At 43.2% G+C, this 144179-nt stretch overlaps 4 protein-coding genes and 1 pseudogene across 8 annotated transcripts; 4 read left to right on the top strand and 1 right to left on the bottom strand.

Moving 5' to 3' along the window:
• The first annotated feature begins 43876 nt into the window (after positions 1–43876).
• GPR132 (G protein-coupled receptor 132) lies at positions 43877–46596 on the top strand. The gene is made up of 2 exons (XM_062495131.1): positions 43877–44740; positions 45517–46596. Exons 1-2 carry the CDS (start codon positions 44684–44686, stop codon positions 46594–46596), a joined length of 1137 nt encoding a protein of 378 aa, XP_062351115.1. The 5' UTR covers positions 43877–44683.
• An 11375-nt stretch (positions 46597–57971) lies between these two features.
• LOC134045585 (SHC SH2 domain-binding protein 1-like) lies at positions 57972–61424 on the top strand (annotated as a pseudogene).
• A 1786-nt stretch (positions 61425–63210) lies between these two features.
• On the top strand, positions 63211–70936 carry CDCA4 (cell division cycle associated 4). Of its 2 annotated transcripts, XM_062494796.1 has the most exons (3): positions 63211–63250; positions 66728–66811; positions 69079–70936. In XM_062494796.1, the coding sequence occupies exons 2-3, from the start codon at positions 66773–66775 to the stop codon at positions 69832–69834; spliced, it is 795 nt and encodes a 264-aa protein (XP_062350780.1). In that variant the 5' UTR covers positions 63211–63250; positions 66728–66772; the 3' UTR covers positions 69835–70936. The 2 variants fall into 2 exon arrangements, with proteins under 2 accessions (XP_062350780.1, XP_062350779.1); XM_062494795.1 differs by lacking the exons at positions 63211–63250; positions 66728–66811 and adding an exon at positions 68294–68913.
• Positions 70937–78408: 7472 nt separating this feature from the next.
• Positions 78409–92488, top strand: LOC134045747 (SERTA domain-containing protein 2-like). 4 transcript variants are annotated; one of them, XM_062495705.1, is made up of 3 exons: positions 78409–78459; positions 81384–81502; positions 88917–92488. In XM_062495705.1, the coding sequence occupies exon 3, from the start codon at positions 88921–88923 to the stop codon at positions 89770–89772; it is 852 nt and encodes a 283-aa protein (XP_062351689.1). In that variant the 5' UTR covers positions 78409–78459; positions 81384–81502; positions 88917–88920; the 3' UTR covers positions 89773–92488. The 4 variants fall into 4 exon arrangements, with proteins under 4 accessions (XP_062351689.1, XP_062351690.1, XP_062351691.1 ...); XM_062495706.1 differs by lacking the exon at positions 78409–78459 and adding an exon at positions 79767–79777; XM_062495707.1 differs by lacking the exon at positions 78409–78459 and adding an exon at positions 80358–80376.
• Positions 92489–97768: 5280 nt separating this feature from the next.
• CLBA1 (clathrin binding box of aftiphilin containing 1) lies at positions 97769–106690 on the bottom strand. The gene is made up of 5 exons (XM_062495407.1): positions 106087–106690; positions 102363–102511; positions 100747–100876; positions 98909–99022; positions 97769–97936 (listed from the first exon to the last, which is right to left on the bottom strand). The coding sequence occupies exons 1-5, from the start codon at positions 106603–106605 to the stop codon at positions 97769–97771; spliced, it is 1080 nt and encodes a 359-aa protein (XP_062351391.1). The 5' UTR covers positions 106606–106690.
• Between the last annotated feature and the right edge of the window lie 37489 nt (positions 106691–144179).

The raw sequence follows: 144179 nt of genomic DNA, 5'->3' as shown, positions 1-144179 counted from the left end.
TTTTCAGCAAATTAGCCAAAAAAGTCTGTTTTAGTTAGCATATGAAATGCATTCTGCACACTGCCACTGTCAAAATTGTAACTGCATAATGAAATATAATTTGGGATGTAAAAATGGCATTTTAATATGCTCTACTCAGGGAGCTGAATTTGATATGTCATGTTAGCTTACTGGCAATTTACATTTCCCATTGGGCAAACTAAGAGACAAGTAGTCATGCTTTCCAGAAAGGTGTCAAGTCATACTCTGTCAAAAATATGCTTTTCTAGGCTATAGAGAAAAAAAAAATGTTGAATTTTGCAATGTGTGTCTTAATTCAAAGGAGATAACTGGAGTCACATGCTTTAGAACAAAATTACCATAGTCAGGTGACTGCTAGAGGAGGCTGTCACTGTCACACCAAAATGGCAAAAAGTAGGAATGATGTGCAAACCTTGCTCTGCTGCTCAGGGTGCCTCAGTTTGGGATCAGGCTTGGCCAGGGGCTGGTGTTGGAGCAACAGTTACTGGAGCTGCCCAGGATGCAAACCCTCTGGAGCTACCATTCTTAGTAGGATGGATATCACATGGATAGCTTTAACCACCCTTTCCTTTTTGCTAAAAGCTGGGGAAATGGTTTCTCAGATGTTGACTTAAAACCAGGGTTTCTGCAGACTGTCACACAGAGGAACAGGCCAGTTACATCTGAGTGGCTGCCAGAATAGACCAAGACAGCTGAGCTTATGACTAAACACTTATTTCCATTAAATATAGCCTGGTTTCTGAATCGAGACCCTACTGCTTTAGAGAAGAGATGCCGTGCACAGCAGCAGATGTGCAAATGAGTCCAGCCACTGCCACCTCCATCCATAAGAACAGGTTGCAGGGACAGGAGTCTCTGGGTAGTAGGAATCTCTTAAACTAGGGCTGTTCTGCACTCAAAGGTGCCCCTTCAGCTCCTGCAGTGACCCTAAGCCATGCCTGAGCCTTCCTCCAGCTGCAAAGCAGACACTCAGGAGGGTCAAGGTGAAGTCAGGACTCATCGACCCCAGCAGCAAATGCTGCACCCTGGTCGTGGGGAGATGCCCCTCCCTGCAACAACAGCCACCTTTACTGATAGCATTTCCAACACCAAAATCCACTCACAGCACTTCATCCTGATTGCTCCATGGCCAGTTAGCAACCTTCCTATTCTAACAGAAAGTCATGTCACTTTATTTGCACGCTGCTCCAGACTCTACAGTGCTGGCTGGGCAGCCCTGCAATGCCAGATGCTGACCTAAAGGAACCTTTATCATTTGTTTACACAGTTTCTGAGTGCTTCACAGGGAATTCTCTGACCTCTCTCCTTGGGCTTGGAGCCTGGACTGACAAGTAACCCCTCTACACCTCAAATTCTTTTGTTCTGCCTCATTTCTGTTTTGTTTTCAGCAAGGGATGAGAAAAGCCTGATCCCTCCTACAGATCTGTGTCAGGCCAGGCTCATCCTGAAGGTCCAAGTGGAAGCATTTCTCAGACTCTGGGACGACCCTCCAGGAGCCACAGTGACAGAGGATATTTCTGCCAAGAGAAAGGAGTTTTCAAATTCCACCAGAGTATCTCGCCTGGGAAAAGGGAATCTCTGATTCACCACGGCTCCTGCACTCCCTTTCTGCAATACCCCACCAGGAATGCTGGATCTCAGTGTTTGCACCAGGCTGGGCTGGAGCAGGGGATAGTGGAGGTACAAGTACTGCAGTGATGGCTCCCCCCACCCGCCAGTATAAAGCTCCTGGCTGGCAAGTGGGGCTTCTCCATGGAGAGCCCAGTGAGACACAGTGCTTCATGGCCAGCAGACCAGCAGACCTCCCCAGGAGGAGCCCACCTGGCCTCTGACTTAGCCCAGCCACAAACAGACACTTCCAATGGCTCAGACAAAAGTATACCACCCCCCTTTTGGAATAAGTGGTGTGTTAGCATGCACTCATTACCCTGATTGGTTTAGCATTGCACTTTGGCTGATGCACAAAAGCCTCAGAGTGACACAAAGGTGCCAGTGTCACACTAGCTGCAGCTGAAACACTATACAAGGCTAATGCAGGCAGAGGAGAGCATGGATCCCCATCCCCTTGGAGGCTGGGACTCTCTGCCAATGCTGCAGCTTCACTTCAGCATTGTGAAGGATTTAGGATCACTTCTTTGGCCCAAGAGCCTACACAAGCTGGAGTGTCTGCTGCAGGGTGGCCACATGTGGGGGTGGGGAAATGGCACAAACACTGATGAAATGTGTGTGCACACTCATTGAACAGCAGTGAGCTCAGAACTGAGGCCAAAATGAAGGGGAGACTCTTGGAACAGGTGACTCTTGGCCATCAATTTCTGTGTTGCTGTAGGGCACAGAGACTGGAATAGCCATCACCAGCTGAATCAGCATCTGGATTAGCTGGGATACCCTGGTGTACTGTGTCAAATAGAGCCCTTCTTCATCTTCCCTGTTCCCACTGGCTGTCCCTTTTCCAGTCTAATTTAACTGACCATTTGTTGAACTTCATCTTCCCCACCTGGAGAGTAAACATTGTGTGTAAGTGCAGGAAACATGAAGGTGCAGTTCAAATTATGTTCTTTAATTCTGTTAGAAAATTAGGACTTGGCTGGGGATTCCATGAGGCAAAACCATGCAGGTGAGGCTTTCTAATACTGCCTCAAGGAGTATAATTCCAGGGAAACTAACCCTGGCCCTGAGTTATTGTCCAGAGGTGGGAGAAGCAGAGAGGCAGGTTGCATGCAGCCTGTGTTCCTCTTCCAGCTTCCCTGCAGAGGGTGAGGCTCACTGTTCCTGTACAGTTTTCCCAGATAGCAGGTTGGAGCCAATGCACCCTTGCTCAGTGGAAGAATTTCTTCTTGAGCTTCTGTCTGAGTCTGTTCTGCAGTTCCTGGGATCTGACAGCAAATTATGAAACAACTGCATATAAAACCTCTGGGAAGAGGAGAGGAAATGAATTGTCACCAAATATATGTGAGAAAAGGAAGTAATTTTTCTCAGAAAATGGGGTATGTTGTCCCTCTGCAAGCCCAACTGTACCGTCTCCAGTTAAGGAACCTTAATAGCAATGGGGAATTTTCCTATCCCATCTGCAGAGCAGCACCTTTGGACTTCTCCTTTGTTAATGGAACTGAGATTTCCCAGCCCCCAGTGATGACTGAAGTATGTGGCCTGAGGAAAAATTCTTTATTCGTGTGAAGACAACCCATCAGGTTCATTAAACTGAAGATTACATTGGCTGATGACAGAAAGAAATTAAATAAGGTTTTGTCTCTTTACTTCCTTATTTTAATTGAATAATAGACAATTAATTTGATTGAAGCTAGTCACGTTAAACAGTTTCCTGGATATCATATTGAGAAATGTCTCATCCTGCAGGTTGCCCTGTTACTTCTTTGAGGCAGTGATTTTGTGGCAGTCATTTTGAGACACCCACTAAAGAGTTGCTCCGAGATTGCCATGCCTTTACTTTTCTGGAGGGAGTGGTGGAAGGTAGGGTTATTATTTTTATTCCATATTTCAACCAGGCCCACGCATGGTGGAAAAGACAGTTAGTGTGAAAATGGGACAGCTCTGGTCCCAAGTAGGAGGGAAGAGGGCACAAGACCCATCTCAGATGGAGACAGTCCAGGATGAACACTGGCTGGACAGACACCACTCTCCTGTTTTTGTGCTTGTGCCCATGTTTGCCTGGGAAATTTGCCTGGACACATGAAAGATTTCTTGGAGGAAAACAGGCTGAGCACTTTCCAGTCCACATCTGCAGAGCGCACAGGGGAGGATCCTTAAGGAAGGCTGTCTGATGAGTTATGGACGGGCAAGCCACTTCCTGGCCTCAGTGCCTCCAGCAGCACCGGTGCTGATGCCCAGGATGATCCAATCTGGTGTGGAAATGGAGCAGGAGCTCGGTGCAAGGAGTGTGGTGAGGCAGCTGCCCCTGCCCCTCCACCAGGCTCCCTCCTGGCTGCAGAATGTGGAATACAGTTTTGCTCCGAGCACGCATAGTTTGTGTGGGTGTAGATTTACATTTCGTTAAGAAAAATTATATAAGGGGGCTGGTTTCAACTAGCCTGAAGTTTTATTATTTCCAAGAGCCCTTGCCTTCTTGTGATGCTTTACATACACCAGCCTTACACATCTGCAAAGTATGTAAAGTATTTCCACTGTTGGGAAAAAGAAAAAAGTGAACAATATTTCTGAAAGGTACTGTATCTCCTGGGAGGACTCAACATGGAATTTTTAGCTCCCAACAGGCAAGAAAAGAGCAAGGACCATGGGTTTATTATTTAGGGCTAAGTTTCCCTAGGTGTATGGCATAGTAGATCCCATTTACAAGGATGACCACATGCTCAAGAACATAGCTGATAACAGGTTGAGTTCAGAAAAAAAATGCTAAATGAGATGGGCTCAGTGGAAATAAAGGCAGTAGGAAAGTGGGACACGCATCCTGGTCTCAGGGAGAAACAAAGGTGCAAGGAAGAACATGAAATTAAGAAATGAATAGAGGTCAGGGAGCAGGAGAAATGTTGCCATGAGCAGTCTCTGAATGGATGCAGTACTACAGAGAGCTGAGCTGAAGGCTACATTTTTGTCTGACATCACTTAGAAGACATGAGCAAGCACACTCCTTTAATGCTTATGTCTGATAGTGCAATGTATGTACATCTAAGGCTGTGAGGGGAAACGAAAAAGAAAAAGAAAAAGAAAAAGAAAAAGAAAAAGAAAAAGAAAAAGAAAAAGAAAAAGAAAAAGAAAAAGAAAAAGAAAAAGAAAAAGAAAAGGCTAAAATATTATGAATGCCTTCAGGAAGGATTGGAGTGAATGAAAAATGTCTGAAGCTGTTCAAGTGCAAAGTCTAGTGAATCAGCCCATCCACTTTTCTTTGACTTCTGAGTCTGGGTAGACCCAAACCACAAAGAAAAGAGGAAACAAAGGTGGAGTAGACATCGAGAAAGATCTTTCTGAAACTTGGCATTGAAATGTTAAGATCTCCCAATCACTGCTCAGCCTATGCATTGTGAAGTAATTGGAAAGGACTGAAAAATCACTGCATGGTGCCCTGAGATGCAGGGGGTGTTTTGCTTGTTTCTTTTCCCCAGGAGCTTCTCAAGAGTTGTACGACTTCTGAGAAATTGTCACCAAGTTCCTCTTTCACTGCAGTCTCCCTTAAAACAACCTGAAAAAAACTAGAGGAAATGTGAATGCTCAGTTCAATTCTGTAGCTCTGCTTCTGCTTTGTATTCAGTTGTCCTCATTTGGAGGTATGGCACCAGTTCTAACCCAGTCTTCCCCATTCTTATAGTCAGGAATAAGTCAGGAATAGTTCAGGAATGGAAACTTTAAACTTTGGTAGACAGAGTTTCTAAGTTTCCGTCTTTTGGACATAATCTTTCAGGTAGTTCCCATAATCGGGTACTTTGACCTTTCTCCTGTTTGATCCTCTCCTCTTTCCTTCTGAAACCTTTACCACTCAGTAGGAATATTTGCATCACCAGTCTGTCTCGGGTCTTTTTACAGCCACCCAGCTCCATTGCATCTATTCCTTATCATTCCTCATTACTTATTCATATTTTTATACTCTGTAAGAGTCAGAAATTACTATCACAAACATGCCCTCATCATCTGAGGTCCCTATAATTGAAATGGTCAAGACAGATGGACACCTGGGGTGCAGAAGGACTGACCACTGTGCTTCCACCCCTCAACTCAACCACAGATTCCTCCTTGTCCCTGACTGAGTTTTCTCCTCAGTGTGACATGAGCAACATCTCTTGCTCCTGGCCAGGAGCTCCATCAGGTTCTTCTGCATGGGAGCTCCATCCCAGAATGCGTGTGGTGTAACTGATTTACCTTTCAAAAATGATTTGCAGGGCACAGTTTTTACCATTTGACCCCCATATCACACAACCTTGCTCCATTGTGCGCATATTCTATTCTTTTGCCAAGAAAATGGCAATTTTTCTTCACTGAAGGGATAAAAGCAAAAAATTGCTCCCAGAGACAAAGGTGAACTTTTTTTGTCCTTTTTTTTTTGCCCCTTTTTGTAATGCTGGCAACAAGACAATTCACTGTTTTACTTTCTTTCCTCTGTATGTGTGAAGTTTTATAATTTTTTTTTTTTGCACAGCTCCAAAGGAAAAGGATTTCTCAGCCTTAACATCCTGCCCACTTCTGCATACTTTTGAATGCTCTTTATTAAAAGCCAGCTATTTATACACAGGAACAAAGTACATTCCACTAACCCCTTGTGGCATAACTCCACATGCTGACTGCTAAGCCCTGGAAAGGTGTATTGAATGTATGACAGAGAGCTTTTTATAGGGATTGAATACCCACTGTACATCAGCTCAGGAATACCCTTTCAAAATTCTCTTTGCTATCATGTCTTTGGAAATATGAAAGGCAGACCTTTCAACAACCTCATTCCCTCTGAGTCTAATCTTGATTGTGTTGAGAGGGATAGGTGCCAGATAACTGTATCTGTGGAAATGAAGATAAGAAGGCTGTGCATATCATAAGCAGTTCTACTGCTTGAATTATGACTTTGGACAGATGCAGTGACAATAACAGGACAGAACTAATAGGTGAGTGGTTCATTTACCTGCCTGGTATCTTTCAAAGACATCAAATTGCACTTCATTACTGGAAAATTCCTCAGGACATAAAATGACTCAAGAACAAGTGTGTTATCTCAAAATCACCCCTCTGACAATGCAACAGAGTGGGCATCTCACAAGGGGAGGTTAACCTAAGTGATGCCTCTGTGCAGCTCACAAAAGGGGCTGGGGCTGAAAACAAGATGTCAAAGCAACCTTTCAGCTGAAGAATAGAAGGATCCTTCAGAGAAGATTTGAATGTTTTGGGTCTGTCTACTGCTGGAATACCTTTAAGACAAAAGGTCGGTGCCCAAAGTGCAATTCAACATTTTTGCTTTGATTGTTACCTTTCTTATATTCCCATCAAAGGATATATGATGCCCCCTCCAGTTCACAGCTGGTACATCGGTTTCAAAACCCACTGAACTGCACTTTGAATCTTTCTGGAAGCTTCTTCCACCTGCCTGCTCCAAAAGTGTTTTACTGTATGCACAGCTGTGACTGAAGTTCCATCTGGTATTCACCCACCTGAGTGTTTTCTCTGAGACTTCAGGGAAAAAAAAGCTGCCCACACAATTGTGTCTTCATAGTGCATCAAGGCCCTGATCTCCAGGAGGGGATTCTGGTGAGACTACATCATGATTTTCACTGTCATGAGGAACAGAGCAGGTACAGCAATGTCATTTGAAGCCCCAGCCTCTAAGGGCAGAGGCTGTGATGCCATCCCACCTCATTTGTTGAGACTCCGATCAATGCATTGCCCGGCTTTTGTAGTTCCTCCTCATACTGCGCTGGCACAGACTGTTTCAGAAAGCCTTGGCAAAAGAGAGCAGGAAAAGTAGCCCTTCTTAACCCAGTTTACTTGACAGTTTCCATAACAACTTGACACAGCTATTTATAACACAGGAGAATATAATTTGTGTCTCATCATTTTTAGAACCTTTGTTGCCATATCAACCTCAGCACCACGTAGCAGAGCACAGCCCCATTCAATTCTCTCGGTTGCTCAGAAAGAAACTTTCAATGAATTGAGGTTCAGTTGGTCCCAGAAAGACCCTTGAGAGGCCTTCATGCCATTTAAAGCATGATTCAGGCCCTAATTTAAATGATTTTTTTCCTGTGTGACCTATCTGCAGCAGGTGGGTGGGATCAGCTTCAGTGGGAAGCAAAGATGAGGACAGGGTGAAGAAGCAGACAAGCATCCCCATTGTCTGGGGAAGCAAAACATGAGAAAGATATGGCAGCTTCTTCCTTTCTCTGTGGTGAGGAAGGAAAATTTTGAAATGTCAGTTTCAAAGGCTAGGTGTTAGCATTCCCCAGTCTGATTTTTGGAAGGAAGATTGGGTGTCAAGGAGTTCCAGTACAGAGCAAGGTCAGGATGCTTAGGAAGTTAAGATAGCTAGAGAAGTGGCAGAAGACAAGAGCCAGGGGAGACACTGGGCTCCCAGAGGAGAAGAGGAACCTTCCTTGTGTGGTCTCACTCCTGGATTCATTCTCCACAATGCCAAGCACCAGGAAGCAGCCTTGAAGGAGCCAGACAACCTCAAAGCATAACAGAGGTGGGGATTAGGTGTCCCCCACTGCCTCTCCTTGGAGGATGTGGTGGTGCTCAGGCACACAGTTACATCCTTACAGCCAACAGAAATTAAGCTGGGCCTCAGTTTCTCTCCAAGGCTGTTCTCCTGGCTCCTGCTGGCATGTCCAGTTCATCACTTGCACAGCCACAGTCGGTCTGGGGAAGTTTGGCTTTGCCAATCCACAACACCAAATCTGCCCTTCCAGGTCATAGTATAATTCATTTTAAAGTACTCATGCACTGTGCAATCAGGAGTATGTATAATCCACCTGACACCTTCAGCTGACTATGCAGCACTCAAACAACCCTTTGACTGCACTGCTTTGTGTCACTCACGCTTCCTCCTCCTGCTGGAGGTGGCAGGTCTGCTGCCTGTGCCCTGACACCTCACTGTCTCAGCCTGCTGTGTTTGCCACTTTCCCAAGATGCTTCTCTTTAAAATAGATGTCCCACATCTCCCCTCCTTCTCAGATCTGAGGGTGTCTATGTATTCCCTGGAATAAGCATTCATTTGGCAGAGCAAATTTCATACAAATAAGGCAACCACTTGATGCAGTTCCAGTTACTTGGCCTGTCTTCCACCAGCAGAAATACACACAAAAGCATTTTTAAGAAGCAGCATTGGTTCCTGGTTTGCATTAGTCATATTGTTCTGTCGTGTTTTAATCATCTCAGTATTTCTAGAGGGTCTCCAGAGAGGTTGAGAAGGCTGTTAGCAGCTCCAGCACAGCTGGATTTAGCTGCCTGTGTCAGCAGAAGAGAAGCTCAGCCTCAGGGATGTGTTTTGTCATGTAGCAGTGCTGAACACAGACTCTTCAGCTTTATTAATAGCAGCCCTATTATTTAACATGATGTTCCACCAGCCCCTTGGACTGAGGACAATAGGAAATGGCACTTACATGTTTAAATCTGTGGCATGCTGGACTGTTTGGATGTGTGTGATTCATTGTCAGACAGTGCTATGTCAGGCACTGCAGGCAAAATCAAACAGACTGGATATGTATCATCTATATGTGTTCTACACATAAGCTGTTTGAAATGCATCCTGCCCAGCCTCTGCTTGCAGAAGCCATAAATGAGCTCCATAATTGTATCTTTTAAAGTATTCTTGGTGGGATCTTGGGAAGTTCCAGCCTGGTGCTTTTAAACATAACCCCAGAGGCTGCGAGGAGCTCTCTCCTGTCATGTCTATGGGCACTTGAAGGTTGTCTGGTTGGCTAGTGGAAGGAAACAGCTCTAGGTATGTACTGAAAGACGTCATTTGATTCCTAAACCCAGCAGTTATCATCCACACTTCATAAAAAATAGGAAGTTTTGGAGTTTTGGGATGGGTTTGGGTTTTTTTTCCACACTGACAGGTATTAGTTTACCCTGAGAAATCTTGGAAGCCCTAAAAGTTTGAAACTTGCTCTGCTCACTTTCCTCCAGCATGTATCTTGGCTGATTGGTATTCCTGGATCTTTTCTCTCCCCTCTCCTCTAACCACTGCTCAATTTGCAGTAGAATTGGTACTACCTAAAGTCACTGAATTCAAGGGGGAAATTCACATTTGAAAAGCTGTATCCTGAACACGTGTTTGTGTTGAAATTGTAATTCTGAAGCTGTGACATACTGAAAGCTTGTGGCTCACTCTACAAATGGACCGAGAGATAAGAATTTTGTAAGACTTTTCTAACTTTGTTTGCTTTATTCAGACTGTATCTCCAGTCCTGGAACAGAAAAGGTCCTAGGCAACATGTGTGCAATTATTCCTTTAGCACTCTCAACCCAAACACATGCCTCTTCCTTGAGGAAAACCTGTCCGGGGAGGAGACGGGGGCAGATGCAAATTACTCTGCTTTTAATATCACTTTGAAAGATTGAAACTCTCTGATCCAGATTAGGATTTCTTCAGAAACTGAACAATGTCTGCAAACTAAGCAAAAGAGTTGTGATAAAACTTTTAAGAGTGTTTCCTGGTAATTCCCAGCCCAGCAACATGCTCCATCTCTATTGCTGTTAAAATAGTGTCTTGTTCTCTGCTACTTGCTTTCAGTGCGAAATTAGACCTTACACACAGTACTTCTTTCTGTTCTTGTCTGCAGAAAATGATTCTCAATTTGCATTCATATGACAGTGATAACCACTATTTTGAAGAGAAGTCCATTTATCTGAAAGCTGTGGCAAAATCACAGCCTTTCCCCCAGCCCTTCCTGACACGCAGGCTTCTGCTCAGATCACTCACACAGTCACCATTTAATCCAGCTTTGCCTTTCTCCCAGCCTGGTTTTCCTGGCCCTGCTGGGAGCTAAAAGCCATCCCAGAGAGGTTTTGGGAAGCCTCAGGGAAATGTGGTGGGACTGTAGCCCCTGTATCACATCACAGCAGGGGATGTGCTTTCCCCACTGTAATGGGGACCATGTAGGACCTTCAGAGACACCAAGCCCTCTCCACCTGTTGCTGACCAAAACCTTGTCCATAAACCTCCCTCCATAAACCTTGCCCATAATTTCTCACAGATCTTGGGGTAATTTCCTCCCTGACCACCTCAGGCCTTTGGTGGCTGCCCTCCTGCTGCACTTTACACCCAGCTCAGCAAGGCATCATGTCTCAGCCAAATCTGCACAGCTGCCAACCTTTGCCCATGCTATGTCAGCTGGACTCTGTATCTTTGGCTTTTCTACACCTAAAACAAAGAAAATGCTCCAAATGCCAGGCCAGGCACTGTAACATGCTCCATACCATTTATTTTACAGCACTTTAATGCCTCTCTCAGTTGTCTTACTACAGAGACTTCAGGCAGAGTGGAGCCGTGTTCCTTAGCAACTTACAGTACACATGACAAAATTAACCCAAACACTTTTGTTTATTAACTCTTCATAAGGAGCAAACAAAACAGCAACCTGAGAATTTCACAACAAGAATGCTTTCCATTTTGGGTGCATTACTAAGATTACAGACGACAATGTTATCTTGGGTGTTCTGTGGGGGTTTTTTTAGTCCTTTTGTGAAGACCTATTTGAAGCACAAAAGTCATCCCCTCCCTCCCCAGTGCTGGGTGTTTCTATAATGGAAACACTCTATGTAATAATAGAAAAATTAAAAGACTACTGGAGCTAATGAACTCTATCTGATGCCTGCTTGGCACTGCACAATTCAAGTTTGGAGGTTGGAGATGTGAATATTGTCCCCAGACACTGGACAAATTGCAGGGGAAGGGCTTTCAGTCTGATAGGATTTACTCCAGGCTCTTCAGAAAACCTGACCTTATGTTACTCTGCCCTTGTACCCCAACCCTTGAAATACAGTCCTGCTTCAGAGAGATTTTATGAGAATAAATGTATTAACATATGCAAAGTGGCTCAGGTTTAATTTGAAGAGATATTTAAGCAGTAACTAAATATTTCAGCAGCAATCAGGTGTTTGCAGATATGGTGTTCATGTGCTCTGGAGCCAAACCTGTTCCTAATGAGACAATTGAGGAAATCAGCTGAGGAATATGTTGGTTTATGTCCATCATAAAAAGTGACGCGATGTATTCTTTTTATGGTTCATGTCATGAGGAGTTTTAAAAAAAAATACTTGCTTTTCAAAAATATGTAAAACTTGCCAGGCTTTACCAAAGGATGAAAGACCCTTGCTGTCTCAGGAGATTTGGATGAAAGGTTGCTGCCAAGAATTTCAGGCCTAGGAGAGACTTCTACAAGATTATTTCCAGATATGAAACCCTTTTCCTGCTGTGCTACTGAGTCCTCCCTGTCCAACTCTTCGTGGCAACTGCTGATAATGAAAGTGCTGAGGCTCCCTCCCAAGAGCTAACCACACCAGCTGAGCCAGGCAGCCCTTTCCGGCTTTTATGGAGAAGAATAAGTGACATGGGCATTCTTGTGAGAAACCACTGGGACACAAGCGACAGCATCTACAAGTTTTTATGGAAGCAGAATGCAGATTCTTATCACACTCCATTTATTTAGCAAGCAATGACAAATGAATTCCTTGGAAACTTGCTCCTGAAAATCCCAGAGCACGGAGTGCAGGGTGGCCAGAAGCACGTACTCCAAGGGGCAGCTCTTCCTGAGGACAGCTGGTGGAAGGGGTAGCAGGGAGGTGGGAGAGGGAGAGGGACTGGGAGAAGGGGATGAGGGGGAAAGGTCCACTTGCCCTTTCAGCTCTGCAGCTGGGCTCTCTCTCTTCAATGGGTTTCTGTCCAGATGCAAGTGAGGAGGGGCAGGCTGGAGGATGCTGCCAATATACCCTCACTTAATGCAATGTGGTGTATAAACAAACAGGCTCTGAGAGCTCGACAAGATTGTTTATCTTATCTTATCCAGGCCATCCTCTGTCCTACACAAGAATTTTTCCTTTTTGTAAGTTTTCAAGTATGCTAAACCTCAGTGGATGCAAGCATTTCCCTTAGGAAGTCTTTCACAAGTGGCTTGCTTTCCCTGCCAGGAGGTTTTGCACAGACTGCAGTGACAGCCCCATGGCTGGATGTTCTCAGTAGAAAAAGAAGAGGGGTGGGTTCAACTGTACAGGGGATTCTGTCCATCAGGGTTTTTGGGTTTTTTTCTATTTTTCATTTTTTCCCTTTTTTTCTGTGCACTTTCTGCAAGAGGAAAGCTGGAAGCTGACATTGCCTCAAAATCTCCTTTTAAGCCTTCCCCACCCCCAGTTTATGCTTTTTTCTCCACGGTTCCCTCAGCCCCACCCATCTAACTCCATGCCTTGCAGCAAGAAGAGTTGGACACACATGAAGGCAGATTTGAACTATTGCCTTTGATAGTTACAGGGTCTGTTTGTGCAAACTAGGCTTAATACAAAGGTTCCTAATAAAAATGTATATCATCCAGGTCCCTCCTGGCATAGACAGCAGTTACAGATGTTCCTCTTGGCCCAGCTCAGAGGGACATTTACAAGTTTGGTTCACACTCTCCTGCCAAACCCTTGTCTTGCAGAGTCTGAGGATCTTCAAGCCTCCCCAAGCACATTTATGGCATACTTATCACCAAAACTGTTCTGGTGGAAATGCCCTAAACCAGTGAAAAATATCCCCTGAGACTGAGTAGATTATTCTCCTCCACCCTTTTACCTTCTTGTCCTTTCTTTGTCCTGGGGCACTGGTCAGCTCTGGCTCACCACCCTCAGACACTTGAGCACACAGCTGGGCCAAGAGGGGAAATTAATCATTTGCAATGGGAGATATGGATTGCAGGATTCTTATCTTGGGGGGGGGAAAAAAAAAACACATGCACATCTCCAGGTGAACAGAAAAAATCTTGGCCAACTCAAGTACTTCCAGACAAGATTTCTTTGGGGTCAGGAGCAAGACTTGTTTCCTATTCATAATGATCTATCTCAAAAAAATTAAAAAAAAAAAAAAATAAACCTGTATACCAAGCTTTCCAACTGTAAAATAGGCACACTGGGAATAGGGAGATGGAAAAATCCCTACAATTCCAGTAGCTCCAGGCAAGGCCATCCTCTGTGCTGTGAACTTCAGGCATACTTCAGGTGTCTAAAATCTGGCAGGCTTCAGACATTGTCTCAAATTGGATTAAATGGGTAAGGATTCCTGGTCTGAATGTCATTGTGGCTGCTGTGAACAAGCAAACACTATGTAGACAACACTCTAAAAAACCAACAGGTCCTCTGAGAACATAGAGCTTCTCAAGGCAAAATTAATTAAGAAGTAATGAACTGAGTTTCTGATACCACAATGGAAATGTTGCTGCAGGCACAAACACTAAGAAAAGGGTGTTTTTTACTGATTTTTAATTAGAATTTAATAGTGCCCTGAAGTTACATCGCTCATTAAAAAAAAAAAATCTTACCTAGTTCTATGAGATGAACAGTTCAAATTAGATTTTAACATATGCAAATAACTGGTCTGAAAAATCTGCATGGGAGTCATGGAGATAGTACAGGTTAATCCTTGACCCTTTACAGTAGATTTTTGTTTAACTGATTCATCATACAGTTTGTTTGCCATTAAACATTGGAATTCATACAGTTTAAAGGAAGTTCTGAAAATCCTTGTGAAATGCAGGCTTCAGCTGAGGTAAATTAGCACATTTTTGATTTTAACCACATTAACTATCTCACTGGAGTGTGCAGATCTTAACTATACACAATATTTCCAAGTCACGGCCGGTCCCAAGTCCCTACTCTGAATGGCCTCTCACTCCCCAAGATGTCCCATTAAATATTGCTCAGAACATACAAGCCTGAGGGAATCTGCCCACAAAGTCACCCAGATTGCCCAAAAAAGCTCGAGCTGGAAAACAGAGTGTGTCAGGGTAACTCCATGGGCTCCTGGGGGTGCTTGGCCAAGGTTTGTACCCCTAAGACATTTGCAGGTATGCTGCTGCTACTGATAGCATCAAGAAACCCATCTGAGCAAGAGCCCACAGGGTATGGCCCGAGATGAGTTGCTGTGAGAGGAGGCCAACAAAATACTGTCATTCATCCTGAGCAAACATCTCCTTTCACTGCACTGTATGTAGGAGAACATTTTCATCATGGAAATCTAACTTAGTCTTCTGTCTGGAATGCTGCACTTCTCCCAGTAAATGTCCCCCTGTCCCCCAAGATGAACAATGTCATGCAATACTAAGCAGTAAAATTAAATAATAAATGTGATTGCCCTCAAATGCAGAGATTACCATTTAGCTGCTTTCCAAATGCATCTCAAACTCATTCAGAGGCACAACACAGCTGCTTAGATGGTTAAAAACAAAGGCAAAACTCCATCCTCATTTTACAGCATCTGGTTGTGACAGAGACTTTCACATGGGTAAGCAGAAGGGAGAGGAGCTATCAGAACACACAGAATCACACCTTCTGCAAAGGGCATTTGGGTACCTAAGGTAAGTGCCATGGTTGTTTCTCTCCACTCACTGTCCTGGACAATAAGTGACCTGAATCACTGAGAGATCCTCTGCAGCCACACTGGCTTCATGCAGTGCCAGCAGCAGGCTGGCTACAGCCCACAAGCTCTGGTCTGCCATGCTCAGGTGTCTTGTCTGCACATTCTTCTAATCTTTAGGACTTCATTAAGCATAGAGGGCGGGGCAATCAAAACTAGTGCTTGTTGTGGTTTGGGGTTTTTTTTGTTTTTTTTTTTCCTTGCTTCTCTTTAATTACACAAGAATTTAAAGGTAGCACAGAAAAGCCATGCCAAGAAACTATGTCTCCTCAGCAGTTCCACCTTAGTTAAGCACTGTTTCTGCAGCTACTGAAAAGCAAGTTTGCACCTTCTCTTTGATGGGACTATGGTCCATCAGGAAGGTTTCTGTTTACATATGGGAGGAAACATCCTGTTGCCATCCTGACTTTAGGACACAGCACAGGGACAGGTGTTGATGTAGCTTAAATGTCTAGGCTGTAATCTCTTCATGTGACCCTGGCAGGTTGCATTCCCAAAGACAGAGTCTATCCAGGGATGAGGGAATGGGCAGGATGAGAGTTTCAGGTCATGGGAAGGTAATCCATGGGCAGATAATCCAGACAGCACGGGCAGGAAGCTGAAGTTTGCTCTGTCTGATGGGATGCTGTGCAATGGGTTTGTTTCTGAAGCAGTGGTGTGCCAGGGGATCATGCTTCACCTGCTTGCATGGTATATGGAGCCTTTCCCCACTTTCAATCCTGTTATATCAGTACCCATCCCCACTTGTGGTGAACTCCCTACAAACACATTTCTAGAGACAACTTTTGCTTTTACAGCCTTTTGCTTTTACAGAATTTTCCACTCTCATGGGACTTTTCCACATTCAGATTTGATGCTGAAACAGAGGCACTGATTTTTATTCAGACAAACTCTGTCATCTCAGTGCTTAAAGAGACCCATACCAGTCCCAAACTTTGGTTGGCTGTTTCTTTTCATCTTCAAGATCCCAGATCACTCCTCTGACCCTTTTCCCAGCAGTCCTTGGCTGTTGTGCTCATTATTCATAGAATCACAGAATACCTTGAGTTGGAATTCACCCACTTTAACACCAACATCATCTAGTCCAGCTGTTCGTGCCAGCCTCACAAACCCTGCTATTTACCAAGGAAATACTGGGCATCCCAGCAAACAGCACTGAGAGTAGCAGCATCTAAAACCCTGAACTATCAAAGTGAGTCCTTTGGGAACAGAGAAGGATACAGGTATAAATCTGACCTTGGGATGCTTTTGGGTGGCAAGAACAGTTGGGAAAACTCGTGGGCAAATCAGTCTCTTTTGGTGTTTATTGCAACCTTTCATGGCTGGTTTGTAATTTCTGCTTAGCTCAGACAAGGAAGAATGTATGGGGGCTTGACAGGCAGATAATGATAAGAGCTCCTCAGCAATTACTCTGTGTCACCCCCAGCACGGTGTTTAGAGAGTGCCTGAAGTGGGTGTTGTTTCAAAGGGGCAAAGCAGTTCCTCAAGCAGTTTTATGGCTTTGTAATTTATTTACCAAGGCAAGCTCAGGTCAGTCACACTATCTATTTCTTTTTTAATGAGTTGCTGTTTATTTTTCACTCTCATGTTCTGGATAGATTGAGACACAAGGAGGTCAAACAATTTCTCCACAAAGTCTCCAGGGCTTCCAAAGCGAAGTCATTCCTCCTTTTAATGTGTTAAGCAAGGAGTTTGACTTGAAATCAGGGGGATTGCAAACATGTTTAAAGGTGCTTAAAAACCTTCCTAACAAGGAGACTACATGAGAGCCTTAGTTTTCTGTGTACTATTGAGTTTTAACACTTATGCAGCTCCACTCATTTCTGCCAAGTGTCACAGCCAGCTGAGGTGATGTAAGGATATCCTATCCTCTGGAGAAGATCTGCAAAGAAACACTTTTCATTAGCTCCACTACTGATCTGGATAAATTCAGATACCTCCACAGTTTTCCAAGTCTGAAATAGAAGCTTCTAAACTTAGCCTGGAGTGTTCTTCAGACCTGGGCATTTGTCTTTCTGTCCAAATACACCACATGGAAAATACTGACTCTCTTTCCACATCCTGCCTTCTCTTTAAAATCTTTGCAAGAGACTGGGGAATTGAGAGAACTTTTGCTGGATGCTTACTTCAAGAAGAAATTCTTCCCCTTTTTTTTTTCTTTGCAAAAGGAGCAAAGCCAATCTGAGACTAAAATAAAATCAATTCAGATGGTCTTGCACACCCAGGTCATTAAAGGTATCAGGTGAAAAACAATTGAGACTGGTGCCACTTATGGTGGCAAACCACAGAACACCACACTTGGGTGTCTGTGCTGTGGGAGCTCCTCAGATGTGCATGATGTTCAGTGCTGCGCAGCAGCAAACCTGCAGACAGGTTGCTGTGCTCACCCTGAGGCACATGGCCACCCCAGGGATCTCCCTGTTAGATTTGGCTGTCCAGCCCTCTGCCACAGGTAGAAGAAAAATAAGGGGCTGAAGTTGGTAGGAAATGAGGTAAGTGGGTAAGGCACAAGAATAAACCATGGACAACACAGGTGAGCTGACCAGGTGTTTTTGTCCACTTGGGTCCAGTGTGTCTCTTGGGGAGGTATCCATAAAGATTTACCCTGTGGTTTTGCTTTTCCACCAGAACCTGCCCTCAGCTAAGGCTGGAGACAGACACAGAGCTGGATGGACACTTCTGATCCTGCTCATCCTTCAGGCTTCCTGTGAGGTAGCTCATGTCCTTCCCACAGAGACATCGCAGCTCTTAATCAGTAGTTAAGGGGCTTGAAGATTTTGCAGGTTGCTCTTGGTTTTCCTTCTCCTCTTTCATGGAAATGCCCAAATGAGCAAGCCTTGGATGGTCCTGGGAAGGGGGGTCTCAGCCTCTCCTGTTGGAGCTGGTCCAGCTTGTGCTACTAGTTAGCTGTTCACTGGAGCAGGAACCCATAACTTGACTTTCCCACATTAAATACGTGAGTGTCCTGACCATGGGGAAGGAGAGTCCATCTTCCACTTCTCTCTGGTCCAGTGAATCTTTAGTTATTTATACCACATGGAACAGTTTCAGCAGTAGACTTTGAGACCAGACTGCAGAGGATCTAACAGTTGGATGCTCACAGCACGTTTTCAGGACATGGGAGGCTCTACATGGGAAATAGAAGTTCAGTCTGGGTTTCCAACAGCCTGAGAGAGGGCTTAGACCAGAGCCATCTGTTTCCAGTGAACAATACCAGTGTGCTGAGAAAGCTTATGGGATATAACCACTTACAGAGCTTCTTGCACCCTGTAAATTTAGAGGATGAACTCTTGGTCAAATCAGGAGGGAGGATGGACTTCCCGTTTGTTTCCGTGGGCTGGGAAGTCATCAAGAAGGATTTAGGTATGATCATTTCCGCCAAGCCAAGGTTTAGGCAGGTTTGCATTTATCAGCATGTCAGATCCAGCTAGGTGGGGCAGATACCCCATGTTAGACAATTAGACACCCACCTACCTTTATGGAGTTAATCTGCAATAACTCCACGGTGTAAAGATGCAGAAATGCCATTAAAGTGATCAGGAACATACACTTAAAACAGAGAGAAGGGAAAGATATAAAGGTATAAAATTACACACAATGCAATGTTCCCGCAGCATAACCTGTTCTTGGGTTGTATATCACAGGGACAGGTTTTACTAGAGCTCATTAAATTTTAAAGCCTTAAAGGCACTTTCTGTGCCGTGTGATTGGTAGAAAAAGGAGAGCTTGGGAAGACATGAATGCAGCAGGACAGAAGACACCTCCACTGCAGTGCTTGCGGCGGGGGGGGGGGGAAATGAACTCCGAGCATCCGCGGGATTAGCGTGACATCGTCTGGCCAGAGCTGGTACCTTCAGCCCGAGGCTGGAGCATCCCCGGGCGGGCAGAGCCCCGCTGGAGCAGCACACATTTGCCGGGTGAATTAACTGCTCCTGATGCCTTGCAGGAGAGAGCGGGAGTGTGACAGTCAGGAGCAGCAAATAAAGCTACACGCTACAGCAAAGTCGGTGTAACCAAGATGTAAGCAACTCAAAAATTCAGATTCTCACTTTGTACTAATTGCTTCTGCTGTGGCTAAACCTGCCTGCTGGGCCTACTGTTCTGCTTTTTCTTTTTCCTAATTTTCCCTACCCTTGGCTTTTTTTAAACTTCAATGTTTTAGCAACCAGATGACATACTTTCTGTTTCCACTTCTTTTCTACCTCCAGCCACACGTTTCAGAACGGGTGAGACACAAAGCCTTGAGGCTGTAGCAGTCATGGCCAGGAGAGCAGGAGGAGTCAGTGCCATCAGGCCAATAAAGTTACTCTCGGGTAGATGTTCTGTGCATGATTTAAACCTTTGCATTTAGAAATCAATCATCCATTCATCCATCGCTAAGGCTTTTTTTTTTTTTCTTTGTGTCACCAGGGCAGAAATTTTCAAAACATGTTTAATGGTGTTGCACATCTGACACTTGGACTCCTTGGATGTCAAAGGCCTAAATGTACTTGGGTCCCTCCTCTCTGAGCCACACATACAGAGCTGTAATCTGAAATTGTGTATGCCTGTATCCAGGTCAGGGAGAGAGCATAAGAGCTCATTTGCCTGACTCACCCACTTCTTTGCCAAGAGAGCATGAAATTTTCATGACACTGCAAAGTAGCTGATCCACAGCCTCTTAAAATGTTGTTGCTCCAGAGATTTTATACCCAGGAAGAACCCTGAATAATTGATCTGCTTTTGGGATGCAGGATTATTTATTTATTTATTTACTTATTGGTGGTGGTGGTGGTTTATGAAAAATATACTGACTGAGTTGGGGGAAACATCTTGGGTGGGATGAGACCACATACCACCTCTGCAAATCTAGGACAAAGCATGGGAAGGTAATGAATGTGTGGTTGTGATTTTAAGCTCATTTCTGGGCCAAGGCAATAGTCTCCATTCTTGGAAATGGAGTCCTCACCAGTCCATATTTTCAGTATGACAGGGGTCAATCACTCAGATGAAGCTACTATTCCCCAAGAATGCTCTGTCCAAAAACTTTGAAATGACAGCTGAAAGTGTGTTCTTACAATCATTCACAGCTTTGTAGGTTTTGGGGTATTCTTTTAAATTTGTGACCTTAATGGGTTTTCCCTCCAAAACACTAATGAAAAAAGGTGAATGACCCAGACAGTGAATCTGAGTGTTATCCACCCTTTTCAAAGCACCTGGGCAGAACAAAGGTCTCAAATGCTAAGGCCTAAATGCTGGCACTGCTCTTCCCCACTTTTCCCTCATTTTTGGCTCAAGCCACATGAACCCTTTCTCTGTACCCCACTTTTGCACCCTAAAGCTCACAAGAGCCTCCCTGACTTTGCTGCCTGTAGCCACAGTCTCAGACCTTTTTCTGGTCAAGATGGAACATTTCCCAAGACCAAGGTTATCCAGACAGATATAGCCAAGAGGAGCTGTGGCTGTGAGGAGTGGATCAAGAGGACAGACTGATGGTTCAGGAGAACAGTTATGCCCATTCCAAGCTGGATGGGGCTTTCGGCAAGCTGGTCTAGGGGAAACTGTCCCTGCCCATGGCAGGGGTTAAAACAAGATGATCTTTAAGGTCTCTTCCAACCCAAACCATTCTATGATTCTGTGCCTAGAAGATGACATCCATTCTGCAGTAATGGTATTTGTAGAGTTGGCCTGGGCCATTCCTGAATTCCTATGGCTTGAGAGGTTCAGACAAAGCATCACTAATCAGTCAGAGGCTTCGAAGCCACAGGTTACAAGCTGAGTCTTGCTTTCACACTCAGTGGGGCCCAGACTGGGTTGCTTTATTATTCAAACACACTACATCTTAGTCATGTTATTTTTTCAACATGGAAACAGCTACATTCCATCTACAAGCAAAAAGATTGGATGTGTATCCTGAGCAGCCAAGACATGTCTGAATTTGCCTCTTTGACACTCCCTGATAACTTTCTCTATCCCTGAGTACCTTAAATAGTTTTACAATGAGTGACTCAAGAAAAAACAAGAAGTTATCCCTGACCACATGAGCTGTGAAGGGTTCTCTTTGGATGAATACATTGTGATGGTTTTTCTGTGATGGCTTTTTCAGGACTTCTGGGGCCTCTGCATGGAAGTGTGTGAGATCCCTTCAGTTGTGCAATGACAAGAGAATCCCAGCATGGACAACAAGCATTTGAGGGTATTTATTGAGGAAGGCAGCCTGACACAACACAGGGAACATGTAAATGAGCACCAGCTTAGTGCTCACACACCAAGAGCGTGCACGGGCTCCTCACCACCACTGAGGGGTCTCTGTAATAAATAGCCAAGGAAAAAACTAAAAGCAGCTTGATGGCAGCAACAGGTAGCTTTGTGGAGCTGCTCCTGGCCCAGTGTGAGGTTTCCTCCCCAGTGGCTTCCTGGGCAGAGCTGTGCTTCTCTATCTGTGGGAATTTTTGGACACATGGAAACAAATACATGTCCATGAGGAGAGAAGAACTGTGGTGGTTACACATGAGCAGTGAAGAAGTAAAGTAGCAAAGCACTGAAGAGGTAAAACTTCTATTTTTAAGAGGTAAAAAGAAAAAAATTGAACTTTTACTGTTAAGTATTAGAAGTAATCTTTCCCACCAAAACCAGGGCTGCATTCTGTGTCTCATGTAGCCTTTCAGACCTGGAATTGTCACCCTGGCAAGGTGGCAGGGTGATGACAGCCCTGGCTGTAGGTGTTAGGATCCAACCATTCAGGAGATCCTGCCTGGGGACACACAAGCTGGCAGACAGACAGACAGACAACCCAGTTCCCATCTGACATGTGCTTTCCCAGTGACTACTCCATTTCCCAGACAGAGAGGAGCTAGAAAATTTCTTCTGCAGTTTTGATCCTCAAAAGAAACCAACCACAAACCAGTTGTGATGCGTGCAGAGAGAGTTCTGAGCAGGGCTTTGGGAAATTTTCTGAGTCATTGGGAAGACACCATGGGGCCACAGGGATGGAGGGAAGCCCCACAAAACTCCAGGCCACCACTCGATGTTCTCCTAACTCCCTCCTGGGGGAATCTCTTAGGTTCATTTCCTTAAAACGCTGGAGTAGCTCTCCCAGCCTTTTCCCCATTTGAGGAAGGTGTTCTCAGCTGTCTTATGGCCACATCTTGTTTCCACAAACCAGTGGCTTCATGCTTCACCTCCCAGGACAACTGATAGTGCCTGTCCACCTGCCCAGTATCTCTTTCCAAGCTCCTCCTTACTAACTGCATCTCGGAGAAGAAACTAACAAATCCAGTGGTGACCCCATCTAAATCCTCCCTGGATTTGTGACCTTGGAGATTAGTGTCTGTCCCTCACACCAGCTCTTCAGGCCTTGCCAGTGAAGGTGCCATCACCATTTGCCAGTGCCTCCTCTGGCACTCTGATCCCTATTTCCCATCACAGTAACCACTTTACTGAAAACGGTATTTTCATCTGCACTGTTATTCTGACTTCTCTGTAACTGTTAGCTCTTGAATGTCTCTTGCACGTTCTTGTAGGAAAAGCAGCTCAAAGACTGTTCTTCCTACACAAACCTTTCTTTTAGACCCATTCCTGTTAATGCCTTCTTTCACTTTCATGACAAATTCACTTTCCTTTTCTTCTCCTGTTTCCTTAACTTCCCCTTGCAATCAGATTCAATAACTCCTACCTTTGCCCATAGCATCACCACTCTGGGGCTTTTCTCATTTTGCCCACACTAATACATCTTGCCCACACCTCCTTCACCATCCCCGCCTTCAGCAGCACAAAATTCTTCTCCCCTAACTTCCCATCCCAAATGCCATGGCTATAGAAGCCCCCTTTACCTCCCTGCACCAGCCCACTCTTCCTGCCTTTTCTTTTTGTGCCTACTCTAGCTGTAATGCCTACATGTTTTGTCCTGACTTTCCAGACATGGCACAATGATGGTTCTTCTCCATCCTTACTTTCCTTAGTGTTCTCCAGGCTCCCTCTGACCCTCTCCACACCATCCAATGCAGCATCCATGGGGTCCTGGTCTCTCTATGCCTCAGCAGCCCTCTGCCTGTACGCAGAAGATGCTTTCACAAGATTTCCATCATTTTCATTCTAGGCTCTGCAGCCAGAAGCAAGGACATCACCTGGGTGAGTCCTGAGTGGATCTGGCTGCCCTGCAATGGGATGGGAGACAGGAGCTGCTAGACACTGCCCTGCCATGTTCTGCAGCAGCACCCAGAGTGTGAGGCTCTCTGGCCCATGTTGTTTCTCACTTTCCCCTTACACTCCCGTGTTACTGTCTTGTACTCTCCTCCTTTCCTCCTTCTGGAAAGACATTCCCACCTCAACAGCTTGTTTCACAACCACCTTCCCTCAACCCAGATTCTACAGATGATGTTTCGTTTTTCATTACTGTAACAATGATGCGACTCATGAGAAGTTTCACTTGTCAATATTCACATGCATCAACAGATCAGCAAAACAGATCAACAAATGTTCTTGAAACATCCTAAAACTAAAGACCTTTTCATGAGCATTCAAGTCTTTCTTGTTTTCATCCTCCTAGAGCTGACACAAAATAACAGCCTGAACACAGAAGAAAAAAGATTTGTATTTGAATTCTGGTGTACCAAAGCAAAGCAGGACAACTCGTGAATAAGCTGTAGATGGCTAGCACAATAGGTATGAGGCAAACATTTTCTTTTGCTTGTTTCCTGTCTTTGAGGAAGAGGGGTAATACCAGAAACAGAAAAAACAAAACAAAACAAACAAACAAAAAAAAACCCCTCACATGAGGGTTGCCTGCATTTTCAGAGAGGGCCATAGAGGGCTGGTTAGAACAGCAATAAACACTGCCAAGAGAGTGTGTGTATGCAGCTCCACAGACAGACAGCAGCTTGCTGACCGAATGATGAAACCACTGAATGATGAAAAAAAGAGAACTTGTGGTCAATAATATTGCTGCTAGAAGGGCTGGTAAGAAATGAGAGGAACAGAAAGTTACTTGTGATGGAATTTAATTAAGCTGATGTCACAGAGGCCTGGAGAGATGACTGTCCTGATACTGAAATAAAACTTGATTAGGAAGGGCAAATTGGGGGCAGTTCTGTTTAGCACCACTGTAGACTTGTGAGCTGCTAGGTCAGGTTTGCAAGATGCTTGGCAGAACAGGGAGAGTATCTGCAGAACGATCTGCTACAGAGCACCAGGCAAAGTCACAGAGTCAAAATGCAGGATGATTTTCTTAAAACACATCATTTATTTAACCCTCATCCAATTTGTGGACAGAAGAGTTCTGTCTGCATAGAGAGCTTCATGTGGGAGACATATGCTAGAGATGTAAGTAATCAATAGAAAAATAGCATTTGGGTAGTACAGGTGAATTCTCTACCCCATGAGGTTCACACCCATGAGAGTGTTCATTGCAACATACTGTGGTGAACCAAATTCTGGATAGTTTGTTGACTTCTGGATGCCAGGCATCATTGTGACTTGATTGTGACCTGATTATTTGCCTGCCCTAAACACTCAGCATTAAAAAGGTACATTCTCTAGCTCAAAGGAAAATTACTATCCAGGTTCATTGCTAGATAAAATGTGGGTAGAAGAAACCAAAGGAAAGTTCAGGCCTTTGATGAAGGGTTTATCAGATGGTCAAAAAGTCAAGATTTCCAAGCCAAGAGTGCACACAGATCACGCTAAAAATCTCATCCTGGTTCAGCAGCAAAGTGAAGGAATCAATGTGAAACTGAAAACCAATCACACCAGTGGAAGGGTGAAACAGCTGCCACTTAACATAAAATAGAAGTAACTGAGAGAAATTTGTAAGTAAAATTAGAACTGTATAGAAACACCTCAGAACAGAGCAAATAAGGTATTTTTATTTCTACTAAGAAGAAAAAGGAGCTTAAAAACAGTGCAGGAATATCACTAGAGAGAGGTAGTAAAATGAATAGTAATGTAAAAAAGAAAAGTACTAAATAGTTATTTGTCTGTATTCAGAAAGAAGTGAGACCATGCACATGTGTAACACAGGGCTGCTGATGGGCATTTTTGCTCAGTTACATCAAGAGTCTCATACACAAGATCTACTAGGGAAAAAATATTTAAAATAAGCACTATGGCTAATTAGTATTTCCAAAATAGATGACATGATCTCTCTACCACTTCCATTTAAAGAAGTGCTCATAGTGTATCAATACCCCAAATGGGTAAAGAGGATGAACTGGGTAAGTACAGTCAAATAGAAATGAATAGTAAAGGGTAACTGGCATCTTCAAAGAACAAGAATTACTTGCCAGACTGAGCTACAGTTTTGATGAGTTTGGCCCAGACATGACAGATTCATGGTTTTCCAGGGCCGTATCAGGGAACAATGTTGTGTCCTGTAAAACACTAAAAGTTACCCCATAATTGATGTGAGAGCAGGAGAAGTGAGAGATTGCAAATACTGATGAATGGTCACAGCACAGGTCTCAGTACAACACTATGAGAAAAGGGAATAAAAGAACTCTGTGTATACAGTGTTAGATGTAGGCAGAGATGTAGGGAAATTATTTCCATGCTCATGCATAGCAGTAGAAATATCACTGTTGAAACAGCCCCTGATGTGCAGACTCATGGAGTGAGGGAGCAGCTTTGGGGAGAGAACACTGGTGCTTGGAGCCACCACTGGAGGCAGCCTTTGGGTCCCCAGGAAAGTCACTCTTGCTGCCTTCTGCTGTCTGCACACTTTCCATGTGTGCACTCTTCGAAGAAATCTGAAAAGAGCAAACCATGAACTACCTGCAACAGCAACCTGCAAAGACCAGAGCAAACACCACCCTGTGTGAGGTTCAGAACCAACTCTGCTCTTTGGTCTTTCATTTGCTTCATCCTTCACATTAAATCACTTCTCAGTCTACTGCAACTGAGTGTAGGCTAACTGCACTGATATTTTCACAAAACACTACTTGCATCTTGAGTTCCTAACTATCACCACAGGCTTCTAACTGTGCCAGCACAGGTCTGGCCTTGACCGTGACCTTTGGCAGGGTGCATGGGCAGCAGGCATGTTTCAGACCCAGCTGTCAGGGCTGATTTTCCATTTGATCCATTACAGTTGTCTGTTAAAAGACAAAAATAGCCTCAGCACCAGGGACTGGGACTTCCTTCTAGGAGCCAAGTTCCCCAGCCACAGTCAGTTCCCCAACTGCTTCCCTTCTGAAACACAGAGATATTTTCCACATGCTTGGCTTGCTTTCAGTGGGAGAGGTGCAGTCCTCACCCTCTTCCACCCCTCCTCTCTTCATCATGCCCTTTCTCCATAGGAACCCACAGGAGCCCACTGGCTGGGGAGTCGTGGAATCATAGATGTGTATTTATCCAGCGGTTTGCTGGACATTTTGTCCAGAAGTATCCTGTGAGAGACAGTGTCAAAAACTTTACTGGAATCCAAAATTATTACATCAACTGGCTTCCCTTGATCAAGGATTATTGTTATGACTAGCTACCTTGTCATAAAAGGAAATTAAGTTTGTCAAGCAGGACTTTCCCTCGTGAATCTGTGCTGTCTGTGACTAGTGTCTGCCTTGTCTTGCAAGTGTTTTTCAATAACTCCCAGATTAGTCCCCATAATTTTACCAGGCACTAAAGTGAGACTGCTGAGGTGCTTTACTACTCAGCACTGGCACATAGGAAGACTCATCTGTAGGTACATAGGCACCAGAAACAACCGAAAGTGTGACTGCTAAGAAGAGGAAACAGACTGTGGGTTAAATGTGCTCTAGAAAAGGGGAGAGGTTCATGATAAGCATTTGCCATTCTGCTAAGAATGGCTTCTAGGAGTTATGCCTTTTTTGTACCTTGAATTTACATGGAAGAAAACACCAGGAACTAAAGACTGCTTTGCTTTAGGTGGGAAGGTTGAAATGGGTGTGTTCCTTATGTATTAAGCAGGTGTATTCCTTTTATACCAACATCACACTGTCTTCTGCTGGGTCCAGACTGGAAGAAAGGGGAGATTTCACCAGTGCTCTTTGATAACTGGGAGAAAACCCAAACACATCAGGGGGCTGATGGGGTCTCCATCCTTTTGCATCTCTAGAGCAAAGCTGCCCATGTCTGCAGGAGATGCTTTAACCCAGCAGGACCTCTGCAGACTCAGCACAGAGCCCACACTCAGCAGCCACTCACTGGCAGAGATCTCCCAGTCATAGATCTGGTCCACTGCTGAAAATGCTGGAGATCCAGGGGAGGGTTGGTGAGAAGGGGATTGTTTGGGCTGGTTTTTTCTTTTGAACCCTATAATAACACTGCTCACGTCTAGTTGTGCACACTCTCTAAAGAGCTGGGATTCCCCCTTCTGATAGCAGCTACACAGCAGTCATGCTTTTCTTTAATCTCCGCAAAACTATTATTTCAACATACCACCCACACAGCCAGATGAAAAAGCACTGGTAAAAGGGTGTTGTTGTTTTGTTCTTTCCTTCTCAGAAAAAAAAAAAAAAAAACCCAAGGCTTAGAAGAAAAGCTCAGAGTCCGTCTCTGTGTGTACTAACTCCTCCTTTCCGTCTGGAATTTCCCATCAGTTATACCATAAACAAACTCTCTTCAAATATGCTAAAATAAAGTGAACAGAAATTCAGTAGCAGACATAGAATTTGGAACTACTTGTAATCTGGTGGTTACCAAAGAAAGATCAAGAGCTGATAGAATCTGTTTTTTTTCATTTCAGACTATTTAAAATTCTTATTCAATAAAGTAATAATTCACTTTATAAATTAGGTTGCATTTGAATACAGCTTTTCATTTGATTTTGTGATTGCGCTTGATAAGGTCTTTAACTACAAGAGTTTGCTCCTTCATTCCCAAATAATGGATAATACTTTGAAGAGCAAATACCAGCATGTTATTGCCATTTTTCAAAAGGACTTAGACTTCATAACAGATTATTTATTGTTTTGTTGTCCCATCACTGATGTTTCTACTAAGAGCCCCTCTGGCAGGAGACACAAGATGGTGTCCTAACAGAAAGTGGTGTTGTTAGGAAAAAGGGCACAAATCTTAGATTACCATGACAGGTTAATAATTTTTCTACAACAAACCACTATAAGGGAACCATAGAACAGTCACAGAGAACATCAGAAGATGTCATTTTTATAAACAGTACAGCAGCTTTCATTCTCTCCTTCTGTTTTTCTGCCTTTAGATTGCTAAGAAGCTTTTTAGGGAAAGAGGCCTGGAATCCACTGTGTCAAGTTTTTAAAATAATTTTTTAAAGTAAAATTTCAAAGCAAAAAGATTAGCTGACATATCCCTGGCTGTCATTCCACCAGCCAGCAGACAGAAAGAGGATGGATTCAGAGCAGACCTGATGAGAAGGACTTTGGGATGCTGAAAGCCAGCCATGTCCTCAGCAGGGGATTCTGTGGGATTCTGTCCCTCTGTTCCATGCTGGTGAGACCCCACTCATGATGCTGGACATCTAACTCTGGGTGTCCCAGCATCAGAGGGATGTGGAGCTGTTGGACCAGGTCCACATGAGGCCATGAAGGTGCTCAAGGGTGCTGGAGCATCTCTGCTATGAAGACAGACTCAAGAAAGTTGTAAATGTTCAGCCTGGAGTAAAGAAGGTTCCAGGGAGACCTTCCAGTGCCTGAAGGGGCTAAAAGAGAGCTAGAGAGACTTTTTACAAGGGCATGGAGTGACAGGACAAGAGATAATGGATTCAAACTGTCAGAGGGCAGGTTTGGATACTGAGAAGAAATTCTTTACTGTGAAGTTGGTGACAGGTTGCCCAGAGAAGCTGTAATGCCCCATCCCTGGGAGTGTTCAAGGCCAGGTTGGACGGGGCTCTGAACAACCTGTTTTCCTGGTCTTTAAAGAAGTCCTGAGCAAAGGGACTTCCTGGCTGTCAATGTCAGGTTTCTCCAGGGCACCCAAAACCAGGTGTAGGATACCAGTGGCTGCTCCTGCAGCTACCACAGACATCCACATCTGTGTCTCTGCAGAAGACGTGAGCTCATTTACCATTGCCCAGAGCCTTCACTGACAGCTGGGCATGCATCTCAAACATCTTGAAACCATGCAGAGAAAAGACACTGCATTCTTTCTGGGTCGTCTTCATTCTTCTGTCCTCATAGCCCTTTCCTCCTGTTCTGAAAGTGCCAAGATGTCACCCAAGCTGATCAGACAGGAAAGTGCCTCTGCAGAGGAATGGCAGACATATTTTATTGGTGTGCTTGTATTTTTGTGTTCTTTGGTGCTTCATAGCATAACAAGACACCCTTTATTTTCACCCAGCTATTTGCTGTGTGTATTCCATAAGGTGCAGCTCCAGAATGCAGCTGGCTTGCAGCCTACCTTTCTCCTGCCAGTGATCCTGTTTGCCTGGGACCTGAGCGGTTTCATTCAGTCAGGTCAGTGGGAGCACTGGCATTTGGCTCTGGAAAATTCTGGGATTTCCATGTATCATTATATGTAGACATCTACAGTTGGTTATTTGGGGCTTTTTTAATTTGTGATAATAATTGGGTCTCTTATAGTATCTTTTTGCAACTTCATCTCAAAATACCTGCAAAGGAAGTCTTTGTAAGAATTCACAGATAGCTTCTAAGTGGAGAAAACTAAAACTCAAAGATGAGATTAATGAAACGAGACCACAGATGAGTCCAGAACTGAGCTGTATCTGTTTTCTTCCGACTATTTGGCAGCACATGCTACCAAAGCTGGCAGAGAAATATAAAATATTTGCATTTCTTACAATCTTGAAACCTGCAGGTTTGGCTGAGCATAGGTTTCATGCAAAGACATCCCCCATCTGGGTAGCCCGAGATGCTCAGAGAGTTGTGGTGTCAAGGTCTGCAAACTCACTCCAGAAAAGCCACCACAGGTATCACTCTCACGCACCACAGACAGATAGACAGACAGAGAGATTTTCCATCCCCAGTGTCATGTGTTAAAATGTGCCTGTGCCACCCCAGCACTAGGTGAAGCATTACCACATGTCTTTCCATGAGAAATTTTATTTACAAAATGATTGAAGCTGCTAGTGTCAGGAGAAAAGATGATGGAAAGGATGTTTGTTAATGTTGAAGAATCTTTCCAATTTATATGGTTGCTTTACAAATGAATCTTCAAAAAGTACATTGGAAAGGAGGCCATGGAAATCATGCTTGGAAAATGAGGCTGTAAATTCATTGTTTAAGTGAAAGCAAATTGCTGAACACAGAACAAAATCCCAGGTGTCTGTAGGAAGACCAATTTATAGCAAGATGTATTTATACTGAAAAAATGTGCCAGAGCTCTTTTGAGCTCTTTTGAGTCAGTGTTTTCAAGAGTGATTTCCAGTAGATTTTTCTGTTGTCTGTTCCATTATTATGATGGAGTAAGAAAATCTGAAAAACTGCTGGGAAAGAAGGGGGGAAAGCTTAGATTTTCTTTCTCTTTGGGGTGTAGGCATAGCTAGAAATTTCAAGAAAGACCATACTAATTTTTTCAGACTGTATCAGGTAATTTATCTGAGAAAAAGTGAAGCAAACATCTCCAAATATGTGCCCCACTAAATCTTTCACTTTAGTTGGAGGCCTAATATGATACCTCCATGAGGTAATTTCCTGTCTTCAAAACATAAGTTGCTTATAGTAGTACATTTTTTGAACTCTTCACTGAAAGTGTTCACAAAATGTGTGGTTGTGGAACTCAGGGACATGGTTTGGTGGTAAACTAGGCAGTGCTGGGTGAACAGTTGGACAGGATGATCTTAGAGGTCTTTCCCAACCTAAAGGATTCTATTCTATGCTTCCAGCAGAGATTGAGAGGGGTCTTTCACACCCACCATCATGCCCCCCCCCCACCAAGACTCAGAGGAGATGCCTCAAAAAGCACATCAGAGGTAACCATCCAGCTGCAGGAGATGGTTCCACTGTCATGATTTCACCGCAGAGTGGAACTGTCACCCAGCTCACCACCCACGTACGAGCCTCAGTTCCTGAAGCTCAGTGACACAAAGGAAGTGGACCACATTAAAAAAAACCCATGCAATTGTAAAGCAGAGCCTACCCAGGTCTGTGAGCTCCCGCATTGAGGTGCAGTCAGGTGCACCACAAAAAGTTTGGCAAAGGCTCACAAAAATCATTTGTGCACAGAGGTTCTGCAGAGAGATCTGCTGCTGGCAGGTGTGCTTCCTAGTGCTTGCTGAGGCTCATGTCGAGGGAAGGTTCACCCCAAAGGAAGTCACAGAGATCTCTGAAGTTTTGTTTTGGTTTGGTTTGGTTTCTTTTTTTGAGAAAATCTGAACAACAGAGCACAGGGCTCACAACTCTACCTTCTTGTGACCCCTGCATCACAGAGCTTAAGTTGAGATCAGTGGCTCAGGAACTATTTGCTCTCGATAAGGTCTGGTGTGTCCAGGGTGATTCCACCCGTATGCATCAGGGAATTCTCAGTGCAAAAGGACCCCAAGATAATGCAAGTTGCCGATTTTGATAAAGAGAGACATCCTTTTGAACCAAACAATTCACAATCCTGAGCATCCGTGTGTAACTGCAGACCTCCACAGCACACCATGCTCAGGACAAAACCCAGCACATGAAGTCCTGTTCCCAATGAAACCTGCCAGCCTGTTTTGAAGTCTTCTTGCCTTTTTCCTTCCCCTCCTCCTCCATTCCATTTTCCTTTTCCTGTCTGCTTACATGGCAGCCCCTGTATGTGTAAATCAGTAAATCAAACCATTTACAGAGCATTATTTTCTATGTTATCTCTGTTCTGCAAAACATTTCCTGCCTTCCTGTCTGCGTCTTTTCTCTAAGGTGCCCTCGGCACTGAGCCCCAGCACAGACATGCCGGGGTCACCCACGGCACCTGCCAGCTCTGTGACATCCTCCCTTAGCAGGGTACCAGCTTCCTAAAGCCACCCACCTCCTTGTGCAGCTCTACAAGGTGGACTGCTGGGATCTTTGCCACGGAGAGCTGGCAGCAAGGGTCCCTGACCACAGCAGGAGGAGCCAATGCAATGTAAACACCAAATCCCTTTGAATCCCTGCTGCATCAGCTGGGTCCAGCCTGGCTGCAGAGCAAACTGAAGGAGGCTAAGGGGAGAACAGCAGTAGCAAAAAAAAAAATTTGGACTCAGGGCAGAGTGTTGGAGTGAGATTTGGTTTATCTGAACCCCAGGTTTGTTTAAGGCACTTCTGTATATGTCAATTCCTTGTTCTTCAGCCACTCTGCTCCCTCAGGATTTGGAATGGGTGGATGAATTTTATGACTTTACTTCCACAGTTGACACAGTTTTTGTATTAACCCGAGATTTAATAGCCAAAAATACAAGCGCCCTGCAGTAGCACAGGGTAGCAGTATTGAACAAGATGCAAAACCAGCTTGAATTTCTCTCTGATTTGTGAGGGTTGAACCAATTTCAGGTCTTAACCCAGCACTGCTGCTACTTCGAGTTTGTAAAAAAATTTCTAAATGGGTATTCTTTTAACCTCACCCTTTTCCTCCCTATGCACTAACAACTGTAAACTTTCTACCCCTTGTTGTTAGTTTGTTAGTATAAGGAGTGGTTTTCATAAGAAAAGGAAGCCAGACACATCTGTCACAAAGCTGCATGCGCAGTGTGAGCAGCAGAGCTGAGCCTGTGGTGCAGCGTAGCAGGTAGTGATGGGTGCCTGCTAATCAATTATGTTTTCAGTTTCCTTTTATTCCAACAGCTGGAGCTGAATAAAAGGACAAAGTGGATGGGCTGGGATGCTTGGGAACACACATGTTCAGAGACTGAATTCAAAGTTTGGAGCCAAATTCCCTGAGCTGCAGCAGCACACTCACTGTCTCAGCTTTGGCCACACCACTGGCAGCAGGTTGTGCCACAGAAGCTGTTAGATATAACCCCACCTCGTCCCAAGGACACTAAGGTACAGAGTGGCACCTCTCCACTCTTACCACACAGAGGACAAAGCTGTTTTTGCTCCAGAGAAGTCAGTGGTGCCGAAGGTCTCTCAAAAGCTCTGTGTGAGAACCTGCTACACCCTGCCAGCCAGCTCCTGACAGGGACCACATTAATCCCAGTATGTGACAGGGTAGGACTATCAAACATAGATAGAGCTTTTCTCTTCAGAGTGAGAGAACTTTCCTTGAGGAGGGCATGATCAGTCACATTCAGCTTAGTGGATTTCCACCCCCGAGGCACACAGTACATCACTGCACCAGTGAAAAATTTCGACACACCAGTCACAAAACCAGGCAAACTTAAAGCAGGAGGGCTTCCCAATACAGATGTGAGTGAGATGCAAGCATTTATGCAGCCTGACTAAGCAGCAGGAATCTGACTGTCATCCCGCCCATCGCAGGTAGGAAAGTCACTGAAATCTTAGCAACAGCCCCATATTTTTAATTTCCAGCAGCAGGACTGAAAGGCTTCTGCATTCCCTGCAGACTTCATGCTATGGACTGGGGGTGCATGGTAAGACAGAAATTGTGTCAGCTCTGTGCTCTATGGTTTTTCCACTCAGCTGGCCTGGCTTCCAGGGTGGCATATGTATGCACCTCATGTTAAGGGAGAGACTCTGCAGGTAGGAAGTGGCTGGGAGGAAGTTGAGCAGTTTAGCATATTCTGGCTGGTTTTAGCAGAGTTCAACAAATTCTGGCTGGAGAGATCCAACCTGTCATTAATCCTAATATAGACTGAAAAAAGCACCATGGCCAGCTTCCTGTCCCAGATCAACAGCATCACAGCCACTGTCACAGACAACCAAGTTTGAACCACAAGCCACTGAGATTCTTTGCCAGGTTGTGGATCATCCCAGTTAGGGACACTCATACAGTGCTTTGGGCATTGGAGCACAGAGCAGAATTCAGTGCCCAGTGCTCCTTAGCCCTTGGACACTGCTGTCCTAGAGAGACTGTTGGCATTTTCTTGCCTTGTTTATGATTAAGAAAGTCCTTTTTACCATTCTGTATACGCTGCACTCCCCAGACAGGTTTGCAGCTCTGTCCCCATTCAGTGCAGTGCCTGGTAACAGGAGAAGAGACAGACATTTGGCTGTTTCCTACTAAGACCTGTACTTCAAGACACTGTTTTCATTTCTTCACTTCCCATGATGCAAATTTAAAGCCATATTCTATCATTTTCTGAGAAAAATAAACCTTGGTTACCTACAAAAAAGATTCATGACTGTACAAAATTGTCTTCCTGGGTAATCTTTTGCAATACATGACCACGACAGTGTATTCAGTTGCAGGTGGAGGAAGGAGAGGCAGATGATCTGACATTTTCTTCATTTCTAGGTTCTTCTTGGTCACAACCAGGGAAGATAACATTAACACAGAGCATTTTCATACACAGTGGAACAGAGAAATATCCAACCTGCTTTTCTCTTGATAGTTTTGAAATGAAAGAAAGGAGGATTGAAAAACTCAAGTCTAAAAGTCTTTCAAACACTTTGGATCCCATCGTTTATCCACAGTTATTTCTGTTCACTGATCAGTGGTGAATAAACAATTTCTCTATCATAGTGGTGTGAAAATTAAAAAAACAATCTGTGTTATGTAGAACTGAGTTAAAACAAGGCTGGACCCTTTTCTCTCTTATTGTTTGGACAGTCACTGTACCTCAGTAGGAAAATGATGAAGAGTGAATAGAAGACATCACTTATGCAGCCTACCTTGCTTGAACATGCTACCTTAGCTAAATAGCACCCAGATATTAAATGGCAGAAAGGAATATTCTCAAAATGCCCAATCTAAACTCACTGAGGTTAAAAGAAACATTTCCATTTACTTCAATTTGATTTGGCCAGAGAGTTTCTGCACTCTGCTTTAAATGTTCTTCATCTGATCTTTTTTTTACTGACTAGGTAAGATATCAGTACAATACAGCTCAGACCAAAATTTATATTGCTGTACTGCTTGTATTATCTCTAGAGAAAACAGAGTAAACTTACTTGAAATGTTTGGTTTGGTTTTGCCACCCACAGAGGGTCTAGCTTGGTGTTCATCTCCAGTCATAGAAGATCTCATCAAAAGTTTTTGAAAGCATCTTCCAAATCTTGGATCAGTCTTCATCTTGCAGGGGAATGGTTGTGAGTGATGTCATTTGGGGCTGTACTACTGAGAGAAGCATGAAGAAGATAAACAGCAATATTTTTCAAGTCTGACTAGAAGATTCAAGGGCTCAGAGATGTGTCATCTTTTATTTCCCTATGGAGACCATACAATTCTCAAAGTTTCATCATAAAATCTAGTCAGAAAATGCAAATGTGTCTCTGACTAGCCTAAACCAAACATCAGGGAGAAAAGAATCAGGCAGGTATTTGACCCACAGCTGATTGCAGCCAAATGGGAACCATGAGCTGGTATATTACAAATACCACAGGAGCCCACTGGTCTCTATGGAAACTTCAGTTCTTCAGGTCTGAGAGCACTCTGCTCTTTTCTATCCCACATGTCTGAATGAAAGACAAATACAGAGACAAATCAGCTGCAGTCATTCCAGAAACATAACTCTTTCATTGTGTTTTCCTTTGGGTATGATTTCTACATGGAGAATGAACATGAAATCACATGTTTGAGGCAGACTGGTTCCAGCAATATGTCCACTCAAGCTGAGCTGGTACAGACAGAAATTTCACCTATTCTCCACAGATAGAAACCAGCTTCAGACTCTTTTTCCCCCAATCCCTTCTGGTTCCTGGGAATAAATTGCTCTTTATAGAAAGACCCATCCCCAGAAACCTTCTCCAGAACAGAACCAAAGTAACTTTTTTACACCAGAATGAAAGCACATGCCAAGCATTTCTTTAATTTTTAGAAGAAATATTTCTCTTTCAGTACAGATAAAAAAAGTAAATTCCGTTCTCTGCTTGTCTTAGGTTGCCACCCTACAGTCCCTTCCTGTCCCACCTTAGCCCTCAGCAGTGTGCAAGAACTGACAGATGCTCATGGGGCCCTGTAAACGCCTCACAGCAAGTGGAACTGGTAGGAGTTGATGGAGAAGTTGCCGGAAAACTTAACAAATCTGGTCATAAATGACTCTGAGTGACACAGAGCATCTGCAAAAACACATGGAACAGGTCTCACAAACAAGGTCTAGGCTGGCAATGTAACATTGGGATCTTCTTCCTCCTTCACATAAGCCTGAACCAGGGCACTTGGTAAAGGTCATATGCTCCTTCTTATCAATGCTCTTCGCTATTAAGGAATTCCTGCAACTGAATTTTTCTTTGTCTAGAAGGTGCTCAAACCACCATCAAATCTTCTTTAGCATTCTCAGCCCTTTCTATCCCAGCTTGCACTCTCCTATCACCACCTCCTTCATTGGGCTCTAATATGGTTTCCCATTTCCCAATACCCAGCCAATTCTCACACATTCAGGTGAGTTCATGTGTCTCATCCAGAGTGGGAATTACCTCCACTGTAGAAACCAGAAGCTCCTGCAGCTGCCCTGCCCCTGAGGAGCCACAGGGCTTGGGGCCGTTCATCAGACCCTTGTGTCTCTGGGGCATGTTTGCAGTGATTTAGGTGCACACCCAGAACAGGAGCCCAAACGAGTCTGGCAATCACAAAAGCAACCTTGCACCCCTGCACAAGCGACAGAATTTGACAGCCTTTTTTAAGGCTGCTTCTCCTCCTAGGTGAGACACCCTCTGCTTCCTGTGCACACCCAACTAAAAGTGACACACTAGGGGATTCTAATGAAGTTTTGCCCACAGAACATCTTTTAGCTCTCAGCACACAGGACTGCACGTGGTATCATCAGCTACTTCCTGCAGTTCTATCTGAGCACAGCACGAGCTGGAGCACTCCATCCTCTCCTCTGTGAAACCCAGGGGGAAAAAAGAAAAAAACTGGTAAGCGTCAAGGCATTGCTTCTATTTAGCAGCATTTTCTTTTGTTCTGTTTTGGTCACTGTTCTCCAGTCTGTGTGTTTGTGCGCAAGAAATGCAGATTGTGTTGATGCCTCACTGTAGTCTAAATCTCCTTGTGATTGATGAAGTTGCTGGGTCTGTTTAATACAGTCTGTTTAATACAGTCTGTTTAACTGCAGTTGATGCAGTCCTTCCTACCCATCTTCTTTACAAATTCCCTTTACTATAAAAAATATATTTCCCTTAGAAATCAGCTTTAGTTGCAGTCAGGGATAGATGATTATCATGATTGAGGGATTTTGGCAGACTGGAGGTTGCTGTGAGGTTAGCTTTAGCTATTACTGCAGTGCATGAGCCCTGAATACAGAATTACACTAGAAATATGAATGCTGGGTTTCTTTCCAGGAGAATTCGCATCTGGCCTTTCCTCTCATCCTTACTCTGCTGGAAAAGCAAGGCATGCATTTAATTGTCAAATTTACCTGCTGGTCTATAAAGACTAATTGGATATACTACATCTTCTTTTTCTCCACCTTTTATTCACACAGCACTGCTGATCTCTGGCACTCAGGAATGTGGAGACTAACTAAAGTTTAAATTAACTTTTTTCTTCTTTTTCTTTTTGTCAAATTTTTTCGGAGTTGACTACTTTGTCAAACACCAAAGAGCATCTGGGTTTATTTATTTATTTATCTGGGTGAAGAGGAGAAGCAAAACCAAAGGAAAAATAAAAAAACCTTAATCTGCTTGTTAGTATATAATGGGCAGGACTGATTTTCTTCTAAGACACTTTTCAAAGTTCTGTACACAGGACATCATATTTAAAGAAATTTAAAGTTTGAATTTGGTACCCCCTCTGTACAGATTTCTGCCTGAAAGTTCAGACAGCTCTTTCAGGTTCAGCACTTCCCAAGCCTCTTCGGAGACACTGATCTTACAGCCTCACTGTGATCACACAAATAATTTTGCTGTCAAGTGTCAGGATGCTTTCAGAAATATCTACTAACTGGAATGTTTGCATTAATAATTTCCAGGGTAGACCCTAAGCGTGCCAACAAAGAAAGAGATGCTCATTGTGATAGATGTAAAAAGAGCCAGAAGAGATCAGAGCTGAGGATTTGGACAAAGCACCACAGATTTAGCAGAAGTGAGTGGGCTCACAGACATGTCAGAGGTGTGCGTACATGAGAAGAGGAATATTTGAGCATCACAGTTTTTGTTGGTATCACTAAAATCTAAAGGGGAAAGCCCTGCTGCTGGTATGGAAAGGTAGCTACAGGAGGTGACCCAGATATCAGAAAGGAAAATGGAAGTTCTCCAATTAGCTGAGAGCAAATCCGAGGACAAAGAGGAACAAAGAAATTGTGTTTCATGGTAAATGGAGAAGGAGGAAATACTTGTGTCTAAATTCAGAGCACTGTTAAATACCACTTGTAGACACTCTGTTAAAAATAGGATTGTTTCAAGGAAAAAAGGCACTGTGGTTTTTGCAAGGCTTTACAAATCTTGCTTTCTCAGAGACATCCACTTCAGACAGAAGTGAAACAATTTTGAGATTAAACTAGCTAGACTATTTAGTAGCAGCCATTATGTCAGTGAGCCCAAGTCTGGCTGATCATGAAATTACTTTGGGCAACTCTTTGCTCTAGTTTCCCCAGCAACATCTTTAGTGCTGATGATGCCACCACAGCAGCTTCCATACAGACCCACAAGGGCACAGCCAAGACCCCTATTGGGGAGACATAATCTACTGTCACAAGGTCAAAGCTCAACCCTACCTTTGCATTTTCCTACTTCTGCTGAAGAGAAGCCATCCTATCTGTGCTCACTCCTTGCAGCACAGTTAAGCCATGCTCTGACTGGGGAACTGCAGAGGGACGAAAGAGACAAATACATTTTGCGGATGCAGAAAGAGCCTGTGATCCCTGTGATTGTAATGACTGCAGCGAAGCTGTCAGTGCTGGAAGAGGGGAAGCTCGTGAATTTGGGAGTTTGATCAGATGTGCTTGGTTATGAATAAATACTCTCTGCAAGTGTCACTGGCTGGTGGCACTGGACACTTGCCTCTGATCCAGCATCCTCTGACTTCCAGGAGCTTGAGCAATAGAAGAGGTATGATCTACCATTTGTGAATCTCCTGGGACAGCAGTGATTTGAAAACCACTGCCTTGGGGCAGAGGGAGGAAAAGCAGCAGCAGGATGGTGAAAGTCAGGAATGAACCGTGGAGGCACAGAGACCACATACAGGGAAAGACAGACCCAGGTGATGACAGGCTGCAGGAGGTGACCAGGTCAGTGAAGGACAGAGCCTGGGCAGGGCTCAGCAGTGACAGATCAGCAGCCCACAGGACCACACTGTCGTTAGACACAACCCCTGACCATTAACAAAAACAAACCAATACATGAGAAACAGAGCCACTGGCCAGCCACCATCTGCAGACAACTTTAAATAAGCAAAGCCACTTGCCACAAGGTCAGATAACTGAATGGTCACAAAACTCAAATGGTCACAAAACCCACATCAACTCTGCTACAACACTGCCCTGTTCTTGTGTGGCAGCAACAGAGGCCCCACAGGAGCACAGAGGTGCCAGCAAAGGGATGCCACTAGCCATAGGTTGGCCATGCTGCTCCCAGGCTGACCATTTTGCCCGCCCTGGAGGAGATCCCACCTTCACAGGTCTGCAAATGATGCTCCTCCGAGCAGGAACAAGTCCTTCGTCTGGACTTCTTCTGGGCCACAGGGTGGCTGCAGCTGCCCTCTGCTTGCTCAGGACTGGAAGAATTTTCTTAATACCTTGCATTGATCCAAGTGTCACATGTGGCCATGTCCTGGTGTTCACTGAAGGGTGAGATGTATCAACTCAGACCAGAAATCTCCAGCAACTCCTGATGAAGAGTTGCTTCCCCAGAGATGACTTTGAGTCAGAGTAGTTTGGGGTAGACATGGCTCTAGACTGGGCCTTTCTATGGCTCTTGGTGTGTTTCTAACTGCAGGTGCAAAAGGTTCACCAGGAGTCTCCTGTTTGAAGGCTTGGAGGCCAAGAATAAGGAGGAAGATAACCATAAGTAGCTGCTGGGGAAATCCTAAAGGATAACAGAGCACCCCTTATTAAGGGGTACACAGATGGGTTTGGACATAGGTCTTGGTGCTTCTTTGTTCAGCTGCTTGAAGTCAGATTTTCCTTAGACCTGGCAATAAGACACATTCACCTCTAACAGTGTGACAGCACAGCCAGACCTCCTCACCTTGTTAAAACAGCCTGTTCCTTGATATCCCAGCCTGTTCTCCAACATCCCAGCCTGCTCTTTTGGGAATCCAGAGCAGTATCCATCCATTTGTAAGCCCTTAGTGACAAATCTGCTGCCATTTGTCTGTGCTTCATCATCCTTGAGCACCCTGATGCAGGAGAGAGGAATGGGAACCACCACTCTCACCCTCTTATCCTCTTCTTCTAAAACTTTGTAGCTCCAGCACAAGCCAGTTGGAAGGTTTGGTGAGCTGGATTTCCAAATGAGCCATTTCTTTAACAGAAGCTATATACAATTAGCCCCCAATGACAAGGCCACCAATTAAGCTGCAATGGCTTTAGGGAGTCACTGAGCTCCAGTGCCTGATGGTTTCAGGTGTGAAGCAGAGCCACTCTCAGTTGCTCACTTTCACTGCTTCTGCTCCAACACTTACGCTTTCCTCAGCCTTTTGACTTGACAGGTTTTATAGTTTAGCCTCAAATTTATGACAGCTTTTCTGGGCTCCCTGATGCTTCCCCTGGCCATGGAGCCATCCCTGTGGCTCTGGGATCTTTTCCACACAAGCTACTAGGTACCAGGGAGTAAATCTGCCCTGCAATAGGGGAGGACTGAGAAACTTTGCTAGGTCCAAAGTCCCAAAATCCTGACTCATAGCTGTCACTGTCTGTGGGGTCTCCTGAACTTGAGATCACCCACAACAGGACATTTAGGTGGTTTAGAGTTCAAGTTTTCCAGCTCGAGCACCGAAGAAGAGTAAGGAAGCCGTTTTCTGAGGTTTCCAAGGTTGTTTATTCTTTCTTACCTAAGAAATTCTTTCTCTAACTAACAGAGGTCTGTGTAGCACATCGATCCAAGGCACACTCTGCCTGCCCTTGGGGCAGGACTTATCTTTTATACTATAAATTATGTACCTAATGTTTACAATTACTTTCCAATACATGACACCTTTATTACACTGTCCAATTTTGTCCCAAACCAATCCAGTGATGCCATCCTGACTCAGAAGATGGATGACATGAAGAAGAAGAAGAAAAGACATACCAGCCCAAAATCCTCCATCTTAGCTTTAAACCCCCTAATATAAACATTTCTAAAAACTCGCTTTTCTACCTTCTAACAATCTAATTTATACTCTACTTAATTTTTGTGACTTGTAATTCTTCCTGCAATGTTGCTATTTTTTTCCAGGGACTAAAATCCAATCCCCAGGGGTCTTGGACACTATACCAAGCCCTCTGAGCCCCCTGCCTGGAGGGTCTCGAGGCATCCAGGGAAGCCAGGGGAGCACCCTGGACTCCCACACATAGCCTTTGAATCATGAAACTGGAGAAAAAAGTCCCCTGGTAAGGGTGGATTTTGGGGTCTATTTTTCACATGTGAACTTCCCCTATCGACAATGTATGTCATTTAAGCGGTTTTACCCTCTTTTATATATGTTGAACAATGTGGTCTTAAATCCAGTATCAGGATCATATTTCAACATGTATGTCATGTATGTATGTATGTATTTCAACATGTATGTTCAATGTCTCAACATATTTCTCTTCCACCTACCAGACATTCTCCTCTCCTGTGCAGTCCCTCTCCAGGTACCATGCAACTGGGACACCCAGATTAAGGAGGGATCACTTTTAAAAACTGGGCCTTTGTCAAACCTGAATTATGACAGTTACCCTTAGTAACATCACAGCTGCTCATTTTAGCAAATTAGCACATTTAGTACTATTGTGGGATTTTTAGATTATGGAAAGGGGGAAGTGGATGTATGACTTTATGTAAAAACCTGCACTTACATATTTAAAAATCTAGTCACTGAAAGTTCACATCTGTGAACAGTGTTATCTTGAGGTAAATCAAGTATCTTTCCCTCATCAGAAAAGATTGCTGAGCTCCTCCCCTCATGAGTGGCAATTGATTAATAACTTCTCTCTTCTACCAAATATCTTCTTTATTTTTAATATGTATTATCATATTTATTTAAATATCTTTATAAGATGCCTTACATCTGCATTATATCTGCAATATAGAATCAAATATAATAAGGCTGTATAACTAATCCCAGGGTCTCGCTGCTTTCAGCCTACAAATGCCACATAACTTGTTTTAAACAGCACTAGGCAAGAGAGGGGCTACCTGCTTCACCAGTGGAAGAAAAATATTTTAGGATAGAGTTGTGCTCAGGCTGGATTCCCAGGATAGCTTTAAAACCCATTTTTTCTAAATAGAGTTTTGAAACTATAGTGCTCAGATTACATATTCATATATTATGTTCAAATTTGAAATTATGTTGCTTGAAAGTACATGGGTTTATGTTCAAATTTCAAATTATATAGTTTCAAATCCCACTGTGTTGAGTGTGACAATAAAAATGATTGATCTGATGGGTAACCAAGTGAAGCCATGGCTGTTTCTCCTTTTTATGCTGAGATTTGCCTATAGGAGTGACTTCCTCAACTAATTTGTTTATTAATAATGGAAAAAAAAATAAAGCAGTTCATTGACTTGCTGGGCAAATGGGCCATGATCTGTTTCTATACGAAGACACCATAAAAAATTTTCCTTCTTTCAAAAACAGCAGAGCAAATAATCCACAGCAATTTCTTACTTTAAGGTTAAGAGACCCAAAAGGTTGTCAGTTGATAATTTACAGGCAGGTAGGTAGTGTAAATTCTGCATGAGAAGGAGAAACCCAGGCTCAGACATTGGAGGAGTGACATTGCTGGTGACAAGCATTGTAGGAGGCATAAATGTCACATCTGGGAACTGATGTGTTTCAGTATTAGATTTGAGTGTCCAGCTGACATCCTGCTGGCACCCTTGTGTCAAATCTTCCCAGCACAACATTCTGCTAAGGAAAGCACACAAAATTCCTCAGGAGACACTCAGGTCCTCTTTCACTGAAGGATGATTTATGCTTTAAGACACGCAGGTTGTTTTCCTCTACAGATATTGGGGACAGGAAGGAAAGTGTGAAGGGAAAGTTTGTTTTAATTTTAACCTTTTAACCATCATAGTGGTTATTTTAAATTGTTCCTAAAATCCACAAAAATGCCTCAAAACTTTCCACTCTAACAATAATCCCTGGAAGAGATGGATGATCAGAAAAATATTAGAAAATAAAAAAATACGTTAATTAATGTGCTTTGCTCTTGTAATTGTACTCATGTTATGGATTTCACTGCATCCATTTTTTTTCTGTCCCTGTGCATCTCAGGTGAGTTATTCCAAAGACTTTAAACAGGTGTCTGTCCACCTATTATGCTTTTTTTTACTTATCCTTCTCTTCCTTGTAGCCATATCTGTAATTTTCTTTTTAAATTTTTTATAATAACAGCTATTTTTATCACTACAACTTCTCCTTTGGAAATTTAAACAGCTTCACACAAGCAGTTCATACACAGATAACCAAAAAAAAGTAGCCAAAGTAAAGTCTTTTGCTTTCCTGCTTGTTTTCACTTCCCTTTTTTCACACTTCAGTGTTACTGAAAATACTTTTCTTGAGAAAAGATAAATGCAACTGGCCCAAATGAGCAGAAGGAGCCACTGCATTTTAGGAGTATGAAACGTAATTATCTATTTGTTGAACAATGTGGACACAACACAAGAACATTAGAAATGAAAGAGTGTAAATACAGAGCAGCAAATCTCAATGGATTACCCCATCTCCCAGTGATTGGTGCTCAGATTCTTCGTGATCTCTCTGCCCTGGAAGATGAGACATTTTGCACATCTTGAAGGTGAGAAACATGCACATGATCACTGTGGTTTGTCTCGTGCAAACTGTCACAGAGCAAGAAGCCTCAGAGTGCTGACAAAATTACATTTGAGCTGTTGATGCAAAATACAGCCAGTACCTGCTGTGGCACCTAGTTATGACTGGTGAGACGTAGAAAATCAGGATTGGCCACAAAAAGGTGAAAAGAGCTGCTTTGGAGAGGCTTTGCTCAACTGAACAATACAGGGTAGCAAAGATAACTCACTGGAACAGTTTGTACCTAACATATGTGTTCCTGGATATTGCTCATCCTTGTCATCATCACTACATTTGACCCTTTAGAAATGCTTGAAAATTGCTGTGTGTGATAAATCTCTTCAGTTCTGGTATTCAAACCAAAACTGATCATCACAAATATTAACAGAAAATGGAGTATAGTTTTTTTTTTTTTCATCTGTGTAATTATTGCCGTTTTTCATTTGAATTAATATTTGAGATGCAGGTTAGCCTCGACATCCCAGAGGGAGACAGAACTGGAAATCTTCTGGGCTGAGCCAAGCATCAAACTATTAAACTCTGAAAGCCTGAGAAGATAAAAATGTGCTTTCAATTGAAGAGGGGTATAGGTAGAAGGACGAGTTGACTTTAGACACAGGGTGGATTGTGGTATTACTTCCTTCCCCTCAATGGTGCATCAAGACAAGGGAAAATGTTACCAGGAGAAATTTCATAAATTGTCTGCTGAGTGTTGTTTTGTCATCTTCAGTGTGAGGGGTAAACTTTTCTGCAGGCCTGGAGAACTGAGTGGAGGCAAGTGAAGCTCTGAAGTGGGGGTGGATGCAGTGGCCAGTGGAAGAAGACTCTTCCCTGGACAGGGCTGAGAGCCTGGAGAAAGTGAGGAGTCAAGCCTTCTCTCCTCCTTCCTTATATTGGGCTGGCACTTAGAGCATTCCTGCTGGGAAGAATACAAGCTCCCAAGATGACAGGCCAAAGCTTCAGGACAGTCCTTCAGTGCCTGCTTTTTCTTGTGGAGTGTAAGTCCACACGTGGCTTCACTTTGGCAGCTGAGGTGTTGCATTTGGCAGCTGACAGCCATTTACAGGTGAAGGTCTCTTTGACTCAGCCCCAGCCCTGTGGTTTAGTCCTGTGCCAAACACCAGGGAAAAATTCCTGCTCCAGGCAGGAATTTTCTCCATTCATTCTGAAGATGGGACAATACTGAACCCAGCTTTCTTTTTTTTTTTTTTTTTTCAAATATGTCGAAGCTGCTCTACAGCTTCATCTACCTTACTTTTGTAGGCTGATCCCCATGTGAGATTTTGGGTGCAGGTGATACATGGCATGAGGAATGATGGTGGTTTTAGCATTTACGGTATGATTTTAGAATAGGAACTGACAGAAAGGAGATGGATAATTTTATGTCCAGGGACAAAACTTCAGATCCCTCTTGAGAGAGCTTCATAGCCACCAAAAAATCCAGTCCAGCTCTCAGAGGTGGAGGGATGTGACCCGCTCTTTCTCAGTTCGTGTCTGAGGAGGAACCTTTGAAACATCCCCCATCCCACTTGCTCCACTGACATGTCAAGGTGGCAGCTATAGGTCCATAACCATTACTGACACATTTTTAAGTGATGCAGTGCTAACTTTCCATCTTGTCTTCTGATTCTCAGGAAATACCAGCTGGAAAAAGAAAAATGGAACGTTTTCTAAACAACAGTTGCAACTACACTTGCCCAGAAATGCCCTATGAAGAGAGTCGGATACTTCTGGTTGCTGTTTACAGCATTGTTTTTGCTGTAGGCCTTCCAGCAAATTGCTTAACTTCTCTGCTTACTTTTGTACAAATTCAAAGGAATAAAGTACATGCCATCTACATTTTCAGTTTATCACTGTGTGATCTGATGTATTTAAGTACCTTGCCTATCTGGATTATCTATGTGCAAAACAACCACAAGTGGACCATGAGTGACACTGCTTGCAAAATAACAGGATTCATCTTTTTCTGCAATATCTACATCAGCATTCTGCTTTTGTGCTGCATCTCTGTGGATCGTTACATGGGACTGGTGCATTCTCTGGAATCAAGGGGGAAAAGAGAATGGAAAAACACCATCATAATAGTCTGTTTTCTCTTTGTTGTGGTTGGACTAATCCACATTCAAGTATTTTTCATGGAAGAAAAGGAAACCTGCTTTGAGAAATTGCCCCTTAACAACTTTCTGGCTTCCATAAACATTGCTAGATTCCTATTTGGATTTGCCGTACCCTTCACAATCCTCATTTTTACAAACTACAAAATTTTACAAACTACAAAAAGAAGCAGCAGCTTGACCTGCCACCAGAAAGCCAAAGTGAAGTACGTGGCTATTGCCATTATTCTTATTTTCTTGATCTGCTTTGCTCCATACCATGTGATGCTCATAGTAAGAGCCATATACTTTATGTTTCATCATGACTGCCCGTGTCCATTTGAAAAAAAGGTATATTCAGTTTTTACAGTGTTTCTGTGTTTAGGCACTGCAAACGGTGTTGCCGATCCAATCATCTACGTTTTGATCAGTGAAAATGTCAGAGAAGAAACTTACAGGACCCTGAGAAGATGGAGATGGAATTCATCCAAGCTAAATTCATCCACTGATCACAATACTGACACCATAAAATTGGAAATGCCAAAAGAATCAGAGGAAGAGGGTCAAAGAAAAGAAAACAAAGAAATAACAGATTCATCCAAGTCAGAAAGCCTGTACTAATGGCAGAGATCAGGAAAGTGGCAGCTAGCTGGTAGCTGCTGGAACAAATAAGAAGTTCCCAATGCCAGCTGCAGGACACAAGTTTTTGCATGGTGACATCATCTTGCATGTCCTGCATGGGTCATTAACTCCTTAAGAATATTGCACTATGGGAGCAATAATTCACATTTCTGTTTGACTCCTACAATAAACTTTGCCCACCAGTATCACTGGTGCAAATATGCTTTGCTAAGGATATGCGGAATAAACTAAGTTACTTTGACTCAAACTAGGATCTTAAAAGCTTGTTTTTTTGGACTCCTTTTCTCATATGAAATAAAACCAGTTTTATCACCTCAGCAAAATAAAAAAGCACTGCTGAGGAACAATATACTATTTCGATGGTTGAAATTTTTGCTTCTTGAGGAGGTACATGTTCTCATACATGTGCTCTGCTGTTAATATTTGTGGTTAACCAGTGGAAAATATTAAAAATTAGTAAGTCTTTCAACAAGTGCCTTGAGCATTTTCCTTGTACTCCAGTATGTGACACATTCAGGAGAATTAGAGGGCAAAGAATGGCCTGATAACACAGACCAACAGTACTGCTGCTGCAGTCAAGATCCTGCAAATTCTTAAAAGGCAAAAATCTAATGCTTGATAGTTTACAATTAGAAAATTTTACTTGTTTTGCAGATCAGATTTCAGAATGCACTGAAATATACAGAAAATGTATGCATTTCCAGGTGGAGTCAGGGACCGCTTTTATGCCATCTCCAAATGTTTGTTGAACTTGTGGTTCATTTCTGACTAAGCTAACCCTTCCCTTTTGTTATTGATCCCACTTTTACTGTGTAGGAATCTGTAGAAGACATGGGTAGGCTCACAGATGGTATGGAAGGTTGGCGGTCTGGAGAGCACAGTGCTTCCTTCCCACAGCTGGGAACTCCCTCAGACACGCTGGGGCAAATTTCACTGTTGCTGCTCCCATGTCTATTATGAATAACTTATTGATAGTAGTTCCTTGTGCCTTCGAACAAGAATTTAAAAAATAAGAATGATACAAATATGGCAATGTTTATCTAAATAACTTCATCTTTTTATGTGATTCAACAGACAGATCATGAATCAGTTTGAGCATGAGTTTGTAGAGTGTTTCATAGCATCATTCCATTTACTATTTATGTATTATGTAATATTATTACATATTACATACATTATTACATCATATTATTATTATTATTATGTATTTCTGTGACATGTTGAAATTGTTTTTTGACATTGACATTTCTGCATTGAATTAATATTAACCACTCTAAATATAAATGCAATACTTTTTATCTTTAAATTGCCATAGATACTCCTGTATATTATGTTCTTATATATTCTTATATTTTTGTAAATAATCAATATGCCAAAATTATATATCTTCAATTTATTATATGTATTACATATTTCATTTTTAAATTATTTAATGACTCCTCTGGTATTTATCTGTGAAATGGTTTTGTCCTCAAAAGCAGCCCACATATTACTTAATTGGAGTTTGTTTCTCGGAAAAACATGAAATCCTGTTGACGTGCAAATTTAAAAATTCTGGATTTCTATTTATATATGCATCTCAGAGATCAAACTCTCTGAGGTATCAAGGAGAGACCTGCAAAGTGCTGAATATCTGCAACTTTCCATTTCTAAAGAATTCTGCAGCAGCAGAACATGGCGCATGACAGCCCCTGCTAGCCAGAGCACTGGTGACTCATCTCTGCAGATGCACATGCAAAGTGCCCCAACCTCAGGATTTTCATAGTCTGAAAGCAAACTTTAATGAATAACAGCAGTGAATTTAGAGGAAACCAGAGGTACAGGCTTCTGAGCTGATTGACACGGATGAAAGTTAGCTATTGACCTCAATGAATTTAAACCTCTGATGATTTTCCTCTGATAAAAAGTGAGTGTCAAGGGAGGGGATTGCCCCACTCTGCGCTGAGCTGGTGAGGCCTCACCTCAAGTTCTCTGTGCAGTTTAGGAGCCACAACACAAAAAAAGACATTAAGCTTTTAGAAAGCAACCATAGAAGAGCCACGAGGATGGTGAAAGCTCTGGAGGGGAGGATATGAGGAGTGTCTGAGGTCACTTGGTCTGTCAAGCCTGGAGACTGAGGGGAGACCTCATCATGGCTTCCTCATGGTGGGAATCAAGGGAGCAGGAACTGGTCTCTTCTCTCTGGTGACAGTGACAGGACCTGAGGGATGTCCTGAAGCTGAGTAAGAAAATACTTAGGTCAGATGTTAGAAAAAGGTTCTTCACCCACAGGTTGTTTGGGCACTGGAACAGGCTCCCCAGGGAAAGTGGTGTTGGTGTTGGACAACACCAACCCTGACAGGGCTCAAGAAGCATTTGAACAATGCTCTCAGGCACACGGTGCAAGTCTTGGGGTGTCCTGTGCAGAGCTGGACTTGATGATCCTTGGTAGGTGTCTTTCAACTCAGGATATTCTACAATTCTGTGAACCAACCCTGGAACCCAGTGCCATAGATGCAGGGGTCAGGGATTATCAGGGTCTGATGCAACAGCTGCAGTTCTGCCTCAGTGAAGCTGTATGCTGTTCTAAATTACTGTGTCATTATGCATCTTCTCTTAATGAAAATCCTTGGAGTTTCTTTGTTCAGACACACTCTGAAACAAAAGCTTTAGAAGTGACAAAGACTTGTGCAGCCTGATCTAACTTAAAAACTTAACTAGATAATCTCCAGAGGTGCTTTCCAAACTCAAATATTCTGTGATAGATTACTGAAGGGATTAGGGGCCTGGTACCAAGCAATGCATCCACATGGAAAAACTGCAAACGCTGACTTCTTTGGATAAACAGAAAAGCAGCTTTATGGCTGAGTGAGGGCATCAAGACACATTCCATATTGTCAAAATACCCCATCAGATAAAGTGATTGCTTCTTGTCTGATAATTCAAGCACACTATCTATTTCTTGTCAGCATCTGACTGGGCCACACAGGCAAAAGAAAGGTCTCAGCACCAGCACAAGTGTGAGATACACAGCAAAGGGCACTTCTCAGTTCAGAGCAGATCTGAGGGGTGGATTGATTGTGTGGGTCTTTCCACCCTTTCCTCAGCAGAGACACCACCAGTGAGCCCACAGGGACTGCTGTGTGCTCTGAAGAAAGGTTCAATTGCTATATCAGATCTGCAGTTCTCAACAAGCCATTTGGATCTGTACCCACATGGATCTGGCTCCCAACTTTCCCAACTCAGCCCAAGCTATGAGATGAGTTAGAGAGAGTACAGAACCAAACCTAGGCTGCGCCTCCCAATTTGGTCATTAGATGGCCAGGTCTCCACACACAAGGCTCAGGGCAGGCAAGCTGCTCACTACTGTAAGGGGTGGGATTGGAAAATTTTACTCTTTTATATTCAGCATTTACTCGGGTATAACTTCCATCAACTTACTAAAAGAGTGGGCTATTGTATAAAGAAAACATTATTTTATTTTTACATGTGTCTCAGACATTTATAATATACCTGGGAGATAAGCTCATTGCTGATTATATTAAATATGACTATAAAACATGAAGTGAATAATTTCCAGCTATGAACTAGAGCTGGCCGGACTAGTTTTTGTAGACAGTACATTTTATATTTTTGCTTATTCATTAATTTTAAGTTATATCTGAAGACTGCAATTTTTCAAAGTAAATTTTAGCATAACTCACTTATAAAACTATATTCCTGACTAAGAAATGCTTTCGAGTTCTGTATTAAATTCTGCTGCAAGAGGATTGCTATAATTTTGCTACAAAGCTGGCAAAACCCCATAGGAATTAACTCAGACTCTCTAGCTGGGACAAGTTTCTTCTGCTATTGGTGACCTTGTGACTGCTGTCATGTACAGCCTAATGTCAAATTTATGCTGGGTAGTGAGTGATGAAATCTAACTCAGAACCAGGTGTTCAGAAACATCCACAGCCTAGTGGCTTTTCTTAGTGAGAATATTGTCATTCTGCAGCACACACTGTGGGACAGGTCTTCTAGGAAACTTTCTGTACAGTAAAACAAAGCCAAAGTTCCCCGACAGTTTGGAATGCCAGTCTTATTTTCACATCAGCACAAACCAACAGCAGCAAATAAGAGTGGAGGGACTGCATCAGAGAGATGCAATAATTTTTTAACCTCTTTGGCTTGCAGGGAAGCATACAGGTGCCAGCATCCCCACAGTTGGTCCTCCCAGCATGTCTTCTGCACCGGGTCTAGAGGATGTGATACTAGTCCTCTCCATCTCTTCCAGTGTCTGCTGGAAGTGGGTCTTTTGCATGGCATTACTCTCCATCTTTCCCTGCAAAATGAACCTCTGCACAGGAAAGAGTGCTTCTGTTTGCAGCAGGGATGCAGCATGGCCTCATGAGTCAAAGTGACATGAATGTGAAGCACAAATTAAGAAATGTTATCCCAACCTGGACTAATACTAATACCCTGGTAACAGCTGTAAGTAGCTGCCATCATGAGCTGTTGGTAAGAAAAGGTAGGGCTCTGAACTCATTATGTCTAATCTGTAATTCAGATCACTGATAACTTCTAGGACTTTACTCTCTTACTCCATCCTGTAAAAAATGGTCAGAGGTAAGGAAGCAGAGATCAGCCTTTCAGACAGAAAGTCTGCTGAGGAGATAAGATATGTGGAAAAAATGTTACACAACATCACATGAATATTGTCTACAAGAGCAACCGCTCACTGCACCATGAAATGATCCATTCTGTTTGGTAGACTCCATCAGTGACAGGGCCTGCGCATTTCAGACCATGATCACAGAGCATCCCTCTATGTTCAAAGGTCTGTCTTGAAATATTTTCTTGAGGGCAATGAAGAATCAAAGAGAAGAGAGATACTGTGGGAAAAGGGTTCTGTATGATGTACAAAGTCCTGAAAAACCTTGTAAACCTTAAGTTACAGATGTTCTGAACAAATATGCAAATATCCATGTTCAGAAAGCTACTTAGAAATGCAGCAGCCTGTATCACAGTTCCCCATCTATAAAATGTGACATTTCTTCCCTTGAGCATTGTCTGGCTCCCCAGTTTAAAATAAAAGCCCTTGCAGGAGATACTAGAAAGAGTGAGCAGGTGTGTCTGTGCATATTCAGAGCTAATTGCAATGGAGCACACAGAACAGCACTGTGGAGGCAAATATGAGGTATTAAAGCACAAATTATAATTACTCAGCACTTTCAGGGTCAGATTCAAAGTACTTTATTTGTTTCTGCTTATGCCGGGCATCAGAAAAAAAAAATATGCAGACTTTCATTTTAACGTTCTGTCTCCTTCTGGTAACATGGGCACTAGACCCTTGGGGATTTTGCTGGGATTTTCCTCACCATGATATTCTGGTGTTTGGAGGTGTCTTGTTGTTTTCAAAAGATAAGAATGATACTGATCTGAAGAGTTGATTTCCAGACTGGAAACACTCAGGGCCAAGCACTCAAAAGGCTCATACTACCTGTCAGGGTACAGAATTGAAGACATCAGTAGCACTATTGCACTGCTGTACACAGGAGGCCACCAGCAATTATGTCTAAAATCCCCAGTTCTTGAAGATCTATCCATGTGTACTCTGCCTTTCAAGTTCTTCCCTTCCTCACACTGTTTTCATGAGCTGGGAAGCACTTTCTTAGCACCAGTTTTCTGGGATGAGTCTCTGACAGTGTGAATCTGATACACTTGAGACTACAGCACTATTACTTATCAATTTTATTAACTGGGAGCAGGGGAGTCTTGCCTTTCTTAAATACAGTCAGGAAGACGAGGCTCACACTACCCACAACACATCATTTTTTATTCTTGTATGTTTGGCATTTATGAGGCAATGTGTTTGATACAGGACGTTTGATGAAATATAAAAATCCTATAATTTTCCATTTAGCTGCATGTATGGTTTCTAACTGCCTCTGTTTCTTTTGTTCAAATCCTTCCTAAAATAAGGCTCCCAGTGGAATGGTGCATGGCTGCACTGCTGGCAGGTACGGCTGTGTCCCAAAGGGGACAAATGCACAAGTTTCACACTAAACTCAGGACTGGATGGAGTGATATGAAAAAGGGAAGAAAAATGTACATTAAAAGCAAGGCAACTCAGGAGTTATCACCAACTTCTTGTTCACTTGACTTGTGGGAATGGTCCACCAGCAAAAGTCAGGAGATTCCAGATAGGCCAAGAACAAATCTGAAGTTTCATCAGAAACAAGAAGATGACAAATGAGGATCTTCCTCAGTACACAGTGGTGGGAGGCAGATACAAGCAGACTGTAAAGTCAGAAGGGTTTGATGGGAAACTAAAGGTCAGAGGGCCACTTCAGTTTACACAAAATCAGAATTCAAAGGGTGTGTGATTTTACAACTCAGCACAGGGCTTTCCCTACTGAGAGGCTGAATGGACCATTCTTGCTTTGTTAAAGGACGAGTCATTGCCTTTTCTGACCAGAAATATTCCCCTCTCATGAGAGGGGAAAAGCTGGAAGTTATACTAAACATTTCTCTTTTTGTTTTCCTAGCATTTAGTTTCAGATAGTAGAATAAATTCTTAGTCAAATTCCAAGATAAGAAATAACACTGTACAAAACCCATTCCAAATAAATCAATTAAACCAAAGCCATGAAAATAGCCATCCTCCTCCTCACTTAAGGCTGTGGAAAATTAAATGTGAATCCAAACTTTTTTTGCTGGACCATAGTTTCAGATTATAATGACTTCAACACCTCAGAATTTGGAGAATTTGGGGGAGTTTTTCATTTAGAAATGTAGCTTGGGCATAATCTTCCATGATGCAGGGCAATATTAATGTATAACCTTGACTTGTCCATCCTTCAGTATCACATCTACTTGAATAGCACAAAGAAAAGTTTTTTATGAAAGCAACATATCATTGAAATATTCAACAGATCAGTCAAGTATAAGTTGTAACTTCACTGCCCCTATTCTGAATCACACAGAATTTTAATTTCAGAAATAACATTAGGAGGTTTGTTCACCCTTTTCTATACTTCCAGCTTTTGTTTAGGATAAATTTCTTTGTTTTTTCCAATATAATTCAAGCTCTAAGTGTTTTTATGTCAGAGGATAATGTTTTTTCAGTAGTTTAATATAGTCACAAGAGGGCACCAGACTCTACCCTATTTCTCCTCCTGGGCATGGTGAACTTCACAGGGGAAGGAAAAAAAAAACATTACCAGGGAGTAATATAAGTACCTCTTATATCCCTAAAGTTCCCATCTTGTAAACATAATTTTTAAGACTTTGTGCTCCTCTTAGGTAGAACAGTCTGTACAGAGAAGTGTGTTTGTGTGCTTATTCTGACCATGCAAATAGCTGTGGAGCCAGACACAAGATCAGGCTGTAATATTTATCCAAATATGGCAGAAACACTAAACCTTTTTCTAAGGATGGCTAAAACCAGGCTGAGAAACGAGAAAAAAAAAAAAAAAAAACAAAAACAGAACTGAAAACAAACAGGGAAATCACTGCATCACGGGTAGAAATAAGACAATTCTCTTGCATTAAAATAAAAAAAATGGAAAGTGTTGGAACTTTGGAACTTTCCAGGATCTGTCCATGATTCCCTGGAGAGGATGTAAGTGGCAAGAGGCAGGCAGACCATCTAAGGCATTCAGCTGAGTCCCATGCAGTATCTAAACACCCAGCAAATTCTAAACAACTTTCTGATGAGCCCCACTTTGCCTCTCTGCCTTGGCAAATCACTCTCCACATCACTCTGCACCACTGCTTGTGGCAGCTCCTGCGACTTTACCCAAGTCTTTTGGCATTTGGTTGCATTTGTACGTAATACCAATTAAAAATTTATTGTTCCATTAATACAAGACATGTTGAAATGATTGCTGGGAACCCACTAGCTACTGGCAGATCACCAGGAGACAGGAGTTAACATTCCTTTGCTGCTACAAAAGTCAAGGCTGTCATTCCCATCGAGGTGCAGGACCAGAGCAGAGAACAAGACCAGCTCACAGCCTGTTATCTCTGTTCATAGCCATGCTTCTAACTGGGTTAACCCTTTAAACAGACAAGGCACACAGGTGTTAACAATCATTCTCTTAGGAAAAAAAAAATCACATTTTTAATATGCCTTTTCATGCCTTAGTTTACCTACTTCTTACTTTTTGATACTCTTATTAAACTGTAATTGTTTTGTTCCTGCTATAATTTTTTATTTTTACAGACTATGTAATTCTGCCTAGCCATAAGCAAATCAACATCAGCAATAATTTGTAGCTACAGTACATTTTCCTTTTAACCTATTGATTCATCAGACTCTCAAATAAAACTTGGAAACAATTCAAACACTCAAATAAGCCATCACAGCCACCGTCTACTCTTCAAGGCTCACAGAGGATCATTTTAATTTGCAGATAAAGCATTTGCTTCTATAACCAGCATATTTCTCTTACTGATGCTTAATTTTATTCTCCTTGTTATTTATGATGGGTCTAAAGAAAATCACATTTCTGGCTTGGAAAATGTAAAACAACTAATGCCGTCAACACCTTGTTACTGAAGTCTCAACCACTGGAATTATTACTGCATATGAAACTCAGTGTTCTTATTTTTCTACTTTTCCCCCATGGATTTCATGGTCCAAATGCTTACCAACTTTAAGGCAAGCTTAAAAATAAATAACTGAACCACATATTCCTAAAAGTTTTGCTAGTTTTAACTGTGCTTTTGAATTAGAACTCTCCAGTCTGCCATGGCTGCAGAAATTAGTTTCCCACTGATACTGCAATTTTCAAGGACGTGGCTTCTAAGAACAGCATGGTGCCCCCTGAAAGGCTGGTTTCAAGAGAAAACACTGTAATATCAAAAGATGCAGAACAGCAAAAGTGCAAGCTCAAATCTGGACTAAAATATTTGAAAGCCACACTCTAATGTATGTTCAAAAATATATGAAAAAGGAATTATTCATTAATTTCTTCAGCCTGCAACCACTCCAGGCTATTTTGTTCTTACAGTATCTGCTGTTTCAAAGGAAGGTAAAGCTGATGGGGGGGGGGGGGAAATTTTTCACATGACCAGCACAAACACATTCATCAGAAGCAGACTAGCTCCCGAGATGAAAATACTGTACTTAGCTGGCTGAAAAGAAAGGAATACCTTGTGTACTGACAGGCTGCACATGGTTTTTCAGCCTGTGGGTACTATTTAATAGTAGATGCTTAGTTGCTATAGCAACTGTCATAGCCTATGGTGTTTATGCGTAGATACAGAACACATATTTTAAGCAGCACCAGATAATATGACACTCAAGTATCCAAAATGTATGTTTTAAAAGTCCCTATTAAGAAGCAGGTTTGTTCTTCTAGTTATTAAAAATCCTTTCTAAGGCAGCACTTTTGCAACAACAAACCAATCTTGTTCCTCACATACATAAACCTGAACTATCAAAATGAGCTACCTTAAAATAAAACCCCCAAACAACATTCAGCACTTTAAAATCCATCTTTGCTGACTGCTGGTGCAACATTTGGCAACTTCTGCTGTTTGGTCAAGGGTATAGTGCTTTGTCACTAGAGGTTCCTATTGTCATTAACTTGGTATTATCCAGGCTTTGTTCCTCCCTGCCAATGTCCACTACATCAAACTTATCACCTGCCACAGAGAACACCTCTGAATCGGCTGGCAACTGTAGATCTTGCTAAAAACACTGCTTTTTACTTTTACTTTGTCATATCCTCCTGGCTGAAGAGCATAAACAAATACTGTAATGAGGGCACTCTTTCCTTCAGCACCTTTCCACTCTAAGAGGAACACTCATTGTCACTGACTTCAACAGTGAGGGCCTTAGAAGGGTCTTTAACTCCAACCAAACCACTTTAGCCACGCAGGCTAAGAGAGTTAGTGCACTACTGCAAGCCTAACTGCTTCCTTGTGTCCTGTTTTCACTCTATTTCCTGCAATCAAAACATACTAATACCTCTTCTTAGCAATTTATTTATTATTGTTTCCATAAAGCTACTAGCTGGCTTGGGTAAAAGCAGTGTTGCTTTTAGCTCACAGAGTATCTTAGTCTGTACAAGCTCTTACAAAGAACTCATTTCTTGGCTCGTGTCACTCCTAATCCCCATGGCCTCCTAGTAGATAGATCAGATACCCACAGCCATAAAACCTAAGGCCTGAGGCTGGCGGCCTGAGGCAGACAGATTTCTGCCTGAGAACAGAATACTTTGCTATTATTGTGCTGACAGCCACACACCCCTCCCATCACCTGCCTACTACCACTGTTCAGTTTTTCAAACCCCAACTGAGCCTCAGCACTGCCATATTCAGACATGTATTAACTGGTGCATGGATTAGCTGGGGTGATGAGCGCTCTGACTGTGCTATTCTCATTTTGTAAGCCACTAACATTTGATGCCAGCATCATTATCATCCAACATCAGCCTACAGTTAGCCCGCAAATGTTCACTCACTTACTACAAACCTTTCGGGTTGTTTTACAGGCACCAGTTGCCTGCTGTTCTTTGTTTAATCCCTCCTACGTGTAGGAGTAACATCCCGGCTCAGAGCAGCGAAGGAGAAGCTAACCCTCTCTGAAGGCTGAGCTGAACTCCCACACCTTTGGTGATCCACACACTAACACACGGCACAAAAACACTTTCTCTTACATTCAATGCACTGTGACTGCAGACTGCTCTCAGCGATGTTGTATCCTATACCTGGCTTATGGGGCCTAGCTCAGCTGCTACTACAGGCTTGTTTCTTGAGGAACAGCCACATTTAATTACTCCTTAGCTGTTTTTCCATCTGCCTCTGGATTTTTTAGGGGAGCTCTGCTGCAGGAATGTGCCTGTCTGCAGAAGCACTCGGGACTGATTCATAATGCTGCCTATCTCAGAAGTAATCAGAATTTGCCAGGTTGGGCAAAGGAAACTATGTATACCAGGAGTGGGTCTCCAGCCCTACTCTAGAGCCAAATTAAAAGACAAACATATCTTAAATGCTTTAATCAAAACTGTAATTATGAGAGAAACAATATAGACTCAGAACAAGTCCACGTTGTCTTTAGCAGGCACAGGCAAGCAAACTCTGTCCCCATTCTGAACCAGAGGGATCACAGCCAAAAAACTCTTCCAAACCGCAGTAATGCACAGAGCTTGAGCTAACACACCTTGTCTCTCGCTAGCCAGAGCACAGGACTGCACTGGCGACAGCTCACAGCTTCCAGTTCAGGGCTGAGTCATGTCTGGTTTTGTTGGATTTGGGTTTTTGGGGTTTTTTTTGTCTTTTAAAATGGTAGATTCAGCCCTGCTCCTGGACACTCCGTTTCTGTTAATTTCTGCGGTTTTATAAACGCTATCCAACTCCAAACAGCCTTCCTGTCACAGCCAATGTGTGAGTCTAGCCAGCTCAGCAGGGGCTGCGCAGCTTTGAGAAAGGAGCAGCAAAACTCCCGAGGCATCAAGCACAGCCCAGCAGAGGCTTGCTCCAGACGGGAAGGAAGGGGGCTGGGCGGGAGGGAGCAGTGGCGGCTCTCCAGCGCCCATGGCACGCAGGTCACACCAGCCGGTACCAGGCGCCGCCGGAGGAAGAGGCAGGCAGGGCTCCCGGCAGAGCAGGCGGGCTGTGGGACGGGGAGAGCCGGTGCTGGCTGCCGGCACAGCTCCGCAGCCGCGGATGCTCCGCTCGGGGACGCGGCACGGCTGGAGCACACGCAGCTCTCGCGGACTGAAGCCAAGCCCGTCCTTCCAGCGAGCACGAGGCATCCGCTGCCCAGGCAAGGGAACGGAGCTCAGGGCAGCAGCTCCGCCCGAGCCGGCCCTCCTGCTCTGAGGCTGGGGCTGCAGCTCAAATCACTCCCTCCATGTGCTAAGGATGGATCTACACCTCGGACCTGCTTGGAAAGGTCGAGGCAATGCCTGCTCTTGTTACACCAGCCCTGGTACCTCCTGTTTCAGACAAAGAGAGCATCCTATTCAGATTTTATACAGACTGACAGTGCTTTTAAATCCCTTCAGAACTTCCACTCGCTCTGGAGATCTTGCTGTGTGTCAGCGGTGCCCCAGCTTGCCAAGAGACCGGCTGAGCTGATTTTGCACCATTTTCCCCGTCACCCATGTTATTAATTTCCTCAGCAGGCAGGCTGCTCTGCAGTGTCTTACTAGGTGCAATGCCTCCCGGTTATCTAGAACCTTTGGGTATATGTTCTGAATTACCTTTTGATTTAAAGCTCTCCTGATGATCCTGGCCAGTGATTCCCTCACTTTTTTCCTCTTCTTTGTATGCAGTTACTTTCTTCATTTCCATTTTTCATCAGGTTGTTTTGCAGACTTCTTTTTCCAGCTCTCTAGTAAATATTTCAGCCTGCATTGTTTTGCAAAGATCTGTCCAGATTTTTTCATTTTGACTTTGCAAGTTTTGTTTCTCACACATGTGAGATGTGAGAGTTGCTTTCTGCTGAGAATAATCAAATGAGTATACATCGCTAGTTTCTCAGATTTTTAACGAAGATGGAGAATCTTTCACGATTTTTCTTTCACTGGTTTAGTAAAAAACATAGATGATGTAGTTCTTAAGCCATAAGACATCCTCCAGTTTCACTGGAGAGGTTATTGGGGGGGTTGAGAAATGTCACGATCTTCTCACTGTAGCTACACAGAAAAAAAAAAATAATAAGGAGAGCGGACTTAAGTACCTTACTCTATATAGATGATGCTATCACTAGAAAGAGCAATGCAAATGAACTCTCCGAGCTGTGATCCTTCAGGGAACAGCCCCCACACTGCCTCGAAAGGGGCCTCCACGAAGGCTCAAAGGTTCTTGCAGGATTTGTTGTGGGAATACCTATTTGAATTCCTGCTGAGCTGGGGCTGCCGAGGGGCGTGGGAGGAGGGTCAGGCCGTGCTGCCGCCAGCTGCGGGAGGCAGTGCCCTGCGGGAGCAGCCGGGCGGCAGAGCCTAGATCTGCTCCAGGAATATGCTGAGTGTCGGGAGTGATGGCTCCTGGAGTGACTAAGGCATCATCTTGATAAACCAGGCACTGCTTTAGGAAAGACTGTGCCCAACGGGAATGTACTTTTTCCAGAATTTTTCACACTCACCATCTTTTGTTTCACAAGCAATTTAGAGATTACCAGGATTACATTTTGGCTGACTGCATATTGGAGATTGTACTGTTTACTTATAAAACATTAGAAATTAATTGTCTAGGGTTAAGTTGAATTGTAACTTGCTGACAGTTTAGCATGAGTGGGTCCTGCTCAAAGCTTGGTGTGAGGGAACTTGAAATGAACTTTGTAAGCATAGACAGCTAAGCAGGGGAGTAAAGAGAGAAAGACTGGGTATCTTCAGATAAGAGTTGAGATCCTGAAGGGCCCCAGGATGGAAGATAAGAACAAATGACAGCCTGCCCTCATGGACATGGAGAAAGAATTCCATGAGGTGTTAGAAGACTCCAGACCATAAACCACCACTGGGCACCAGGTCCACAGACTGTGGGGACATAAAGGCCCAGGGATTTCTTTGTTTAGGATCCCTCTCCTGAGGCACCTCAAGCTGAAAGAAACTGACTCTGGCTCAGAACCTAAGGTCCAAGTTCTCCCTTAACACCACAAAACTTCGTAGGTGACACAATTCACAGCTGAGTACCTGGACAAAGTCTTTGCACCATGTGGATGGCAGGAAATCTAGTGTACAAATGTGTTTGGGGTTCTTGTTGGGGCTGCTGGTATGGAATACTGACCTCCGAAAGCAGTTGTGCAACTCACCATTTCTTGTGTGAGTCATAGGACAGCTGGAACCCTTGAAGCTTAAGGGAAACCAGATACTAATGTGGGAGCTGTGGGTTGTGTGTGATGAGTCAGAGTTTGACCAGACAGCACAAGCTGTAGAGCATGTCAGACTCTTCTACCAGTGCATCTGGAAGACTGGGACAGGGAGAAGAAGGAAGATGATTTGGATTATTTTGTGTAATGTGTTGAGCCTTGACTGAGGTTGCATTCTGACATCTGACAATATGGTGTGATTCTGGGCTTGTAGCTGATTGTGGTAAAGACATAGCAATATAGTTTCACTGTAATCCACTGGCAGCTGTAAATGCCTGCTACGAAGCACACAGTCATCATCTGTCCTGGTCACTGTGTTCTAGAGGCCCTGCCTGTTCTGCAGTGCTGATTCAGTTACACTCAAAGGCTATGCCTTTTATATTGTGGTAAAATAAAGAAAAGCAAGCAGACATCTTTCTTGACTGTACAGAATCCAATATAAAGATCTCAAATTTGAAGTGAGTGCAACATGAACTTGTGAAGGAGGTTTTAAATGTCCGTCATGGGACCCACCCTGGAGAATTGTGTGTTATAACGTGAAGCCAGAAGCATAAAAGTGCAGATATCAGCCAAGCTATTAATGAAAAACTCAGATCTGTATGATGCTAAGGGTGCTGGTGTGGAAATATATCCAGGTAGTGCATGCACTCGGTTGAGCAATGGTATGTACTGCTGCAAGGAGGGAATACTTATAGACAACTTCTTGGATTAATATTATGACATTTCCATGGTAACCATGGTCAATATGTGATCCATAATAATAAAGGATATGGTGTGGTCCTGGACAGATCAATGATGTAAAGGATGCTTCAGCAGCCAGACCAGGGAACACACAGCTCACCCAGTCAGGGGATGGCCAGCCTGTGTAGAGGCTCCAGGCATGAACAATTACCTGAATGCACAGCTTCATGAGAGAGCTGACATTTCTGAGCAAACCGAAGTCAATTACAAAATTGCAAATGAATTTGAGGCTACTTCTACAAAGAAGAGTCAGATGAAGAGACAAGAGATGACTGAGTGAACTGTCTTGTCCCAAAAGCAGATCTTGTTTTTCTATGGAATGTTATTTCTTCTTGCTTTACTCCATGAAGCTACAGTTCTGCTGTTTCCCAGCCTTTCCTGCAGAGCCTCAGTTGCAAGCCTCGTCGACCCTCCAGCTCCTGCTGCCTATCCCACCCTTTCTCCATTTCCTTCCCCTCCCCATCCCACCGCGCCCCAGGGGCGGGAGGCAGCAGCTGTCGCCTCTGCTGCTCTCGAAACCCGGGCGAGCCGCCCCTCCTTGCCCCGGGCTGCTCCGGAGTAGGAGGCACGTAGCAGCTCGGCCGGGAGAGCGACCGAGACGCGCCGGAGCGGCCTAAGTGTTTGCAGATGTGCAGCCGCATCGGGCTGGGGTCACAGCGGCCGGCAAGGCTTGGGGAGGGGAGTCCGCTCAGCAAGGCGGCGGCAGCTTTAGGACAGAATCAGTGAGGTTGGAAAAGATTCTGGGATCACCATCTCCAACCTGTCACCAAACAGGATCTCTTCAATTAGACCGTGGCACTAAATGCCAGGTCCAGTCTTCCTTCAGCACCTCCAGGGACAATGCTGAAGTCCTTCACCACCTCCCCGGGCAGCCCATTCCAGTGTCTAATCACCTTTTCTGTGAGGAAATTCTTCCTAATGTTCAGCTTAAACTCCCTTCAGCACAGCTTAAGGCTGTGTTCTCGCTTGCCCTGTCACTCGTTCCCTGGCAGCAGAGCCCGTTCCCCATCCGGCTGCATGCTCCTGTCAGGGAGCTGTAGAGACTGACAAGGTCCCCCCAGGCCTGCTCTTCTCCAGGCTAAACAGCCATGATCTGCCTCAGCTGTTTATCATACAAACTTCTGCTCCAGACCGTTCACCAGCTCTGTTCCCTTCTCTGGGCCCACTCCAGCCCTTCAACATTCTTCCCGAATGGAGAGGCCCAGAGCTGGGCATAGCACTCAAAGTGTGGCCTCACCAGTACCAGTACAGGGGGACGATCATTCCCCTGGTCCTGGTGGCCGTAAAATTCCCGAGAGTGGCCAGGATGTCACTGGCCTTCTTGCCCATCTGGACACTCACAGCTGACTCGTGTTCAGACAGCGGCTCCCTGCGAGGCGAGACATCACCCGCGCCCCCAGCACTCGGGCTCCTGGCTCTGACTGCGAGATTCGGGGCCGGGCGGCCGAGCCCGAACAGGAAATGCCACAGGCCTTGCTAATGGAGCGCTGAGGCCGCTTGTCACCCCCGTGGGGCGCAGCTCCGGGGCTCCCCAGCCCTGAGGAGAGTGGCGCCTGACGGCGGGGAGCGCCCGGGCCGGGCCGGCCAACACTCCCTCTCCCCTCCCCCACCAAGGCTCCCCGCGGGCTGCAGCGCGGCCAGGTCTGAACCTGTTCCCGCCGGAGCCAATGGCCGGGAGCCCAGACGCGCCGCGGGGCCTTGGCTGCAATTTGAAATCGGGGCGGCTCCGCCTCGCCCCCGCCTCCCTCAGCCTCTCATGGCCGAGGGGAAGGGTCCGGCTGCCATGGCAACTCCACCGCCTTCGGGGGCGGAGCCCAGGGGTGGGACAGGCGGGTGTTACAGCCAATCGCAGCGTCGAGTAGCGCCTGCCGGGCCTGGCAGCAGCCAATAGCAGCCGCCGTCTCTCCCTGGTGGGCGCGGTCTCCGGGGAAGGCCCGCCCCCGGCGGACGCGGGTTCCTTTGTGGGGTTTGACAATAAGATGGCGGGCGGGGGGAGGCGGGGCCGTTTGGCCCCGCCCGTCCCTCAGGCGCTGGAGCGGGCGGTGAGGCGGGAGCGGAGTGGGGCATCCTGCGCGGGAGGGCACCGGCGACAGCAGCGGCAAGGCGGTGAGTACGGTGGGCTGGGTCGGGCTGGGCTGGGTCGGATCCGTGGGAAGCCGGTGCCGGCGGAACCCTTGGAGGGGACGGAGTCGATTCAAAATGGCGGCGGGAGCGCGGGGCGATGAGTAACCGCCGAGAGGGCCGGGGCGGGCGGGACAGGAGGCCCGTTCTGCACTTCTCCTCCGCTCGGTGCTTTCCGCAGCCGTGCTCCCTCATCGTCTGTGCCTACCCCCGGCACTCCGCTGCCCTCCCACCATCGAGGAGCTCCCCCTCGCTCTCCGCCCCTGTCCCGCCTCTCTCCCTGATTCTGGGGGCTCCCCACCGCTCAGCGCTCCAGGCCCCCGCCTGCGTTTCCACGAGCTCCTGTTCCAGCTGCTCGGACTGCCCTTCCCCGGGTGCTAGAACCCCTTCCCAAATCTCTCGAGTGCCGGGGAGGTTCCTGACAGCCTCTACGCCCCGGGGGTGGGCAGACCCCAGTGCTTTACAGGGGCCTTTGTTCCAGATCGAATAGCGATGTTTCTGGCCTTACCAGCCCTCTGCTGTGTCTGCATCCCACCTTATACCTCGACACCATATGGGGCACATGTCCATGTCTAAAGAGGAGGAGTAGCTCTCTTTCCGTCTTTTTCTCCACTATTACGCAGAGCTTTGGTTTCTTCCCACGGTTCTTAGAAAAGCCAGTGTTGGAGTGGAGAGGATTAGAGTAGTAGAGGGGAGGTACGGCCCGTTTTTGCCTTCCCGTGCTCACCATCATCACCGTACTTAAGGCTGTACACAAAGCAGCACTGTGCTTCACTGAACCTCCAGCACTGGCCTAGGTAGGTCTTGTCTGGTTTCTCATAAGCATTGCTGAAATTCCCTATCTTCTCTGTTACTCCAACTTATGGGAAGCAGCTTTTTCCCTTAAGTACCTAACTACATCTTTGGCAGCATATCACTGTGTGAGTTTGAATTGAATGTGAACCTGGAGTTCTGAAGTTGATGCTCTAATAAGAATTGTATCAAATTTCAAGCAACTTGTTTGTAAAGCAGACTGCGAATTTGTTGATGCTAAAAGCAAAACTTGTAATGAATTACATAATACTGTGCTACTATTAAAAAATAACAACAAAACCAAAAAATCCCCCACAAAACTCCTTTTCCCTAGTGCACTATGCTGCAGCTAGCTGTTGTCTCCTTGACAACATTTTTTTTGCGAAGCTGTTTCAAACACCAGTTTGGTTGAACGCACAAAGTTTGGGCTCATGACACTGGGGTAGCAGAGGAAGAAAGGAGATGATGTGGTTCATCCAGATGCTGCTTCTTGGACACAGAAAGGTGCTGCTTGAAATTATCAGGGGATTTTGAACACCTTGACTCTGAAGCTGCAGTGCTCTGATGTACCAAAAGGTTTCACACAATGGCTAATTCCTTTTGAGTATGTTAATACATAAATTAATAGGAAAAGGTACTTAGATTTTAATTAAGTTTCAAATTTAGCATTCTCTTGAGATGAGTACTTATTGGAGATAATGCAGAGAAGTCTGCAGGAGGTCATTTGTGTGCAAGGTTTAATTGCATCTGATAATAGCTATGAAGTTAATATGCTTTTACTGAGAACTTGGTTGCTGCGGTACACATCTATACCAGTTTATAGAACTCAAAGAAATAACTGCTGTGATGGACATACTCTTCAAATTCATACTACTTCAAATTCATACTACCAGAGGTCCACGTGGTTTGGTTATTGCCCTAGGGAAGAACCTGGAATCACATGCAGGTGGTTTTACACAGTATTACATTGCATGGGAAAACCTTCATTGTGTAGTATGTAAATAGATTACAGACTGGACTGGTTTGCCATCATCCTCTGTCATTTAGTTTGTGGATGTGGTAATGGCTCTTTTACCAACAGCAATGGTCCCCTCCTGTATTGTTCACTGTTTTGGGAGGCAAACGGTCACAGCCTCTCCCTCTAAAATATTCAGATATACCAAATAGTCTCAGAAAAAACTTCAGTTTGTTTTTTCCATGACTGTATCATCTTTACCTGTAGTTATTGGCAGGGGGTGGGGGTGTGTTTGGTGTGTTTTGCATGGTTGGGTTTTTTCAAATTAGGTTTATGCCCTTGTCACCTATCCTCCAATAAAGTAGAACTTTTGCAATTCAAATAGTTACCAGACACAGGCTCTCAAAGAGATCACTTTTCATTTATAGAATGTTTTGAGAGTACCTGGGGAGCAGAAACTTTTGAACTTTAATAGTGTCATAAAGCATTTGGCAGAAATAAGAAATGGTTCATTGACTTGATATGATGTCTGACTGAAGTTGTAGCTCAGATGCCTTAAGACACTTTCCAAAGATGCTATGAGCTCAGTCCATAAAAAAAAAATGAGACTGTGAGTTGGTTGAAATATAGCTTCCATGACATAACATCATTAAGTTTGAATATCTGGGACCAAGTCAAAAGATTTTGGCTTGAGAATGTTAAAGGTGGGGGTTTTTTTCCCATTGTGATATTTTAACGAGTATGCAGCTTCTTGAGGAAAAACATGTTTTCTGCACTCCCACCCCCAAGTCCTTTGTCAGCCCTCTTCTTCCCCCCCCATATTTGAGAGCAAGCAATCTTGAAAAATTGTTCATTACTACACAAAACAGAAAAGAAGAACAGATGTGCATGTGCACCCTCTTTATTTGTTTCTTTTCTAGGTATGCACTTCAGTTGGAGACACAGAACTGTATTTTACTGCACAGACATGTCTAGAAAAGTGTTGTTGAATTGTTTCCATAGTTTATTATGAAATTTTTTGTAGCCTGTTAGAACAGCATTCTTTTTAGTTTCAGTAGTTAAGGGAATTGTTGCATGTGATGGGAAGTTGTATTTGAGATATCAAATCTTATTATGCTTTAAATGGGTTTTTTTAAAATTCAGCCTTTATAGTTGAAGCATTTTAATTATTGCCATTACTTTCATTATAGTCATCTTGCAAAGTAAATCTTAGTCATAAAGTTTCTATGCTGGTAAAGGGAAATTCTCTCATGTTTGGCCATGTTACAGTTTTGTGTTTGTGCCACCTCACTTTCTCTAGATTCTACAGAGATAGACGTGGGTTTGTACAACAAAGGTGAAAACGATAGTTTTGTAATAAAAGGAAGACTTGCTTTCATTACCTTTTGTTTATGCAGACTTAATCTTTAATGCTCATACGAAAAATTTTTGTTTGCTCTTTAAATGGCAGTGGTGTAGGCATAAGGGAGAGACTGGTCCAAAGGTCAGGGCTATAGCCTAGGACTTGGAATTAAACTGGAATTTTCCTCCTGCTGCAGATTTTTGGAGTATTGTTTGCCAAATCACATTTGTGCTCTAACTGTGCATTGGGTTTAATCCTACTGTTCATGTTTGTGGGAACAATGCTCACATCATACAGGATAGAGATACCAAAGCAAAACTATTCTGTTCTGCATCTCCGGTCCCTGCCTGACATCTTGTTTCCCTGTGTTTAGCAGGTGGTGCTGTCACTTTTACTGTATGGACTCTTGCTCAGTAGCATGGGAGAAGAGGAAGGACTGCATCAAGCACAATTCCTGGTATGTCACTTTTTGATTCTTAAATGAAACCGTAACCTGGTACTACATGCAGTCAGGAGAACAGGATGACAAAGAACTGGCTTTATGATGTAAGATACCAATTGAAAGCAAGTTTTAGGAAAAAATCCAGTGAATGCTGTGAAAGGTTTACCTTTAAAAATCGATAAATGTTTTTCTTCTGCTTCTTGATGCCCAAGTGTGCATGATGTATTGAGGTTTTCTCATGTGTTCTGTTCTGTTGGTGTGCCTTAGATGGCATATAAATGCCAAATTGCAGATGCATGAAAACCAGGTTAACATTCAATTGAAGTTTTAATTACTCTTCACAAGAATGTGAGTTGAAATAGAAGAAGCTTCAAACTCTGTACAGTGTTTAATGTTTGACAATTCAATCACACATGATTTGTACACAGTCCCAAAAGATGTTTCTAGAGGTTGTTTCACATGGGAGGGGAGAGTACGTTCAGAAATTACTGTACAAAAAAGTTTAGGAAAAATTAAATAGGGTATCCTTTGATAGGAAGTTTGCAGGAGTTGTATTTAATAGGAGTAATGCAAATATGTTAGGTTTCAGGATAAGATTTTAGAAGAAATGCCCAAGGTATTTAATACATTGCTGATCCATGGATAGCTTTTAAGAAGTTATGAAAAATGACTACAAGACTAAGTTCATTCTATATTGTAGTCTCTGTACATTGTGATTTCTAAAGAGTTTGTGCCATCCGTGGAAAGAAATCTTTTAAGAGTTGACAAATCCCAACAAAGGTTATTTAATGGATATATGTCAGCAACATAACCAGTGTTGTACAGAGTCAGACCAAGTGTTTATCTAACTACTGTGCTATCCCCAGGTTTCCACAGTAGATAAGCATATAATGTATTTTGAAAGGAGAAGTGTTGTTGTCCTTTGGTGGATTTTTAGTGTTTCTGAAAAAGCTGAAAGAGAATTCCTTGAAAATATGAGGAATGTACTGTAGCAACCAGGAAAGCAAGGCAGAATTTAGGGTTTTTCAAGGGAAGTGGGAAATTGTATAGAAAGACACTACAATAGTGTTTTTGGTTTTAACAGCTTTTAGTTGAAAAACTGTTTTGTTTGGGTCACTACTTGAAGAAAAGTCCCCAAATAGTGGGCAAACAGAAATTCTAAGGACAAAAGACTTAAGAGGAAAATAAGGAAGAAGCATAAATGTGAAGATCAGGTACCAGTTTCATCTGCAGCCCAATTTTTTTAAGACTAAAAGAAGAGATACATACTGCATTAAAAAAAAGTTACTTTGTATTCCAAGGGACCAGCTGCAATATTTGCATGGGGCACTGTTGTCAAAATCAGTGCAATTCAGAAAAAGAGCTGAGGCAGGTACTTGGGAGTCACCCCTTGGGGAGTTCAGCAAGTGATTTTAGGTGTGGATACTGAAAAGCCTGCATGCACCCTGTGCATTTTTAGCTGGTGAACCTAAGCTATGAATACAGGATTTTTGCTATCTTACAGTCGACTGGGAAAGGTGTACAGAGGCCCATACAGAGGATGACTGGCACTATCCTTACTGGACTCGCCCAGTTCTTACTGGAATTACGCAGTTCACTTCCTCACCCAAGGAAAGGAACCGGAAGGACTGCTTTGGGCACCTCTGCTGAATGTCTCAAGTTACATGGAACAAATCTAGATATTACTCTCTTTGTTGCCAAAATAAGCTAATCTTTTCACATACGCTGCCACGTTTGTTTGTTTTTTTTCATGTTACTCTGTTAGGTATATTAATGTTCTGGAGGGATCAAATCTTTTAAAGATAGTGTGCCAGGTTGTATTTTTATTTCCAAAATTAGAGGTTAAGCATGCCAGTAGAAACTCGGGAGGAGCGAGGAGAAACTGCCTCTGCAGTAGGTGAAATACAGCCAGTGAGATGTTTGCTTCTGTGCAAGGCAGTGGCTCCTGACTTCCATCAGGTGTGGAGCTTAATGGGAGCCAGGAGCTGGGAGCCCCTGCCTCTCTCCGATGCCATGCCTTGTGGACCTGCTCACCCCTGGTTCCCGAATGTCGCCTTTGGGACCCGGTCCACATGTTCCTGACCCCTGTTGTACCACACTGGCCATTCTAGAACATGGTATGACAATTCTGATGTTTCTATCTTTAAAGAATTTGCTTTTTAATAAAAGATTAATGTTCACTGTTTTGGTTTTTTTTTTAGTACCTTTTTTTTTCTCCTCCCTCTTGAGCTGTTTATGTTGCACATGATTTTTTGTTTATTTGTTTGATTTTTTTTTAACAGGACACAATGTTTGTGCGAGGATTAAAGAGGAAATGTTTTGATGGTGAAGAAGATATTGAAGGGACTCTGGCTGGTATTAAGGCTATTCCTTCCTATAACCTCCAGCGGCAGTCACTTTTAGATATGTCCTTGGTTAAACTTCAGCTGTGTCACATGCTGGTGGAACCCAACCTTTGTCGTTCAGTGCTTATAGCCAACACGGTACGGCAGATCCAAGAGGAAATGACTCAAGACGGGACTTGGCAGATGATAAACACACAGAGTACAGGGCAGGCATCCCTGGATCGTCTTGTTTCAACAGATATCCTCTGTCGTTCATCTAGGGATCAAGCTGAGGGAAAGCATGTTCCAGCCTATGGTACTTTCAGTAAAGACTTTGAGAGTGACCAGGCACAGGATAGTTCAGAAACTATGTCAACAGCCCCTTCAGTACAAGCACCGAGAAACCTGCAGAGCAACATGTGGGAAATGGAGAATCCACAAGAAAATAAAGGAAACTTTCAAAAATCTTTAGATCAAATATTTGAGACACTGGAGAATAAAAGTCCTAATTCTGTTGAAGATCTGTTTTCAGAAGTTGACAATTCCTATTATGATCTTGATACTATGTTAACTGGCATGATGAGCAACACAAAAATGGGACACTGTGATAGTCTTGATACATTTTCTTCTCCAACAAATACAGCTTCTAACTCTAATTGCAAATCTGATCTTAATGACCTTGATCATATTGTGGAAATCCTTGTTGAGTCCTGAACCTCCTTGTGTAGGAGGTAAACATCTGTTAATGGGAAGAAAAGACTTGAGAAAACAATTTCCACCATTTGTTCTATCAAATCTGCACATCTATTTTACAAATATCTATATATTATATAGATACATGTATTAAGAAGCACTTCATATTGCAAAATAGTGTTAACTCTTAAAGTTAACCTGCAACTTGTAGTGTAATAATCTGATTTATCAACCACTGAACTGTAAGTAAATACGGTAAATGTTTCTACATTGGGGGTCCAAGGCTCTTGCAATTGGGTTCCTTTTACCAGTTTGTTTTAGCCTTTGATGGAGGATATCCTCAGGGAGAGGGATTCTCTGTCTTCTCCCATAAAAATGGTAATGAACAAAGAGAGAAGTTGGATAACTGGTTTCCTATTTTCCTCCAGTTTCCACTTTGTTCCACCACAAAACTCCTACCATAACTGCTGCTTCTATTTTAAGTCGCTACATGGCTCTTAAAGAGCAGTATGCAATAGTTCTCCTTATCCTTGCTAGCTTCTTCTGGGTTTTGCTACAATTTTTACTTCAAAAATAGTTTTAAAGTGTTTATTGGTGTTTAGATTTTTCCAGGTATTTTCCTAAAATATATTTTTTACTACAGATGTTATGTCAGCTGCTAACTTAGTAACTTTTGATCATATCTGCAGTTGATGTATTTTTTGCAAGATTTTCAAAAAGGGATGATTTTTTTACCATGAGCTACCCAATGTAGTTCAGTAAAGTGTATGTAAATGTAAATATACAATTTTATACTTTGCATTAAAATGTAAGAGCTGTTTCCATGATTCTGTTTAATAGAGTAGTACTTTACTAAATTGAGAATTGTACATTTATGCTTTTCATACCCCACATACTTGAGTATCATTATAGGAAGAGCTTTGATCTAGCTAGACACAATTACATTTAATTCATTTCAGACCATGCTTTTTGTTAACTACAAACCTAAATGATGTAGGTTTTTATTTATGTGTATTTATATGTAAATGTCATCAAGTGAATTGTTTATCATTGAAGTCTACCATCAAATATTTGTTTATATGGGATAACTACCTTGCACTAAGTACTACAAAAAGTGTTATTAGCGGCCTTTAAGTCTCACTGGTTGGTATGTCATGATGTCTTGTCATAATTAATATGCTCCACTTTTACCAAGGGTTTCCTCTTGGCTTTTTTTAATAACAAAAAAATGTAATACAACATGGGATGGTGGTCTTTTTCTTCCAGTACATTTGGTTTAGAGTGTATATAACTAAGCTTCTTCCTAGGAGACTTTTTCTGGGGGAAGAAATAATTTCAGTATAGCCTATGATTTTATAAAATAACAAATGTTTACCATCACAAGCTGCTACTGGGGAAAAGCCCCAGGCTAGCAGGGAGTAGGGAAGGGGGGAAATATGAATTGGTTTCTGTAGTGTGTTGGCCATGGCTGTGCCAGGGGAAGACATCTGTCAGTAACGTGGTTGTTTTCTGTAGATCTGAGCCAAGAAAGCTGAACAAGAAAAGAGAACCTTGCTCTGTGTGACAGGCTCTGCCTTCCCATGAGTGACCTTACCTACAATGCAGAGTCTCACACCTGGAAAGGGGATTGGAGGTGGGGGTGCCAGAGGGGTGTTAAGAGCATTTGAGTATCACTTCAAGAATAGGGAGACCACTGAGCTTATGTGCTTTAGAACCATCTGCTTTGAGGAAAGATCGTATCATGTAGCTAAATTGTGCAAACTCAACAGTTGAATGTGTATTGGCTCCATCTTCTGAAACCATGCACTTGGTGTGAGTCTTCAGTGAACTGGAAGATGTTCCCTTGTATTAAATTCGGCATAAGATAACTTGTAGATGCTGTAGTTAAACTTTGCTTTCTTACTTAAACCTTGATTAATGACTTCTTGTTGAGGGATGAAATAGCATATAGGCACTTGCAAGTTCAGTCCATAGGATATAGCTGAACCAAAGAGAAGCCCATGCTACGTGTCTGAATTGAGAGATCACTCATAGGTATTGCAGTAATAAATACTGATTCAGGAGGATCCAAATATAGATAAAAACTGTCGTATCTCACAGTGAAAGAAAGCTGGCTTATTTGGTAATGTTTGTCATAGTATCAGAAATTCCTTCAAAATTATAAATGCAGGTAATTTTTCTTGGTGCTTTTCTGTGTGTGAACCACTGAACTGGACAGCAGACGCCTTAGGGTAAAACAGAGAGCCAGGGAACATCAGTTTTATAATGGGAACATCAGCACTGATTGGAATAACTAAATACCTTCTGTTCCTCTGGGAAGCTTTCCCAAAACTGCTCTGAACTGTGTTGAAAACCCACAGGTTTGAGCAATTGTGGGTGTTCCCCTCTGCCCCCACACCCTCCATTTTCATCAAATCAGCAATTTCACATTAAGATATTTTAAAAATGCTCTTCCTCACCTCCTTAGTGTGCATCAGACTGCATGTTCCAGATACGAGTAGTATAACTTGTTCATAAACTGTTGAACTGTGTATGTCAAATGCACATGTGTGTATTTGTAACTGTATTACAGAGCATCTAGCTGGGCGCATTCCTTTACTGAGCAAGCTGTGGCCAGTTAAAACAATTTTTAAAGACTACTTGGCATAACTGGAAAGGTGTTAGGTAAGTAGGCATTTGTGGAGTTAATCATTTAAACAGAAATACATATCCTATTTCATTACATTCTCAAAACTTATGCCAAATCTTATGTGCTCTTACAAGCCTAATATCTTGGCTCAGCAGGTATAAGAATTGGTATTGCTGAAACTTGCACAGTCACCATGCAGAACTGATGGGTGCCCACAACTGGTCTGACTTTGCAGAGACCAGTCTGTAAAATCAGCTTGCCTCCCTATTGCTTTAATAATGTGTCTCAGTCTAATTCAGCTTCTCATGCTGGGAAAAAAAAAAAAAAAAAAAAAAAGCTTTATTTTCTAACTGCCATTATTTCGTGAGCTGTTACTACAAATGGTGAGAGATGATACTTGCTGATGAGGATTTTCTTAATTTCTACATGTAAATGGGAAATTTAAAAAGAGAAAACTTAGCTTCTTAAAGTCAGAAAGGCTTCTGACAGATTTTGCTGTCACTTCTAGCAGCCTTTCTTCTCTTGTGTTCCTAGGGAAGAGTCGTGGAGCTTGCACAGCATCAGTGCTGTGTGTCAGACAAGGCTGCTGGTCTGCTGCTGGCACTGGGCTGTAGACTCACACAGAAGAAAGCGCTGTCAAGCACATAGCTAATGTCCAATCTGCTTCCTTTGCAGGTAACACTGACTATTTGTCCCCTTCTTCTGTGCCTATGGTTTCATTTCTCCTTTTCCCTTGCCAGAAAAACACAGCTCGGGCTTTCTGCAAAGACAAGAAGTGCAAGGATCCAGGCTGCTGTAACAATGGCTTGTCTGCTTATTGCTTCTCTGTTGGTGTGGTGTTTTTTGGTTTCTTTTAACCCCTTCTCAGCTGCAGCTCTGGGAGTTTACCTAGTAAAAGACATTGCCTGTCTCTGTGACCATAGCTATATTGGCATAAAGGACAAATTTGGTCAGTGGAGAGAGAATTGGGTCTTTAAATAAAAAAAAAGCACCTTTCCTGACCAGACTGCGTTGGAGGCGCAGCAGTGAAGGGTTTCAGCCTGGAGCAGGTTAGGGATTCACACGTGAGCTGAGCCTTCAGACTCGCCAGGAATTACCTGTTCTCAAAGCTGTCCTTAGACTTTTATTGAAGTCTTGGGTATGTCTGGGCTGCTTTAGTTTGCATTTTAAAAGGCATTAATGTAAATTGAGAGTATAGTTTAATATTGTAATTACCAGAACATTATGGATTTTTCGTGTCTCAGAATATTGATTTGTGTGACTGCTTTACAGTCCTGCAACTTATTCTATATTCCCTCATAAGTAAACAAACTGTCAAAAGCTAGAATGAAAAAATCCAACACATTTGTTTGCTGACATCTACGATAAGACAAATAAAAATGCTTTCAAAAATGACTTCTGTTCCAAGTGAAAATATGCTTGTGTCTCAGGCCTAGGATGTAGTCCCATATGAAAAAAAAAAAACAACACATGTGATGATGACAAATTTTGTTTGCTCGTCAGTTCTTAAATGACTGTTATTTCATGCTCTGACTAATACTAAGAGTACAAAGCCACCAGGTTTCAAAGAAATGAAATAAACATCTTGGGGACATACGTATTTTTGTCATTCTGGCTTATCAAATGCAAGGTTTTGTCCGAACTTGTGGTATCTCTTGTAAAATTGACAGTTAAGATAGATTTTCCTATTTTAATTGAAGGAATTTTCATTGAGAGGTGAAATCCCATCGAATACTTTGTCAGGAAAGAGACTTATTTTAGATGTTTGTAGTGTCTTAAAAAAAAAAAAACTAGTGAAAAATACAAAAATTTCATTATTCGACATGATTTTTATAAGTTTGTATGGTAGCTCTCTCTTTCTTAAAAAAAAAAAAATATTCATTTGCTTAACATTCCCCCCAAAATGAGTGGTTTATGACCTGAAGAATTACTGTGGTAAATGTTCATTCATGACAAATGTGTCAACAGGAAAACCTAATGCTAGAGGCCACTTTGCATTGCTAAGGAAACATTTGAATAATTTCAACTGTCACCTTTTTAGGGAAGAGTTAATTGAAGATACAGGTGATTACATGACATCTTGCAAAACCAGAATTAAAAAGAAACTGTATCGCCATGTATGCTGTGTTTGGAAATCCCTATGGAGCTTGTGGGAAGTGCAAGTATGTATGGCAATAGTGCTGCAGCAAAGGAACTGTATATGCTATTTTTCATGTTCCATTTAGAGACAATATTTGGAGAGGAAATAAAGAAAAAGTAATGCAACTTTAACCTGGGGTTGTAAGCTTACAAAACAGGACTTCCAAAGGGAAGAGTGGGTATGTTGATAAAAAAACAACTCAAAAACCAAAAGAGTTTAACACATAAAAGAAAAAAAAAACAGTACTTGTAAAAAAATCACTTTTCTGTATTTGAAATCATTAATGACAGAAAGGTTAGATATGGAAAACATGGGGTGTTTGGATTATTTTGTGTCCAGTGAACTGACTGAAGTTTAAGACAAAATTGTTGAATGGTTAATTGTTCAAACTGAAGCTCAGTAATGTCAGTTGGTTTAGTGTTTCTGTTTTCTTTGAAAGGTATAGGGGGAAAGTGCTTCTTCTTGTAAATTGTGATTCTTTTGTGAAAAGAGAACAATGGGTAATTTTCTACTCTGAGAAATATTCAGTAAGGTGTTGTTAGGTTTTGTAATAACCATCTTGTGCCATGGCTTTTTCTACTAAACTTGCGTAAGTGTAGGAATAGCTTGTTCACAGAGGCTTTACCACCAAAAAGAGGTGGTAAAACTAATTGGGGTTTAGTGCAGTGTGCTCTGCCTTTCTCACTTCCCTGTGGAAGGATGGCATAGGGATCATTCTGACATTCAGCTTTAGAATAGCTAATTTATTTCAATCAAATCCAGCAGATCTCACAGTCATTACATTTTTAGAATGTTTCCAAGTGTGGAGATACCAGAGGAAAACGGCATTCTGTACTGATATCCAGTAATCCAGATAAGGGAGAAACATAAGTTTCCAGGCATGAGAGCAGCTTCAATTAGAGCTCATACCTTAGAGTAATTAATCACAGCCATAAGTCCATAGGAAAGCAGTCTTTGTTAGTTCCTGTGTTCTGGAACTGTGTTTTTGAATAGATGCTGAGTATGAAGGTAAGAAGAAGTAGCAAACTTCTGGCATTCCTTTCAGATGAGTTACACAGAGATGTTGTTTGGTTTGAGGGTTCTGTTTTTTCGTGGTTTATGTGAAATTTGCTGCAAAAGCAAATAGGCTGCTCGTGAGAATGGCATCCTGGCCTGCTGCAGTGAGGACAGTCATACTGAGAGGCTGTGTTTAAATCATTAAAAAATAATATGCAATCCTCTGTTTGCCTCAAGCTTAGTTCAAGTCAAAATGGGAAGCATTAGACTCCTAGAACATGACCTCATTTGAGAACATAAGGACCTTTTAAAGGAACTTTTTTGTCAGGAAAGACCTTATATGTGAGCTCAGCCCTCTGAATTCTTCACTGTGTGAGACAAGCATGGCTCCTCTAGCACATGAGACATTAAATATTGCCAAGCCAAACAGTTCTTTTCTTCCAGGTTCCAGTTCTTTTATGTGAATCCCACTGTTAACACAAGCAAAAAAGTGACCAGAACCCTTGCGAATAATCACCATTATTTTGTTTAATTTCTGTTAACTTCTTCAAGTGTTAAGCTGTGAATCCAAGTTCTCATGCATACATTTAAACAACTCCAGGTTCCTTTTTTTTTCTGTAGCTCTTGTCAGAGCATGCTCTAAACAACTGACCTTTCTGGAAACAGCTGCTATAGAAGGGACATTGACCCTTTCCTATTTTACAGAACAAAAATTGCTCACAGAACAGCTGATCACCTTAGGTTAATCACTCAAGAAAGAGTGAGGAGAGTGGGGTGACCGGTGTTGGTGTCTTTCTGGGAGATGTGCTGGACTGAAGGAGAATGGCTGAACCAGAGGCTCAAGCATTGCCTTGAGCTGTAAAGAGGGAGGATTGTCCAGGACTGTACTGGTGCTGCAGGGCTGCCCAGAGGTCAGGAGGGGTCAAGTCTGCAAAGCCTAATCTTGGCTCAAAATATGGGAACACTTAGGTGGTACTGCTAGTTAAACTACCCCTTGATATTCCGTATTAGACATAATGATTCCAGATCCCTCCCTTCTACCTTTGTACGCCTATCCCATGTCTATTCCTTGGAGATAATCCCCAGCACATGGCAGGGGTCGGTCCTGGTGCAATGGTCCTGGTTGTCCCTGGCTGACTTTAGCAGACAGAAGAATCCTAAACATCAGAGTTACTCCTCCACTTAAGCCACAGTGTGTGGTTGGAAGGAAGGGATCTGGGGAAGGTATTTGGTCCACTCTTCCCTCACAGTGCTGCTGACACTGGTGCTTCACTTACACTTGGTACAGCAGATGGACCATGGGGGTCGAGGTGTAACTCCTCAGCCATTCGGGGAGGTGACACTGCTCCGGCAGCGTGTCAAAAAGGATTCATTAGCGCTTCTCACGGCAGCACTCGCTCTCACAGTGCTCCGTGACCGCCAGCAGTGAGGTCAGAGCACAGCTGTGGCTGAGGAACTGGGGGCACCACGCCGCAGGAGAGAGGTGGCCTGGAGAGACAGTCTCCTCATACCCAGCGAGGGACTTGCAGGGGGTCAGCTCCAGCTTTCTCTCTGCCCTTTGCCCCTGCATTGAGGTCAGGCCCTGCACACTCCTACCCCTTCATGAGTGCCCGTCAGGAGACACCAAGGTTAAAATCTGTTGGACCCAAGGGTTTAAAAGAAAAAATCTCCTTTGCTGAATAATCACAAAAAACAGCTGTTCGTTCATCGAAGTTGTAGTGTATCTCCACCAGACAATTACAAATGTTTCTGTAGTATTTGTGACACTGACGTGGAACCTTGTGTATGAGCTTGATCTGTGCTCACCATCAATGTAGGAACCCGTCTGTGAGCTTTGTTTGGTTTTAATGTCCAAGAGATTGACTTTCAGAGATGGGTTTAAATCAAGCAGCTTTTTGGGGATGCATCAGGTAACGAACCCACGGAAGACAACGGATTAAAATCGATCTTTACAAGTACTTCAGTGTCAGATTTTGAAATCTGGTTTCTACAAACACTCGTGCCAATGTAACTCGATTACGCAAATGCCCGTGAAAAGCAAATATGAGGTTTGAGCATGGCTAAAACCACCTCGTCTTTGAAGAAAAAAAAAAAAGTGAATATTCATGGGACTGAATTGTGCAATGTTTGACGTAGCTCTCGAGCTGGTCGGGATACGTGTGCGCCTCGTTTCCCAACAGCCCTGGCACCGGGCGTTGTAGGAACGCTGCTCTGTAGAGGCCCTGGGCGTGCCTTTTACTGAAATTTGGTCGTTTTGGTCACAGACAGACTGCGAGTTCATTTAAAAAAAATGGGGGGGTGGGGGGTTGTGGGTTTGTGTCCGGGCTGGCCGCTGGCTCCGCGCTGGTTTCAGAGCACGAAGTGCGGCAGCGGCGGCGAGCGGAGCAGGTCCGGGCCGGGCAGGTCCGGGCCGGGCCGAGCCGGGCCGAGCCGAGCCGAGCCCGGCCGCTCCGCTGTCCCCGGCAGCGGGGGCGGGGCCGCCCCCGGAGCGCCGCGCCGGGAGACGCGGGACTCGGCGGCGCCCGCGTCCTCATTGGGCCAGGCGGGCACGTGGCCACGCCCCCAGGGCTCTCCCGGCTCTCTCATTGGGCGGCGCTGCGGGGCCAGCCGTAGCCCCACCCCCTCGGCTCGCCGGCCAGTCAGAAAATGGTTGCCGGGCAGGTTGAAAGGGCCGCCGGCCAATGGGAGGGCGGGCAGCTGGCGCGCGCGGCGCACGCAGCGCCCCCCCGCGGAAGCCGCGGGCGGAGGGAAGGGCGGAGCGGAGGCTGCCGGGGCCCGGCGGGGGTGGCGCTGCCTCCGCCTCCTCCCGGCCCGAGTCCCAGCCCCGCCGAAGGGAGGGAGCGCGGCTGCTGCGAAGGAACGGGGGCTCCTCTGCTCCCAGGTGGGGCGCCGGGCGGGAGGCGGCGGGAGGGCGCGGGGCTGGGAGCCGGGGACAGGGGAAGGGCAGCGGCGGCCGCGGGGTGACGGCCGGGCACGGCTTGAGGCCGAGGCGGGGGGCGGCGGGAGCTCCGGCGGGGGGGCTCTGCCGGTGAGGGGCGGAGGGGCAGCCGGCGGTGCGGAGGGGACAGTGGGGACAGGTGGAGCGGGCCCCGGGGAGCAGCGGAGCGGAGGGACGGCGGCCCCGGGGAGCCGGGCTGGGGCGGCGGCACAGCGGGGCCGGGGTGCGGGTACGGCGGCCCCGGGGAGCAGGGCTGGGCGCGGGGGGAGCGCCCGGAGCGCAGCCGGCGGTGGAAGTTGTTCGCGCAGTTATAATTAGCCCGGGCCCGGGGTCTGAGCGAGCCGGGCGGAGGAAGGGGGAGGAGTGTAACTTTTCGCTGCTCGGGAAGCCCAAGGTTGTCTCTGGTTACCGCTGCCTACGGCCCCGCGGCGGGGGGGGGGAGGCGGGACGCCCGCAGGAAGCACCGGCACTCCTTCCACAAAGGCCAAATGGTGGCAGGAGCCGCGGGAGCGGCTGCGGGAGGGCGGCAGGAAAGGGCTTTCCCTGAATCCCAGCGGCTCCATTCTGGCGCTCCTGATCGCTGCCGCTTGGTAGCTGTATCAGCTGCAGTTACCTTTTTAGTAGCCGATTTTGTTTGGCTTAGGAAACGCGTGTTAGTCTGGGCTACGAGCAGGTGGATAGGACTGGAGGAGCATAAGATGGGTCTTCATGCATATTGCAGATTAAGCTCGCAAATAGGTGCAGTTAATAATTTCTGCCCTAGTTAGGCCTGGAATCTTTCAACTGTGTTGGAATGTTCGTTTCTAAAAGCATAGGTAGGAGCCTTATGCAGTAGTTTTCCACTTTATTTTTGATGTGGCTAAAATTCCATAGTTCAGGCAGCTAACTGCAGTGTGGGAAATACCATTAACATTGAAACGATGCTGTAATCTCAAAATTCTAAAGTGGCTCCTAAACATGTACTAGGAAGGGAAGACAAAAAGTAATCCACTAGAGATATAATTCATAGTGATGTGCAGCTACTCTGTGTCTTCTATAGTTGTTTTTTTTTTCCTAACAGATTGTAAAAACCAAATCTAATAGCATTACTTCTGTACTTCTTGCTGACACTCAACCCAGTGTGAGATCATACAGGGCTAAAGTCAAAACCTCCACAGTTACTTCAGCAGGAATCCTTTGAAGTATCTAATAAAGAAATTAAATTTTGAAAACTTCTTGACTTCATCTCCTTCTAGCAAAATGTTGGACTTCTAAAATACAAGTAACATTACTATTTTTTTATCCAGTGCTTCTAATTTTGTTGGGTTTGGGGTTTTTTAGCTAAGGTGCTAAAATCTAAATTTTTCAACATTTAGTAAAATGTGAAAATATGCTTGTTAGCTTTGTGAAGTTGTTTTATCATTCAAGAATCCCAAGACTCTAAAACACGTGTTTTTATATTGAGTGTATAGAAAATGCAGTGACTGCACACATCTCCCTGTGACCTTACAATTACACTTTAATGAACCTCGGTAGTGACCATCTGAAGTCCTGCTGTTTCAGAGCAAATAGGTTATGAATCTTCATTTGTCACTTTGTTCAGGGCTTTTTTTTTTTTTCTCCTTTTTTTAGTTATTTACAGATAGCATGGATATCATTATACTGGGAAAGAAATCAGCATCTAGGAGGAGGAGGGAGATGTCAATGTGTTTGTTGCTGTGGGTTAGATTTGGCTTGCTTAGGTCACGGGCATTTTATTGCTGTTTTACTGCATCTTTACAGTTCCGAGGTTCTGTAAGCGGAGGAGCCCTTTGGTAGCATCAGGCTATGAGTTGCTATGTAAGATGAACTGTAGGCGTTTACTTGCCCGTCTGTCTGAATGTAAGACTGCCTTTCACTCTGTATTCTTCTAAGATTTGTGAATGCTTTTTTATGCACTCTTGATTTGTGATCACGAAGGCCTGTGTTTATGCAGATAGTACTGATCCTTGCTCCTGCGGTGCGTTTGGGAGGCGGTTTGCCATAGCTGGGTCAGGTGTCTGTGTGTGTGTGATGAGCACAAACAGGCATGTCACATCTAATCCTGCAGGCTGCTAGCCCCTGCAAGGGCTGTAATTCTTGGAATTCATAACTGTTTGATTCTCCAGGTGGAGGTGAGACCTCAAGAGCATGGATCGTGCAATTCCCTCCACATTTCCTAGCCTAGTCCATAGTTTACTGTCACTTCAGCCTTTTCACATTTCCCAGTTTCCAGTGCCTTGAGCTAATCTATTATTTAATCCATGTGGTCTCTAGCCATACTGCAGATATTGCTATATCAGGAGTTTGATGGTAATGGTGCCACACTGAACATTAGACACAATCATAGGACACCCTGTCAACTGTCTTCTCATACTGGTTTTGTGTATGCTGAGAAAGAGGAGAGTTCAGGGGTCAAATAAAAATCTTAACTGCTTTTGCAGCCTGTAATCATTAGGGAATAATTCTGAAATGTAGTTCTTCATAATGCATGGTATTCTCTCTCCTGATTATGTAATTTTGTAGATGATTAAAATTGTGAATTGGCATTTTATAACCTGACGAAGTAGCAGTGCAAGTCCTTGTTTTAAAGCCTAACACTTAGAGGATCAGCATTCTGTAATACTCATTTATAAAACATAATTTCCACGTTTTATGTGTTCACAGGTGAAACTGTTAGGTCTTCTTATTTCAGTGCATTCATGAATTTTACGGGGACTTACCCATATTTATCTGCTTTAATAGAATTTAACACACATCATTTAAAAAGTTGTATTAAATTGTGTGCTTAATGCTTCTGTTTTTAAAAAAAATAAAACTCACCACATCGAAATTAAATACTGTGGTTTTGTTTTGTTTTTCCTCTTAAGTCGCATCATCCTACCTCTGTGGATGGCTTGGCCTCTGGGATAGTTCAAGACTCTTGGATGACCACACTTTATGCAAAATCCAGAATCTTCCTGCCTGGACTCCTTTCTGTTCTCTAAGGGTAACTACTTTTATGTTTTTATGAAATTGTATCTTACATGCATAGGGCATGTTCTGATAATGGGCTGCAGATGTTACTTGTGGATTAGAATGGTAAACTGAAATATCTTTTAGAAATTGGATATATAAAGTGAGGTAAAAACTCTTTGGTTTGAGTATTCTGAATTTCTGCTACTAATTTTTCCTTCATAAGGGGGAATTATTATGATGCAGTAAACCATATTGTGTTAAGATCATGTTTCTCTTAGGAATTGCTTAACTAAGAGTTGAATCTTATGGTAAGATTCAGCTGCCACTGTTCAGCTGCTAAAATTGAGTGTTGCTATTTTGTCTTGGGAGAAGGTGGCATCTCCGATACTGAAGTAAATCTGATTTAGTTACTGAAAGAATAAATGCAGAGTCCTCTATCAGGAAAAGAGCTTTTTTTTTCTTGTTTGCTTTTACTGTTAATGGTCCAATTTTTTCTTTTAAAGTATGGGCATTCCAGTTTTTAATATTTAATAAGCTATAACTTTCTTTATTAGTAGATCTTTTAGATCACTGTAACCCTAAAATGTGTGTCAGTGTTATGTAGGTGAAAGCATCTAGTATCTCTGTTTGAAGCAAATACAGGATTGAGAACTGTTCAGTTGACTAGAACAAGCTGTGAAGAGGTCTGTCATTGCATTTGCAGCTCTAATGATCCTTTTTCTCTCCATGAGATGCTTTGGTGGAACCATGGTGGTTTGGTTCCTGTTTCCTTTATGAGTCTTACATTCTCATTTAATTATAGTTTAGTTTTAGTGTGGGAGTTTCTAGGCTTAGTAACTCTTGATCATGTATTAGCTTTTGCCAACTAGTGTTGATTCTTTGTTTAAGTTTTTCCAGGCCCTCCTTCCACTTAAAAAAAGAAAAATCCACCAAAATCCCTGAAAAAAAACCTTGCTAAACACACTCTCATTAAAAATATACGCATGACCTTTATTAATAAATGTAGACAAGAGTGATAGTGGTTTAGTTTGGGTATTTTTAAGGATGGAAGTTTCTCTCTACTAAGCACCCATTTGCTATAGCTGTGGAAGGTATACATCCTACCCAACAGGAGTCCCTTCTCCAGAGTCAAATGCCATGCTCTGAAATTTAGCTGCCATAGTTTGTAAAGCAAAGCTCTTACAGTGCTTTGTGAAATGAAATGGGAGTAAGGAACTTAGAATGATGTCCTTAAGTGCAGGAGTTTTCCAGATCCCAGTAGACATAACATAAACAGTTTGTTGTGGGGGTGTTTCAAACTAACTTTTAAATTGAAATAAAACTTACTTCTAAGTGCTTCCTAAACATGATTTCAGCTCCTAAAATATTTGTGTATGATACAGGTCTATTTTCTATTTCCATATATAGTGAATGGCAGTGCAAACTTTATTAATTCCAGAATAATTCTAAACTAAACTCAGTCTTCTTCTTACTCCTTTCCTGTACCTAATGAATACTATTCAGGCTAGTCTTACTTTCAGAATGTGGGGAAGTGCTTAGGTGTGGGGTTTTTGTTTTCAGGGTTGGGGGGGGTGGGAGGGGTTGGGTTTGTTTGTTGTTTTTGTTGGGGTTTCTTGAGTCTGAACAGTAGCATATCTGCGTTATGTGTTACAGTTGCTTTGTACCAGACCATGGGCGTGTTAGAGGTCGGGATTTGTTGACTGAAAAGTTGACATTAGGTGTTCTTTCTTTGAGCAGTTCTTTTCTGTTAATTTCTGAGTCCTGTGAACAAGTTGTTACATAGGAATTTAGGTATGGGAATAAGCTGGTAGGACTGCACTCCTCCCTGTATGCACACTTTTAGTCACTTGTGCCTTCTCCAGCAGTTACTCATCTTGGCTAAACTGGGACAGGGCTGAGGGGGGTGGGGAGGCAATAGGCTTAAACACGTTTCTGTATATTTGGAAGTATCTTCAGGTCTAAACTACTTTTTACTTTGGAGTTTCCTAGGTGCTTCCCTCACTTTCTCTGGGTAACAGGCAAGATGTAGTGTGGAGATCTCCAGCACTTGCTGGGGACCCCAGATCAGAGATGTGTGTGCTTTGACAGCTTACAGTGTTATGTAAGGCATGTCCAAGTGATCAGCACTAAGCCCGGATGGGAGGAAGGGATTTGTTCTGTGTCTGTTAACTACACCTTCAGCCTTTCCATTTTCTTGTGCACTTTCTTCTATGTGAAATACAAGCCAATAGCCAGTCCAGCACTTCAGTAAAACTGCTCGTGAAGTTGTGTTGCCTGAAAATGTGTGTCAGGTAGGGGAAGGATTATCATTAAAAATAGTGTGCAGCGTACATCAAATAATTCTGGGAAGCAGCTGTAACTGTTGGGGTGTTTGTCTTCTGTTACACTTCCTGCAGATAGAAGTGTGCTTGTGTGATGTGTCCACGGAAGAGAGGAGAGCAGAACACGAGGTTATCAGCCAGCCTTGGTCAGTCACTAACACAAGTCTGCAGCCCAGAGAGACTTCTGTCTGTCTTTACTCTTACATGGTTTCTATAGTTACGAGACACAGGAGACTTTGAAAGGAAATTGCCCAAATTACAGTAGTGAGGAGTCTCTAATTTTGATTTTAATACTTTACTTGCATTACTGCAAACTGGACAGGCAGCTTTCACTCATGAGGCACTTACACACTTGCAAAGCTGGTATTTTTGTCCTGTAAGAAAAAGTAGTATTTCACTTTGAGACAGTCTTGGGCTGAAAAATGCAGCAGTGTGGCTGTACAGAAAGGATCAAACAAGTTTGAATTTAATACTACTCTAAAAATAAAAGCTGAAAGGAATCATTATGAATTCAGTTATCTTTATCTGCATAGTGAAGGCCAGGTACATTATTGATGATCTTGCTATTTAAACATATTTAGTGGTAAATACATAACTGTTGTGTAGTTTAATACATGCTTGTTTTGTGCATGAAAAGTTTGCATTCAGACGATACTAACTGTGGCAGTCGTGTTTGATACACTCATTTTTTTGAAGCTCCTTTTCTACTGAAAATTAAAGCTCTGTGAAGTCCCGAGTTCTAAACGTTGTTTAACTTTTCTCCTTAGTTCTTCTCCCTCATATTCCAAAAAAGTTTTTAAGTAGTAGCTTGCCCAGATAGAAGTAACTGAGGGTTTTCACATGTTGCATTATTCCTTGAGAGTGTTCCCAGCTGTACTTCCTAACCATGTGTCAGTGGCAGCTGCACTGTCAGACCGTGTGACAGATGGAGCTGAAATGGTGGCACATGTATTGTCCACAACACATCGCAATGTGAATTTTTCTTGGTAGCCTGGAATGTTTCTTCTGAGTAGCTGCACCCTGACCAGGCCTGTTTGTTTGGCATTGTGTGAGTTTGCCAACCAGGGACGTGCCTCTTCCCTCCCAAGTTTTTCCAAACCCTGGTATGGTGTAGGATTACAGTACTTGGATGCATCTTCCCATCTTAGCAGAGAAGAGTAGCAGTGAAATGTCCTCCATGGAGGACTGGAAGGAACTGAGGAACATGCTGCCAGGGCAGAATTTCTATGTAGACTCTGTTGTAGTTCAGTGATGTGAATAGAGAACTTGGTACTCCCAAATACTGAGTACACTTTCCTTCCTTTTCTCTATATATGAGAAAGTATTTTCATTGAAAAAGCATAAACGGCATGTGGCTCAATTTGCATTACTATAATGAGAGAGGATGAGAAAATGCCAGGAAAGAAGTTGAGATGTGTTGCTCCTCATTGTTCCTGTTTTTTCATGACAAAAGATTCCAAAATAGATCATATGAATGGAAAAAGAAAAATTTGTTGTGGAACTTTTTCAAGTTCAAGAGTAGGGTGACTTAGAGCTTGCTGCTTTTATAATTGAACAGCTATGTACAGACCTCATATTTAAAGCTGGCATAAACTTCTAATTCTTACTCAGTTTATTTACTTAGAAATTCAGAGTTATCAGACTGGAACATCCCAAAATCCTGTTATTTGATACAAGGTTTTTGAGATGTGAGTAGGTTCCTGGAGTAAGGAGAGTGGAGTTTCTGGAGGCTCTTGGTGCTTTAGTGTGCCCTGATTGTGCTGCTCTGAACTGGCTGTCAGCCCTGAAGGGCTGACTCGGCTCCTGGTCTGAGCAGGCAACTGGGGGTTTGTGTGTGCACAGCTGCCTGTTTGCCCTGCTACCAAAAATTGAAGTGGAGTAAGCATTGCATAATTAAATAATGCCATCAGCATCTTCTGCTGCAAAGTAACGCTGCTAAGGAGAGCATCTGACTGAATTTTTGGGTTTGGGATGAGGTCTCAATATGCAGTGCTACAGAAGAACAAGCTACTTAGGAAATACACAGTAGTTTGTTAAGGATCTGATCCCACCAGAAATTCTTGTGTTAGAAAGGAAAGCAAAAGGCCTGATAAAATGTAGATTAGCTGCTAACAAAGGGGCTTTGTCTCTTTTGTAGGTCAGCAGCTGAGTGTTTGACAAGAACTGAAATTTAATGTCTCCTGTAGCAACCATGACACTAGTAATTTTTAAATCCACTGTACCAATGGTACTCTTGGGTTTTTTTAACCTTTTCCAAATTTTTGTGTAACCTTTGAAGTCCTCTAGCTCCTGGAGGGGGAGTAGGGAAATTTCCTGCTAGGAAATAAATCAATGTTAGACAGAATTTCTAAAATGTAAGGTAGTACTAGGTTTTATTTTAAAAACACATCTTGGAAGTGGGGAGCATGTTAAGTAGAAACATTTTGAGGTTGGAGCAAATCGGATTTCTTGCACTTAATTTTTATAGTCAAGTGCTGTCATGCTCAAGCATTGTTACATATTTCTAAAATGCTCTGGGACAAATTTTATGAAGGAAGTTTGAGGAATGAAGAGAGTGTCTGCCTATATGACCATGAAGTATTTAGTCTAACTAGACTACCATTTGAATTGAAAAGTAAAACGTCATATTAAATTGTTTTTGTGAAATTATGCATCATAGTCTGCTTACTCTTTAAGCTTGCTTACAGAATTTAAATACTAGCACATTTTTGAGATGTTAGGAATTAACCTCATTTATATAATTCAAAGAGATAAGAGTAGTATGTCCTGTGTATCTAACAAAGTATAGATGTGAATTTAAAAAAAGGCAGTAAATTATCAAAACCAAGCATTCTGAATGTATAAAATGTCAGAATTGCTGTTTCCTGAGTGGCCCTAACTTCATTTCCTTATGGGTGTAAATTTTGGCGTGTTTAATGAATTGAGAGGAAGGAGAATGGAAACAAACAAACCCCACTAGTTTGCAGTGTATGAGGAAGATGGCACTTAGTGAAGAAACAGCTGTTTTGATGCATAATTTTTCTTCTTACAGTGACGTTATGAAGTAATGCCTGAGGTAGTACACAACGTTTAAATGCTGCTTAAAATGGAGAGCTCACAATTTTATTGTGAGTTTATGATTTGCATAAATTATTGTCTTCATGACAAGAGTTGGTATATTTAGCAACAGTCTACTTGTCCTGCATGTGATTTTCCACAGACTGTGTTAAAAATTATCAGTTACTGACAGCATTGTCAGTAGTTTGAGGATCTTTGAGGCATGCATTGCCTCTCCAGAATACTTTGTTTTTATGTTTTGTGCCTGAACTTTGTATCCAGATTTGTTCTGATGTTGTTGTAATGAGTGCTGGGTACTGGCTGGGTCTGTTTGCTTTTAATGGGGTACCAGAGAGGGAGAGTGATACATGATCAGTGTGGGAAGATGACCCAGGTGAACAGGCACACCACATCCAGGCACCTTCTGGGTTTTGAAGAGCTTCAGCTGGTGCTGTGGCCCCTTAGCAGAAAACTTTAGAGGAAAAACAGAGTTCCAAAGTTAAAAAATAACAGCGGTGGTAAAATTACAAGTAATTAAAGTTTGTTGCTGTTTCAAGAGTCACTGTGCTAATGAACTGAAGATAGACCAGACTACTCCCTGCTAGGTAAAAATGCAGTTCTAGGACAAGTTGAATTTCAACAGATACATCCTTGAAAAAAAAAAGTGTGTACTGTTGAGAAGTCAGACACCTAAACTCCTGTAGCAGCTGTTTTCTCTCATGTGTCTTGCTGAGGAGGATGCACTGCTTGCTTGCTTTCTGTTCCTCCAGAGGAGCTGAGTTCTCTGACAGCCTTGTCTGGGCAGATGGATGTAGCCATGGAGCCCTGCCATGCTCCCTTGCAAATCTGGAGAAATCCTGAAAGTAGAAGAGGCTTTATCCTGCTGCCTTCTCCTTGTCCCCAAAAGTCTAGCAACAGGCTGGCAGCTGCAGCCATCAGCTGAGCTATTGCTGGCAGCATCCAGTGTGCACATGAAAAGGAAGTTGGGAGGCCCTCGGCAGCATGCAGGGTCTGGATCATTGTGTGTGAAGGATCTGCCCTTAATCTGCCACTGGTGTCTAATTTATGATTGCTTAATTTAATAGTTTGGGAACAAGGTGTATTCATGGATATTTTAGGATGTTTGTAACTAAGATTTTACCAGTGTTTTCTCTGCAGAGTATACTCCTTTTCTGTGTTTATGTGAGTGATTGCATAGGGCTTGTTGTCCCTAACAAAATTCATAAAGTACCCAAGCAGATATTTATTGGGGATCACTTATATTTTAGATGTGTGTGTGTACAAGGTTTTTTTTACCATTTTGTTCTAGACCCACTGTATTTCAATTCAAGAGTACACAAAGCAGAATGAAAGCAACTAAATTCTGTTTTTTTTTTTCCCCAAACTATTTTACCAAAATTGGTAACTTTTAAAATGCTGTTTGATAACCTCCTCCACTAATGTTGTTAGTGTGAAATCAGTAGCAGGTTGGAAGCCAGCAGCCATGAGCACCCATTGTCTCTCTGTGAGCCCAGTGGCCCAGCCAGATTTCCTCTCATATTTAACCAAACTACCAAGCTGTGGAATGGGTATAAGGATCCCATGGGAAGCCCTGCTGTTGGTCTTGCTGTAAAACAATTTTGTGTCACCAAAGAAAAAAGAGAAGAATTGGTCCTACACAAGAGTTCTCAGAGACACTGAACAAGACATTAGAATGCTTTAATGAGATCAGCATGGATGTTGAAAACTAGCTTGAAATCTTACCTGCTGTACCCAAGAATGAATGTTAAAATGGAAATTATGAAATATTCTGTAAGTTGTTTGATCCTTAATATTTTATTTCATGTTATTTCTTACTTGGAAGTATATAGCTTTTTTAAAAAGAGTATATTTCTTCCATGTTTTCTGTTTAGAAAAAAAGTTGCCATGAAACAATTTCGCTGGGAAGTGCATCTTTTCAATGCAAGTAGTATTGTGTAGGATTTCTTTCTGTCTCTTGGTGTTCTGTGACACCAAAAATCTAAGCTAACCAACACATTGTACACTAGAGGGTTTTCAGAATTGTCCATTGGGCCTGCCCGAGGTTAATTCATCATTTTTGTCTTCCAGGTTCATGTTGGGGAGAGGCCTAAAGCGCAAGCTGAGTGACTATGAGGAGAACATGGCTGGTCTCTCGAGTGCCTTTGATTCCAGTCGAGGTCTGCCCTACCCACTCAAGAGGCAGCTGGTGCTCAACATGTGCCTCACCAAGTTACAGACGTACAAAATGCTGGTGGAGCCCAACCTGCACCGCTCCGTCCTCATCGCCAACACCGTGCGGCAAATTCAGGAGGAGATGAGACAAGAGAGCAACCAGCAGCCAGTGAACATCTGCCCTGCCATTGCTCCTGCTTCTCACAGCTACGCAGGCATGGAGTCACCTGGGATGCCCCTTCAGTTGCCTTCAGGTGTTGGTCAGCAAGAGTCTCACTGCTGTGACCTGCGGTCTGCAGAAGACCCGATTGAAAACAGCCTGCTGATCGTTTCAGACGATGACATGTCATCTGCTATTTCATCTATTCTGAAGGATTTAGACTTTGTAGAAGATATAAGCCCACCTACTTGTCTGGTTCCTACTGGAGATGACCAGCCGAAGTTTCCAGAAAATACTGGTCTGAAACTCGAAGATGATAGGCAGGATTTGAAGGGAGCTGAATGTGTGTTTGGTTCCTTTGAGATTTCAAATTCAACCAGTTACTTGAAGGATTTGGCAATAGATGACATTTTTGAAGATATTGACACTTCAATGTATGATTCAGACTTCTGTTGCCCTCCCCTGATGCCACCCAGATCACCATCTCTTGCCACAGAAGAACCATTAAAAACCTTCCCATCCTGTAATTCTTCTTCAGCAAACAACATTCAGATATGTAGAACAGATCTGAGTGAGTTGGACCACATCATGGAAATTCTGGTTGGATCCTGATACTTGTTTTACCCAAAGATACTTTTAAACTGCCACTTTCATTTGGTTTCAGGATAAAAGCCACTGGAATAGTTGTAAAGAATTCTTTAAAAAGCAAACTGAATAATAATTTGTCCATAGTAGGATTTTCTAAGTAATTCCAAAACTTACAAACCAAAAAAGTGGCAGATTTTTTTTTTAATAATAATTATTTATCAGAACTGTGCAATCATCATTTTCCTTCCAGGGTGTATGTGGAACAATGGGCACATACCCTCATCACCCCTCATGCCTCTTTCAATAAACTTTTTTATGTGCAATTTTTAATTTGACAGAAGAATTTACATGCAAAGCAAATTTCATATGAGGTGATCTTTTACAATGCCTCCACTTTATTTTTAATATCAGAGTTTATGCCAAGCTGGCATCTGTCAAGTTGCAAGAGTTAGATTGTGTGGATTGCAGACACGTTACTAGAGATGGGTATATTTTAAAAATGAGACACGCTTTGCTTTCTTTTGGTCAGAAAAGCAGATCAAGACACTTACCAACAAAGTCTCTTGCATTTTCTAAGGCATTCAGAACTATTTATTTTTGTAAATTTTATAGTCTTTCTACATTTTACTACGTTATTTCATCATAGTTCAAATATAATGGACTTCTAGTTGGATGTGTTTAGCACTACCTCTGAGCTGAAATGCTTTAACTCTTTCCAGTGCTTCATCTGAGACTGCAAATCTTTTTGTTTCTGTTTCTTTCTGGGGGAAAGTACTTCTAACTCATTAAGTTGATCCTTCGACAGTGACCTAGCTGATTTGTGAAATCAAGGGTATTCAATGTTTAAAAACGTTTAAGTATTTACAAATTAATTTATATGTAGATTGTGCAATTTAACATTTTTCTGTCAGTATTATGTGCTTAGATTTTGAATAATCTTGGCATTCTTTAAATTAAAGCTTACTATGTACAGGTAACTTTTTATTCTCTTTTGGAAAACACTGTCCTTCAACCCTGCTTTCACTACAAATTTTAAGATGATTTTTATGTGCAATATTATTTAAAAAGATACACATTTGTATACCTGGCATTGTGGGAAGAAACGCTTCAAACTTAAAATCTCTAGCACCTTTGGCGGATACTCAGTCAACATTTCTGCATCCTTTCAGAAGCCAAGCTGAGAACACTGAGAACACATCACCCACTGCTGTGACAGCCCCTGCAGCTCCCCTGGGGCTGTGCCCAGTCCCTGCTGGTGGCTCTGTCCCTCCCAGGGGCTGGGGCCACCTGGGCTTTGGAACCCTGGAGCTGCTGCCCCAGCCTGTCCTGGGTGGAGCAGGGCTGTTTTTATACAGATACACAAACACCCTGCTCAGCTGGAGATGAGATTTGCAGTGAGAACTGTTTTTCCATCAGGCAGTTTGGGTTCTGTGTTTCAGCCTGAACACAGAGGTCTAGATTGATGCCTGCTCTCGTCTTCTGAGTTTCGCACTTGCACATTGCTTTTTGGTTTGGGTTTTGTTATTTTTTCCCTTTTTTTTAATTATAAAACTTCTACTTTGTGCTTGAAAGCTGCAGCACCTGTCTTGGAAACTTGCAGTTGTAAAACCTTTGCTTTGGTTTGTTGTATTTTTTTTGTTGTTGTTGTTGTTGTTCTGCTGAGACTTTTTATGAAGGGAGGGTCAGCAGAGGGGAAAAAAAAATGTTGCCTGTGTGTTGCATCTCACAGAAGTTGAAATTCTGGCCCTGTTGAAGGGGCCAGGGTGTCACCTGGTATTTCTAGTCTTAACTGATGCTGTGGCACACCCGCCTTGTGCAGAGATCTCCATTTTTTGCTGTGACTCTCTTGGTTAACAGTTAGCTGTCGACATCTTTTGGTGTCCCAGGCCAGTGGAGAACCATTTCAGGTCACATCCTCGCAGCCATCTGGGTTGTTCAGCAATCCAAGGGTATAAATGTATTTATATGCATATATTGTATTGATTCTAATATAAAACTTCTGATCTAAAGCATTTTGAATTGCTGGATAAAGGGATTTGTTTGAAGAGTGTATAACTAGTTCTTGAAGAGGTACAGCTTCAGAATGTACACAGATTGTGCATTGTGTATAGACTACTCTGGCTTTTCCTCAGCCTCTACTTTTGTATTAAAAATATGACTGAATAAATCCTTGAAATATTAAGGGCCTTCTGCACTGTGATGAAACAGAGATGTGGTTAAAAATGTCTTTAAATTCAGTGATGAGGGAAAAAAAAAAAAAGGCTGCATCTAATCTCGCATTTGAAAATATGGAATGTTACTATGCAGTAAAGATATTTTGATATGAAAATTGTATCATATAGCAAATAGTGAACACTTAATAAATCCACTTACCTTGCAGTCTCTACAGAAACGGAAGAGAAGACAACTTTTCAACATTTATGTACTAAAGCTTTTTGTATACTGCAGGAAAAGATTTAATTGTTGGTAGATCTTTTATCAACAATTCAAAATGCAATTTTTGTACAAGTCCTGGCTACAGAGCTCTGTTTCTAATTGGTTGCTTGTGTCACAGTGCCAAGACCATGAGCTGGTGTGTAATGCAGTTCGGTTATGTTTGGAATTACGTGCAAAGGGAAGTTTAATTTTTAAATATGCACAAACTGATTTCAAAATCCTTCCATGTTAAATGAAGTTAGAGGCTAGTTGTGGTGGACCTATTTATTGTATGTTTGGAAATAAAAGCCACAGTTTTGCATTATATTTTGGAGCCTTCAGTATGTAACTGTTTTAAAAACAAAGCATAAAAAAATCTATGGCACCTTGCCACCTTTTCTTTGGTCTTTCACTCACAAAGGTGTAACATTTTCCCTCTCCATTTGTACCTCTTTTCCTTCTCCGCGTGCCCCCTCTCCCCCATCCTTTGTCCTTAGAAATACTAAACACCTTACAAATTATAAATGCCAAGCTCCATAACAGGGTTCTATGTGAGGTTTCCATGTGCCCTGAGAGATGGATTCCTTTAGGGAAGCACCACAGCCTGAGCTGGGTGCCTCCAAAGAGGGACTGGAAACACTGAGATTCCTGGGCAGTTAGTCTATAACAATAACTAGACGTTAATAAGGTCTGGGGTCTTCATGGTATTTTCTCCTCCACTGCTCAGTGGTTGTTGTCTTACACAGCATTTCATCCTCCCAGCTTGGGAGCCTGAGTCTGCAGTTCAGAATTTGGGATCTTCTAATAATGTTACACTCATTTACCACAATCCATAGGTTTTCTCTACTTCAGCTGTTAGTATCTAAGCTGCAGCTTTGCTCTGGCTCTGAGTTTTCAATAAAAAGCACTACACCCTCATGTCCCCTTTGTAACCAAAGAAGGGGGATGGCCCACAGAGTGTCTTTCCAGGCGGTGGGGTGGGCGGATTCCTGTTGGGAGCAGGTGACAGGTGATTTTAGCACTGAGCTGTCCTCTGGCTTTTGTCTCCAGTGCCCTGTGAGGTGCTCCCAGCCCCTGCAGTGTCCCTCCAGGGGTTGCTGTGCCTGAAAGCAATTGTCACATGCAAGTGTCCTTGACACACTTAGTGGTGACTCTTCAGACCTCTGTGTGCTTGTCAGGCTGGACAAAAGCCTTGCAACTCTGGGCTAGTGAAAGGCTACTTGTACAAATCAAACCAGAGCTTCAGGTTTAGAGGTTTCCATCCTCTCTGGCTCTAAAATGAGATCCTGGCCCTTCTGCAATGAACTTTCAAGGTTTGAATTGATGCAGAATCCCCATTTCCCCTCACTTTTTAAGTGTTTAGAGACAAACCTCTTCATGTGCCATTTTAAGAATTACATCAAGTTCCCTCCATTTTAAGGGAAAAAACATTCATACCATATAGATTGAGGCATAAGAGAGCATTCTTCAGCAGCTTTCTGATGAGACTGATGAGACTGCACTGGATGCTGCTTACAGACTTCCTCCTGCCTTTGCCATGGGGCTTGCTGACCACAGTGTGAAAAGCACAGGTGTAGAAGGAACTGCACAGAAACCCAGTGGTGTGACCACTGTGCCATCAGCTCTTGGACTGACTCCTTCCTGAGGAAGCTGCTACAGATGCTGCAGAACAGAGCAGCAGAAAACACTGCCTTTTGAGGGTGTGCTGCAGTTCAGTGTTTTAAGAAAATATTTTTGAAGCTTTCAGAGCAAGCTGAGACTGTTTAAAGGTGGTGTAGGTTTTTATACTTGCATTGATTTTAGCCATGTTGAAAGATCTGAATTTAAAAGCATTCAGAACAGCACAGCTCAGTGCAGTGCTGCTTCAAACAGCAGGCTGGGGAGGTCTGGGTGCTACCCAGAGTGCTCTCTCCAGCTCTGTAATCTGTGTGCTGGAAGTGACACTTTAAAAGACTTAATTTTTCAGCACAAGCAGCAGTAAAATACACAAAATTTAATAACCTATCCATTAGTTCTGTGAGGAAGATGAGTAATAAATTAGCAGCAAAACTAATTTTGAGCTGTTCAAAATCAGTGTTAGAAGTGAGGAATTAAGCTCTGAAGATGCAGGAGTGTGTCTGTAGAAGTGTGTGTTAATAAAGCAGATGTTTGGGGAAGCTAGAGGATTTTTGGCATTTCAGGATTTGCCCAGCATTCACAGGCATCTCGCCTTGATTAAAAAAAGCAAAAAATGTTGCAGCCTCATTCCATACATTTTTCCCTCGTCAGGGCCTGCCTATCCCACCCAGCAGAGCACTAAACCAGGCTGGCTGGGCTCTGGCATCCAGGCTGTGCTGCGGGAGGCAATTTAGGAGGTTCTCAGAGGTATTTCAGTAACAAGGAGCAGAAAGTTTTCTCTTTTGAATCTTCCACAGTGGATATGGAAGGTTAAACGTGGACCCACAGGGAAATTTGGGAGTTAACAATTAATTTGAAGGTAGCTCAATTTTAGCCAAATTCCCTTTGCTGTCTTAACTGAAGCAGGAGTACTCTAGGAAGTCCCATTTTTTTAAACTATTAAAGCTGATCTTCATCATTAAAAAATACCAGAGTGCTTTTAAGTCCTGCAATGACCTTGCATTCTGAAAAAAGCTTATGCCTTTACAAGATTTCTTTTATTTGTTTTTCACTCCATCTTCTGCATATTCAACCAATGGTGGGCTTAGTGTGTTTAGGAGTCATCCTGGAGTCTGACTGTCCCCCCCTCTTTTTCTTGACTCTTTTAAAAATTATTGTAATTCATTAAATTCCACATTTTAGAACACGCATTGAAAAATCTTCAGTCTTTCACAATGAAGTTAGTTTGAAGGGGTTTTTCTTGCAAAGGAATGTTTATAGCATTCCTTCCACAAAGGAAGCATTTCAGTAATTACACTGCTGATTGGAACTTTTAAAAACTTTGATCTATGGGTGTATTTTCCCTCTCATCCCAGCAGAAGACAGAGGCATTCCAGTCTAGCTCTGCTGTCCAAAACTCCTGCCTTGCTCGTTTCCACCTTTTCAAAATCCTAAGCAAATGTCAGAAGTCTGTGGTATTTGCCTTCCACGGAGTAGAGTAACACGTTTAGTTCATCGAAACTCGGGATTTCACAGCGGAGAGCTCGTAACGAAGACCAGAAACGGTGCAATTTGTATCTTAAAAACCGTGCTGAGGCACGAAGTGCTTTTTCCTCTGCGCAACCCTTGCCGGGCGCAGACACGGGGTGCCTGTGGTGCTGCCGTGCCTTTGGGGACACGGTGTGTGCTGGCACCCTGGGCTGGTGCCAGGGACAGCAGGAAGGAGGAAATGACTCAAGGAAACGAGCGGTCACTGCGTGTGCAGAACACACCAGAGGTGCTTCCGGCACCCCTCGTTTCCCAGGATAACCACGGCAGGCAAGGCTACGTTTCCACTGTGAAATGTGCCTGCAAATGGTTGGCTACGCTTTGGTTTGTCTCCCTGATCTTCTGTCACTTAACAGAGTTCAGTTTTGTCTTTGTGGGTACCCCCAAATGTGCCGGTCGTGCCCAAATTCTGATGGGGGCTGCAGGGTTGCCAGAACTCCCCAACCTTGAAGCTGAATTGAATTACTTTGCCATTCAAATTTTGCTTTTCCCCTGGAACGGTGAATTTGCTCATTTCAGATTGGAAATGGGAGTTACAAGGTCCCTCAGTTGTCTTAAGTCAGTGCTTTACAGATAGTGGGGGCTCAAAGCATCTGTCCAAAGAGAAAGACCTGGAAGGTGGAACCCATCACCTTTGGAACCCCAGGAGTTTGTTTCCCTGCTGAGTCACAAGGGCTGAACCCTTTTTTCTTTCCATGCTGTACCTTGGACTGGGCTGTAAAATCTGCTAATACGAGGAAAAGATGATATATTCATGCTTCTCCCACAGTGACAGTGCAAAACATTTTTGATACATTCATCTGATGCTCACAAAAACAAAGGCAAAATTGAAAGCCCAGAGGAAAAGAGGGCTCTGGTGCATCAGTGAATGTTGCACACACTACGAATTACCCTCTCAAGTCCCTCTGCAGGACGCTGCTTGTCTGAAAGTATAAAAATGGGATTTTAATCTTATAATTGATTTTTATAATGTTTATTACCAACCTCAACTATTCAATCACTATTTACTGGCAATTTAGCATTTTTGTGAGCTTATGACTACACATTTAATACATGTTTAAGAGCTCTGAAGGAATATAAGGGAAACTGAAAATTCATTCAAATCTAGAGTTAGCTGAAGAAGTTCACCCTCCTCTTGTATCCAGACGGAGTTTCCAATTTGGCATTGCAGGACTCCTTCCAGGGCCAGGGAAGTTGTAGAGCCACTTTAAAATAACATTTCTCTAAATGCCCTGTTCCATCTACTGAGTAAGCAGGACAGAGATCATCCCATGCCAACAGCACTGAGGTATCATAAGCATTACTGAAGTTATTACAGAAATTGCAATGTCACTGCTGAACAGTTTACTGGATTTAGGGTTGCAGTCTGCCAGTGCTTTATGTTATTCTTAATTCTAAGAACAAAATATGCTCATCATTAAATAATTAACTGGCTGAGTTTTGGAATACCCAACTTTGTTCCCTGCTTTCAACACATATCAGTTGGCATGTTTAGCAACTCTTTAAAACAAAAAGCCATATAAAGTTTTCATATTCAGAATGGCCAGAGCAGCAAATAGATCAGTAACTTGTGTAAAAGCTACTGCCAATGAATAAATAAAACTCTTGCAGTTGGCAGGAAACCAACACGGATTCTTCTGAATGTCAGTGAAGTGCATCCCCTGTGGCACTCAAGCATGCAGGAAGATGGGCAACAGTGGAAAGTTCCTATAAAATTTTTAAAGGGCAGGAATTTACACCATTATGCAAATCCTGAACTGCAACACTGCTGAGCTTTTACAAGCAGGGTATTCATGGTGTAAGTGTGGCTGAATGAACCCAACGTGACCTGTGACAATCAGCTTCAACAAGGTGATTTATTTCAGCCACAAACCAATGCCAGAACGAAGCATTTTGCTGCCTCCACCCCTATCTCCACAGCAGGCTTCACCAGGCAGAAATTAAAACACTTTCGTTCTGCTAAACCCCACTGAAAGTCCCCAAATGAGGAAAGCTCCTCTCATTTCACCCAGCAGTGGCAATGCAACAGATCTCAGCTGATCCAAACTGGAGCAAGAATGAGGAGAGATGGTGACAAGGCACATTACAGCACACCTGAGACCTGTGCAGATTTTGGCAGGGAAAGAAGGGGTTTGATTGAAGAGGCATTAAGGCCTGAAAGGTCAGTAGTTCAGGAGAGCCCACCAGAGTTATCTTGAAGCGTGGCTGCAGCTGCAGCATTTACTGTAAGAGACATGACTCTGCAGCAAAACTTAGCAGGGCAAAATTACAAAATTTGAATTCACAACTTAACAGGAGAAATATCTTCTAGTAACATGGCCTTAGGTCCCTCACACACAGAAATACGTCATTTCCCTTAAGAATGTCTGTAGTCTATAGTACCAAATCAGTAACAAAATGAAGGTAAACAGCATTCAGTTCAAAAAAGGAAAAAAAAAAAAGGCTAAGAATTGCATTTAGTTCAATGAACATTGCTACTGAAAAGTTTCATTTTTAGGTTGTGTGCAGCAAAAATCTGCTTCTTCCTTGGGATTGTTATACACTGTGTGTTTTCATTTGATGATGTTGTCTTCAAAAAGGGGTTGCAGGTGAAAAGGTGACTACGTCTGGAGTCTGGTGACACAGAAAGCTGAGTGAAAAAGAAAAACTTAGTCAATTTTTTCCATCCTACAGGACATTAATCACTTCGCGTATGCCAACCTAATTTTTATAAATTTTCATTAAAACAGTTTTTTTAAGTGTTTTGAATTTTTAGAGAAAAAAAGATAAATGGAAAGATTAATGGAAAAAATCACACTGCATGATTTTACTTACTTTAAATTAGAAGTAGCAACATATGTTTTTTAATGATTTTTTTCTTCGAGACACCAAGCTGCAGGGTTTGTTCTTTCCCTTATGAGGTTATCACAGAAAAATATTGTCCTTTTAGCTTAACTTTGTACCACAATTCTTTTTTCTTTTATTCCTTCTTTGTCTACCTCAAACCACTTCTTCTTTGTCTAAACCCTGTATTTTACACATTTCCAGTGTGATTCAGTCACTGGGATACCCCCCTCCATGTACTCACTGAAGAAAGCAGAACTGAATGATGAATGAATAAGCTGGACAGTCCTTTTAAGTTTTATTTCTGAATTCTCCAGCCTATCATCTCTTATGTACTAGGTTCCCAGAACTGTTACACAACTTCACCGTGTAAGGCAGTAAATAGAATAAAACAGAGCAATGAAAGTGTGTCTCAAACTCCACTCTCTCCACAGTGACAACAGATGCTCAGTTTTATTCTCCACCAAGGAAAGGATCTTGGGTTAAGAATGTTTCTCCAGAATACCTTGCAAAAAAACAGACTGAGGTGACTGAGGTGTTTTACAGCAATGGAGAATGACACAATTTTCCTTCCAACTTGCATTTCTATAACAAGAAATAAACAAATGCCAAGGTATCTTTTCTGAAGCTGTCAGAGAGGTTTCAAAGACCAAAAACCAACTCCACATTCAAAAGTTATACCAGGACTGAACAATTACATGAGAACAGGTGTGGGACAGCAGAGTGCTAAATGCACTCTGTGGTTCTCTGAAGTACTCACTTCCAGAACAATCCTTACCTTGGTCTGGATCAATGTTTTGCAGTCATTAACACTGAATCCATCAAATCTAAAGTCCCCATTATCTTTGACATTTGATTCCTCAAAAGTATCAACCTGGATCTCTGAAACAGCCTAAGAAAACATAATTTACATTTTATATACAAATTTATTTATACATTTCTGATTTCAATGCATACAACCTGAAGAGAAGTTTCTCTCAAATAACGACTTTCTGAAGCTGTATTTTGTCATATGTCCCCCTTTGCATTAAAACCATTTTATGCCAGAACCAGTTCTAAGAATGATGCCTTAATTTTATATTTCTATTTTTCAGATTCTGTACTGCGTTAGTGTATACCTCTGAACTCTGTATAGAATGCTAGTTAGTTTTCTTCACATTTTGGTCAGACTAAACAATCCTTTTAGGTCTGAGAACCAAGGTCATCAACACAGCCTCAGGCCCAAAAAGTATAAACAAAAGTGAATTGGGGGGAGAAGAAAACCAGGGAATGTGTCTTCATTACCTGAAGCTATAATTGAACAATCAACCTCTGATATGCCAACAGACCAAACTTATATCTGCCTGAGAAACTCATGACTGTTGTCCATCTTGAGTGCAACCTCTGTGAGGTTTTACACTGCCCAAGGTGTATCCTTTGAAGGCCTTTTAATAATCACCTATAAACATCTTTAACTCTCTCCAGCCTCTGTTCCAGGTAGCTCCTCAAGGCATCACCTATACACATGAATCTCTGATTTCAATTAATAAAAAAGCCATTTCCAGTTGGAATTAGCCTTAATTAGCACCAAACCATTGCTGAGAAAAGCGTCTTAATCAGTACTGTTAAAAGCAATACAGTTTTCTAGTAACAGATAAATAATGATGTAAATTTAAGCTTCCTGGGCATTGATTTAATGCTGGGGGGCAAGAAAGGAACAGAATGGGAGTTTAGCTATGTTAGAGAAATGTCTCTAATTCTCTCTGTTCAATTACAGTTCTACAAAGTGACTTTTTCAAGTGCAAAATAAGTTTCTACCTTCAGCACTGTCCTTCTGTTTGCATGTAACTTGCATGAAAAGTCAAATATGCCCATAAAATCATTACCTTGCCAACCCTGTACATCAGCATTCAAATAATCAATTGAAATAGTTATTTCTGAAAACTCCATGTGACTAATTAACCCCAGCTAAATAACTGAATTCTAAACCATCCCTGATACCTGTACCTTCTTAAAACAATACATTGTTAAACAGAGACATTTCTATTTGAGATCTTTCAACATTGCTGGTGTGGTTTCAATCCAATTTAAAACATACTCTCCCTCAAGCCTCACAAAAACAGACAGAGGAATAACGTGAGGAAAGGGGAAGTTGAACACACTTTCAGTTTCTTCACTGTAAAATCACCCAATAATTACTGTAACAGCCCCTCTGATTCAGATCTGATTTTCACTTAACAGAAAGATATTAGAGGCTAACAGTTTTTTTGCACTCTGAGCAAAACAAGTAAACAATCCTACTGCACACATGCCAGGGAGCTGGTTCTCCATCTCTACCACCTGAAAGCTGTTTCTCCATCCCTACCAAAGCTGAGTGTAGCACCTAACAACAGGGAACCGTGTTGGGCAGACCTCAATGTAAAGACAAAGTGTGATCCTGCACAATTTCATAGTTGCTTACAGATGAAGATGAGAAAACACTAAGCAATTGTCTTAAAAAGCTCCCTGTTAAAAAAGACACCACCTTGTGACTCACCCAGATCTAGTCCCTCATGCATCTGCATGTACAACTTACAGAAGATCAGAGTCCCAACCCAATGTTTATGCTGGCAGAATGGAAAACCATTGTTCAATTACCTTTTGATTTGCATCTATTCCGAGAACACTCAAGAGGTTTTCTTGGCAATGAGATTTACTCCAGGGATGTCTTAAACTGGGAGTATTATCAAAGTCTCTGAGTGCTCTCCAAACATTTCCAGAGTCCATGCTAGGAAACAAAACATAATTTGAGGTTTTGAGCTGAGGTTTCCATATGCAACAGTAATTCTCACTACATACAGCTGTATACTAACCTTGCTCTAACAAGCAACTTGTCTTAAAACTCTTTCTATACTTGTCCAGACTACCAACCCAACGTAGTAATGAGCTGGCATGACAATCAGTGGAAGCAGTAAGTCAGCATTAGTGTATGTTTGTGCTCCTCAGATAAGAAGGGCATTAGAAGCACATTTCAGAGACTGCTACATGCCAGCAGCACGCAGTGCTCAGCTGCTTCTGTGAAATGTGGGCAGAGCTCAGCCCTGTTAGCTCTGCACTTTGCCTTTTCTGTCTCTCAAGTCTTTCTCCATCCCATAGGTCACACTTCACCTCTGCAGCACCTGTCCTACAGAACAAGCCCAAGGCACTCACTGCTGAAACAGTGAGGAGAACGTTCTCTCAGTGTGGCACTTTGGATTCTTACACTGCATTCATCACATACAAAAATTCAGTTGGGCTTTACTTAGCTTGCACTTGTCATTGATTTTAGTTACTCATCACAGTAGATAAGGAAAGTTTTGTTTTTCGTTGGCACTCTGCTGTAATAGTGCAGTCCCCTTTACAATTACATTTCTCCACAAGTTTAAGTTTTACCTACGTTTCTTCTGAGTCTTAGGACATTTCTCAAGCACGGTCTGACACTGTTTTCTAGATACAAAGCCTCCAAGGTATGAAAAAATAACTGCAACTCTGTTCAATGACAACAGTACTGCTCCGAAGCTGCTGGTCCTTAACAAACTTGTAACAAAACTAGAAGTGTTCCAGCTGTTGCAAGATAAAGCTTAGTTAATGATACTAATTGCTATTAACATAGCCCAGGAGAGAAGCCAGATGCACCACAGATTCTGAAGCACATCTGGTTAAATGAGAAGAAGTTACAAACTGGGAAAACTGAGGGGGGAGGGAAAAGAAAAAGCAAGTAAGCTGTTAGTAGAAGCAGCAGCCTCCAATGATGAAGAAATAAGTGGGATGTGCTGTAGAGAAAGGACAAGCAAACAGGAAGAACAGGCTGCCTGTTGGGTTCTGGCATTCCAGAGGCTTAGTCATAAGGAGGCACACCAACAGCAGGAAAAACCCTAAGCAGGAATTTGTAATTTTGATATATTCCCTTCATTGTTTCACAATGGCTAAAACACCATCCATTTCCTTTAACAACGTGCTACAAAACTGGTTAAGAGCTATACACTGAAAAGCATAGCACTAAAAAGATTAAGTGCACCACTGATTTCTAAATTTTGAAACAGTGTCATTGATGAGGAACTGTTTCTTTCTTTCTTTTTCTTTCTTTCTTTTTCTTTCTTTCTTTCTTTCTTTCTTTCTTTCTTTCTTTCTTTCTTTCTTTCTTTCTTTCTTTCTTTCTTTCTTTTTCTTTCTTTCTCTCTCTCTTTCTCTCTCTCTCTCTCTCTCTCTTTCTACTGTTAATCTAAACTCATTACCAAAACTGATTCTCCAAAAGTTCAGGAGTCCGAACATCTTCATTATTTGCATCAAGAACTTGCTCTAAGCTTCTTATGCACTCTCTGGACTGTGGCACAAACACTTCTGGAAAGCCCAACTTAAATATCTCCTCATAGTTGTGGTCTTCCTAGAAAAAAAGAGATTTTTATTACATACACCATACAGGCCACCCCTATATTTAGGAAGGAGCTAGTCCAAAGACTACAATAATTCTAGAGGTTGTATTATTGCTTTTAGAATATATATTTATATTTATATTTATATTTATATTTATATTTATATTTGTATTTGTATTTATATTTATATTTATATTTATATTTATATTTATATTTATATTTATATTTATATTTATATTTATATTTATATTTATATTTATTTATTTGTAGCAGAGGGACTGAGTTCTTATTTCAGTGTTTTGAGTATTTTGAATACCTAGAATTAGAGGAAACAAGAGTCCCAGAGTTTCTGATGAACCTTAGTCTTTAACTTCCCACCTTCTTGGTCATAGACTTGAATATTTAACACTTATGACTCCTCCTTCTACTCAGCTAATTCAGTCTGGGTCAAATCTGATGTTCACATCAGTTCAACAACTTGTTTTGCTAACTCAGTATTCAAACACTCCTAATTCAAATATAACACACCTGCCAAATGCTACCGTTACCAAGAAATACTTGCACTGTAAAAGTCTGCAAAAAAGCTGTGGTGAGGATGTTTCTATATCCTTGTGTTTGCACCAAACTTTTTCCAGCCTGTTAAAAATCAGAGCCACATTTCGATCCTTGTTCCTCCCCCAGCAGCAATGAGGAGGAGGTTTGGAGGACTGACCACAGCACAGGAGTGATCTGGACAGGCCCAGTGGAGGTAACCACTTGTAAGTAGGGTTATCTGACAGCTAAGAAATACATATACAAGGGAAAACATGCACAATTTACATCCTATCTTAAAGGCATGCCACCTGGTTCAGAAGCTGTATCCTTTTTATTCCTTCAAAGCAGGAATTACTGCCATTTTCCAAATAAAAGCAAGTAAATCGACTTCACCAGCCTGCCCAGGGACTGCAGTGCAGGAGCAGCAACACTGTGTGAAAAGTCAAGAATGAAACCAGTCCATTTTGGGTTTTTGCCCAGCAACCAACAATTTAGTCTGAAAACCGTAAGCATGGATACTGCATATTTTTATAGTTTCATTTAATTGTAATTCAAACATTTCCACAGTCTCATTACACTGAACTCAGATAAGTGGAGTGAACACTGAGAGAGTATGGATTTAATCTGAGGATAAGTGGGCAAAATCAAGAGAGCTGGTAAAAGGCTTCTGCCTTCTACCAGAATTTGTGCCCCATGCTGCTGCCTCCTGAAGTAAGGCCTTGCTAAAATCCCATCCTGAAGATTCACTGCTGGGACATTCAAAGACTCCTGGTTAAATTGCTTTGAATCTTGCCAGAAGTGTCACAATACTTTCAATCAATTTGTAAATTATTTCAGCAGGGATACAACATGGAGGATCATTGAGATGCTTGAGAAGCAGAATTCTGTGAAGTAATGCTTGCTAAAGCATTTTTTCCTTTGGTCAAGGAAAAAAACCAACAACTTCCAGGTAGGCATCAAAGCTGAAGTGGGATGAGAGCCAAGGAAAAGCCAGGCAGATGCTCTTGGCTTTGGGATGGGGGAAATTACAGCCCCAGGGAGTGCACTGAGGGAAGCACAGCTCTGCCTCAATTGCAGCATCTCTGTAGAGCCTTGGTGCTGCTCCAACACACATACAAGTCACTGGCTTTTAGTTTAGCCAAAACAGAAAAAGAGATTTTTTATTACTTTTATTACTGTCTATTTCAGCGAGTGTTTTTGAAATAAAGGTTGGGTATATTTAAATTTATCTTGTGGCTTTGTACTAATTATAAAAAAATCAATGTACAAAGTTCACATCAGTACTTTCCGAATAAATCCTCTATATCCTATTATATCAAAATATCCCATGGCTTAAACACATGCACCAGTCTCTCAAAGGCCAACGTTTAAGGAGCACATGGAAAATCCTCAAAGTGCTCAATTGTGTAGGCCAAGCACCCAGCTATTGCAAGGAAATTAATGATTGTTTCCATCTTAAAACACGTGATTCTGATCCCAATTGATGTAATTTAATTAAGTGAAGCAATAAATACTGAAGGTCAGACCTCTGACCTGAGATGATTTCCAGAGGTCCCTTCCAACCCACCTGGCCTTTTTTTTTTTTTTTTTCTATTGATCATACAGAAGCCAGTCCAAAGATGTTATGATCTCAAACTAACAACACAAAAAGCACAGGGATAAACGACAAGCTACACATTTACTCTGCACTCCAAGGAATCTCCAGCAGCTCTCTCCCTTGAGACAAGAAAAGACAACTTGAAACTCCAAGCATGGTTAACTTATTTAACTGGTACTAGGCATTTCCTTCTGCCTTTAACAAATGCAAAAGAAAGAAACAGGCTGCAGTAAGATTAAGATCTATTGCTTTTGGAAAGAAACCAAGCAACCTGCTATATTCCATTTCAGCTTTAGTCCTTACAACATTCTCTTTCTCCAACAGAAGACTTCTTGTTCCCCATTTCCAGCATTACAAAAAAATGTGAATTCTCTGTTTGTGCACACCAGTAACCAGGTGTTTTATGTGCCTACACTCAATCAGTGTGGGCAGATTTTCCCACCTGCATCTTTGTGCTTTTTCTAGTAATACCTCTGCAACAAGTAAAATTCCTAGGCAAAGGGCAAGAAATCCTGTCTCCAGAAAAGTCTCTGTTCCCTACACATACTAAAACTCACCCAACAGACTACAAGCAGTAAGTTATTACAGATTAACCCCATGGAAGCCTTAGCTGGTTGTTCTCTTTTTTCAAATGTTGACATTTAGGATGAAAGTAGAAAGAACAAGGGGCTTTTGTTCTGTATTTCTATGCTCTTTCTTCCCTTTTGTTACTTTCCTTCCCTTTGCTGATGCATGTTTGGTCCACATGGAAATGTGTTTGTCCCAACAAGGTATAACTCTTTACCTGAACTTTTTTGTTTGTTTGTTTGTTTGTTTGTTTTGTGCTGATAAGAATTCATTGCATTATTTACTCAGAATTTTAGCTCTAACATTGTAAGAGTGAATGTTATATCCCATACTAAAAAATTAATTATATAATTTCTATTAATTTCTTGTGTGTCACCATCAGTCTAAAATTCCAGAAAAACTGTTGATACTATTCAGGGAATATACTAAATAACAAAAGATATTGTTTTTGACAATTTCTAACTCAATGGTATATGGGTGTACTTCAGTAAGTTTGCAGGCAACTCACAGAATTTCTGTCCACCCTGCTTTTGTCACCCACCTTCCCAATTTGCTGTTCCTTATGCTCTTTCTTGCCTAATTTTAAATTGCATGTCCTTCATGGCAAGGTTCATGGTGCCTACGTGCTTACTTGTCCATGTGCCTACTTATTCCTAGTGCCTAGAAGCAAAATAGTGCATTACATTCTTTAAAGCTCTCCAGAAGCACAGTATTTGTCAAACACTGTAAAGAAGTAGCTTTAGTTCCACTTGAGGTAGCTGCAAAGTAGCTGGGCAGTTTCTCGGCATGTGCAGCATCACCCTCTGCAGAGAAGACAGATACAGATCCGGAGGTGTAGGAAGAAGAAACACAAACATTTCTGGTCCTTGGTTTGCTGTGAGCACGTACCTCACTCAGAGAGCCCGAAGCCTCCTGCATCCCACGGCACAGAGGGGGCTCAGCACACACCTGGGCAGCAGAAATGCTGCAGCCTCCTGGGTCGGCTCCAGAAGCTTTTGCTGACTTCACCAAAACATCAAGGTCACAAGTGAATCTCTCCGATTTGTCTAAGGGCTCCTTGAAGCCTTCAAAATCACCCCAGGAACCACTGGATTCTGAGGTACTAAAGCTGCTCTCAGAAAACCCCTCACAACTTCTCCCTTTGCTCTTCATTACAGGGAGGCTTTGCTGCATTGCTTCAAGATTAACAATTTCTTCATTACTTGTTCTTTCATTCCAGTTACAGCCACTTTCACTGAGAGACACGCCACCTGCCTCAGCCGCCAGGTCTTTTGGAGGCTCACAGTGTGATATGCCTGCATTAGCAAAACTTTCTACCACCGACAAGTTCTGCATCTTTGTTCGAGGGAAAAAAAAAAAAAATGTTGAAATCTGTGCTGCAAAAAGGTTACTGAAGTTCGGTTGCATCAGAAATATGAGTGTTTCCAAAACAAAATCACATTCTTCATTTCATCCCAAAGAATAACAACACTGCTGAAACAAAACAGGATGTCCTTCAGCCTCTCCTCCTCTACTCAGCCATGTGCATGTTATTCAGCCTCACTTTCTGTGTAGAGTATTAAGCCTGCAAAGAAAGGATTATGAATAAATACCTCTGTGTTAAGGCCTGTGTAGGAATAAAGATAGCTGATAAGGTAGGAGAAAGAATGCTTGGGTTAATATAAACACATTCCAGCATTATCCACTGAAAATTGCTGTAGGCAAAATTATTTAAAATTTACGCTGAACTATCTGCCCACACCACAAGAAAGCCTTTAAATTAGTGAACAATACTCAGCAAGTACGTAATAGAAGTTGCTGGATTATTAACTCAGTACTGAGTATACTGGAGACAAACCAAAATAGCTAGAGTCAACATCCAACACTTCAAAAATACTTTCTGTAACTACTTCATCCACCTCACGCACACTCAAATAATGCTATTTCTGCCTGCACGGGCTGTCCCATCCCAACGACCAGAATCCCATAAAAATGCAGGATTTCCAACTACTTCGTCAACTAAGGCAGATCTAACAAATTCAGTTTGGCATCTGTAAATAATACAAACAGTGCTGCACTGATCATGTTAGATTAATCCTATCTCCTCAAGCATTTTCCCGAGCAGTTTTGGGGGGCGGGTTAAAAGACACTCATTGAACGCGCTTCTCACCGACCTTAACAAAATTTGGTGCCTAACAGAAGCAAATGTGAGGCTTTTTTCCCCCGGGTTTCCTTCGCAGGCGAGCCGGGCACAGACCAGGGGTGCGGCAGGTCCCTCTCCTGTCCCCAGGGACACGGCGGAGTCCCCCGGGAGGGACCGGGCGGGGAATGCGAGTCCGGAGCTGCGGGCAGCGGCTGCTCCGCCCGCGGTGTCACCTGGCCGGGCTGGCAGGGAGCGCTGTCACCGGAGCGGTGTCGGTGCCACCGGAGCGGTGTCACCGGAGCGGTGTCGGTGTCACCGGAGCGGTGTCACCGGAGCGGGGTCGGTGTCACCGGAGCGGTGCCACCGGAGCGGGGTCGGTGTCACCGGAGCGGTGTCACCGGAGCGGTGTCGGTGTCACCGGAGCGCTGTCACCGGAGCGGGGTCGGTGTCACCGGAGCGGTGCCACCGGAGCGGTGTCGGTGCCACCGGAGCGGTGTCACCGGAGCGGTGTCACCGGAGCAGTCTCAGTCTCACCGGAGCAGTCTCACCGCCGGTCCCGCAGGTCGCCAGGGGCGGGCCGAGGTGTGCGGGGCGGGCCGGGCCCGGCACCGCCCGGGGACAGCCGAGCCCTCCATCCCTCCGCCCCGTCGAAGGCAGGGAGTCTCAGCTCATCCTCAGCGCCCTCGCTCTGCTTCCACCAGCGCTTCTCCATCCTCGTCCCCTGAGCCCCGATCGCACCCGCATCCCTCGGGTTACCCGCATCCCTCTCCCTGCCCGCCGGGAAGAGGCTGGGGTTCAAATTGTGAGAAAAAAGAGAAGTATTCACTCTTTTATTTTTTTTCCCCTTCCCCAGCTTCTTGCTGCTGTCTGGCAGGCTAAGGACCCACGGTTTGGTGGTGGTGGTTCCTTGTTTGCCTTTCATTTGAGACTAAAACTCCCACATAATTGCAAAGTTGCAGGATTTTTTAAAAGTGACAATCAAGTCCACGCATTAACAGAACCTCAGGATAAAATAGTAGGAACAGACCAACAGCAATCCTCTTCCTCCCTCTCTTCTTTTGCCCCCCAAGGTATTTGGCTGTCCCCCCTCTCTGCTGAGGCTGAGGTTCAATCCCCTCCCAACAGGTAAAGCCAGAAGCTGTGGGTCCAGTGCTGCACACAGGTCACCCCTTGGCCTGGTAACCATCCCATCCCATCCCATCCCATCCCATCCCATCCCATCCCATCCCATCCCATCCCATCCCATCCCATCCCATCCCATTCCACCCAGCTCGGGAGGAACAGAGGTGCTGGCTAGAGGCTGTATGCCCAGACCTAGGGGTCAGAGGGAATGATGCAGAGAAAATTCCTCATCTCCCTGTCCTCAGGCTGGGTTAAACATCTCGGTAGTCCCAAGGAACAGGGGACAGTTGTAAAAGCAAGGAAAGAGGTTTTCTGGAGCACGGCCCAAAATAAAAAGCTTTTTCTAGGCACTACAGTACATATGTTTCCCAGCCCAGACACAGACACATGCACTCCTCCCACGCATCTGACTCTCATTCCAGGCTGTAGTGCTTTATCCCAGGGCGAGAGGCTGGATTTGGGAGCGATGCCCAGACACAGAGCCAAAGAAACTTTATTGGCAACTGTCTGAAAGGTTTGTTAAATTTGTTTTCTTTCTGCTTTGGAGCAGTTTCCTGCCCCGCATGGCCGTGCCGTGGCAGCCTGCAGCTCTCAGGACATCCGACCGGCTCGGCCAGACTGGGATTCAGCCCCAGAGCGCCTGCCACTGCCTGGGCTGCTGTCACTGTGAGCCCTGGGCACCTCTGGGGTTCCAGCTCTCTCTTCAGCTTTGAAGGGAAATCAACTTTTTTTCCTTTTGCAATGACTGGGATTGTTTTGCTCGGCTTTACAGTTTCACCTTTGTCTTCCCAAAGGAAAAGGCCACAAAGGCTGAGGTGCTCCTGTCGTCCACCACGCTCTGCATCCAGAGGGGAAGAGCTCTGTGGGTTTTGCAAACCCTGCTGAGTTCCAGGTGTCTCTGCAGCAGAGCAAGGAGCTGTGAGAGAGCTGGGGATCTTCAGAAGTTGCCACAGGTCTTAGACACCAGAGCGTAGGAACAGAAGGAAGCTCTAGCACCTTCTTCCCACAGTAACATCAGAAACTCTGTGAAGGGCTGGCCACGTCACGCTGCTGTTTGTGTCTCTCCAGCACACCTTATAACTCACCTTGGGAAAACCAGCTGCCAGCCCTGGGTCCCTGCAGTGGAACAATTGGCTGCAGCATCTGCTGGGTGTAACCACTGCTGCCTTCTGCTCTCGGGCAAACGCTGCTGAAAACACACACTAACACAAGAAAATCCTGCACTGGCGTGGTTTTGGAAGGTTTTCATTTCAAAAGGGGTCGCTGTGAAGTACAGCTGCCCTGCAAAGTGGATTTCACCTGCCCTCGTCTGCATTCAGTCCTCTGGACTCAGCTGAGTGTGTGACAGCTGCTGCTGAGATCACCAGCTCCTGCTCTAAATGACACTGGTTTGAGTTAGAAGCATCAACAGAGCTGAATTAAGAATTTTCCCCTTTGAAATATAGTGGGATAAAATTCCTGTTATCTGTTTAGGGGAAAAAAGGAATTTTATAGTTTTGTCAGACCAGGCTTTGTGCATAATTACTGTATTAAATCAATATTTTCTTTTTGAACTATCACCATGGGGTTTTAGTTTGTTTTTGGTTGTTTGTTGTTTTGGTTTTTTTTAATAACTCAGTCATTATTTAAAAGGTAAAGAGGTGAAAAGCTTCAGACATGGACTATAAACTTATATTTAGACACACACATATGCATCTACCAGGGCAGAATATCATTGCTCAAAAATTCACCAATGCAAACAACTGAATTGACTGAACACTCATTTATTATTACTGCTCCTCCTAGCATTACTACTGGAAAATCATTTGAGTTTAGTACACATACTCTAGAATTATTATCTTTTTCCTTTTATCCTTTAGAAAAATACCAATTTACAGTGAAAAATTTCAAAATAATAACTGAAAACTGTTTACTTTCAGGTCAAATCAGCATCGTGCTGCTGTATTACAAATTTGTGTTCGCTTATGGAAGATCTGGTCCTGGATTATTAAATTCTGTGGTTCCCTTGTAAATGACCAGGATTGTTTTTTAATGGATTGCTTTTCTCTTCATTCATTTTTTCTTTTGAAAAAAAAAAATAAGAAAGAGACACCTTTGTATGCAGAAATTTCAAATTTTTTTGTTTGGGTTTTCTTAATTGAAGTTTTAAACAAGATTAACTTGCTATTTAAAGGACTAAAATATTTTCTTTAATTTGTGCAAAATACTTGGATGTCTTTTCATGTAAAAAATAATACAGTGACATTTAGCTGAACTGACATAAAATGTCATTTAGAAAATAGAAGTAAACATGTTTTCAGAAGCAAATAAATAATTTTGAATTACCCAAAATGGCATTTCAATAAACGACCTGCCTTTTCAGTTAGTGATTAATGTTCTTTTTCACCTTAAGTACCCAGAGTTTAGAAGACTAGCACATCAGCCAATCCTTTCATTTCCATGATAATACAGAATGCTCAGCCTTTTGAAAATCCACTGCAGAGATCAGGTCTAAATATTGATCAATTTACTATCTGTGGCTTACATTTGAAGATGGGGTTGATTTTTCCACTGGAGTCCCTCCTGGAGGCACAGTGGGTATACCATACCTTCTTCCCTCTTAGCTTTGCTGCTGGTATGGATGGTTCAAAAGGTCAGTAAATCCATCCCCTTCTTTCTGATTTACACATGAGAACAGCAGATCTTCAGGGTAAACTTTTCCCCAGTGCACGGCGGGTGGATTCCTGTTTTCCCTGTGGAATATTGCTCTGTGTGCTAACCCAGTGTGATGGGAGCCCCTTGCACAAAGGAGCCACCTGCAGCTCTTAGCAGTGCCTGGGCTAAAGGATGAACCAGGATTTTTCCAACAGCAGATGGCAGCTCTCCCTTGTCTCTCTTTTGTGCACACAACACATCTGTCAGTTCTCCTGAGCAGGGGGAGTAATTAATCCCCTCTACACTCTGCTTTATAAAGGTATTGGACCACCTGCTTTACGTGCTGACCACAGAAAATCCATCCCACGGGACCCCTCATTGGTGGGCTGTCAGTGTAGAAGGATCAAACTGTACAGTGACATCCTTTGCAGTCGGTGGGAAATGTACTTTATTTTTCTCTTCTTGTCTCAGGTGTGAAAGATATAGGAGTTGTAATCCATCTCTGAAAAAAGCAGGATGTGCAAGAGGCATCAGTGCCCTGTGTTCAGTGGCTGCCTTTAGTGCCTTTCTTTGCCCACCGTTGTGGCTCCAAAGCAAAGCTCACACTTGCCTGGACAGTCAGTCTGGTAATCAGAGTAATTTTGGGGAGCACAAACTGGGTAAAAGCAGTGAAACATTGTTCCACTCTGGCACTTCATGGAAACATCATCTTCCAAATCCAGTGGGCAGCGCTACTTTAGGATCTTCCAGCAATTCACGTAGCACATCTGCTAAAAAAAGACTCTCAAACCATTCAGAGCTCCCACAAGATCCCAAAGTGGGTTTTGTGCCTATATGAAAGGGCCAAGTGCCACAGGCACCTTCCTGTTTACCAGCATTTGCCTGTCTTCCACTCTGCCACCACTTCATCATCCAGTGACACTCTTAGCTTTAAATCCTTTCCTCTCTTCAGCTGCTTTCCCTTCTGTTGTCAGTCCCACTTGCTGAACCACTCAATTATTTGATCTTTTTCTTACTGTCCGTTTACCAACTGTTCTCTCTTCTGCCTTCAGCCTCCTGAAAACTCAAGAGAGCTGAGACTTGGGCCCCTGATGGAAGGGGTGGTGCTTTTTATTCAGTGAGTGGGACTTGAGAGGAACAAAGATTTCCTGGGCAGCAGAATACTTTGCTGGTACAAACAGGAGATTGCTAATGTTATGACTGCATCTGAGCACTGGCCAGAAACAGATTTCAGTGAATAAAGGTGATCCTCTTGAAGTTCTATGACACTGCTCTGAGAGCACAGCAGGCACACACCTGCTATGAGAGCACAACACAGCAGCAGCTGCTCACATGGGCTCTGTCACCATGCTGGAGCACCTGGAGAAGTGGCAGTGCTTTGATGTGCCTCCAGGGTGCTAGATCCTACAGAAGATCCCTTCAAGGCCATACTGTAAGATGTCTTTTTCACCTCTGCCCCTCATTAGCTGTAACCAGCACCCTGTACCCACACTCCTGTTTCCAACACAGTGAGTGCTGCTTTTCTATACAGGTTGCTTGGTGGGGGAGGCAAAGCTTCTGAAGGAATTACAGCTCTGGTCTCAGATCTGTAGGGAAGTGATAAATATCACCAGACTGCCCAGGAGTGCTGGCACACCTCTAAAAGCAATTTCACAGGGGCTACGAGCTGCAGGAGAAATAACTCACACAGCAACTACATGAATATATCAGCAATGATCAGATCTGCCTGCCCAGCCCTGCCCAGGATGGATGGCTTTGCCTCAAAGCCATGCAGCAAACATTGCCATGTTTGTGTAAAACAAATGGTGGGATGGCTTCTTCCCTCATTCAGCAGGGCTGGCAGGTATCCAAGGTGGCTTCTAGAGGCTCTGGAGAGGTGACACAGCCTGGCAACAGCATCTTCCTCCAGAGCCACCAAGTTGTTGCACACACATCCCACAGGAAGGCCTGTGGCAGGACCCAGAGGTGGAGGGAGTTCAGCACCTTCCACGACTGATGTGCAAGCCCAGTATTTATTGCACCAAATTTGCATAGCAAATGCAAAATCTTTTATTGCATTGCATAGCAATGGACACCTAAATATCTTGCTTCTTATGATCAACTCAGGCGAGAAAAGGATCCTAAAGCAGACAATTATATATTTCTTTAGCTCTGAAACCTCCAACTCCTGCTTCTCCTAATGCCGAGTTCTTTTCCTACTTCAAGTTCTCCTTGAGTGTAGTCAAAGCAGATAAACTAGGAGCCTATATTCTCCTTGGGGTACCTTTTCTGGACACAGGTGAAAGTGAGCCCTACACTCCCTGAACCTGCTACATAAGCCACATTTTCAAAAAGGGTTTGTTTAAATGTAAGACTGTGGGGTGTGGTACCACACTTTGACTGTATTCAGTGCTTCACACTCACCTACCTATACCTGCTCCTCTATTAAAATTTCCCATTAAGCTCCTGATCTGTGCTGCTTTTTCTGCTGATCTTTCAAAATCATCACATCTATGTATTAAACCTAACAGTCTCTGCTGCCCACAGAGGTTTTTCAGGTACATAGACATTAATTTAGTGGGAACATGCTTGGCAATTTTTGCCAGTCCCCTGCATGCCCTGTAAACCGAGCTGTGATCGCTGCATTTTGCAGCTCACTAATCCTCTGTTTTAATGCCTGATTAGGTCCCAAATCCATCATTGTTAGTGAGATGTGGGTGTGGGGAGGGCAGGAGGATTTCATCCTCTCGGCTGAGAGTTAAGCTGCTAGAGGTACACCCTCCTGGTGCTGTACCAGTGTATTAATTAGCTTGCCTGGAGATTTTGTTGGTGCTGTTCAGCGAGGTTGTGGAAAGGTCACACACTCCATTAGAAGTGCTATGCTTCAACTTGAAGTCATTACATTTGACACTTAGCAAATCTCTAGAAAAAAAAATTCAAATAAAGCATTAGCACAAAAATATTTTAAAAACTCAAGTCCCCACTTCAAGCAGCACGTGAAAGAACACAAAATCATGATAATTAGCATCTTTGTAGCTCCTTAATTACAAGGATCTTGCTTCTTCGTTCTGCAAGTGAGCTCTGCAGGGACTGTAAGCTTGGTGCACTAGTGGTCATTACTGCACTTTGCATGGGGGAAAACATCATCACTCTGCCTTGCACAGTGGGAAACACCATTAATGATGGTTCAAGTTATCTGCCCCAAAAAGGATACATTAAGTCCCGGATGGATGTCTCCATATCCCCAACCCTGTAAAATTAAATTGTCAGTAAAGGTGTCATTTTATTGCTTAAAATGCAGTGCTGCAGTCTGAATGAAAAACACAAGCCATCCTGCCATGCTGGAAGGAGTGGCCAAGACCCCAGAGGGCTGTGCAGCCCTTCAGAAAGACCACCAGCCTGCAGAGATGGGCAAAAAACCTACTGAAATTCAGCAAATGCAAATGCAGGACCTGCACCTGGGGAGGAAAAACCCTGGGCACCAGCACAGGTTGGGGATGACCTGCTGGAAAGCAGCTGTGTGGAGAGGGACTTGTGGGTGTCTCAGTGGACAACAAGCTGTCCATGAGCCAGCAGTGAGCCCTTGTGGCCAAGAAGGCCAATGGGATCCTGGGGTGTATTAGGAAGAGCATTGGCAGAAGGCCAAGGATGTGATCCTGCCACTCTCCTCAGCCCTGGTGAGGCACATGTGCAGAGCTGTGTCCAGTTCTGGGCTCCTCAGGACAAGAGGGATGTGGAGCTCCTGGAGCAGGTCCAGTGGAGGACAACAGAGAATGGCTGGGGGACTGGAGCATCGCTCTTACGAGAAAAGGCTGAGGGAGCTGGGTCTGTCCAGCCTGGAGAAGAGACAACTGAGAGGGGACCTTATCAGTGTGTAAAAATATCTGAAGGGAGGATGAGCCAAGAGGACAGAGCCAGGTTCTTCTCGGTGGTGCTGAGCAAAAGAACAAGAGACGACGGGCAGAAACTGATGCACAGGAAGCTGCACCTGAACAGGAGGAAGAACTTTACTGTGCAGCGACCGTGCACTGGAACAGGCTGCCCGGGGAAGGAGTCTCTCTCAATGCACCATGTGGATACTCAAGCACTAGATATTCAAGCACCATGTGGATGCAATCCTGTGCCCATGTGGTCTGGGATCATCTTGCTTGAGCAGGGAGGTTGGACCAAAATACCCAATGTGGTCTCTTCCAATCTTACCGATTTTGTGATTCTGTGATCCTTACAAGAAAAACAAACAAACAATAACAACAAAAGTGGAAATAAATAGCAAAAAGACAGAATTTGTTTGAATTTTGCATATGTGTGTAAGAGAGTCACCTGCCTTTCTTACCAGAGAGTGACACTTCTCTGTAAAACAGTATGGCTGCAGTACAGACCACAGGCAAGGGCTTGGCTGTCAAATAAAACAGGTGACAATTTCTGAAGTGGAAGTAAACTGCCTCCTGTATTTCCAAACCCCTGCTCTATCTGTTTATGCCCCTGGGAAGTAGGAATGTGCTATCTCAAACATAGCTGGGTGAGCTAGAATGTGTGTCCCAGGGCTAGGACAGGAGACAGATGGCAGGTGGTGAAGCTGCAGTAAGTCCATCACATTGGTATGCAGGTGAGCCCAAAGCCGCCAGGCAGGCTGCCACAGAACCGTAGAATTGTACATTATCCTGAGATAAAAGGGAACCACAAGGATCACTGAGTCCAGCTCCTGTCCTGGCACAGGACAACCCCAGGAATGAGACCCCATGCACCTGGGAATGTTGGAAGGGTCTGTGGGAACAAGTCCTTCTCTCCCACCTTTGCCACGAACATCCTTCACGTGCTCTCACCTTGTCTATCCCTTCCCCTCACAGCTACAAACACAGTGTGTACCACACCACAACTGTTTTAGAGTTGTGCCTGCATTGTATGGACTGCATTAAGAACTTATTCAAGCACCTCCTTGAGCCATGTTTCCAGATGCTCTTTGCAGCATGCTGTTCATAAGAAGTCAGGCTTTAGCCTCATTTTGTCTGCACTGCAAGTGGTAAAACTAAATACAACGAAATGGGTCACAAGGTAGTTGTTTCTGCAAAGAGAAAACTGCTTAAAGCTCTGAGGCTGGAGCTGACAGCCAGGAGCTGGCTGGGGAAAGGCAGCTGCTCCCAGCTCCGTGTCGATAACACCATAAATATAAGGCTGGACAATTTACAGCAAAATCAAAAGAGGGCAGAGGAGGGAACACAGCCAATCCCTTCTGCACTAGCAACGCTATCACAGCTCCAGCTGGAAGAGGGCAGCATGTGTTTTATTTAATGGTTTATATTGCTCCACGCTGAGGTCACATTTCTGAGAGCAAAACAAATCAGCAGCAAAAGCAGGGAACCTGTGCTGCAGCACCTGGGTCTGGCCTGGAAATTCAAAGTTTGGGTCTAGATCCAAATTCTCCCCAGGTGCCCAAGGGCTTGCATTTTAAGATTTAGAGTTTGTTCATTTCTATTTATGCTAAAAAACCCCACCAAAGAGAAAAAGCTCAGCATGCGTCTATTAGCAGCTGGCCTCAGCTTCTTATACTTTTGTAAATGAGGTCAGGAGGACTCTGCAGAATATCATCATAAGGTTGCAATTAGCAATGAGACTTATGCCACACACATTTTACATTAAAGGAAACAGTTGCAGTAAAAGGCTGTTCAATTCAGACATCAAAGCACACAGTTCATGTCAATTAATCATAAAGCAAAATAAAAACTTGAGATGCACAGACACACCAATAGTTCATTTTTAAAAGGAAAATGCATTTGTTGAGAATTTCAGTCACACTTTATATTAGTTTTCCATTTTTGAATATTGTATAAAAACTCATGCACTTATCATCAACTTGAGTACAGACAAGGGTATGAATATATCAGGGAAAAACATAAGTTATATATGGATGCGAACGTGTCAAGAAAAAGCATTTTGTTAAATAAAACTAGTGTCAGTCTATTCACCAGTTGCTCTTTTCTCACCACCCATTTAGATGTGCTATTTAGGAGTGGAACCTTGCAGAATAAGGTGACTAGAACATTTCAGATTTTTGAGTTTATTGCTAACATCTGGATGTTGTTTTTCTCCCCGCAATCAGTGAGATCAGTTCATTAGCTAACTGGAAAAACCATCGGGTCCTCTCTTTTGAAATAATGACACCAAAACTTCCATACTTAAATAAATTTATGTGGAAGAGCTGGTTGGCAAAAATACTGAGAATACAGAGAAGACTGAGTTGAATGTATTGTGGTAAGGTTAGTATTTTAGATCTTTGCCTTGTTTAATTTTTAATGTATTCATTTTGCATTTCTATACATCTTTCAGCATGGAAGAACCGGGCTAAATTTAGTTCCGTTAATGGGAGCTCCTTACTAAGCAAGGGCAGTGAATTCATTTGATAACATCTGCATGAAGGGCTGTGCCAGCATAAAGCAACTTCCAGAGAGCCCCAAGAGAGGCTTTGAAGTCAGTGACATTAGGTGGGAAATGCATGCAGTCACTGCATCTGGATCAACACATCCCAACAGCTCTGCTGCAGCCACAGCCAGCTTCAAGCTGCTGTTTTCCAGGTTGGAGCTTCGTGGAGGACAGCAGTGCAATTTTCCTCAGCCTTCAGTTGAGACTGATGGTGTATTTTGTGTGTGTGTTACAGCATCCTGTTTTCCATACTACCCCAGTGGGGAGAATTATGGTGATAAAATCTCATTGCAGGACTGCTGAGTATTGGAAGGGCCAATAAGCTGTGAGAAGAGAAAAGTATCAAAGTAGAGCCTGTAATATAGGAAAAAGCATCCCAGGTGGTTCCACAGACTGAAAACAATCATCACACACAATTCTGCAAGGGAAATGTTGGTACTGCAAGGGAAATGTCAGTGGTACAAGGGAAATACCAGCTTAGCTGTGGAGCCATGGTGGTGGAAGCTCTCTGACCCTCTTGTCCTGTGAGCCACATGCCAAAATCTGCTGCTCTTAGGTCACAAGCATCTGAAGAGATGGATCCAGCAGCCATCCCTCCATCCTGCTGATACAATGAACAAGGCTTGGTGACTACTGGGCAGACTGGTTAGCTCAGCTGCAGTGTGTGGATTTGTTTTGCCCCTCCTGCTGGGGATTTTGCTAACCCAGCAGAGCACAAGCTGTAGTTCTGGAGGGGATCTGTGCTCCATCTGCTCAGCAGGGGCATGTGGCTGCTGGTGAATCACCCCTTGTGCAGACTGTTGTGTTCTGCTGCCCAGGCTTCACCCAGCTCTGCTCTGTGAGCCCAGCCATGCCCTGTACCCCTCAGTGTCAGTCCACCCCGAGGCTGGGTCGCAAGAGTTTCTTTCCCTTCTCACCCACTGGCATGAGGGTAGAAACCTGGTTACCCATCACTGGCTCTTCTTCTCAAGCTTAACTGTCCATGAGATGGTGGCTCAGGCACGAGCATGAATGGATGCTTTGCACCTCAGTCCTCAGACAGCCATGCCAGCAGTCTGCCATTGGGAGTACCCTGTGTAAAGCTGTTGTCTCTTCTGCCCTGGTTTTGCTGTTATTTTTACCCTTTTCTTCTACTACATCTCGAAAAATTCTGCAGAGTCTTAGCTAATTTGGCTTCATTTACTGCAAGGATTTCAACACTCAGTGAGCCAGACCAAATTACTGATTTTAAATGTCTGGTGTATAGCATGGATAGAGTCTTGAATCAATTACAACCAGCAGAAATGGTGTGTGTACATAAGTGAAGCCAGGTTCTAGCACTATACCCCTTTCTATCTCTATGCTTTTCCCAGGAACTGAAGAGACTTTCTCAACAAGACACAGAATCCATGATTTTACAACTTGCTTTCTAGAGATCAGTTCTGAAGCACCTGACACTCTAAGAAACAAGGCTCAGCAAGGGACTTGAGATTACTGTGTCTGTTCTCTGAGCTCCTCCTTGTGTGTTTCAGTAAAAACCCTTCCTTCATTTGCTCAGATTTTCTACCAGCAAATCACAAGTCTGGAATAGTTAAAATCAGGAAAAATATTTGCAAAGTCCATCCTATAATTTTTCTGCCTTTTCTTAGGCAGCAATTTACTCTAATACAATATATGAAATAATTGTATGATGATAAATTCACTTCAAACATTGGTTGTTCCAACTGATTCAACAGTTTTCCCCAATTAATCTTTATGTAATATAAAAATGAATTAAGTAATTTTATAGATTTGAAAGGTGAGCTTCTGAATTAATTAATCCAGGTTTTACATTTCTGAGGTGGATTTATAGTGCTAAAGAGCAGGTATGCATGTGGCAGTTTAAATAATCAGATTAAATTATTCACAGTGTATATGCAAAATATTAATCTTAAAGAAAACACATGTTAGAAGAACATTTAATGTTTATTTTCCTATTATTTGAGCAATTTTGAAAGGCATCTTTCATGGGTACAGGGTGTCAAGTAAGAAATATTATGGTATTTTGCCTTGGGGGGATTGTGTTCTCATCTTCTGATTTGAGAGGCCTGGGGTGAAACGTCCAAGCTGTTCTCCCATCACAGCCACATAATTCCACTCTGAAGTTTGTTAATATTCTCTCTGAGCTGTTCCTCTGTTACAAGTTGTCTTCAAATAACACTAACAGCTTGAAGAACCCTCAAGCTGCAGGGCCATGCAATGCTCCTTCGGACAAGTTGCAAAAGGGGACAAGAACAGAGAAGAAATTAAAGCCAACGGATGTGATTGAACTGTGGAAATTCATGCGTCCCGAATTCCATGGATTTGCTTTAATTGGTCCTGCAGTCTGTTTAGTTAAGATGTGGTAAATCTTGCTGTAAGCAATGTGAGGGGTCTTTAGGAAGGCTAAGACAAGGAGGACTTGTTTGCCCGGGCTCCTTCCACAGTCAATGGGGAGAGAAAAAGTCTTTTCCTGGAGAAAAAACTGTGGCTGTGGATGCCCTGAGTTGATCTCATGAAAAGATGCTGAAAGAGCAGTGTTTCTTCCTCCAGTCTGTCTGCTGCCTCCAGCTTGCTCTTACACTCACTAGGCTTTGCCACCAGCCAGATCAGCTCTGTAACACTGAAGAAAAAGATTCCCTGTTTTTCTGCTGGGTTAGTCTGCTGCCACGCTGGTGGCTGGGCTGCCACTGGGGTGGTCTGGCCTTCTCTAGGTAGGGTTCCCCTTTGCAGGGTGATGAGCAGTGCTTTGAGTCCCTGAGCATCTTCACAGAATTCTGACTTTCAGAGCATCACCATAATTCTGCATTACATGTATGTACCTCTATCTATCTATCTATCTATCTATCTATCTATCTATCTAATCTATCTCTTTATATATTTATCAATGTGTATATATGCCTAACCATAGAGACACACACCTCCTTACATTTGCTTTTAGAAGGGGTTACATAAATGTATAAAAAACTACATTGAGGAAGAGTTTGTTTAAAAAGTGTTGCTATGGCTGCAGTGGCTTTTGTGTATGGTGACTTAGAATATGGGCTTGTGCAGAAGTGACAGAGAGATTTGTATCTTTATGTGGTCAGACTGCCACTGGTTCAGCTCAGCTTGCTGGTTAAAACAAGGGGCAGCATCCCTCTGATGTCCTGAGTGAGCAAGGCTGGAGCTCAGCGCTCAGCTCTCCTCAGGCAGCTGTGACTCCAACAACTGCTCTGAAGCTGTTTGTTTGCTTGAGAAAGGAGGTGGATGTGTGTCATTTCCTTGCTTGGACACGTAAGCATAATTTTCCTTTCTTTTTTTTTCCCCCCTGTTTTGTTGGTTTGTTTTGTTTTGTTGTTTTTTGTTTTGTTATTTTTAATGAGACAGCAAATCACTTGCTACAACACAAACTGCATTAGAAGGCTGAGGCTTCTGAGCATTAAAAGACTGAAGGGACTGAATTTTTTAGAGGGTCTTCATCTGAAATCCTAAAAATACCAAGAAGCACCTGAAATGTCAAAGCAGTTAAAACTGTTGTCCTTGGATTACATAGGGGTAAAGCAGTCAGAAAGTCTATCAAACAAATCATGAAACCTAAGTTGTGAAATGTGTGAACAGAGTGTGGGGCTGAAGGCAGTGCTACAGAAGTGAGTCCAAGGAAAAGCAAGTGAGTGCTTGGCAGGCATGAGAGGAATATTGTCCATCTCTATGGGATAGTTCAACCTTTCCCATTCTGTGATCCTGTCCTTTGGCTTCCCCGGGAAATGATGGGCAAATGCTGTGTGCAACAGATCCCAGTCCTGTGAGGCCCTCTCTGGTATTTCATATCAGTTCTGCCAAAAATGTCTGCCAAAAGTCAATCTGCAATTGTTTCCATAGCTGTGTCTTTATAATGGGGTCATTAATTATCCTCCATGTTGTTTATGAAAAAATTCTTGTGATTTTCAGATTTGGCCTTTCCATGCTGACATCTGTGCTCCATTCACCATCACTCTGTAGCCTCTGAGTTCCACCTGGGCAGAGTCTTGCCCAGGTGAGCTCTCTGGAGATGCAGACCTTCCCCTTACCAATGACAGCAGACCAGGACAGAAGGTTTTGCTCCAGGAATTTCAGAGGTGAAACATGCCCAAGCTTCTAACTTCAGAGACAGGGATAGAGATCAGGATTGTACTTAGCTGGCGAGGGTCCAGACTGGTTTGGCTAGAAAGTACCTTTCTATCCACAAGAAAGATACTGTCTGTCATAAAAGACTTTATAACCTGAAACTCTGATTACATTTGTTTGGGAGAGAGTCTGTGCCCACAGCTATGCCAGCATTGCTGTACCTGATATCCACCATCAGGTGAAAAAACTAAAGAGAAAGAAAGAAAATACATCAATCATTATCTGGGAGGAAGTGTAGCAGAAAGAGAACATCGCCCAAGGGACCTTGGTACACTGTGAGGTAAACACAGCACATCCTTAAAGAGATGCATGAGTCTGTAGTCTGAGCTAAATGATCATTCTCTGTGAGTAAATAGGACAATGCCTGGATCTGGGCACTGCACCTGGTCATCCTCTACATTAAGCTGCTGATGGACACCATGGCATAGTTTCCTGCCCGTGCTCAGAGTTACCAGGGCCAGCATTTTTCTCTAGACCCCTTGGTCTAAGCCACCATGTCCTCAAAGAGAATGTCTCTCCCAGCTTCCACCTGAGAGGTATTAAAGATATATTTTGTCAGGAAGAGTGCAAGTAAAGATGTTAATATTAAGGTAATGCCTTCAGAGTCAGGAATCCTGTATTATTTTGTTCCTGTTCATCTGCTCGAGCAGATGATTTTCAAATGTAGTGCATGAATAGTCCCAGAAAGAGGTTGAAAATCAGTCACTTAGACTGTCCCAAACTTAGTCAGGGACTGGTGCTGGCTGCCCCCTGTCTTCAATGCTCTGAATATTCCTCACGGAAGAGTACGTACACCTCCTTCCTCAGTATGATGCTCTCACATATTTCGAAAGAAAAGAGTGAGTTTTTCTGTTCCAAAGAAAAAGCCCCTGGGGAGCTGAAGCCCCTGGCTTGACAAGGTGCAGAATATGGATCCCAAATGGATAAAGGCCCAGGCTTGCAGCTCTAGGAAGGTGCTTCATCACTGCATGTGGGTGAAGTTTATATAGTTCTTTCTGCTCTTCTCCCACCAACCTGGTGGTCCTGCACTGCACATAGAGGACCTGCTCCTTGTCTGAGGAGCCCAAGTGCCCAAGTGATGATGGATTTCTCTGTGAGCTGTGGGGTTACATTGCTGTGATAATGACACACTTCCATCAGCTCCTGAGCTTGTAGTGCTGCAGGGATGCTGAAATGGCTGGCTGTATGCAGCCAACACAAACCATAGGTCTACATCCCAAACCAAAGTGCATTGTGCAAAGTTAGTAGGAAATTACACAATTTACTCATAAAGAACTGCTTGAGCACATGGAGGAGTTGTTAGGCACTGATTGAGCAAACACACTACTGCTGACTCATCTCTTTGGCCCTTCAGTTCCTCTGTTGGTTATGGAGATGTTAAATGCCCTTTGGAACAGCTGAGAATTCTGAATATTGCCTTTGTTGCCCTGAGGCCAGAGTAGGAAGGAGAGATGGTTGGATCACTGAGCACTTGCCCTGTATCTTTGTGTGTGTTTGTGTCTCACGTGTGCCTGAGAAACACATGCTCTGGTTTATGTTGCACTATTGTACCACTTAAAGTATCACTATTCCAAGCAGGCAGTATTTTGCAAAAATCAATAATCATGTTAATTAATAATGGCTAAAACATTCACAGACTTTTTTTTCCCCAGAGACATCAAAGTACTTGGCAAGCACAGGAATAATTCATGCTCCTGTATCCTCATATAAACTTATTGGAAATATTTATGTAGAACAAGGAATAGGAACATTTGCTTATTTCTTACCAATGGCAACAGAAAAGATAAGTGAACTTTGTGTGGTTTCTTTTCTGAAAAGGCCTGGCATTCCTGGCTTGACTGGATGCAATGTTGGCAGTCCATTTTATTCTCTACTTTGCTCTAACTTCTGTAAGACAGGGCTCCTCCTGGGTCTATATTTCAGTGCTTTTGATACTCTGCTGGATTAGACCACAGATCTCAGTTAAGGGAGGTGGCTCAAGATCCCTATCTTCACATTTGGCAGTGTGCTGGAGCAATCAAAAGGAAGAACTGTACTATTGTAGAGATAAGTCTGTGTATAAAGGCAGAATTAAAGAAACTGCTCCAGAATCTTCTACTAGTGTGCAACACTGTCTCCTTTCTTTTTACTTACCTGTGTAACAGATTCTTTTATTTTACCACTCTGGTATCACAACAGGAGTTCTTAGAGATTGGAATGTCAGTGAAAAAAGCAAGCCATGATGTACAAGGGAGACATTTGTGAAGGTGAAATATTGGCTACTTCTGCTGAATCCCAAAATTATCATTCAATAGATCCTGAAATCTGGGCTGGACAAAATTGCTCCTCATGCATATTTCAGATAAAATGACTGGGCACTGCATGCAAAACTACAAACACAGAAGAAAATTGAGAGGAATAATAGAAGAGGAATCACAGAATTGTTGAAAAAAATCAGGTTGGAAGGGACCCCTAGCTGTCATCAAGTTCTTTCCTCAAAGCAGGGCCAGCTATTCAGGTTTCTCTGGACCTTCTCTAGGTTTTTACTGTCTTCCAGGATGGAGATTTCTCATCCTCTGCCTTGCCCAGTGCTTGTCAGTTCTAGTAATCTTCCTTAGTAGGTGAGCTCACTCTCCTACTTTTGTCCATTGTTTTGTCCTATTGCTGTGCACCTCCAGGAGAAGTCTGACTGCATCTTCCAATACCCAGCTGAAGAGAGCAGGAAAATCACCCTCAGCTTTTGCTTTCTAAGGCTGAACAAGCCCAGTTCCCTGAGTCTCTCCCTGTACATCATGTTCTCCAAATGCTCACCCACCCTATCTGCTGAACCCCCTCATTTTCAGGCCTTTTTGAATCAAAGATAGACAAGTCCAGTTGGACAGTGACCCACTGTCCAAATTGTGCCCTACTAGAATGAAGAACTGCACTGAGGTTATTGGGGCATTATCAGAGCTGCCTGAGCTCCAAAACACTCCTCCACAACCAGCAATTTCTGAGATGCTGCAGTCTCTGGATCCAAAGTGCTCATGAGTGTGTCTGCCAAAGTAGTTCTAAATTTCTGCTCATAGCAATTATTGCCACAGGAACATTGCTGGCATAACATTTTCTCCTGGAGTCTTTCTAGAGCACCTGCTTCATCCACTGTGTGTGCAGACATTAGCCAGGACAGATGCTCAGGGGAAGAAAGAGCTGAAACCCCAAAGCTCACAGAGCTGGCGCCCTTTATCAGAAAAGAGACCACCCAAGTTCTTGTTTTAAGTGAGGAGGCATGAAAAGGTCTTTGAAGAAGAAGCAGCTTCCTTAGAGTGTTTAAGGAAACCCTTTCCAGAGAGAATATTAAAAATGCATGGGTGGAGTGAAAGAGAAAGAATTCTTATTTATGTATAAAGTTACATGGAGACAATGTCCAAAATTACTGGGAAAAAAAGTCTGTGTGTCTCTGTTTTCCTGAGTTTTGACAGCATGTGTTTAGTATTATGACTTATCCATTATAGGAGCCAAAGTTAATATCTTCCAAAGGATAAGGGGTTTTTGGGTTTTTTAAAGCTCAGTTGAATTCTAGCACTTCAAACCTACTTAAACATGGTATAATAAAAATCTCTGGAAACTCTTTATTTAGTTTTCTGAAGTCAAAACAATTATGCAATTGGATAAGCAATCAAGCCAGTTCAAATTTGTGAAATTCTGCATTACAGGGCAGGACAAATTACATGTGATCCTGGAGAAAAAACAATATAAGAAATGCAGTGGAGTTTTTCCCCCATTAAGAAAGAACAGCCACACAGGTCTAGTCTAAAGGGGTCTTGCTGTAGCTTGAGGAAACAAAGCTAAAGAATGCATGGGATGATGCATCATGCACATCTTAGAGTTCAGAGCTGCCACAGGTCACCTGGATGCAAGGAACTGCTGGCAGGAGAGGGGGTCTGTGGAGGCTTTGGGGAGTTCTTGCACCCCAGTGTGCAACATCCCAGTCACTGAGGGTGCTGTCTGTGGGTTTTATGTGCTCACAGTGCACATAAAACTGTGTTGGAGTGAGCAGACTCTGGAGGCAGCAAAGGGGAGATAAGAGTAGTTTGTGCCTTCCCATCCTGTCTTTTCAAGCAATTCATCCATCAGATCAGCAAGATGGTAAGGCACATATGGCTTCCCAAATGGCTTGAATCGCTTGTCTTTAACTCAAACCTCTTTTTGTTTGTCGAGTAAGAGCTTTCACTTCTAACAAGATCTCTTCAAACCAAGCTGCTGGGAGCAGGGAGTGTGGATGTTCTGAAAGGGACTTTGTGTGGAGCTGCTGGTTTGAGCATCATGAAAAGGAAGGTTGTAGAACTGATGTTTCAAGGAGTATTTCTTATGTAGAAAAGGGCATAAAGCTAAAAGGGATGATACTTTCCAAAAAAACAGTTTTCCCACTGCTGGTGGCCTCCAGCTCTGAGCTGGCAGGTCCTTGCTGTGGTGCTGTGCTGTCAGGAGCTGCACTGAGTGAGACACTGTGGGAGCAGCAGGGCATGGGCTGGACAGCTTCAGTCTCCTGCTGGTTCTGCCAGGACCAGATTTTCTGCCATGGTCTTCAGTTCAGGACTAACAGATTTGGATTCTTTTTTCAGGTAGTAATTCCCTAAGAAGACATAATACCACTATGTACTGTTGACACTGGGTGTATCTTTAACAATTTTCTTGTCTTAGGAACTTAAAGACAAGGGTCAGGACAGTGCAACACTTCATAATGCCTAGAGAAGGGGACCTAGAAAGCAAGACCTGTGATCCCTTCCAGAAGTCAGCTCTGGCAGGACAAGAAAATCACGAAGCTGGTGGAGTTTCTCACCTCATTCTTCCCTCATCCAAGGACAGTTAATTCCATATGGTTTAAAGCAGGGAAATTGAATAAGAAACAAAAAGGCCCCTTAATTAAAACCTGAGGGATTCAACACAGACTCAGTGCCACCCAGTGTCAGCCAGAGTTCCCATCCATCCATCCAAGCTCAATTTCCTGCAATTTGTTCCATCTCACCAAAACAGTGAGTAACAAAACACCTTCTCAGATAGCACAGAGAGATAGTCGTAATTCCACAACACAGCAATTGGAAACAAAACGTTACTGAGGACTCCTAAGGTAAAGAGCAAAGGAAGAAAAGGGCAGATGAATTCTGCTGGTTTCTTACGTGGGCAGCACACTTCATTCTTTTTAATCCAGCAGAATCAGGAAAACACTGAACTCTTAACTTGATTGATACTGGCATTGTCCAGGCAGCCAAGTATTTAGCAAATGATAGCTAATTTGTACAGCTTCTTTTATCTGACTGATCCAATATACTTTTCCAGAGTTTAAGGGGAAAACATGGCCAGATCCAATTTCTATAATGTTTTCAGAGAACTGACAGAAGAGACAAGCCCAATAAAACATGGGCAAATCCTTTTTCTTCACATAAATGCAAATCACAGGAAAAATCATGAGTTTTCAATACTTTTAGAGCTGGATGGATCATGTATCTCCATCCAATGGAGCCAAGGAAAAGAGAAAGAAGAGAAGAGAAGAGAAGAGAAGAGAAGAGAAGAGAAGAGAAGAGAAGAGAAGAGAAGAGAAGAGAAGAGAAGAGAAGAGAAGAGAAGAGAAGAGAAGAGAAGATGTTTTATTACAGATAATCACTGCAATGGCACAGACTTCTGTGAAAGAAGAGCCACCTCACTGGAGTGTTTGCTTGGTTCTAGAGTTGAGTTTTACTTGTTCACACCTTCCTTGCCCTTACAGTCTCCCCATCTCACTCTCTACATGCAACTCAGAAAGAAAATATTTTTGACAGCCTGCCTGCTCTGCAGAGATGTTTGGGTTGGTACAATATTTGGTACAATATTAGAGGCTTTCTCTCTTTAGTAGTTAAAATATTATTTACCCTGCACTTACCTGGTCACCACTCTCCAGTGTTACTCATACTTTGCAGTGGGACCTTGGATATCTTTATATGAAATTCCTCTAGGAGGATAAAAGCAGCAGTTTTGTAATTCTCACTGTTTCCCAAGCCCAGTTGCAAATTCCCCCATTTCCCATATCAGTCAGAGACAACTTCAGATATAAAAGCCATTCAAGATCTTGTAGATTTTATGAAGTAGGTTAAATAGACACAAAGATGAAATTTGCAATGATCTTCCTGAGAGGCTGCTCTGTGGATGGGAACAAGCACCTCCTCACTCATCTGATCACTTGAACCCCTCTGTTATTTTAGAGGCCCAGCCAGCAGACAGAGATGCTGGAGGAAAACCAAGCTATCCAAAACTGTTGTGAGGATCCTGTGAGTGCTCTCCAACACTGAGCATGTATTTAGGCAACCTATATATACTTGTATTTAGGTAGCCTATTACAAATAACTTATTTAAGTTCCAAAACAACCTTTCCTTCCTTCACTGACTTCTAAGAAGAGCACAAAGCAGCAAAAATCTAGTTGGACTCAGGCCCTTGGTTGAGTTCTCTGCCTTTCCTCTTCACAGTAAAATCCCAGGTATGTGACAAAACCAGCACTGCTCACTGTGACTGTGTTCCCTACAGCCCATCACAGCCTGGAAGCAAAGCAGATGAGCAGTGGATTTATTCCATACAAGAGGCACACACATGTCTCTCACCCACAGCAGACTCCTCACAGCAATCTTCCCCACAGGCAAGTCATCAATACAACCACAATTTCTTTCACAAATAAGCTTGTGTTGCTAAATATAAATGCCTGCTAGGTCAGAAAGTCCTCTGACAGTTCTCTCTGACAGAGACAAGAAGCAGATTCCTGGGGGAAGAGGTAGGAAACACAGCATGTACTGAGTTACCTGTTCCCTGGTTATGCCGCTCCAGCTCAGATCCCTGCAACCACTGCTTTGGGGACTGTGAATTACAGGGAACATCTGAATTATCTTATTCAATAACTCTCAGTGGACTTCTTCTCCCTGAGTTTATTGAAACCTGTGCAGGCTCTTGTCCTCCACAACATCCTGCAGCAGTGAGTCACAATTCAGTTATGCATTGTGTGAATAAGTACTTCCCCTTGTTTATTTTAAAATAAATCTGCTACTTGCTCTTTTCACTGGACACCCTTCAGTTCTCATGTATGACAAATAATGTCCAGTTGTTCCTCAACCACCTTCTCTTTGTGACTGTAAAACCCTCTTAATTTCCCCCCCTCCATGTTTAATCATTCCTTGTGTTCTTCCCATTTATTGCTGTTCAGTGTCCCAATACCAGGAATCGAACAAGGCCAGTGTCCTCAAATTCAATCCAATATTTTCTGCCTGAACTAATAATGACCCTTATGAAGTGGATCAATCACTTTATGACCCAAAGGGCAAAAGTACCTGTGAAATTTTAAAAAAATCCCCAGGTGTATGATTTTAGTATGGTGAAAACTGCAGGGAGACACCCCTCATCTACTTCAAAATGCAGCAGCTCTTGTACCAAATCAATTTTGTTATCATAGTTTAACCACAGCAAAACTGAGCTCAGCAGGGTGTATCGTTTGAACACTGGGGATAGAACTGTGTTTCCTGGCTAAAAAAAAAACCCAAAACCACCTTGTTTTTGTTTTGTATGATAAGGTATCCTTGGACATGTTCAACCAAAGTACAACTCAACAGCATTCAAAGGAGAGAATTGATGCTCAGTTCTTACCAACATGACTCTGCTTGTCTTCGAGTCTCACAAATACTAGATGTTGTATGCTTGAGGTGTGGAAATGCTACTGAAACCAGACACACCTTCGGGTGTTAGCTGGAGCCTCCTTTGGCTCGAGGGTCTGCTAAAATAATGGAACAAACCTCATGCAACACCTGAAATGGTTTTGGGCTGTACAAAATTATCTAATTGTCCAACATAGGGCAAGGATTTTTTTGTTAGAACAAGCAGATACTTGCCATGTTTATTGGTGTCTTGTGACCACTAAATAAGCTGGGACACTCTTCTTTAAAAACAGTTTCACAGTGCAATCTGAAATGAGTGTGAGATATGGGACTCATCTCATAGGACTGATGTAAAATAAGGTTACACCAAAGGAATGTGATAGATGTGCAGAAAAACTGTCTGCCCACTATGTCCCCTATGAGGCAGCTGTTTTAACAAAACTATATTTTTGCACATTGATTAATATTACAGTCAGACAGATGAAATCACGTGTGAAATACAAAAATATTAAATTGTTATAAATAGTGTCAGAGGTCAGGCAGTGTAAAGTAATCTCCTAACCCTGACGGCCAGGGACTGACAGACTCCAGGTTTGAAGATTGGTAAAGGAATTCATTCTCCTTAAGTGATGGATTGAGGTTACATTTCAGCAGCCAGGTCGCAGCAGTGAGATAAGGAAATCCAAGGGAATCTGTTACTCATCATGGGTTTATCTCACTGGACCACAGTGTTGTTACTCCAAATTTACACCAGAGCAGATCTGAGCTGAAGGAGTTCACTGCTGCATGAGTGGTTCTGTGAAGAAACTGTGATCTGTTTCACCAGCTATGCCAACACCAAGCTTTTCTTATGCCAGTGTGGGGATTCTCCATGGGGGAACATTTGATACAGGACTGGAAGGGAACTGTGATACCCAAACAGGTCTTGTGCTCCAAACAACATGGGCTGTAATACTGAAGTGTCACAGACTGACCTATGGCTGTGAAAAAAAATCTGTGATGAACCTACAACTCCAACTCTTTAGCAATGGAAAAAGATGCCATATTGATGTTCTTTCTGCCACAGAGATCCCTTAATTCACTGCCCTGTAAAACTACTGCCATCAGGGGGGTTGGTTGTTATATTTTTCTCCCTCTGCCTTCTTTGGTGGAGAAAGTAATTTTTCTTCTTTCTGAGTTTAGAGCTTTAGGGCCTTTGACCCCCAGCTGCACATGGAGCAGTTCAGGGTCAGCTCCTGGGTGAGGAAGGGGTCAAAGCAAGAGATACCAGAAGGATGACTCTGGAGAGCATCACTGCAAACATTTTTGAAGGACACTGAAGACTGTTGCTGCTGTGTCTGATGTGGAGCCCTGGCAGCCAGTGCAGACGAGCTCTCCTGCTAGAGCCAAGGGGATAGCAGGGAGCTGTCAGATAACCCTGCTCTACAGCTGCCAGCCCTTGTTCTTTCAGAGAAGAAAAGGGGCTTTTCCCTTAATTCCTCCTTTCTCCTTGTCTGTCTCTCCTAATTCACCATGCTGGAGGGCAAACTTTGGTGGGGTAGAGTTAATTTTCTCTGTAGTATCTTGTTATGCTTGTGTTCAACCTTGCTTGCCTGCCAGGGATGAGACATGAGAAAGGGAAAACCTGCAGCTCCTCTTGCCTGCCCCTGCATCCCCACACCCCTTCCAGATCCTCTGGGAGGTTCTGACATCTCCATTTCACTGCTGGATGATGCTCCTGCTGTGGGGTGGGATAAAGCATCCATCTTAATGGGATTGAGAGCAGCCATCCATGGAGAAGGTGTGGAGAGGCTCATTTTTAAGTTTTCTCTGGGATTTCCACTGCTCTCCCCTAAATAAGGCAAGTGCTGGCTGAGAGCCCTGCTCCACATGGAAGCTGAGATCTTGTGCTAAATGGGATGGGAAAGCTTTCACCAGGTTACACTAAGAGTGTTTTCTTCGCTTTTGAAAAATAACTGACCTGTGCAGTTTTGTTGTTGGTGGTATGGGAAGAACAGCCCTCCAGGAGGAGAAAACTTTGATAAACTGGCCCAAAAAGTCAGCACAGGCTGAAGAGCAGCTCTATAGGGGTTTTGACCCCTGGCAGGGAGGGGTGGCAGGGTGATGACCAAGCAGATGCCCTCCAGGAGGGAAGTTTTTTTTGATGCTTTGCCATCACACTTGGGCAGCATTTCCCCAAGGGATCATGGGCTCCCTCATGGAGGCAGCTACACCCAGACCACCACAGGATTGCACTGGCCAGGACTGAGGTACATCCTGGGTGCTCTAGATATTATCAGTATTGCTGCCTGAATGTTTGCTGTAGTTGCAGCCATGGCTGACAGCTTCTTGGGGGTTCCTCAGAGGAGCTCTCTGTAGATGCAGCAGAGGCAGGGTTAAGCATTAGGATTTTGCTTACACATCCATACACAACTGGCTGTGGAGGGAGGGAGGGAGGGAAGGTTGCAGAGCTCACTGCTGGGGCTGAGTCCTGGGGGAGGACACCAGAGTGTGGATGTGCCAGAGGGATCCAATTCCCTTGGATTTCCCAGAGAGCACCTGCATCTAGGCCAGGGAGAAGGAGAGTGCTGCACCTCCAGCCAGGTCTGTGCAGACAAGGTAGCCCCACAGACAGCCTCAGCATTACCCACACAAATCATGGTGAATTCCCACAAGATCAGATTCCATCCCTGCAGCCTTAGACTGTCATCTTGTTTGCCTGCTTACCCTTTCCCTATATATCCCACAGGCAGCACAGGAAAACATGCTTTTTCTGGTACAGCCATGCCTGTGTGCATCTGAGTAAGCTGACACAGTTCCAGCCTGAGCTTTTGCCATTCTAATGGCTTCAGGTTTAATCATAAAGCACTGCTATAAATAATGGATTGTGAGAGACAATGTCTTCCAGTAAATCCCACTGTGTCTGCTTGTGTTTGGATCACTGCATTATGCTAAAGTCAGCTGCTCAGGAGTTATTGATGTGGGGAGGCACAGAGTGGATGAGGAAAGGAGGGAGGGAGGCAGGGCTTCAGCTCTTTGTTGGGTGATGATTAAGGGGCAGTGCTGGGATGACTGGTTTGATCCTCAGAGTGGCCTGACTCTGCTCCAGGATAAACCATGGGCTAAACCAAGTCCAGTAGGAGCTGGATCAGACAGGTGTGTGCTTGATTTATAGCGTAAGGGGGATTTAAATTGTTGATGGATTCACCTGGGACCTCTGGCAGAGGGGTCATCGTGCCAGGTGAGGGACTGATTGGCAGCCAGAGAAGCAGGAATATGGCAGGGAATTTCAGTCATGGATCACAGGATGTTCCCTTCCACTTTTATGATGTATTCATAGGGATTTGAGGTGGGATATGCTAAATACACAGTGAAAATGTTCATACTGCTTGTACAGCTGGAACACACCACTCCTCAGCACCAGGGTACACAGGATCAGCATCTGGACCTTGTCCTTGATGGAAAATTTCTTACATTAAACCAGCTTCTGTCTGAACACAATATCATGATAAGATAAGACCTGAATCAAATTAAATACAATTCAGAAAATACAGATGGAACTTACATGGCCTCCTTTGAGCAGTACCTTGAGTTTTGATGGATTTAATCTCAAAACTCCTGTGCAAAGTATACATCCTACAGCTCACAGTATATTACAGAAGAGCTGAAACACGAGGAGCTCAGCTTTGCAAGATCTGTGTGATGCTGGTGACAAAGAGTGAACCCCTCTGTGTGACAGGGACCCAGAATGAACACAGGCTGTGCAGGCTATAAGATTGGAAGCTGTATAGCTGGGCTGTAGCACTGCTGTTCCTGCAGGAGCATCTTCCAGGGAAGCTGGCCATGGCAGCCCCAGCAAAGGAAGTGCCTGTCCTGGGGCTCCCTGCTCCTCTCTCAGTGCTGTGTGTGCCGTGCTCTACCACTCTGCCAGCCTGCCTGGCTCCCTCACATCTCACTGCACACAAATGTTCTGAATCTCCTCTTCTAAAGCACCTCAGTGCAGGTCCCCACCTCCAAGGGTTTGCTTTTACAACACCCCCACACAGCTAGCCATGGATAATTACTGTCAGTGGACACAAAGGACTTTACAAGCCTACCCAGAAATGGATGGATTGGGAAGTCCTGCTGCTCACCAACCTGTTGTAATGACAGTAAATGGCTCTAAATAAACACTGTGCTGCAAATAATCTCATGCTGGCTCTGGGCTGATTCTCCACAATTCCTGATCTCTTTGTGCCCTGCATGACTGAAGATGGCATCATCCCCACCAGGCACACACATCCATGGCAGCCCAGATCACACAGCCTTTGTTTGTGGGATGTGCACCCTGGACCAGCCCATCCTGCTGCTCAGCCACTGCAACCGAGGGGTCGTGTCCAGACTGGGGCTGAAGCCACAGGTAATGCTCCAGCCATGCAGGCCAAGGAATGTCTTGTGTTTCCAAATATCCCATATCCCAACTCCTTGAGTCACTCAGCCCACGCCCAGGAACATTATGTGTTATAGGAGTCTGGATGGCAAATTATGGTAAGAACCTGAAGTATCGTCAGTGAGCAGCATTTTTGAAATAAGAGATTACTTTTCAAATACCACAACAGCTATGGTTGTCTATTAACTTGCTCAGAATTCTCAATTTAAAACAAAAACTTTATTCCATTTTCATCCAGAATGAAACATTTCCTGGTGTTTTGAGACCATTCACATTTTTCACATTCACATTTTTGTTTAGATTTTTTATGTTTGTTCCTCCTTCTCTGCTTTTCCATCCCGAGCCCTCCAATCTGGCAATGATGGAACTTCAAGAGGAAGAAAATAAATAAAGAGAACCATTCTATTATTTTGTTGCAACATGGTTTTACTGGAGATTCAAAAAATTCCTAGGAGAATGCTGGGTGGGAAGGCAAATGTAAGTTGTTATAACCACCTTCTAACTAGGACTGCTCCCATTTCCTTCAGCTTCCAGATGCAAAGCCCTGCTGTGCTGGCAGTCCCCATCCCTGCTAAGGGCTGCTGCAGAGTCCCACACTCCTGTCTGCAGCATCTCAGCCTCCAGCCAAGATTGGGAGTGCTGCAGACCCCAGCATTTAACCTTTCAAAGAGTTCCTCTTGTTTTGGAGACACACCGTGCAAATATTCTCCACCTAATGCGAGTTCTTGGCCTGGCCCTGAGATATTGAGTGGTTATGGCAGAGAAGGAGCCCATGATGGGTGATCAATTAAAGATGGTAAACATGCTGTCAATGACTGTTCCAGGAAATACAATTTCTTTTGAGTCATTTTTATGTGAGAACATGAGGAGGGTAATTAGAAAAGCTATCAAGTGTATTCACTTTGAATTAATAACATCTCACTGATACACAGACTTCCCAGTAGCTAGCAGTGGAACAGGGACATCCTGGAACCCAGACTTCAGAAGTGGATGAGAAGAACATGCAGTTCATGTAACACCGCTGAAAATCAGATTTTTCAAGACATCATTCACCTGTTAAGCTGTTCCTGAGGTGTACGCATGTTCAGGATGGCATTTTATTCTCAGGTCAAACTATTCTGGGCTCAGAGAGACTAGAGCCTCAGCGGGTTCAAATTAGCAATATCCCCATCACCACCCAAAGCCAAGGGAGTTAAGGTATTTACACCTGTGGAGTCTTCCTCAAAAGATTCATGGAATGATCTTGGGGAGGGCAGAGAGCTGAGAAAGGGCTGTACAAGAAGAAAAAGTTTCTGACCTGCTGTCCTGACCCTGAAAGTTGTAGTTACAGAAAAACATTGTTATTAATTTTGTTTATCTCTGCTTTTTTTCCCCTTCCTTTTTCCCAGCACTAAGAACCAAAGGATTCACAATGGGCCTCTGAGCCTCGTGAAATTTTCCAGGGGTGTCTGTAGCTTCCCTCATCCAATCTCATTAGCCTCAGACCTCTCCTGAGGGTACAGCCCACCTTCTGGATGCACTTCCTTGCCAGTCCTCCAGCCAGTGGAAAACAGGGTGTCCTTATTGCTGTAAACATTGAGCCTGGGCTGGAAGCAGCATCCAGCAGCAAGGATGAGAGTGGGACAGCATAGCCAGCTGTTCACTTGGTTCCAGGGGTGAGGACAAAAGGCTCCCCAGAGACCCCAGGGCTGCCTGCAAGAGAGAACTGCCCTGGGCTGCATTCTACAGGTCTTTTGTAGGCTGCTCATTTGTGCATTTCTGTGTGTTCAGTTAAATTGAGGAATTTGTCAGTAATTGATACAGTGAAAGCAAGTCAGAAATGATGTGATATAATGTTCAGACAAATTAAATGATGTCATATTATCCCAGGGAAATTTTCTCTTCTGATTACCCCTCAACACTCTTGCTCTTATTCTGCCACAGTTCTTCACCCTCTCTCTGGATTCTTCTCTTGCCTCTAGGCCATATTTTCCCTTCAGCCTCTCACTCTCTCATGTGTGCCCAGGTGTGCTGCCTGTGTCCTTCACCCTGACCCTGCTTTGTGCCGTCTTCCACACCATCCCTTCCCCCTGGAGCATCATCTCCACGGTGTGCTGGTAGCACTTCCATTAATCCATTAATCCAGACCCACGTGCCATTCCTCACTCTTGCTGGTTTCTGCTGTGCCTCTCCCATACTTTCCTCCCTTTCCCTTCATCCTAGAGGCCTTCTCCAACTGGAACAATTATTTGATTCCATGATTCCTGTGCCCTTGGATGAGGTCAGTGCACAAGACAACCTCTTTGAACTTTTCATCACAATTAGGCAACAACAGAGCTCCAGGGAGAAGGAATTTCTGGACCTCTCTGGTGAGAACCAAGGTTCTGTGTGCAGGAGCACAGGAAAAGCTGAGGGAGCTGCAGAGCTGTTCCTGGGCAGAGTGAGGCTGTGACTGGAGCAGCAGGGAGGCTTTCTGCACAGGGTCTTGACTGCAAAGTGTGCTTCACTCATCCTCCCACTTCCAGGCACTTTGGCTATGAGGTAGTTGTTCTAATTTCCTACTCTATTTTATTTATGCTGCCACACTTATATCTACTGCACTTGAGTCAGAGCCTGCTGGATCCTGGACATGACCCACCCATGGCACATACTCAGAAATGGCAAAGAAAGGTCATAACAACATAAATGTCTTTTTCATCAGGGGATCTGGAAGTGCTCCATGAAAGGTGCCAGGACAGTATCCTTTCCATGAAGGGGAAGCTAAGACTGCTAAGTGTCTTGTCCAAAGCCACTCAGCAAGCCAGGATTCCAGTCCATGGATCCTACTCTGCAGTGCACTCCTCTTTGTTGTAGGTCTTTAAACAAAATGGTATGAAACACCTTTTCCTCAATTCTCACCTTCCCAGAATAACAAAAATTACTTTGAAGTCCCAGGCCACATTTCACACATTCCCTGCTGAGAGTCTGCAGCCACCCTCCCTCTGGCCTGGGACCAGGAGGATTGTTCAAAACAGCAGAGAGACTGTTGCACGGACAAAAGCCTCTGGCATGGACACATGAGGGTTATTGCAGTTTCAAAAGCCCATATGTGAGTTCTGCTGGCACAATCTGGGCAGGAAATTTCACAAACGTGCCAACTTTTCTTTGTAACTTCATCTCTCCTGACAGTGTATGTATGACTCATTCAGACATATCTTTACTCCATACTTTTCCCATTCCTTTTTGATTTATTTGAACTATGTCTCACTCTACTTTCTTCCAGAGAATGCCCTGTCATCTCATCAGTACACGGGAAAAAAAAGTGATATTTTTTTTAAGAGTAAAGGGAAAAAATAATATTTCAGTCTCTCTCTCTCCTTTTTTTAAATTTTTTTGGGGGGAGTATTATGATGACAGAAACCTTACAACAATAATCTTCAAGTCAGGGATCACAAAACCAATTAGGTTGGAAAAGACTGCCACAGTTAAGCTCTTTACCTCATATATATATATATATATATATATATATACACACACACATATATATACACATACTCAGTTATTCATTACAATCTCTTCTTTTATAGCTTCCTTTTTCCTAATAAATACCTCTCTTTTTTAAACTTTTGGATCACACTGTGGTTTAGGCATGTATTTCTGCTTTGTTAGGGTCTGAAACTGTACAGACCAGTGCTGGTGGTGGAGTATGCTCCAGCTAGGGAGTTATTAGCAGCAAATTAAGCAAGGATTAATTCCTCACCCAAACAATTCTTGCAGCAATCCAGATCTGCTTATCTCCTTGGTATGATGACCTGGCAAAACACACTGTGTCTGTCTGCAGGGCTGAGCAGCAGCTGCAGCAATTGGCCAGAAAGGATCTCAGTAATTTCCCAAGATCAAATGTTCAAATGGAACATTGGTTTGGACAAGGGAAGCCTCAGGATGTCTCACCAGGAGCAGTCACTCCAGAGGTATTTTTTAAACAGCTAGAGAAGTGACTAAAGGTGTGCAAGCCTTCCATGACAATGTCTTGTCTGACTGATTGCCAGAGACAGAAGGTTTTGCCAGAATAATAATAATTAGTATGTATTGCCTAATGTCATTTTTTTGGAGGTGGATGTTGTCTAGGATTTTGCAGGGAAGAAGCAGGGTTTGGAAAAAGAAATTACAGCTCCTAAAGACCTGGCTTAGCCCTTGCTGTCAGAAAGATAGCAGGGCATCTGACCAAACCTGCATGGAGCTGGGCCCAGAGGACTGAGGTGCAGTACCTGGTGCTCATTTTTTGCCTTCTTCTGGCCAAGACAGCTCCTGACTCAGTTTCCCCATTTGTAAAGCAGTGCTAATTATATGTTTACTCCCTTTGTGAAATGCTTTAAAGCCTAATCATACTATGTGTTACCTACAGGGCTGGTAATTGCTATTATAATGAAATTAAAATCAAATCATAAATATAGATATAATTTGCATACACATAATAATTAAATTATAGTTAAAACTGGTATTAATTTTTTTCATTACTTGAGACAACATATACAACAGTTCCCAGTAAGCCAGAAGATTACAAGTTTGTTCAGTATAGAGTAAAAATGCAATTAATTTCAAGATGGAGTTCTAGTGTAAGCAAACCAACAAAGAAAAGACTAAATTAAAGAAAAAGTATGAAGAAATTCCAGGGTTGTTAGTACTTTACTGAGCACTTAAGTTATTTAGGCAGAGGTGCTTTCTGACATTGTTTTGACTATCACATAAAAGTAGGAGTAAAAGAGTTCAGTCCTCTGCAACTAAAGTGGAGATCCAAATCTGGTTTTGTCCATTTTTGTCTGTTTTTTTCTACTGAAGCTCAGCATCACTAATTCATAGTACAGACAGATGTGTTGACATTTTGTGAAACTGGAAAAAGGTTTTGTTCTTCCTTAATTTAAGTGGATGTTGGCTGCCAGTCAGAGGGAACTTTACTCTTTCCCACTGGTTTGCAGTATAAGACTAGTTCAAGCTTTGCATTAATTTGAAAGCTCTTTCCTAAAACTCTAACTTCCAGTAGTTGTTCAATTTAATAAGAAAACGCTGAACTGACATATAAGACAGTTTGCTTTATTTGTGACTCAGTCTGAGAATAAGACCTCCAAAAAGGAAAAATAAAAACATGAATATAATGAAGCAATGTCAGATGCAGGACACAGTTCTCTGGCTGAAGATGGAGTGAATTGCATTTCTGATTTACCAGCACATCAGTCACCTCTGCTTTAGAGGCACTGTGACATTGAATGAGTTTTAATTCTTAACAGGGCACTGCACATGTTACAAAAATTAGGGTTAGAACCAGAAATGCATTTATGTGCATAATGTTTAATTTCCATTAATATCAGTCAAAATGCAGCTCTCCCTTTTTTTCCCTTTTATTTTTTTTTAAATGTTTTTATTGCTCTGGCAAGTTCATCAAATCCCACCCTCCAGTGGGCACCTTCCCTTCCAACCCCTCCCCAGCAAGCCTCTGAGGGCCAAAGTCAGCACTAACAGACTGTGAGACTCCCTTTTTGCAGTCACAACCTAAATGTCCCCTTAGCAGTGGGTTTTCTAAACCTAGACCATACAACAATGCTCCTCCAACTTTGTAAGCCTGGGATCTGTGCAGAAATTTGGCATGGTGAACACAGGAGGATGACCATTCTGTGGTCTCAGTCTGAAATGAAAGGTTTGTAGTTGGTGCCATGGACCACCCAGACTCCAGGTGTGAGCCCTTCCCACCTGCTGGATGACACCTAAAGGATCTGGGCAGCAGAAGTGCACAAAAAGCCTTCTCCAAGAGAGACAGAGAGAGCTCAGCTGGGCTTGGCTGAAGGTCTCATGAGTTATTTGGAAAACACTTGCCATGTTTAGAAAGATGTCCTCAGCTCACCTGTCTTCAAATGCCTCTCATTTAGTGTAGAAGAGGTACTGTGAAATCACACCAGCTCTGAACTCTCAATAAAGACAACACAGTTCCCACAGTCACAGCCTGAAGGTTGCTGTTCCTTCAGGAGAAGCTCTTGACATGTTTGTCTCTTTGTGCTGAGACAGCAATCCGTATTGCTTCGTGCTACATGATTAAATAAATTACTGTTCTGTGGAAACTCTGCCTGGTGCACATTCCCTGCTCAGTAGCTGGGGGAAAACTGGGGCTGATTTAGGTTATCTGCTCCCAGGACATGAAATAGCCCCTGCACTTCTTGTGTAGACATGAAAGCTTTGCCACCACCTGTAGGTTATTTCTACCGTGTTTTGGTTGAGCCCCAAATCAAAGCTGGAACTCTCAGCGGCGGATGCTGCAGAGAAGACTGTGTGTGCCACCCATAAATAAGCAAATCTAAATAAGCAAGAAAGTCATCAGGAGGAAGGCAGGACTGCACAGGCTGGGCCTTGAGGCTGAGATGCACCACTGCAGAGTCCTTGGCAGATACTGACCTTATTCAGTGGGAGTTGGGCACCTGCATAGACAAATGGAAGTTCAGTCTGAGCAACCTGCTGAAGATCACACAGGAAACCTGGGATAAAGTTAGGAACTGATATAAAATACCAAATTGTTGGTCAGTGCCTGGACCTGCCACAGGCCAATTATGTGACAATGTTCTTTATTGTGCTTTTAGAACAATTTCACAGTTGCCCAAGAAAGAGGCAGAGGGCTTGGTCTGGCAACTTTACTCTCCGAGAATTTGGGACCTATAAGTTCCTTCTTTCTCTTACCCCTGAGGGTATCTTGGCAGCCATTAAGCCTGAGTGAGTGCTTCCAAGCTGTAATTTCTAGAAATATAGGTAATAATTTTTGCCTTGAGTTGCTTTTTTCCAGCAACAGGTGCTGTTGGAGAGTTTTGCAATGGCTGAGGTGGGAGCAGCTTCGATGGGGGAGAAGGCAAGGAGCCTCCAGGGAGATCCAAAGAACCTCTGAGTTGAGAGAGGATTTTTGAAGAAGCAGCAGAGATTTTCTCCACAGATGTAGAGTGTGAGCAGGCAGGAGCCATACTGCAACATCAGACAGTGAGTAATAACAACTGATACAGGTGCTTCGTTCTGTTAAAACCTGGTTTATTCTGATGAACTCATTCAGTAGGAAACATCACTTGGGAGTTTTGCTTTCTCAGCACCAAGTGAGCCCTTCACAGTGCCATTAGGCTACTCAACATGAGTCTTTCAGGGCTCATGGACACACCAGGTGTACCTTTAAGATGGAGAGAGGTTTTGCAAGAACTGGGAGAAATCAAGATTTAGCATGCGAGATAAAGGTGGAAGCTGCTTTAATTATAGATTCAGAGCATGTTGCATTAAGGTTTACTCAATGATGAGATGACCACTCAGTCCCCATATAACCTCATTAAAGACTGATAGGCTTGTCTTTAAATATGTGTTTTTCCCTTTGCCAGATCTTAAATGGTTCTCTCCCGGTAATGCAGCGCACCTTTAGCAGACCTTTAGGGTTTTTTCAGGTTATTGAAGATGCATAAAAAAATTAATCTGCAGTGCTTCAAATCTTGGATCTTAAATGCTGACAACTTGGCCTCTCAGAGAGCCTGAGGAGCAGCTGCTGTGCTTCTAAAGGTTGAGGTCTGCATCCAAACCCTGTAATGTTTTTATCAGCCAAGCCTGGCTGGCTCAGTAACCAGCCTGGTGAGTGCCACGCTGGCAGCCCTGTGTGGTCAGAAGTTTGGATTGTGCCTCATGTCTGCACTCCAGTTTGCATTTTCCTTCCCTGGATCTCTCAAGATCTACAGAGTCTTTTGTGGTGGTAGTGAAAGGACCACAGGGGATGTGAGCCCACCAGGACACAAGGGAAAACTCCAGGGGGAAAGAGAAGGGATGGAGACTCACCACCAAACAGTGCCTGGGTGTTTCTGGTTAACTCTCACTCATCTTGAAATGAGCTTAGGACATTTCTTACAGGAGGAAAACAGTCTTATGCATCTAGGACACTATCCAAAGTCAATGCAACCTTTTCCATTGATTCCTCCTGTGATTTCAGACAAATAAGTTACCTTTTCCCTGCCCTTTTCTCAGAAAAAAATGAGAATAACAAAATTTGCCAATTATTTGTCTCCCTCCAAAGTTGAGGTAAGTCAAGAGCATTGCAACTGGGGTCAATGGATTTGCAAGGATGTAAAAACAGGTGAAAATAAACAGTGCTCAGTCTACTTACAAATCTACTTAGATTTGAGGTGTCCCTGGCTGTTTATCACCTTGCTGTATAATGTATACAAAATATTTGGTACACTATGTCACAATCTCAGCTGGAGTAATTAGATGATTCTCTCCTATAATTAATAAACACTGTTGTCTAAATATGACATGCAACATTTCTAACAGCAGAGTATTTTTCATCTGAGAGTCATAAAAAACTCTCAGAACAAACCCTGATTTCTACTTCAGAAATATGTGCTTTTCACTGGTCCCATGGAAAGAAAACAGCCTCCCCCTTGTCTCTCAATCTAGAGAACACAGGGTAAAAAAGCATTTATATGTCTTTGCGTTCCCGCCAAAGTGATTATCAGTGTCTTTAACAATTACAGTATTTTGAAATGAATCATCAGCCTACATCTCATCTGAGCATCTATTTTTTCCCCATAATCTGCTTTTAGAGGGGCTTTTAACTGCATCAGATTTTTCTTTCCCATTAAAATGCTGTCTGGATGACTGGAAAATAGAATAGCCAGTCCTCACTGCTTAGTTTCCATAGTGAATGTCTGGAGCAAAGGGCTGTGGGATTATTCAATTACTGCAATAATGGCCTTTGACCTGCTAAAAACAATCCAAAAGGCAGAATTCATATATTGGATTATTTTTAACATTAATCATATTCTATTTAGAAATCACAGTAGAGCATCTATGGCTGAAGACAGACTGTAAAATATTTGTGTGTACTTTATTGAAGTGGCATAAATTTTTATGTTGCGTAGTTGTACAAGTGATGCCTTCAGGGATTTTCCTCCCCTCCCCACATTTATGTACTTTGCTAAATGCACTTCAGACTGCAAAGCCTCCACCCTCAGCAGTGCATTACTACATACAATGACCAGGGTGATCCAAGCACTCTGTAGACATTAAATTGCAGATAAAGAAATGTTCTTGATCCTGAAACTGCAGAAGAGAGGGAAAGCAGAAACACCTCACACTTGAGCCTAAACTGTTCATTTCCATGAACTACAGCAGACAGCAGACTGCAACAACTGTCCCCCGCTTAGCTTTGTCCCCCGTCCACATGTCATAACCCTCCCCAAAATCACCTTTTTGCAAGACATTACTTAGGAAAAGAGTGAATCTCTGCCCTGGCGAAATTCCAGGGAAAGGTTCCTGGGATCACCAGCACATGTGTCATCTAGATGTGCTCCCCTGATGTCCTGGGCCACTGACTGATACCACAGCACAGCCATGCCACCATTCCCAAGGAAGGAGGAAGCACACAGGGCTTGAAAAGGAGATCTATGGGGCTACAGATCAGGATTAGGTTTTAAGTTCAAGTACCAGTTGAAAAACACTCATTATTCCTGCAACCTAATATAGGATCAGATGCCCTCGCTGAAATTTCTGGAGGCTTTTATTGGCACTAGAGCTACACCCATAGCAAGGACACATTGAGGACAAGTAATTGGCAATACAAATAAACATCTGAAAAAGGAATTCACACAGCAGTTACACTGGCAGCATGCAGCTTCCCACCCAGCTGTTGCAGAAACTACAAAATACATCTGCTTGGAAATCTGGCGACAGTAAAGAAGACACACTCTTTATCAGGAGCACCAGGCTGTTTTAAACAGCTTCATCCTCCCGTGGGAAGAAGCAGATTTGTGTTTTGGCATGGAGGCAGTGGTACCATGGGCACCAATCTCTCTGTGCAGGCTCCCACATGGGAACCACTCCCCAGCTGCTCACAGCTGGTTTGCAGGATGCTCACTGGTGCTATAACCATGGGGCGGTGTGTCTGTCACTGAGAAGAGGGTGGTCCTGCTGGGCTGATTGAGATGAAGGGATGGGAGCACCCTTTCCCCCAGTGAGATCTCCCTCCTGCCACCTCTGCTCATCCAGCAGCTCCCAACAGCACCAAAAGCACCACTGTGCCTGCTACCCCCCTGTGACCACCAGCACCCTGCACCTGCAGATGTGGAGGCTGCTTTTGTCTTATCTCATGACAACAAACATTTCCAGCGTATTTGGGGGAGGCGTGTTTACTTGAGACACACAGTAAAAAGAAAGCTTTGTTGGTACAAAGGGAGGTCTGCCCTAGAGGTGAGGCAAATCTTGCAAATTGCCACCACAGAGCAGTGGTTACTCTGTGATGCTGTGACTGTGTGGCTGTGCCTTTACACTGGGTCCAAGCAGAATCCAAAGGGATTTAGATGCTCAGTCTGTCCTGGTTCTGCCCAGAGCTGGAGGACTTCCAGAAATCCCTTCCAGCCCTTATTTTTGATGGTGCTGTGATAAAATTTGAGAGCATGAAGAAAAAAAAAATCTAACTTTTTTTTCCCCCTAAATATAAACTAGTGATTTCCTAACATAGGCATAGCAAATAAATCAGGTGTGTGCTCACTCTGACATCAGGATCTATGG

Source organism: Cinclus cinclus, chromosome 6, assembly GCF_963662255.1.
Source record: "Cinclus cinclus chromosome 6, bCinCin1.1, whole genome shotgun sequence".
Taxonomy (NCBI): domain Eukaryota; kingdom Metazoa; phylum Chordata; class Aves; order Passeriformes; family Cinclidae; genus Cinclus; species Cinclus cinclus.
This window is presented reverse-complemented; position numbering and strand designations above follow the sequence as displayed.

Coding starts and splice junctions, on each gene's coding strand:
- GPR132 (XM_062495131.1), top strand. CDS start 44,684: ATGCAGTGGCCAGTGGAAGAAGACTCTTCCCTGGACAGGGCTGAGAGC. Junction 44,741..45,516: donor GGGCTGAGAGCCTGGAGAAA/GTGAGGAGTCAA, acceptor TCTGATTCTCAG/GAAATACCAGCTGGAAAAAG.
- CDCA4 (XM_062494796.1), top strand. CDS start 66,773: ATGGGAGAAGAGGAAGGACTGCATCAAGCACAATTCCTG. Junction 66,812..69,078: donor TGCATCAAGCACAATTCCTG/GTATGTCACTTT, acceptor TTTTTTTAACAG/GACACAATGTTTGTGCGAGG.
- LOC134045747 (XM_062495705.1), top strand. CDS start 88,921: ATGTTGGGGAGAGGCCTAAAGCGCAAGCTGAGTGACTATGAGGAGAAC.
- CLBA1 (XM_062495407.1), bottom strand. CDS start 106,605: ATGCAACCGAACTTCAGTAACCTTTTTGCAGCACAGATTTCAACATTT. Junction 102,512..106,086: donor CTTCGGGCTCTCTGAGTGAG/GTACGTGCTCAC, acceptor CTTTTTTTCTAG/GAAGACCACAACTATGAGGA. Junction 99,023..100,746: donor GAATAGATGCAAATCAAAAG/GTAATTGAACAA, acceptor ATGTTTTCTTAG/GCTGTTTCAGAGATCCAGGT.